The following is a 144,179-nucleotide window of genomic DNA, read 5'->3' on the forward strand; positions in this document are numbered from 1 at the left end:
AGAGGATGTGGCAATGAAAAAAAAGGAATTCAGAAACGTGTTAGGGTGAGCGGCTTCCTCCGTTTGCAGGATGCAGCCTGAATGTAGTCACCCAGAAATAGGTGCAGGCAAGCTTTAGCCTCCAGTTCCAAGTATTCTTAGCTTTCTCAGTTAAGGAAGTCTAGTAAAAAGATTTCTATAGTGGCAAGCAGCATAGAGGAGGTTGGGGAAAGAAGCTGGAAAATACTTAATAATTTTGACTCTTCCACTGAAGATTGTCAGCAAAACTACTACATCCTTGCTCACTGGGGATGCTTATCTCAGAGTTGCGTGTCTTTAGTACCCCCTTCCAGAGTAACCTTTACCACTCAGGCGCCTGTCCTCCTTCCCTAATATATGAGGCAGAATGCACAGGCATGGGATGTCACCCAGGATTCAGAAGCCAGCATATGTCACACTCCAGGGAGGTGAGCACTCAAGGGACCCTTAGACCCGAAGAACCCTTGTTAGCAAATGGTGTCTGGACTTGAAGCCGCAACAGCCAGTTGTGTGGGTTGGGGTAACTGAACAGAGTTACAAAGAGTGCCGCGTGGGCAGAGAGAAGGACCGACTTCAGCAGAGCTTGTGCGTATGTCCGGTGTGTGCAACAGGCAAGTGTAGATTAAGTGGCTATTCTGGGAGTCTGGCTTGCAATACCAACACATTGCCAGGAATTTACGAATGCAAAATTGGCAGCATATACAGAAGCACTCGTTTATTTCCCGGATTATGCTTAGTAAGGGTGCAATTAAGAACATTAGGCTGTTTTATTCATGGCTGCGTTCTACCGGCTTCTGCAGGCACAGGGAGCCCATTCACACAAAGGGCAGTTGTGGAAATACTGGTTTTCTGCAACCAGAGAACCTGAAAGCAGCTTGTTCAGCTCGGGAGGGAAAATCTGTTGGCAGCACCATTCAGTATGCTGAATCATAACTTCCTCTTGTTTGTCTAGTAATCCAAATTGTCTTCTAGGAACAATGACACAGACAGGTCTTGCATTCCAACCCGTATGAGGAAAGACATTTCCACTAGAAAAGACAAATACTAGAAAAGAAAATTTATGTCTTTATACTTTGAAAGAAACTATCATTGCTATTTCTGGATCAGTTGTAAACTGTATTTGTATCTTCTGATCTTTATTATTAATGGAAGACAAAATGCCACAAACATAAGTACTTATGGTATGTATTATCATGTGACATCTTCCATTTTGACAACCAACAAAAGAAGAGAAGTCTAGGCAAAAGACTTAAGTTAGTGGCTGTGCAGACATATAAAGCAATTTATTAAAGTCCACAGTGCCAAAAAGGTAGTCCATTGCTCTCATGAAAAGTGGTTCAAGGTTCAGTGCATAACAAAAAAACATTGATTTATGGGTGGGTAGTGATTTTTTAAATGCATGAGAAGACTCTTAAGGACTGTTCATGCTGAACTGCTTTGTGCTACTGCCTCAGACTAGCACTTAGTTCTTTGATGTGCTTGTTTATAAAATCACACTTTACATGCAGTCTACTGCATGTTTGTTTTTGAGAGGCCCCAGAGTTCTCTGCAGTCAGACCAGCTGAGCATAAAATGCTATCTACAGCACGAAAAATTAGTAAACAGTGGGCTAAAACTGCCAAACTAAAATTGCCTAATATCAGTGGGGTTCAGTATTGCACTACTTTTTATATGTTGACATGCTTTACAGTGAAATCTTGCAAGGAGTGTGAAGTTTACAGCCCTTGGTAAACAAGTATTACATCTTCCTCTTGCAGCATTCAGTTGTCTCTCATAGCTCCTTGGAAGTGGTAGTGTTGTAGTTGTTGAATGCTGTTGACCAGGTTGGATGGATTCTACAGAAAAATGTTCTCCAACATAATTCCCCTGTCATCGTGTCACAGAACTGCTATACCCCAGTGCTGGTTCCTCTCTGCCTTTCTCACTGATGGCTTGATGCCAGTGAGTGCTTTGTAGCTCCGTAGTGAACAGGTTAGGCAGCATCGTGTATGTCCTCCTGTATACTAAGCCACAGGTGACTATCAGATGTAGGAATTATTTTGTCTTCTTAAGTTGCAGGAATTAATTTTTTACTCTGGAAGACTTAAGGGTTTTATGTGCACCTCCTGTGGAGTTAAGATGTTTTTGCTGAAAGTTTCTGTACCTTTTTATTTTCTTTATTTTTTAACAAACAGAGCAAGTGTACTAGTTGTACTGATCCTTATGTCTACTATGGCTGTAGGAGAGCTAGCATTTCCCATTATGAGTTCTGGGCTTAGTGGTTGTAAAGTCTTACTTCAAAGAACAACCCTGGCACACACAGGATCACACAACAGGACTGGAACTGAGTCCAGAGAAAAAAGTAAGAGTAGCTGATGAGCTGGGGTTTTGAGGAGGCACATACAGAAGGTACAGGGGCATGGCCAGATGCATGCCACAGGGGACAGGAGTGGCAGGTTGGGAGCCGGGGCTGTGCTTGCCCTTCAGGCACCTCCCATGGCGCAAGGTTCCTAAGCTGTAATTATCAGCTGACAGTTGCCAGCTGATTTCTAAGAAAGGTACTGAAAGAAGTACAGATCTATCCCCTATGCTGGCGGACAGCATCTAGGGCTACAACTGGAACAGCCAGTTACTCCATTAGTTTCTTTACTCACTAGCCTCAGTGGAATTGAAATCAGGAGGGGATCCATGCAGCTCTGTGTGGTGGACTGTGGAGGGAAGAGTCAAGAAACATTTAAAACAATTACAGCTATTGTTTTGGATTGCCTTGGAAATGACGTACAGAAAACTCCTTCATGAGTGTCAGAGTTACTAAAATAAAGTTTCAGGTGCCCCAGAGTGTCCTGCTCTTTTAGAAAGGTTCTGGCCATGCCATCTTCACAGTACTGTGTATTGTTTCTTAATAGGTAAAAAATCAGGAAGTTTCACAGTACTCTGGAGTTGAGAATTTTTGTTCTTTTGCATTTTTCAGTGGGAAGGTGAACCTGAGAGTCAAAGCAGCAAGCCATCCAGTCACTACAATGCCTTTTTAGTCTCTGGAGCATCTTAATGTAGCTGCAGTGGGATGGGGCTTAGTCACAGCTAGCTTAATCGCCTAAGGATTTAGCTTCTCACAGAGGTTTGCCAACCAGACCTGAATTCTGTCCTGCTGTAACTAAATCCCTAATAGTAGTTTAATTAAAGCAGAGGTCTTTTGTGCATAGTGGTTTTTCTCTACAATGATCATGCAAAGTCAGGATAACTGGAAGATGGACATGTTCTATATTGAGAAACTACTAAAAGAAAAGTCTTAAGAGGCAGGATGGCATAAAAATATTGTTTAAACCTCAGTGAGGGAAAGATGAGTTCCTGTTCTCCATTTCAAAAACCAAAGCATAGTATACACTATAATACTTGTTTGATAGGTTTGAAGCCAGTGAGGAACACCTTTTTCACGCAGCCTCTGATAACTGTCTGACAGACAACTTTTGAAACCAGTAATCTGTTCATTGCTTAGAATGCAACAGTTTGCATTCTGAGTAATGAACTAGGATTGATAGAAGATATAAAGGCAGAAAACGTTTCTCCACGAGGTGCACCGTTATTCCAGATTGCAGTATGATGCAGAACTGTATCTGTACTCCAAATCTGCTGACCTGTCCTGAAGTAAAAATCTGTCCGTGAACACAAGTCAGTGGGGGACAAACTGCTAGAGTAATCTGTGCAAAAAAGATTGGTTTGTACCCGCGGAATCTGCTGGGCAGACTGAGGCAGTTGTGGGCCCATGTAGGAGACACGGCCCTATCAAGCCACACAGTGTCAATATGTGGTTAGGTTTCACTCCTGGCCTTCAGGACAACTAGTTTGCCATTTCTACTTGATACTGGATTGTAATTTTAATCTTGAACGCTGGGCTGTGGATAGAGTGGAAAGAGAAATATTCTTCTGGCATGTGAAAGTACATAAATGGGAAACAAAAATACATCTCTGAAAGCTGTTTTTTTAAATAATGGATGTGTTTTTTTAATAATGCAGGATTTTTTGGGAAAATGTCTCCACATGGGAAGGTAGTGTTTTTTCATGCATGTTTTTAAGTCTTGAAGCTGATTGATTCATGCTTGAATTGCATTTCTTGAAACTAATAGGGTGACTCATGGGAACATGGGATAAGAAAGGTGAATGGATTTCCAAGTTTGAAACTGCATGACTATGAGAGATGCAATATGTGCTATTCTTAGCAAAGATGCTGAAAAAAAGGAAAAGCAAGCAATTCACACACAATCTCTGCATGAATGTTTAACTTCTGCAACCCATTGCTTGACATGTAAGATCTTTTTGTCTCATGCAAATCTAAGCCACTGACAGCTTCAGCAGAAAAGCACCACTGCTTAAAAAAGTCTACTGTGATAGTTTAACTCATCAGCATGATAACGCTTTATGGGTTTAAGAAATGAGGTCAGTTCACGCACAGTAGGAAAGAGCGCAACAGGATTCCAGTTGTAATTGTTTATTGTAAATGCAGATGGCTTTCTTCTTTAAATTCCTTCTCAGGGAAGGAATGCTAGTTTTTAACATCTCATATTTGAGTGTAATTCAGTAACAGTAGCAGTGCCTTGCTCACTGGCGTTTGTTGAGCCTCATTTTTTCTCTTGAGTTCTAAATCTCTCAAAAAAGAATATAAGCATGGGAAAGAAGATATGCTATAAATACCTTGCAGCATATAAAGAAATGTTTGTTGAGCTCAGTGGGGACATATTTTTAGCAATAATCAGTAGTTAACTAAGCCCAGAAGTAGCTTGTCTCTGAAAGGAAGATTGCAAGTGTTTGGTAGCATTTGTTTGTGGGGCTAAGCCACTTTTCCAACATATTTGCATTCATTCATATAATGTCAAGAAGAAAAATACTTCCAGATACCTCTTAATAACTACTGAAGCACTAGAAAGCAGTCTGGACTTTGGAATGATTTTAAAAATGAAGCAGGGGGGAGAAGGCAGAGAGAGGCAAGATAATAGATGAGGCTGACTTACATTTTAACACTGGGGATAGCAGCCAGCAGATCAGGAGAGAAAAAAGAGTGTAAGTTAGGACGAGGGTTTATTTGCTAGAATAGCATCCTATAAATTATTATGGGACAAAGTATGTAGGTTGCACTTGAATCTTCTACCCAGCTCCAACATGACCTCAAATAATTTGCTTGAGTACACTGCATCTCATTCCCTTCTGTAGTTTTTTGCTTCACAGTGACAGCTAGGTTTAATTTACTAACTCTATGTATAGTGCCTGCACTGTTTTTTAGGAAATAGCATAAATAACCGCAAACTACTGTGATCAATTGCATCTGTAACTGTGTAAATTGAACAAGGGAGTAGGCTTGTTATTATGAGACTTGTGCTTTTCATGTCTGCAAACCAGAGCACTGAATGCAGAAGTTAACAGGAACATATGTGAGACTTGCAGTGCTCGCTGAGAAATATTCACTTCATAAGCCAGTGAATGAAGCAGAAGGAATAAATCACAACTAGGACACTGTTCCACTATGTTCTCACCAGGAAAACCTGTACTGACCTCTTTCCATCCAGGAATTTGAAATTTCTGAGGACACAGAGCAGTTCTGAGAATTTACCAGCTCCCCCGCCCCTGCCCTGCACACTTATGTTACAAAGAAAATACATGCAAAATCTTTACTTTTACTCTGATACCCATAAACCCATTCTAACACACTAAAAAATGATTTCTTCATATCTCAGGACTTTTCAATTTGTGATCATTCAACAACCCTGAAAATGGGATTTTTGTATAACTAATTAAAGTAATTGCAGAAGAAAGTGAAGAGAAGAAATATACCAAGAACTACTTACCAGTGACGGTTGGAAAATAGCGCTGAAATTGCAGAGTCACTCTGAAAGACAGTTAGACTTTGCCACCTCCCATCAGAAGATCTCATGTCATGGAGGTGAGAAGCGGGAGTCAGACACTGATACTGAAGGCAAAGCAGAAAAACTAGAACAGGGAAAAGATCTGGTTTAAATATTACGGTAGTAAAGTGGTCTTAAAATAGATTCTGGATAGACAAGAGATGTGCAAGAGTGGGTGTAGTAACATAAAAGAAAAAAGAGCTATTACTAGATTTCTTCAAATATACATCCATCATGACAAATTCAGCCACTTTTCTCTGAATTTTCTGCCCTCTGAAATAAATGTTGATATTCTGGCTTCCCCTATTTAATATTGCATCTCTCCCTAAATTCCATCTGAACACATCTTCCTGCTTTTGTTCTTCATTTTTCCTCTTCTGTTAAGATATTTGTGACAAATTTCTAACTCTTTCTGGTGAAAAACTGACTTTGGGGTTTTGTGGATATTAAGATTTACAATTCCTTAATGTCAGCTTTGACTTCAGATTTGCTTAGGATCTCTCTGCTTCTCAGGGTTCAGTATTACGGCACATATTATTTAATTCTATAATTGCATTACTTTCATGCACATACACTGATTTTGTGTGCGAATCATTCTTCTGAAATCAGGAAAATACGTTGTAACTTCCAACTTTCTTTAAAAAAGAGTTAGGTAGAAAGGGGTCACATGTATTTGCTATGCCAAAGTGGAATATCAGTCCAGTACTGTACACAGAAATTTGAATTAACATAATTGCTGGGATATAGCTACATTATTTCTGGTGTGCTTTAAAGCTTTGCATTTAGTTGCATCGTCTGATGCTTCAGCAAATGCTTTGAACTCATCAAGTGGCTGATGGATGTGTTTGTAAAGGCTTGGATGGTCACTTTATACGCAACAGTAAACCCGCTGTTGTACTTAATGAGGTCAGTGAAGCAGCCAGAAAAGAAATACATAATTCTGTAGCATGGGTCTGTAAGCATGGTACTGCCTAGGCTTTTTAATTTTAATGAAGCAGCTACTCAGCTGCTCAATATTCTTCTTAAACCATCTCAGCATGGATTTTAAAACTAAAATGTTGCTGGTACCATGGTCTCCTTGGAGAGTCCATGGCTCTTATTCTCCTAAAAAGTCTGCATCTTTTATGTGTAAATGGTTTTGAAATCAGCCATTTGCTTCATTTTCATTGTAAATGAGAGCCAGAGTCTGATTTCCTTCCCCATTCTCTGAACACTATATCCTCTGTAAGCTGTCTCATCAGCCTCTAGTTCGCTCTCCGGGGTATGCATGGTCTGAAAGTAGCTGAAATAATCCTGTAAAGCAAACACTCTGCCAAGCATTTTCCTATTTTAGATGCCTTTCTAAGAATGTAAGTCCCTACATGAAAACTTGCATGGTACAAGTGGTCCAGCACCCCCATCACATCCTCACATACTACAAAGCCTTACTGCCGAAGATGTCCATTCAGGAGACTTCAGAAAGTTAGCACTGCCATTTGCTCAAATTCAGTGAGGCCAAATTAAAAGATTTCTTTTAAAAACCAGAGAAATATCTCTGTTTAAAAGAGTGGCATAATGTTTAATTTTTGAAGACTCTGTTTCCTGCTGTGGTACTGGTTCTACACAAGTAACAGTGGTGTCCAATGCAAAACGCTTTTTTTGAGGGTTAAATGCAACGCAGACAAACGTGCCTGATTTCAACATGTGAATATCATAGTAGTAACCCGTAGCATTTACATGTGACTGTAGCCAAGTGTCTCAAGGCATGCTAGGAAGTCTTCTCCCTCTTTTGCAGTGGGATTAATCCACCCCATATGCGTGCTCTCAGTGACTGACCTGGGGAGCAAGCCTGCAGGCACATAGCTTGGTGTTCTGCCTGTTGAAGCACGCAGCCTCCTTTCACCAACAAGGCATACACAGCAAGGAGCATCATACAAAGGTATCAGGAATTTACATCTCCAGGCTTTCTGTTACCAGCATAACCCCTGCTTTCCAATTACCATGGTTGAAAGCATCATACAAAATACAGTCTAAGTGATGGGAGAAAGAGCAAAGCAAAGAAGAAAGACACAGGCAAGCTGTGATTTCTACCTCACCTCGTGGCATAAATTATTACTGCATGCAGGCTGTTATTAAGCAGGTCTGTGTGACAAAAGCCCTGTACAGGATTATTTGCTGGGTCCGTGCCCTGCCATGGGTTGGTGATGGAAGGCACTTAGCAGCAGTGGAGTGTTTTCACAGGGGATTTAGAGCTGATCAGCCGCTTTCTCCTCTGATACATAACCTTCCTCGTTGGTGGACGGGGCAGTCTTTAAGTTTAAAAGCACACAAGGTGAAGATTGTATATTCCTTTGAAGCATTTGGGGGGGAGAGACAAAAAGGTTCAGTCTTCCCATTTATCGCTGGTGACTTTAGGAGTCTGCAGAGAAAAAAAGCAGCGCAGAGCCCCAGCTTGCTGTTTCCGAGACATACAGACTGTTTTTCCGCGACACATAACGTTGTAAGCTCCCTCTCCCTGCTGAGAGGGTTTTGGAGGGCTGGGGCGGGGAGGGGTGGTGGTGGGGGGGAAGTGTTTTTTCTCACACCTGGTGTCGATCCCCGCAGCGGAGTTGCAGACAGGGAGGGACGTGCCCCTTCCCCTGCCCCACCACCCTGTCCTCCCCCCTCCCTAGATGGGGACCCGCCACCCACCGCCATGAGGACGAGCCGCTGCAGTCACCTGCCGGGAGTCCCGCCGGAGCGCCCGCGCCCACCGGCACCCGACGGCAAGACCCTGCCCAGCGGCAGCAGCTGTGGCCCAGCTGGCAGCTGCCCGCAGTATGTCATGCAGGTGTCGGCCAAAGATGGGCAGCTGCTCTCCTCCGTCGTGCGGACGCTTGCCACGCAGAGGTACGTGGGGTGGGGTGTGCTGGGCTGGGCATCTTCCCTGCATGAGCTCGAGTGCAGCGTCCCCAGCTGCCACCCGCAAGTCCTGCGGGCGCTTGAAGGGAGGATGTGGTGGTGTGCTTCAGGAAGGCTTACCACGCTGCAGGTGTAATTAAACCCTCGTCCTAACTTCATAATGATTATGCTACATATGTAATTAGGCCCTCACCGTATACTCAGTGAAGAAGGGGGAAGCAAGCTGTCTAGGGCTGCTGCTGCTCAGGTGTGCCAGCAGCAATAATTTGCCCTGATACATAGCAGGAGGCTTTGGCAGGCGCTGGCTGGCACGGGATGCTCTGTTTAGCCTGCATGCTGCCGCCAGCACTTCTGCCACATGTTTCTTTCGCACTTCCCAAGCCAGCACACTGAGCAGCCAGACAGGCTGTTTCTAGCAAAGGTGCACACACAGGTGTTGCTGCTTCAGCCACTGTCCAAGTGATTGAGAGCGTCTCTTTCTGCCGTCGGTTTAGAACGGCAGATTAGTGGTGAAATACAAATTTAAACTATACCCTTCAAAACACCAGCCTGCTTCAGGTTGGCTTTGTTTGCATTAGAAGAGGATGCTTAAGGGTTTGGCCATGTCCAGACTTGATACTTGGGTCAAAATTAAGTTCCACTTCACTGGTGTGAAGCTGGAAAGACTGCATGGGTCTTGAAGTAGCCCTGGATTTTCACAAAACAGCAAACAGAATCCAATCCCCTGTACTCGTGTGAAGAGTGAAATTAATAACTGCTGCTGCACTTGCAATGTGACAGCCTGAAAGGGCCTCTTGCCCTTTACTTTTAGCCACTTTTTTAAACCCTGTGCATTTTGCAGAGCTCAGATGTGTGTGCAGAGCATCAAGCACAACTTCATACCATTTTACCCAGCAGACTGAAAGGAAAAAAAAAAACAAGCTGCACTTTCCTGCAGTTACACTTGAGTGAGGTCTACCTGGGGCAGCCTGAAAAGAGCCGGAAGAGGGACAAAGGGAACAGCTGTGTGCCACCGTGCTAACGCCATCCGCTAACGAGGTTTTGTCAGTGACAGTGACAAAACCTGCTTTTCTGAGGAGATCACCTGAGGCGGTGGTGAGAGTGTGGTAGGGAGAGTTCTTGTTTCCAAGACCTCAGCCAAGAGACTGACCTTCTCAGCCTTGGCAGTCCGAGGGGCTGAGTGGAAGCTGCGTTGAAGAGGTTCAGCAGCACTGGTGCTCGCAGCCTGCTCCTGATTTCCTCCCGCTGCGCTAAGCCTGAGCACGCCGGCAAGCCACACGACTGCCTTCCTCTTTCCCGAAGATTCCTCTGTAAGACAGAGAATCTCAATAGTTAAAATCAGAGCCTTTAGGTTTTCACTGGCAGGAGGAGCACCCATCCCCCTTTGCACATTAGCACCCGGCCATCAGGAAGGTGGGTGCTTTGGGGAAGGCAATGCAGGAGAAATAGCCAAGGGGCAGCAATGCGGGAGGAATGTATTTGGCACAGTCCTCCTTTTCAGTGCTGTTGATACCAGTCCTTGAGCTGCTCATGGGGTGTTGTCCCAAAGAGAGAGAAACCCTCCCCAGGGACAGGAGCTTCCTGCGGGCACATGCCTGCCTGAAGTGGCCCTGCCTTCACACCACTACAGGACAAGGTGCTGTTTTTTCAAGTCCAGTAGTCCTTTACTGTTGATCACTGAAAACAGCTTACCCTGTAGGTCAGGGCATCATCACTAGCGTAAGAGATGCCCAGCTGAGGCAGGTTTAAAACTTCCCTGATGCATTTAGAGATTTCTTGAAGTGGCTGCTCCACTGCACTGTGAAGGAAGGGGTGGGAAATGCAAAGGTACAGAAGCGCTTGGTCATCAGTCTCCCAACTGCCATTCTGATGTGTTTTTCGCTCTCTGCTTTTTCCTCCCACAGAAGAGAGATGTTAAACAAGAATACCAAAGTGCCTGCAGCTATTAGCCCAGTAGCTTGGTGTACTAACTACAGAGCAAGTGCGCAAACTGCAAGTGTTTCCCACATTGTTAGTTAGTGACGTACAGAGAGAGAAAGAGAGAGAGGGTAGATCACTGTATAGATCACCAGCAATTTTCTCTCCTCTTCCAGCAGCCCCTTCAATGACCGGCCGATGTGCAGGATCTGCCACGAGGGCAGCAGTCAGGAAGATCTGCTTTCCCCCTGCGAATGTACAGGGACCCTGGGGACTATTCACCGCAGCTGCCTGGAGCACTGGCTGTCGTCTTCAAACACCAGCTACTGTGAACTCTGCCACTTCAGGTTTGCAGTGGAGCGCAAACCCAGGCCATTGGTGGAGGTCAGTACATGGGGCACATCCCTGAAAGCTTAGCTTTAATGAGCAAATCATGTTTGGTTTTATACAGCCATCACAAAGCCTTTGCAGCTCCACCGAAGCCAAAACAAGCTGTGCATTTTGGGCTTGGCAAGATGGGAACAGGAGCTCAGGGAAAGGGCAGAAATAACAAAACCCTTATTTTGAATCAAATCAAAACAAGCAAGAAGAATGGGATTAATGGGTTTGCTTCACTGTAAATGTGAGTGAAGATTTGGGGAACAGTGTGCAGCGAATTCCTAGTATATGAACCAGCTTTGTAGAGGATGGAAGAGAGGTAAGTAACAGTTTCTGTGGAATGCGAGGCAAGCGTCAGTATTCAGCATATTAAATATAGGTCAGGAATTATTTTTTTTCTTGCTTTTGAGAGAGAGGTAACAAACTGAGGAGCCTTAGAAACCTAGTTTCCATGTCAAGCCCACAAGAAGGAATTGTTCTTGCTCAGCGTCTGGCATGTTTAGCGTCTGTGAGTGACCTTTTGGCCTCCTCTTGCCTGTGTACCAGACTCAGCAGTGAATTGGACAGCTGTTTCTCTCTTACCAATTAAAATTCAGGTTTTGCCAACTATATGTACTTTAGTGGCTGCATGGAGTTTGCCAGTTGTTGTGGTTTTTGGGGTTTTTTTTTTTGTCCTCAGGAAAAGAAAAAAAGAAAAAAAAAGCTAAGATCACTATCTTTACACTGTTAATTATTTTTCCCCTCCCCTATTTTAATTTGGAAAAGAAAAATTATGGTTTTTGATGGAATTTAAAGTGAATTACAAATAATAACATTTTTCAAAAGTAATGAGAAGCATCTTATTATGCCAGTTGGTGACACAGGTGCTTACATGCTAAGCTTCGGTTCAGGATGTGTCCTTCCTGTGCCTCTTCATTGTTCCTGTAAGCTGTAGCAGAACTGGTTGAAGGAGATAAAAATAAAAATAAGGGGGCAGGGGAGCATCTTGTTTTGCTCTTATTCACAGGTGAGAGGATACAGGATAAAACTGCTGGGAAGTGTGTCAGGGGCCCGTGCAGAGAGGGGGTGAGCAGTTCTCATTGAGGACTACCAAAATTGCTTTACACTGGATTAAGTTAGGAATGCGCATTTTGCCTTGTCTAAGCCTAAGGATATCTTCATTCTTCCTTAGGATCAGCAAAAAAGAGATACATGACACAGTATTTATCACAAGACCTGTAGTCTTGTCAAGCCTAGGCCAGCTGTGTTCGATTGCCTCTGGCTTCTTGTTTGGTGATTCTAGCAGTACTCCAGCCTCTCCCAGGAAGCTGGTCCCAGTTTGAGAAACACTGCTGTTAAGTGTTCTCAGGCTGTCAGCGACTGAGCAGCAAAATCTTTATGACTGAGCATTCTCCAGTGAAGATGGTAACATCTTACTTCGGCCAGCTGCTCTGAGCCTGTGCCAAGCGGTTTTTGGTTGCGGTTTTGGCGCACGGATGATGCCACTCTGAATTTGCCTTCTGAAAAGAAAGATAAGTGATGCTGAGGCAGTGCAAAGTAAACAGTCTGATTTTAGAGTCCAGCTTCTTCAAGCTGTTCCCTTGCAACAGCTGCTCATTAGGCTTGCTTTGCAGAAATGGGACGTGACATTGTTCAGAGCTAATGATAACTGAAGAAATTTGAAGCGAAACTAACCCTGTCCAGGCTGGGGGAGTCTGGTCACTTGATCATTCCCTGATGAAGTGAGGCTTCTTTTTGGCAAAAGCAGTAATAAATAACAGCAACAACAACAACAATAATAACAACAATAATGATAAAGCTGCCTTTTGTTTTTCAGCTGGGGACAAATGAGAACCAGGTGCAAGAACATTTCTGAAACATAGTACACATTGTTAATTGATGTTTTTCTCTTTACTACCTAATACCTTCTTGCTTCTCAGCTACCATACCCACAATATTTTAGTGCAATAATCAACAATTACATACAGTTGCAGAAAAGGTCATAAAAAAGCACAACTGACTATTCAGAGTCCTTTGTGATCTTATACAAGGATTATGTTTCAGTTTAGAAGGGAATTGAAGCTGTACTTTTAAAGTTGAGAGTAGCAGAGACAAAGAGTAACTAAGATGAGTTGTATGTAAGGGGACAAATTAAGCAGACAGATATCAGTCAAACTTCTCGATTTCTGTTAGTATAATTTAAGTTTGTCCTTAAAGTTTGTACTTATTTAATACACAGTGCTTTGAAATCCAAAGACCTCCCCATGTAAATAATTACAGCAAATCTGAAAATTCCCAAAGCATGACTGAAGCAGATGCAAGTTGCCAGATTCCCCCATGTTGTGTCTCCTAAAAGCACTGTCCTGTCTGTCTCCCTGTATTACCTAGAGTATGGGGGCATGGAGGGAGGTGTATCAGGTACAGCACACCATCTTTCACAAAAACCTGCTGTAATGTTTGGACAAGTGACAAGCCAGAGTGGCCACCTGCTTTTAACTCCATTGGGGGTTTTTGTGTGTGTGTGTGTGTGTCTGTGTCTGTGCGCGCGCGCATGTGTGTGTGTCTGTCTGTCTGTGCGCGTGTGTGTGCGCGCGCGTGCGTGCGTGTGTGTGTGTGTGTGTGTACACGTGGTGGGGAGTCAAAGTTCTTTTCGTTTAGTAAGATTCCTCTGAACTAGATAATGGAAATGGTCAATGGTCATTTCAGTGGTGGTGAATGATGAGTTTACCAATGCATTTTCGCAGGTCAAGAGGGTCTTTTGTACTCCTAAAGTCACTTGTAGAGCATAGTCTATAGAAGTTTATCCAGTAACTCCTCAGCAGGCCTTATCTCTTGCAGAGAATATATCCCATCCATTGGTCAGTGACAGGTAGTATAAAAATGCATGAAGCAATCAGTCATCATATTCATCTTTTCTTCTGGAGATTTTTCATCAAGAAAAAAAAGTAGTATTTCTGACTATTCAGAGACATGTTACTCACTTTCTTAAAGGGGCCAAAAAAAGGAAGAGAACACGGTCTTATGTTTTCTCCTCATCCCTTCCCTGGATTGATCGCTGCTTCTCAGTAGCTTAGCCATGGGTGTGAAGAAAATCTCAATGGAAACAAATTGAGATATTTCACTTGCTTTATCTAGAAATGTCATATCTGACTTCATTCCTGCTGTTAGCACCCAGGAGAGGCTGCAGCAGTAGTGGGCTTGAAATGAAGTGAGCAGTAAGTGGCATGGCTGGTTGTTCAGCCATTGTCCTTCCTCCCCTGTGTACATTATTATGGAAGCAACAGAGGATTCCTTGTTGCGCTTCATGATTTGATCAGAACAAGCTAGTGAACCCATAGCATTTCTCCCCACTCCGCCCCCTGCCATATTGCTAGTTTGCCGTTATTTCATTATGAAATGAAAGCAAGTGCTCCATAAAAATTTGTTGCAAGATGGCTTTTTGCCTTCTTTTAAGCAGTTGCCCATGATCACACTAAGGATGTGGGCCTAATGCACTCAAAGAGGACATCTTTAGCTCAGATACAAGGGACATATCTACAATTATATCCTGCCTCCTGCATACATCACGCACAGGATGCAAAAAAGCAGGGAGCTTACCTTTGCTTTCTCTCCCCGATTTATGTTATGCACAGCAGCCTGTTTTTTCCTGGATTTCTTTTGCAAGGAAAAGCAAAGGAAAAATAGCACTCATTTTGACCTCCATTTCCGCTTTTATCCTTCGTATCTTTTCTCCATCATAAGCTTCTCTCTGGTCAACAGAGTTTGAAACTACGTACTTCTCAAGTGACACATTCCTTTTTCTATGCCACAGGCCATGTTTTTGTTGTCTGGGAGAGAAACATCTCCCAAGAAATGTACAGTCTGCTGTTTGATGCCCAAAACACAACCACAGAGGCAGGAAACGGTAACACAGTCTGGCAAGCAGTTCCATCCTCTCAACATTGCAGTTGTGAAGCTTCACACATTCTTGGTCCACCTCTTTTTTTAACACAGATTATTTTCACCAGAAGAATTGTGTTTCTGAACCATGAATTGGGCATTATGGTGGGGATTAATCCCTCCTTCAGCATTCAAGGGAAGTGATTTGTTCATTGCCATCCACCATTTATGTCTTCTACCTCCTGCTATATTGGGTGGAGGAGCTCTGTGACTTGTCCTTCGTCAAGTCAAAGAAGCACGCACCAGGGAATGCACACACTTCACCTCCTCCACAGGTGTTTGTCAAAGGTTGGTCAGCCAAAAGGAGTGGTCTCCTTTACAGTTCCTTGTCTCTATACTGTTGGCCTACATGTGTCAAGTGTGCCCTGTGTGATTTTACAGTTGTCGGTAAGAATTGCTTTTTGTTGAGCCTCCACAGATTTTGTTAAATGGGTGGCTAATGCACTGCACGTAAGTGCAGAGCCCCCTCAAACCCTACCTGACTTTCAGCACTTACACCGCCTTGCTTATGGACTGAGCTAACTGGGAACTGTCACACTCCCTCCAGATGACCCTGCTTCTGGTGGGACTTCGGCTCAGAGGCTGGGCTGATGCTCCTCAGCTCTCTGTTGGGACCTGGGACTTCCTTATTTCTCAGTCACTCGTGAACTTGTTCACAACAGCTGCACTGGAGAGAAGGTGATATATTATTGTAAAGGAGCAAGAGACGGATTGTGATAGAAAAGAGGTTTTTTCGTACTGAAGATCACTGAGCCTTCTGTTCATCTCCCCTTCTGGAGGGCACCCAGCAAGCTCTGGCATAGAAAATTGAAACCACCAACATGAATCAGACGTAATCTACTGGAGCATAAGCTTTCTGTAGCTGCCATGTGCAGTCATGTTTTTGCTAGACAACATGTTGTTATTGAGGCTCTTGGCAGGCATCAGCAGAGCAAGTCTAACCATTTTGCTTGATTTCAGAGCTCCTCCTTCAGATAAGGGGATTGTTTGGAGACATCTGCAGCCCTACAGTCAGTTAAAAGGAGCTATTTGCCAGTAATCCAAAAGATGTTGTCCATTTACACGTTACCAGTATATGCACATACCCCTCAGTCCCAGGACTCATGATACTGCAAAATTCAATTCAAGAAGTACAGTGAAGGTGTGAACCCACCTCTGCTACCATGTGCTAGATGCACAGTCTGTTGGAAATTAGGGGTGTGCGGGACGTGTTGGGCACATGGATATCTTATTATGAATGTGCCAAGGGATGATGCATCTCAAATTAAAAAGCAGCTGCTGCTGAGTAGCCCTACTTCTCTCTCCCATGTCTTGGTCACCCCACTGCCAGTGAGAGCCTGGCTACATTTGACACAGACGACCCAGACAGAAGCAGCAGAAACTCTAGACACCGGAGGAAAGAAAAGTCTATAATACGGTGGTTGATACGCGTAGACCTGATGTTCCTTGTGACAAACCTGGAAGGATCTCAGAGCAAACACAGTGAAATCAGACTGCAGTAGTTTCAGTTAGTGACTTTTATAGACCTTCCACTTTTATATAAGCTGCTTTTTTAATGCAGCCCACCCACAGAAAGAAATCCACTCTAGAAATGTGTGACATTATTCACATAGATGCTTCTGCTATGTTTCAGCATTAAGATTAGGCAAGCTTTATATAAGTATTATGTATCATCTTCATTTCAGTTTCCGTATTGCATCTATGTTGCTTCCACTTGGTTTAGTACAGAAACAGACACAAAACGTGGCAGTACAAATGTATTTATGTGCAATAAAATGTTGTTAGAAAACAACCAGCTACATAATAAATATGGCATAAGAACATTATGTGACCATATAAGTCAGGCTTGTATTGCTTGTTATTTACATGTTTTAAACCAACCAGGATTTGGTATCTATTGGTTCATTTTTTGCAAACAAACAAACAGAAAGCACTTAATTAACAATATAAAACTCATAAGCCAAACAGCATGATTAGGAGAAAAAATAAAGTCAGGATAATCATCACAATATTGGAGAGAAATTAACTTCAGTTTTTCCCAATCTATTGCTGGCTGTAGACCTCATGCTAGAAAAGAAAAATAAGTTTAAAAAAAACTCTAAAACCTACATCTAAGCATGAAGTAGTTAAGATGAGCTTACATTATAATTTAAAACTTCCAGAAGCCTTACACTGAAATTGGAATTTACTTTTTGTGCAAGACTTTGAGTCATGCTGTTTTTAGCTGTTGGGATTCTTTTTACTCATTTTTCCTCTGCACTGCTCAGTGAAGCAAGTCATTAGCATTAAATTACTGTAATGAAGAGACCCCAGATTTGCTGCATGTAGTTTGTAGAAGGATCAGTCTTAAAGCCAGAAGGAAAATGGTGACTCAGGGTAGTCACCAACAAGGAAAACTTTCGTGAGTCTAAGAGTGGAGGAACTGCAGCTGTCAGTACAGCACATTAGGGCTGGTAGCAGGTAACTTAAGTATGTACATCCTCCCTCCCTTCTTGACCCAAAAACGGGAAAATAAGAAGGGCAAGGTGATGGAAATGCTTTTGTACCTAGTTGTCTTTAGCTGTGAAAATGACCCCCTGACATCCAAGTCACACAGGGAGAATTTGAAGCAGCCATGTAGATTTCCAGTAGAAGTATGTATGAGTTTAAAGTTTTACAAAAATAACTAATAAACTCCCCAACACATACAGTTTTAAAAACATAACCTCTTCAAGACACACTTTTTACACCTAGAATACCATAACTCTATGAGTTCCTAATGGGGAAAAATCCAGAGACCAAAACAAGCTGTTCTCTCTCCTTTAAAGAGAAATGAAGTAATTGTTTTATGTTCTTTACAGAAAAGTTTTGCTGCAGTGCTTGACTTTTCCCAAGCACAAATCTTTCTCATAGTACCAACAGCAAGAATACAAACAAGAGCAACATACCCCCTGCAAAAAAAAAAAGAAAAAAAGCAAAAATTACTTGTCCGTGAACAGACTGTGCCTTCAAACCATCACATCTGTAACTGCTCTTTCCTAGATTTAAAAGACTAGTGATCAAAGGCAAAAAATTTTGAGGAAAGTTCCCAGGAGAAAGTAACTGAACAATCAGAGACGAAATAGCTGCTTTGGAAAAGGCTAAATGCTAGTCTTTAAGGACTAGCAAGATGAGGGAAGATGCTGTGGGTTTTCAAAGGTACAGCTCTTTTTGGTTTAGATATTTGGTTTAGATATTTGGTATTGGTGACTTCTTTTCTTTGCACATCATGATTGTGTAATACAGTTCTAAACTGCCTGGTTATCATCTCTTGTCCTGCTGGTAGTATTTCCTAACCCCAATAGAAGCCAGTCAAAGTTTGCTTTTTCTAGGAAAAAAAAGTGCTAAGATGAAAAGTTTTATTGCATCTGTCTTTTTGGAGAACTACCAAGCATTTGTTATCTACCTTGTCTTTAGTTTCCATGTATTTGAGCCTGTAGATCAGGACATTTGCTATGTGTTGAAATATGTGTTGCCAATAGCAAATCTGCTTTGCTTTTGATTTAAAATGCAAAATGTGATTTTTGTTGATTGATTTTCTTGAATGCATACCTTTGTCTGCCTAACTGGGAATACATTCATCCAAAATAGAATGGGAGCTTTGACAAACATACATATAAAAGCAAATACTGCGTCTCGCAGAGTTCCACAAAATCTTTTTTCTTGACACATCTTGAAATCTTTTACCTGAATCAAGCATCACCTGAAATATAAACTAAAAGTGGATAGTAGGAAAACAGAATAGCAGTGAGCCAGACAGACCTCGGACTCTGGGACCAAAGGAACATTCTGTGAGCTGTCACGACAGCCTTTGTAAAAGCACTCCCTGAAGACAATAGCTAGTAACTGAATGTTTGATCTAAGCAGGAAACCCAAAAAACTGAAATATAAATATTTTTTCAACTGAAAAGTAACTGTCAAATGTTTGTTTTCCTTGGCAAAACATTAACCTAGAAAAGTTCTGAGTCACCCAAAATGTTTCATTGCACTGAAAACAAACATACATACCATTCTGGTCTGGGAGACTTTATTCTGAGTTACGTGTAGTTAAGCTTAGTTTCAAAACATTTCACTGAAAAAGGTTAAAACAAATTTTCAGGTGAAAAAGTATTTGAAGATGTAATTTTTTTTTTTTTTGGCCAATAAATGCTTCTGTTTTTTAAAAATGTCCTTCATTCAAGAGAAACACTCTAAAAAACCAGGCAATAGCAGTCTTTCTTTGCTTAAAGCCCAAGGCAAAATGCTCCCATTGGTCACTGCTGGCATGAAACCAGAAATGACAATAACTGCTAGCAGTTTTGCTTGTGTACAAACTGCTTTCTTCAAAATTCACTGCAGAGCTATCAGTGTGAAAAGAACGAAATGGACTGATGTGTTTGTTGTGTATCAAAGGGAAATACATTTAGGGAAGACAAGTCTTTCCTGTCTTCTTCCCCCAGCTTCATATGTGATAACTATTTAAATACTGTTAACTAAAAAGCAGTGTGATGGATTTTCTTAATACTCTGTGGAATCTTCTTTGCTGCTGGCGTAACTCCAGCAACATTTATGTAAAATCAATTTTCAAAGGAAAATGTAGTGAACTAAAAAGGGCTTCCCAGTAGAAACAAGTTGTAGCCTTAGGATCTGATCTGGAAAACACTATGCACATACTTTACTTAGCATTTGTGAGTAGTGTGATTGAAGTTAGACCTATGGAGGTGAGTGCTTTCAGGATTTGGCCTTTGGCAATGGTGAAGCAGCTCAAACTTGTGGAGGTGCTTTACAGCAGTTTTCTGCTGGCAGCTCATTTTGATTGTGATTCTGTTAGATAAATTCCCAGTGTGAGCCTCTCCAGGGTGTTCTGGTCCTTGGTTGCTGCTTGTTCTGATGATTTTCTTCCCCAAATACAAGGCTTCATTTTGCTGGGACATCGTGTGGATGCCTCAGCCTGTCTCCCTTTTCAAATGAGCAGTTCTCCAGTCTCCAGTTACATATGCTTAGGCAGGATGAAGTAAACCAGTTAGTTAAAAAGGAAACTGAGCCCATTCACTCCTCTGAGGAGTCTGAAGTTTAAGATTATTTGACAATGTCAAATAAACATCTCTGTATGTCCACACTGAAAGCAGATTTTGGACAGTTTCATAGATCTGGTTTCGCATGCAGTTTTAAATAACAGGTAAAATTTTGGAAGCCAGTAGTGGGCTCATAGACCAAAAGTCTCCCAGGGACTGTTGCAAATTCACATTAAGTTCCTGAGCACTAGAGTTTGCATTCAGTTGAAGGAAGTGTGGAGACCCTCTGATGAAGGTCAAGTGCTCTATTTAATCTTTCTAGGGCAGACAATAATTTAAATACAACTCTGCTTTGCGAAGTATCTGCAACAAATCTTTGTATGGGTATTACAAACGTCAGCGTGTGAGGCGAAGGAGCCTCGGGTGAGTTAACAGTGTTTTCTCATGTCAAATGCAGTACATCAAAAACCCCTTTCAAAACATAAGCAAGTTCCTTCATAAACCTGTGTCAGCTTTGGGGGTTTTAGCCTACACCGCTCTTCTTGGGAGGCTGTTCCTGAGCTTGATCCTCTGAAGGCTGGGAATTTTTTTCTAATTCTTACCCTAAATTTATTTATGGCCAACTATTACAAATTTGTTCTTAAGCCAACATTGTCCATTAGCTTAAGTAGCACTTCTCCTTCACTGATGTCCCCCTTCAGTGCGCCCTTCTTTTGGCCACGCCCAAGATGCATTTAGAGCATGACTTTGCTAGGATGAATGAGTGAAACTTATATTAAAGTCCCCTCTTGTGGTGTGGGCTATTTGTTTTCTTGATTTCCCAGTGGAAGCAATCCTGTCTGAGCACCTGAGGAGATCACCAGTGTGTCTCAGCGGAGCTTCTGCCACTGCCTGCAGGCTTAGGCGCACGTTTGCTGGGCAAAGAGACGTGTGGCCGAAGATGTTGCCCTGCCCAGACTGATTGCTGTGGCTGCCCTTTGAGGCATGCCTGTTCCCTGGTGGACAGACAGTGAGGGTCATTTCAGCAACACCTGCCCCGTTCATCTGAGCCTGGCTGAGTGGAGAGGCCCTGTGCTGGAACACTGCGTGTAGTCCATGCAACTGCGGCAGCAGCACCCACTGCCAAAGGGGTGGCATGGGCAGCTGTGGGAGCAGAGCGGTATTATGCAGCCACAGCCATTAGCTCAGGGTTTGCAGGGAGTTTTGCTTCTGAGCAGACCCCATTTGGTACGTGTCACTGTGAGGGATGAGGTGAGACCCACGTTTCTTCGAGGGGCTGGATTCTCATCAGGTGTATATGCGACTCGAAGCACAGGGTTTCTTTGCTTGTGTCAGTCATGAGCCAATATTGAGTTGTGCATCATGTGCTGCGCTTAACCTGTTCTTGAATTTGTGCTTGCTGCCATTGCTAAAGTCAATTTATGTCTTGTTACTCTGGCTCTCCAAATGTGTATCAGGAAGAGGAATCACTGTTCACTTTAAGATAGCACTTGATAAAATAGTGCTTTGCCAGGCAGGCCAGCATTTTGCTTCAAACACAACTCTTTTTATGACCTCTTTTTTTTTTCAAAATGGAAATTATTACTGTGAGAGTCTCAGTTTATTGCAGAAATAATCGAGCGCATCATTGGCACATGGTAATAGGACAGATTTCAGAGTATCATAGTGCAGATCTGACAGTTGCATCTGGCCTTACATCTCGTTCTTTGCCAGCAGGGTAGTCCCTACTGTACTGCCATGCTAATTAATCAGCTCAGCTCTTTATTGGGATCTTTGTGTGGGTTTCAGTTTCACAAAAGGATTTGCTTTTTAGCTATAAAGTAACTTGACAGTGCACCTTTCCAAAACAAAAGACTGAAACCTAGAATCTAAACAGAAGCAGATTTAGAAACACAAGTGCACTACTTCAGGAGAAAAAAATCCATACAGCCATTGGAATCACTTATTCATTGCTTTTGACTTCTACTTCAGAACTAGCTAATGAAATTTCTCCAGCTTTTGACTGTAGAATGGTGGGGAGTTTATTATTTTATACTACTCTTGTCTGTCCTAGCCTCATCTAATATCTGAATTTCTTGGGTTTGATTCTTTGTTCATATGGGTCAGCCAAGACATAACGAGTGCGGGGAGCCATCAGCTGGTGAAGCAGTCTAACACCATTTTTGTCTGCTGAAATGTTCAATCAAGTTAGATGGCACACTGTAAAATGCTGTATTAATTCAAGTGCATTCTACTGTGTCTCATGAAAGTGATAGGGCAGAGATGACAACACATGCCTCAATGTGTGTGCTTCCTCTCATGTATGTATTCTTGCTGTTCTTCCTGCTCGCTCAGATCAGTAAACAGTATTTCTTGCACTAGCTGAGCTGCATGGATGCCAAAGGGGTCACAACAGACTGCAATTTGAGGATGCAGCCTCCGCTAAATGGGCTTTGAAATGTTGCAGTGCGTTCTTCACTGCCCAGTTACAGAGGGGACAGTCATCACATAGCACTGAGATAAGGAGATATTGGCATTTTAAGGTCTGCCCTGGGAAGTGGTGAACACCTGCAATTCCCACTGAGATCAAGGAGAAGTGCAGGTGCTCAGCAATTATTTTGCGGGTCACCTTTTAAACAAATACTTCTCACAAAACCTTTTCACAGTCACCTTTAAAAGCAGATTCTCCACTACCAGGTGCTTTCAGTTCCTCTCATTTTCCTGGCGGTTTTGCATTACAGGGATTTGTGGGAATTGAACAAGGTGAAGGTTGCAATTGGTCCTGTCTAGAAGCAACCAAATATAACCTGGAACTGTTATGCATGCGCCCTTGGGGGTGTTTTTAAGTAAATGGAATAAAAGCTCCAAGGAAAGTGGTGTGAGCCTTTCACTCATGACTTCATAGCATTCTCTATGAAGTTACAATAAAATAAAAAGCTGTTCAAATGTAAATGTATATCATCTCCTTATTTTGTACAAGCTCTACTGAAGCAAGCTCTGCGCAGCCTTTTCCTCTTCTCTCCCCCATACCAATGGGGTGGGGGGGTGAGCAAGCGGCTGTGTGGGTGTTTAGCAGCTGGTTGGGGTGAATCCATCACATCCAGTATTCTGGTATTTTAAATAATCTTGAGCTTAAGACACTGCTTGAAAAGGGGAAAAAAACCAGCATTGAGCCTCCCTCTTTAAGTAGCGTCTTTCCTTACAAATTCTTGCTTGTAGTAGAATGCAGCAGTTAAGTGGCACTTCCCACTTTCTTAGGATTTTAAAAGTATTCAAGCAAATTAAAAGTCTACATCCTGCAAAAAATGTTTATGAACATATTTTTGTGATCTCCTAAATTCCTGAGTCATACATGAAAATGGATCTTAGGCTGCCGAGTTACTGTGTTGCTGTTAAACCTCACAAAAATCCTGTGAAGATATTATTTCCTTGTGAGAGTTGGTGAGGCTGAGGCAAACTTAGTTGTCTACTGAGTTGTGTCTTTCTGCTAGTGCCAGATTAGCGACTGCCTGTTCCTGGTTGCACTCAATTTCTTGACTGTTGTTTTACCCCATATGAATATGAAGAGATAAATGCTGTATTTGTTTTCGTGCTGCGGACAAAGTGGGACAAGATGAAGCAGGGTCTGATAATAATAGAGGGGTAGGATACCTAGATGAGAGGTACTCGTTATCTTGCACAGTGCTCTTAGCCTTGCTCTCTTTTGTCAAAACTCGAGTCCTGCTGTTCCTCTGGGTCATTGCTGTAGCACTGTAATAGGGAAGAAGAAAAAAAAAACCCGAGGTGGCTGGGAATAAAGGGCATTAACTGGTGAAGGGATGAAGTTGCCTCCCAACCCTAGTTTCTGGAGCTAAAGAGACAGGACTTCTACTGACATGTAAAATACACTGAGAGGAATTAGAGGGCCAAACAGTTTAAGGATGCATAAGCCTTATCCACGTCTGCTGGCACAGAGCTGCACTGGCTTTGGTTTCTTGTTGTGCTGACAGATAATGCAATAGCTCTCTGGAGGAGCATGACTTTCCTTGCCTTCAGCATGGCCTCCACACTCAGAGCCGGGGCCCTGGGAGGGACATGCCTGGCTGGGAATTGAAAGCCTGCCCTGCACCCAGCTCTGGCCTCACAGGCAGCTGGGGTTATGACGGCTCACTCCACCTCTACTGCCCATTCCTGCCTTTGACTCCTTTGCTTAGATCACGGACCCTCTGGGGCGGACAGAGCCCTGTGCGGTACGTGGCATGTTTGCCCTCAGTAGCTAGGGTAATATGTACAGCTATTCTTGGTAGGACCATGCATACAGTTATATGTTCAAAGAACAAAAAAAAAATAAAAGTACGCTGCAGAGCGGTTTTGACCAAATCCTATAGCTTACATTGGCAAAAATTGCAGGGCTTGGTATCCTGTTCAAATACTGACTTGAGTGATGAGGCTTTTTTATTAAAACGTCTCAGTGTACTGTTGTAGGCTGAACTTCTTTCAGCTCTAGTCTCTAAAATCCTGTTTATAGAAACATGGGCATGTGGGCTTGATAGCTGTGCGATCAACATTCGCTTCAGCAGTTGACTTTTAGGCACTCTGTTTTGCAAGATTAATATCCTCTTAATAGAAGTAACCTTGTGTGCATTCAACTCCACTTGCATGTGTGAAAGCAAGTTGAAAATGGCCTTACCAATATTACAAGCAGAATGTAAAAAAAAAAAATCTTAAAATAGCATACAAAATATTAACAAACATTTTCTGCACTCCTGAGTTGTCAGGAGAGCATGTGATTCTTTCCACATTAAGAAAGGAGTTTCTGAAACAGTTCAGCAGCCGAATGCCAGGGGCTGTGCTATGCAAAACACTTCCCCTTCTCAAGGCAGCTTTTATTCCAGCTGAACAAACAACATGGTAGGTACACGTGGCTAGAGGTGCGCATCAGCAGACAGCGAGGAGAAGTTGTTCAGGTGGGAGCTCTCCAGGGACAGCCAAAGCCACGTCCTGCATGTGGTCCATGTTCCCTCCTCAAAGGGGCAGGTCTGCGTTTTGCAAGCGAGCAGCTCTTCTCGGGTAAAACGTCCTCCCTGTGCTGAAACCTGCTTTGTCTGCGTTTTGCCTGCAGTGGCTGAGGAACCCAGGCCCCCAGCACGAGAAACGGACTCTCTTTGGAGACATGGTGTGCTTCTTGTTTATCACGCCACTGGCGACCATCTCTGGCTGGTTGTGTCTACGAGGAGCAGTGGACCATCTGCACTTTAGTAGTAGGCTAGAAGCTGTTGGCCTCATTGCACTCACTGTTGCACTCTTCACTATTTACCTCTTTTGGACCCTAGTAAGTATTGGTTTTCTATTCAATTGACAGGAATAAGGGAAAGAACAAATCAGAAAATTAATTACACAGAGCGCTGTAGAGCGGGTGGACCACTGTACAAAGCATTGCTTATATTTATCTTCTGTACTGACAAATTTAATTTATATCTGCAAGAAAACTCTCGGTTCCACACCATTCAAGTTCTCTGGAAAACCAGACAGACAGTTTGCTTTTGGGGTCAGTAATTCCCAAATCCCAAACACCAGAGGGGATAGCAAGAGGGAGACAAGTAAGTAACATGGAGGAGTTCAAGACAGATGCTACAGGAGGGAGTTTCATCAAAAATTATGTGCAAAAGGTGAAGGCACAGAGCGCAAAAAAGCTTCAGATGAACAACCTGGCTGCCACAGAGGATTCAGATTTTATTCTAATCCAACATCTGGCCAATTTTACAATTCAGAAGCCTTGGATGTGGGTGCATCCCATGCTTTCCCCATTCCTCGTGCTCGTGGCGCTGTGGGCAGTCCGCGGCAGAACACACCTTACACCCAGGTCTGTAGAAATGTAGCTGCCTTTGCAGTGCAGATTAAATCTCTGCCTTATTCCCACCCTCCACCCAGCTGTGCTGTCACTTGCATGCTGATCCATCCTAAAAGCCACTTGTTTTGTGCCAAGTTGTTAAACTGAGATCAGTTCCTGGCCCCAGCACACCAACAAACAGTTAGCCCAGCAGAAATGAAGGGAACCAAGAGGATAGCTGCCAAAATGAGTGTTTATCAAGCTGTGGCCTAGCATTTCACTGAAAACCCCAGGTTACTGTTGAGTTTGACATTTCACAGCTCTGGCTCTGGGGGGGTAAGGAGAACAGAACAGCAGATGCAGACAGGGAGCATTCACACTAACAGGGTAATGTTTGTGCAATGGTGCAAGGCTGCACTGCTGTGAGAGGAAAAGCTCAGCTGAGCCTGTGCTGCCCTGAGTGGGGGCAAGACCACCCTGCCTGCGGTGCTGGCACAGCCTCTAATCCCACAGGGCCAGTGCCCAGCTCTCCCCCTCAGTGGGTATGGCCACACGCTGTATGGCTGACCCCTTCCAGCAGTTTCCAATCAGTGTAAGCTGATGAGAAGGTGGCAGTTTAAGAACTGCATTAGTAGAGCTAGCCCACAGCAAGAAACCCCTGTGCTGAGCCCAGAGTAAGCTTGGAAAAGGAGAGGTGGGGGAAACAAAAAAACTAGCTCCAAGAAAGCTATGAAAGGTAACATCTCATTTACTTCATTTGTAACAGTGAAACCCTGTCTCGTCCATAGAGGACTGCACGCTAATTTTAGCAGTGCACAACAGTAGGGAAGGCGCAGACTTTTGCCTCAGCTTCCTGCAGTTTCTTTTTTTGTTGTTTCTGCTTCCATTTTCTGTGAAGCAGCAGCACTCCCCTTTAACAGGATGGCCATTTACTCCAGCAGTGAGGTGGCACTTTTATTTCCTGCAGTACTGTTTGTAGACGTATCTCTCAGGTATTCAAGCAAAGGTTGTTCAAATTTCCTTTGTGTATGACTGTCTTAGAAACCCAGATGCTGTCCATTTTACCTAATATACATAATTCATCAGCACTAAAATGGTTGGAAGTTAGAAAGGGTAGTCTCATTAAGTAGTCAGGTTTAATTACCCATGACACATGGACATATCTGACCTTGCTTATTAAGACTTCTGCAGCATCTCAGTTGTAGTCCCTAACATCATCTATTGCATTTGCGTTGTAAGTAGCAAAAATCCCTTCTATTCATTTTGTAACTTTTACCCCTTCAAAATCATACAGAGAAATGTATGGCTCTTTGAGAAGATGGTGATAGTAAGCCTGATACAGATGCATACCTTAGTTGATTTAATTGAAATACATTCTCTTTACCATCCACTGAGTAGTGGAAGATGTAATTCCACTCTAATCTATTATTCAGACCAGCAGGAGCACTGTTTATCAGGGAAGAGCAAGGCAGGAAGCCTTTCAGGGCACAGTATCCCTCTTGTTCAGCATGGGGTTAATTCAGTGGGCAGAGCGGAGGGAGGTGGTGGGAAGGACACTCAGGTTCTCTTCACAGTACAGAAGGTGCCCTTATTGCCCTCACAGCATTAGTACTGGATGGAAGAGTTTCGAGGAGGTTAAGTATATCTGCAGATTAAGTCAGTAGGCTTGAGTGACAGTGTTTTCACACACTTTCTCAGAGGGCAGATTTGCAAAGTCAAGGTAGAGGTTTACTTTACAAATGGCACTGAGCACCCTACATGGGGAAGACATGCCCACTCTCTGCTCAGCAGCCTGAGACCTATCAGTCATGCAGGAAAGCCCCAGCCTGCATTTGGCCTGGGGAGGCTCCGCGCTGCGCTCACCCTGCAGCAAGGAATGGACCCACACACAGAAGTGCTAACTCCATCAAGTGTTTCAGCAGCAGCTGCCCTTTAATTTACAGAAATGGGAGAATCCTGTACTGCTTGTTCAGTTACGGCTGTAGACGGAATATATTGAGTGCTGTGGGGTAAATTACACACAACATGTGATATAATGCTCCTTTAGGTCCTGGGAAAATTAAGAAAACTGAAACTTCATTTTACTTCCAATTAATCAGCTTATTTTCTCAGGAGGTAGAAGCTGGCATGTAGATTATTTACATACCACAGTTATCCCAGTAAGCAGAGAATGGGAGAGGTGCTATTTTTAGTATCCAAGAAGTTATTTTATCCCTTCCCCTAAAACAGCCAAGTTCTCCATAAAATGCTGTTGCTTTTCCTCTGCATTTAATCACTGTAACTGATGTACACACACAAAAAAAGCCGGCTACTCCCAAGAAGAAATCTTCACACACAAAATGGATATTGCTATTTAAACTAAGAATTCAGGGCCACACTCTGCTTTCTCTTGCATGCATGAGATCTTGACACCTGTAAGATCAAGTGGCAGGTTGGACTACAATAGGATTTGGTGCTATAGCTTCCCGTATAACATAACTGCTGGTTTAAAACAAAGGCTAGCACAAATTAATTCAGAGTAAGTTAGAAAGATCGACACCTCACCTATTGAAGAGGTGAACAAAGAGGTTTAGTGTGGCAAGGACCAATGTCAATCTGGCCTTTGTTCACCATCTCAAGAGTTTTGCATCCAGTGTAATGGCTTAGGATGAGTAACCATGGCTCTGCTGAAATTCAGTAGCTGACATCACTTGGAAACTGCCTCCAGGCAAGAACCCATTGAAATAAGCTGTCAAATTTAACCAGGCTAACTTAAGAAAATGACTTAAACAAGCAAGCAGTTAAAGCCTGGCTTAACAATGCAGCACTTCCTCAGAGAATCTCATGTGATTCTACTTGAAAACTCAACCTACACTCTAGCTCACTCATCTGAAGCAGTTACTGCATTTTGCATGGTATTCATCTTTGCAGATGGGGCTTTTTTTTTTCCCCCTCCTCTCTCTACCATATGATTTCTGCTGATACTGCAGTGCCTTTTTAAAAGAGATTTCTCATGTTCTTTCATGTACAATGTTCCAGAGAAACAAAGACACAGACTGCTTTACCTTCAGGGGGAGCAGAGGAGATTGAAAGGTGGGGAATCAATTCATCTGTTGGAAGAGCTGTCTGTGGGCAACTGCTTCATGAACAAAAGCTCTATAGGTTTCCCTCATTAACAGCAGACAGCTGTATAAAGCTCTAAACAAAAAAAAACCAGAAAGTCTTTTTTTGTCCCTAGTGGGATTTTATAAGAAAGGTAAATAATTTACCTACCTAAAAGCACCCTTTTTGCAGTAAGGAAAGGGTTTTGAAGGATACATTCATAGGCATGTATATTACTCAATATCCCTCCGTACCTCCCTGGCAGCCAGCCTGCCATTGCTGTAGGGGTAGGAAAGGAAGCAGCACAGTGCCTTTTCACAGCAGCACACACAGCCACTTCTCTGCAGGGTCAGCAGCATCCTCCACCCACCTGCACAAACCAAGCATGTTAGCTCCAGCTTTTATGGCATTCTCTGAATAGCACTGACCTGCAGAAGTGGCACAAGTGTATAAAAGTCGGTGACAAATGGCTGACTACACATGAAGCAAGAACAGCTAACAAGACAAGATTCCTCCTGTGCTCACTGCGTGGATCCCTCTGCCCACAGCTCAAGAACACAGTAATTGTCATGTGGCACATTTCACCCAAAAAGTCCCAAGCTAGTTTAAAGGTTTGGTCTGATTTTCTTTTTAAAAACTGCACATGTACATCATCGTACACTGACATACCTCTCATTACACTTGGCTGTCACTAAAATAAGCAGTAAACTATTTTGAAAAAAATACAGGGCCAAGCTATCTTGTATATCCGTAACAGTCAGTCATTTCTCTTCCACTGTTGGCAGAACCACACTAAGGTTGAAATTGGTTAGCTAACAACTAAAAAAATTCAAAGACAATCTAAACTGAGATATACACGTTGGCAGATGGCTCACACTCACCTTGTGTCTGTGCAATCTTGAATTTGATGCATTCAGAAATAAAGCATTACAAGGTAGAACATAGGACTCTGTCAGTGTTTGCACAGCTTAGCTACCTGCAAGCCTTCACCATCCAGCCAATTACATTATTTGTCAGTGAATGAAGGGTTAAATCACTGACAGTCCCTGGCTGAGATACTACTGTGATACATAAAAGCTTTACTTACATAGTTTTAGTTATTTGCTGAGCAGAGTTGCTAACAGGATGTTTCAAGACATGTAACTCCCTTCCTGACAAGATCAAATGGGCCTTGAGGTAGCTCGTTATGCCTCCTGAGTATATCACTGATAACAGGGACTCAGGACGTTTGTGTCAAGATAAGTGCCAAAGAAGTAGTTCAAACTGACCTTTTTGTAACATTCCGAAGCCAAAGGATGGATGAGGCAATTCCACGACCATGTATGGACAAAGGAAGCCCAAAGTTCAACTAGGGGACAGTGTGAGGAAGACTACGAACGACCACCAGAGGGTGAAAAGACCCTCACCCTAATTTTACTGCGCGTGCTTGGACTATGCAAATTAATTCCAGGAACTCATCCACATAAGACCGCCCTTTTTAGAATTCTGATGAATATGTATGATTTTTCTGTATGTGAACTGAGGTGCTTTGCTAACCCGTTGGAGCACTCATGGCGGACAAATCCCCAGTGCTGCCCAGCGCTGTATTAAAGAATGCCTGCTTAATAACAAACTAGTTGTTACTGAGTTATTCATCTCGGAAAACCGTCCCAATCGCGGGCTTGGTACCGACTTTGTTGTTTCATCAGTTTAACAACTTGCAGCATGATAGTTCCCCAAACTCTATCCTTGTAAGTGAGAGACACCTAGCTGGGTCAGTATTGTAAGCCAATAATTCTAGTTCTTGGGAAGGACAGAGGCAGGATGTCTGATTTTTCATGTTATAAAAAAAGGGAATGAGACATAGGCAACAGCAGAAAGTAGGGCACAGGCTGCTTTTCTTCTCTGCTGTGGCAACCTGGCGAACAAGCCATCTACATGGTAGGTCTCATCTTTGCCTGCTACTTTTTGCTCATTTTTATCCTGCCTGATTAGCTTATCCTGCTTATCAGCTTTTTGTTCCACTTCAAGGCGTTTACCCCCCAAACCCAGCTGATTCCTTGGAGGACCACAGTGACTCTAAACACAGTGCATCTCTCTTCTTTCCCCAGGTATCCTTTAGGTATCACTGTAGATTATACAACGAATGGCGTCGGACCAATCAGCACGTGATACTCCTAATCCCAAAGTCTGCCAACGTCCCCTCCAACCAGCAGTCCCTGTTAGGCCTGCAGCCCCTCAAAAGGAACTCAAAGGAGACAATCGTTTGATTTGGGCAGTTCTGCACAGGGGCCATGCACTTCCTCAAACTCACTGGGGTCAGACACCATCCAGAAGCCAGGAGTGTGCTATTCTGGTTTACAAACTCTTTGCAGAGGAATCAATCATTTGAATGCAAATCATGGATGCTGCAATCATATGATATTTGCTAAGCTGCCAAACTTGTTTATTTAGCAGATACTGTATGGAATTCTACAAACTCATGTTAATACTTGCATCAAGTGATGCAAACTTTTTTATTGTTTAAAATATTAAACTATGATAATTAACAATGCAAAACAGGTTTAAAAAGTCCTCTGTTTTTATCATTTCCTGTTCCTACAGTATTATTTCTTTAGGTAGCTGGACAGTAACCAGTGCTGTTTTTTCTTTCCTAAAGCACAGCAGTGACATTCCCCCAGATATTTTTATGTGAAGGTCCTTTATACCAACAATTTGGATTATTAAAATTTGTGTGTAATGAGTTCTACAAATTGGCATATTATTTAAACGCTATAAAGTGACTAGAAAATGATCTACCCTGTTTCCTATTTGGCAGGGAAGTTCCAATAGGAAAATTCTTCAGTAATAAATTTAGCATGTGCAAAAGACAGACACGACACAAATTGCAATAATCTTCATACTCAAAAGTATTCTAGTACATAGCAATCGGGAAAAAAATAACTGTACTTTTTCCACTCAGAAGCAACAAAGTAGGCACCACATTCTGCACTCAAGTGCACGTTCTGCTGGTGTGAATTCAAACTTAGGCAATTTACTCTGCATTTACACCAAGCTGAATTTAACCCTAATTGTAAGACTTCTTTTTGTAAGGAAAACTGTATACATAATGAATGAGATCATTAGACATGTTTTAGGAAGAAGGAACTTATTTTGCATAAAAAATAATGTTATTTTAAAGCTGCAGAATTTTCAGCTTAACAGGTAGACCCTGATGTCTCATTGTAGCACTAAGTTAAAAATGCAATACACCCTAATATGGTGACCAAACTGAATTTGGAGTCCAAAGGCTAGACTTTATTCCTGGGTGGCATTATCTGTTTAGCCTTGGTTTTATGCCCAATTCATTCAGCAATTCTTCACTCTCAGAAGAGACAAACACTTAATGTAGAGAGACTTCTTTTACAGAACTACACAAAATTTCATTAACAAATGCTGCTAGAATTAGAAATTGATACGTAGTCCCTTTGAATAGATGCAATGTACATTGATGGCAATGCCACCATGCGCTTTGTTTTCCAAACTCTGCAGTAACTGAAAATAAAAAGGAACACATAGCAAGGAGGCTAATAATTTATAATTCAGATAGTTCAAGGTACTACGGGTGTTTACCATCAGACAAGAGCTGATCTGATGTTGTGTGTGCTCTATGGGAGAAAAAACTTAGTACACAAAACCAAATCTATTAGCTTCCTTATTCTGTCTTTGGACCGGTCTAGCTGTAGTCATGTTATTTAACAGTCTTCTTTGTAACTGTCAATTTCATGGGGATATAAAGAATCAACTGCCTATATAAAGCAATAACAGCATCACTCAGACATAAAACTAGTTTCACTGCAAGCCAAGATGGGTAAGAAAATCATGAACCTGCAGATCTATACTCATTAGTCTGACAATAAGGTCAGGGTTGGTCATACGCTTGGCAGTCAATACCTGCTTCGTTTCCAAAGAAAACTATACAAGATTCTGAAGACATGTATATCAAACTCTGTGATAGCCTAAAACCTGTAGTGCTTTTTTAAACCCTTTTCCCAAAGGCAACTAAATAACTATCTGGATAGAAGACTGAACATGCACCTAAGTAGAGAGTTCCACGTTAAAAGAAAACCTGCTAGCCAGGGGCGCAGAAATAAAGCAAGTCTAGCTCGGTCAGGACCCTGTCAGACAGTGTTTTAATGCCTAGACGTTTGCTTCAGGTAAGCTTTCTTCAGAATTCTGTTACTACTTTTGCTTCTTTGGGAGATACCTCAGAAAGCTGGCCCACAAAAGAAGTGTTATTCCTAAGTACTACTCTTGCTTTTGTTTCACAAAACAAAAAATTGGGATGATACAGAATTAAGTAGCAACTAGGAAAACAATTATTCAAATCAAGCTGCAAGCTATATGCACACAGATCAGCATAGTGACTTGGCCCAGCTCATCTGTGTTATTTAAAATTTCATTTTTTGTTTAAAGACAGCTCATTTATTCTGAAGAAGGCATACTGAAGCAGCCAGAGAGAAAATATGGTCCATTTTAGCAAATACATTACTACTCTAGTTTCTCTGCTTGATGCACAAGTACAGCAAAACTGACTGGTGAAGTCACTAGCAATAGTCTCCCATGCATTCTTGAGAGAAAAAAAATGCCAGAAAAGATCCAGTCACACTCTTATCCTTTTGCATTAAACCCATGCAAAAAAGCATACTTCATATTCTTCCTTGTTTTTCCTAAAACATAAGAACAGGAAGGTGGGTGATACTAATTCTTATTCCCACTTCTGTTCTGAACTAAAGACTTGCAGATAGAATGCTCCTCCTGACGAGTATTGCTTTTTCTTCCACTAATTGAGGCTGTTGTTGCCACACCAAGTCCAAAATTTCAATTAACAATTTAAAACTGGATCATTACAGCAAATATTCTACAATAGTGGCAATACTGATTTTTTCTGAATAGATGTGAAAAACAAAATTAAGTGCAACAGTAGCTACAGCTAGCAAAGCTCCTGGCAGTACAATGACATCTTTGTTATGCTACCCTTAAAGAGTTCCCAGTTAAGGAAAAATAAAAGTTAACTAATGAAAGGATGGGGGAGGTCTTATTTTTCTTTTCTTTAAATAATGTCACTCAATTTCCTTCTCAGCAACATCATGCTTTTTTCTCATGCAGCTGGTCTTGCCATTTACATTCCTTTTCCATTTAAGAAGTTACTTAGAAGGAGCAGTATTCAAATCAGTATTTTGAGCTGCAAGGGGTAAAAGCAGCAGCAAACTTAAGCCACCTAATAAAACCTTCTAAGCAGCTGCAGACAATACAGTTTTGTTCCTTCCTTTCACATTCTGCTTGCTGATGATAGAGATCACCATCCTAAGTGTATGGAGCGAAACCCACACAGAGTCCGCTACAATTCAGTATTAATGATGAATACAATGCAAAGTGAGGAAAGTTTTACTTCTTCTACATAAACTAGTCTTGCAGGGAAAAGGCTAATCACATTACATAAAACAACAAACAAGACAAAACTGAAGTAAGGTTAAGCAGTGGTATTTGACAAAATGACAATGCTGAAAAGGTATGAGATGCAATAGCAGAAAGCTATGTGACTCCTCACTTCCTATTGTAGCGAGGAGAATAAAACAGAGGAAGCAGGAGTACAAACCACTTAGGAAGAAGCGGGGGAAAAGCATGTTCGATGGGTAGAAAAAACTGATATAGAAGGATGTAACTGAAGATTTAGAAATATCATAGCCTTCTGTTCAACTCTAAGGAAGTCACGGTATAAGTGGGATTAAACTTCAAGTTTTTCAGTTTTGGTTTGGTTTTGTTTTTCTTTACCGGACTGTATAGTTCTGCCAGACTGAGACTTCAAACAGCTTTTCATCAGTTTCACAGTCAGAAGTCACACAGAGCAGTGTCACAACTCAGTACATAAAGGGAATCAGGGCCAATATATGCAACTGGTCTTTGATGAGATGGGTATCATCAGAAAGAGATATGAAAAGCTACTGGGAGAAACACTTAAGTGCTACAAGACAGCTAAAAAAAGCTCTCCCTTTCAAATGAAGGTAGTTGAAAAAAGTAACTGTTGATGATTAGGCTCTTCATCTGTTGCTGTTTATGAGACCGAGTTCCATTTAACACACAGCTGGTTAATTAAACAAGCATTTTCTTTGCAAGCAGTATTGAGTATCACCTATTTACTGCCAAATAATGGTTTGAGATATTCAAAAGTATCTTTAAAAACTATTAGACAATGCAAAATGTACAACAGAGGCCCCTAGGCTTTGTAAATACCTAGCAGGCCCATAAAACATGCAAGCCTACAGTATGGGTGTATAGTATGTAATGTAACTCATGACAACACCACACTGCATACTAATTCATTGGTGTTATTCCACGTTTTGAATTTCCACATGCATTTCCACGTAAGAAAGCTTTTTCAAAAATCAAGAGTTACATCTCTGAACAGCTGCCAAGTTTGTATTTGTGATTGCTTTCAGTTCTTAAATTTTTTACTGACAGCCTCTTACACCTCATTGTGGCAATGTTACAAAACATTTTTTCCTCCCTTTGATGTTGAAAGGTTATAGAAGTGACTGTGATTTTTCTTCAGCTCTTATCGTAAGTGTACAAAATACCTTCCCAATAAAACTTGTTAAAATACAGAATCAATGTTGACATTCTATCTACAACATCCCATTACAAAAAACAACAAAACACACCATCTTCAGAAACAAAATGCTACAGTTGCAGAGAAAACCAACATTACAGTTTCATTCCATGACTTACATTATGGAGAAGGTCAGATTTGCAACAGCTTGCAACAGTCAAAACACCTGTAAAAATTCACATCCAAGAATTAATTGCTAACTGTAGGAAAATCCTATCAAACAACCAGCATAGGCTGAAATGTGCCTTTATTGGTGCCACCAAATGTAACTTTTCTTTCTTCAGGGTTAACCACACAGAGAACAAGTCCTGTATTTACACAAACCCATAAAAGGAAACCAGAGGCGAGCAGCAAAGGACTCTGAGCAATAAATGCACACTAAACAAAACCTGAGATAACATAGCTAACTTTTGCCATAATCCTATAATGGATGTAGTTGAATATTATAAATAAGTGTCCCAGTGTTTCCTTGAGATTAACCATCATATACCAGGAAAGGGTAAATAAGCATTCACATCCATCATTCCCTTTATAAAAATCACCAGTTAGTACTAGTTGTCCTATTTGGGACAGAAGCTTTAAAAGCTTTTATTCCCTATCAACTACTTATTTTCTTTGCCTGGAAAAAAAATATGTCATCATCAATTACAATGTAGCTATTTCTGCAAAAGCAGCAGTCATTTTTCTTTCTACTATAAGTACCTATACTGCTTACAGTGCAGTATGAATATAAAAGGCACTGTTTCACAGGTTTGGAGTTCCCCCATAAAACACCCTTTTTACTCCAGAAACCCTCAAATTAGTATCAAAAAGATACACTGATAAGACAGTTAAATTTCTCCATGAAAATTTGAGACCAGCATTTAAAATTACTTCTTTTACAGAAGCAGACAAATTAATTAGCATCTACTGAACAGAAAAGGCATTTACATTATTTATACATTCATTTCTCTTTCTATATTTTGCTGTCTGCTTGGGCAAATATGATGTAGGTATATGCAGCAGGAATAAAGAAGTCAGAGGCATTAAGACAACTTGTAGCATAGAGCTATTTTACCCTGTGTAAAATAACTTGTACCACAGGGCTACAATTCATTACACTGGGATTTATTAATGAACTTGTCCACTATAAGCAAGTTTACTGCTTTTGCTGTGAACAGACCCCCAAAAAATCAAACTTCCATAGAAACAGGACCAGATGACAGGAATGCATACCTTACCTCAGGAGTGTTCATCATACAATACTAGTGCCATACAAGACAAACCACTTGTTTCCTAAACAAATTCTTATTCTGGTTTTCACAGGAATGAATGTATTTGAACAGATGCATTTCTGGTAATATGTTTTTCTAGCTGTAAGGAGTAAGTTATTGAACAGTTTTCACCTGCCAGGATGATACAATTTGTATCTCTTGTCAATTGTGTAACAGATCTGTATCAGATAATGCTAATCCATATTGGTTGCCAACTCTAGAAAGGACTGAACTTACCTAAAAATAATCATTACATATTACTGTAACAGTAGTAATAAAAATACCTACTAAAATTTTAATCACAAGTTGAACACATCTACAGAGCCAAGTAGGATATTGTTTGCTTCTTCTCCAGCTCACTACCTGACTAACAACCTTCAGAAAACACAAACACATTTCACATAACATTGCATATAACCAATTACGTCATTTTTCAGTAGTCATATACCTTTACCAAATCCATTGGTGTGCCTTCTCTCACCCAGACAGCTGTAGATTATGGCAGTAACCACAACAGCTGTGGTGGTGTATTCTGAATGCAGTTTCACACTAACAGGAACAAGAGCACTCATAGACATTGTGTGACAGAGGAGAAAAAAATTAGTATTGCCATAAAAATTTGCATTTGCTGCATACAGTGGCATAATGCATACCCCTCCACAAGCTTGAGGCTGGTGTTTTTCAGTAGAGGAAGGAAAGGTCCACCCTACCTTGAAGTAATCAAAATGCACTTCTGGACTTGAGCGTGGGAAGATAGGGAAGAGGTAGGAGAATAGAAGCTGCTCCTGTTCAATGAAGCAGAAACTTTCAAAAGCTATTGTGGAACGCGCAGGGAAGTGTAGGAAGTTTTGGGTTGTTGGTGGTTTTTTTTTTTTTAATATTTGAATAGTGAGATCTCCACCTGGTGGTACAATGTTTCCCTCTAAAGGTTAGAGTGAACACACATGAACACACACACTCCCCAGAAGAGTCATTCGTGTTTCCCAACGCTCTTTATGCTAGGTTAAAGAAATACATATAACAGCAAAATAATTTTTCTAAAATAATCTTTTCTCCCATTGTCATCCATCACAAGAGTGCTGAATTACCAGAATATTCACAAGACTCATGTAAAAGCTATCTTTACAGAGAAAATCAGTTTCAAGTAGCAGTTCCTAGCTACACATTCAGGTAAGAGAGTTACAGCACTGTTCCATCATCCTGGTGACAAAATACAGCTCTACAAAAGCAATAACCAAGAATGTTTGATTATACTGGCAGGTTCCTACTACAAATTAAGAATTAGGTACCCAATGCCTATATGCAAAGTATTTTTTCTTTACTACTGATTGGAGAGATTGACAGTCCTATCTAACTGGCCCAATCAAGTCTTCACTTTTGCTAGCCTGTGCTAAAGTTTTGAAAACAACAAACAAGGAATGAAATTAACCTTTTCTTACAACATACGTGTTCCTTTATATGGTGTATGCCTACAGATATCTGAGACTACAATGAAGAGAAAGCCATTATTCCTATAGATGAAACTGAAGAGTATTCAGAATGTTACAGGATACAGAATGATAATTAAAAGACATCAAAATATTTATACTATGTAAATATTCAAATATAAACAAGAAATTAAATAAAGTATTACACCATGGTTTAATGCAGTTGTTTAAGCCAGCATTACTGTTAAAAGCAGTCCCCATAATCCTCATCCATCTGCATAACCCTTGGCCACTCCCCCCCCCCAGCCTTCTGCTGGCACAGGGTTGAAATGCCACCACTTAGTTCACCAGAAAAGGGAACTTACCCAAGATAAAAGCCATGTTAAAGTCTTAAATTTGTCATGAGACTAATGCTCAAATCACTTCCAAAATTCTGGCCATGCATTTAAAAATACTTACAGACTAAGATGAAGATAACTGCTTAGAGTATTTCTAAATTTCTATTTATGTTATTGTGCTATGCTTAAACTGCTCAGCCTGGTACTTGTATGATGTAGTAAAAGCCCGTCCAGTAAGAATGAACATACGAGAAATCTTTGCAAGTCAATTGCCACTGTTCCATTTACATGGATGTTTCACCAGCTTCAAAGCCTATTAGTTCCAAGTATTCAACATTCATTCAACATTCATTCAACTTTTAGCTCTGTTCTAGGAAGAAGCGAATTCCAAAAGCTTTACTTGATAACATCTTAAACAGAGATATTTTATTCAAAGCTTTTTCAGACATTAGATCAATGCAGAGAGGACAGAAAAACTTTCAACATTGACAAAATTACAATTGTTTTCCATAAAAATGTAGACTAGACCCCTAAAAGACTTAGTTTTGTTCCTACAAATTGTAAACAAGCAAGACAACCCACATTAAAACAGCGGTCTATTGTTAAAAAAAGTCACATAAGAAAATTTAAGCTGGTTACACTATCTTAACAACACAACTAACATGTTCAACATGAATCCTCCTCCAGAGTAAGAAATCTAAATAAAGGAAAAGAGTACCAATAAGGAGTTTTACTGCATCCTTCATCCTCTGAGTGCTTACATGATCAGCTGGGCTACGGTTTTTGTGGGTGTTTTTTTTGTTTTGATTTGGTTTTGCTGTTTTCTGGGTTTTTTTGCTGGTTTGTTTTTTTTTTTGGTTTTTTTTTTTTTTTTTCCAAACAAAGCTGTTCTTTTCTATAAAAAAAAAGTTTTATAGCCTTGATTGCGCCATAGGAAAAAAAGTCTCCAGTATAAAAGAGTTCATAGTATCGAAAATGCCTTCCCTTTTCCCAACAGCACCTAAATATAAAGAGGTCAACAGCAACTGGCTAGTCTAAAGTGGTGTAATCTAAGAAAATCGATCCCCAAAACACAGTGGAATATTTCTATTCCAGCAAGGCTTCAATTAAAAAAAAAGACAAGACTGGCATACAAACCTGGGGGACAGGGACATCATTTTTCAAACAGTACATTGTTCAGAGTCAACAATTCGCATTCTGCGAGAAAGTTACACGTAACTTCTTTTACAAAACTTCCTTTTCAGTGGCAAAGGAAATTAAGGCCATCAATCAGACTTGCAGCTTAAAAACTCACATACAGAAAATACAAAAATATGTTGTGCTTCTGAGAAGACTCTGTACTGTAGGCAAGGATTACCATTATTTGAGGAACTTGGCTGACTCAACGTTTACATCACCACACAGCTTCTCGTAGATGTCTTGGGGTCTGCCTGTTATGAATAGAAAGAGTCATCTTTGAAAAAATCCAGCAGTAAAAGATTTAGCAACTCAAAAAAATTTCATATATTAAAAATGTACAGTATATTATTAGCCTGGCATGGTCTAAGCAGGAGTCGCATGCAAAACTATAAAACCTGTTACCCCCCGTAAGTACAAGAATGCTAGGTATCCTTTCCTATGAGAGGTGATGAAGGACAGGTACCAGAAAAACACAACTGAAATAATTATCGTATTTGAATCTCAAGTCAAAAAGCATCGAGTTTAGACAGGTGGTGAACAAGGAGCACATAAAAGTACCTTGAGAGTTTTTATCTAAAGAAATCTAATCTCTCTGTAACATTTTTGTAATTAAAGCTACTAAGGCACAAACTTTACCTGAACTACACAATGCCAGAAACCACAAGAGCAGCTGGATGCACTTCAGTACTTGCATAACTGCAGTAAAAACCTGACTCTATATTAAATGCCACAAAGTTATGATTCAGTTGTACACCAAAAACCATGGTTGCCAAAAACTACGATTTCCAACACAGCCAACTCTCTCCATTTTTCCTCTGTTCATATACACACACTTAATTACTGTTTATGTTATCTTTTCTAAGAAATATACTAACTGTAACATAATAACTTTGCATTGCAGAAACTTATGTTTGTTACATTTCCTTTTTTTTTTTTTTTTTTTTTTTAGAAGAACTGGTCAAAACAGTAAGTTACTAGATAAAACTCAGAATGTGAGCAATCAAGTACGTTGTATCTCAGTATTTTCCCTTATATTTTAAAATGTTTTATATCGTCCCTGCAAGTTCACACCTTTCCACTGCCTTCAGAGTTGCATTTCTTCAGCATGCGAGAGAGATCTTCTCTGATAGTGTCTTCAAATCTCTTATTTCCTCTATCAGAGAAAATGAGAGGTCTAAGTTCTCAAAACTTAAACAGGTAAACTAAATTTACCTAAAGCCAAACTTTACCATAAACAATCGGCCTGGGGGAAATCTTGTCAGGACAGAGTTTAAGAAAAAAAAAAAAATCCCCAAATCGTCACGCTTTTAAATCTTTCTTTAAGAAAAATCTACTTCTCTCCATCAAGGAAATATGTGAAGTAATATTTTTTATACTGGTTTTAGTAACACAGCTTCATGCTTCCATTAAATTACTGATTAAACAAAACAAAAGAACAACCACACCCAAACAGGTATGATATTTTTCCAAAAATCCATGACTTAGACATCTGGTTTTTCAACCTAAATAAACTTGTTAACCTAAAACAAGATACCTGCTGGTGGTAAAGGTCTTCTCCCTCCAGAACTTCAGCTGCTTCTTCCTCAACTTCCTCCTCTTCCCCTTCACGTATTGTTGTTTTAAAGACAGTGCTTCTCTGAGCCACCTCCTGCAATAGAGTTTTATTTTTAGGACTTGACTCCTCTAAAGATCTGGTGCTAATCTACTTAGATTTTGAGAAATGAAAACAAGTCATTCTTCTACTGCTTATAGTCAATACAGGGAAAAAAAATTCACACGCTTCAATAAAATGCAATTTAGGAATGCAATCAAGACAGACAGGGGTACAGTATGCTTGGTTGGAAAGCGGAAGGGGAAAACCTTACCCAACACTCATGTGCCTTCATGTGTAAAGTCCTAACAATGGTTCTACCTGTATCTTTATAGGGCTGGCACCACAGAAAGACAAGTTTAAACACCTCTAAGGCACTTTACCTCTCCCTGAGAATTTTTCAGTACAACTTTCACATCTTCACCAGTGCCCCAAGAATGCTGGTTCTTCCAGATGAGGTCAGTGGGAGGGCTAGCAGTTACTCCAGCATTTGCAGCCCAGATCTGTTACAAGAAGTCACATGTGAGCATTATTTGCTAGTCTTACACATTTCCATGTAATCTATTGAGTTAATGTATTCCATTTAAGTGACACTAGTAAATCTCTTCCAGTTAAGAAAATACAAGTCTCTGCCTACCTACTTCCAAAGCTTCTTACAATAAAAAAACCCTACATTTTTTAATGCAGAGACTTTTGAATATGCAAATGCACCTGTTTATGGTCAAAATTATTGCTCTATATAGAAAGTAAGTTTCTGAAAAATGTGGCTTTGTCCAGCTTCTTCCCAGCAATTGATACAACTAATGCCCAATACAAGTATAGGTCATTCTTTTCTGAACATGCACACAGAAAGGACAAAACTAAAAACCTTGTGTCTTATTGACACACAAGTTGGCCTAAAGCCCTTTTAAACTGAACAGCTGAAGCTTGACAACTTACTGTAACAGTTTGGCCTGCCTTTAGTATATATCTTGAGGTATATCTGTAACTAGCAGAAGTGTCTCCGATTTTTCGGATCATCTCCCAACCTCCCATAGGTTGATCCTAATAAAAAGGAGAAAAAAAAATTTCTATCAGCAGTCGTTTTCTGTTACATGTGTAGGGTATTTTACATATAAGGCCGTGAGGCACAAAGTTTTCAGTAAAAATGTTTATTATCACTTGATCTTCAGCGTGCAATTAGAATAATTTTAGTTAGATTTGTCTTCACTCGTATTTCAAATTAAAGCTTAATACATCCTGCTTTTCAGTTCTGATGCTATATTAACTAATGTTTATAATTTGCATCAGTTTTGTTGTAGCTTAATCCAGAAAAATACATAAATATTAAAATCCCCTTACAAATACAGAATACCTTTTTTCTGAAAACACACAGAATGACAAGCAGGCTTCTTAGAAAACAAAATCTTCAGTCAGTCATATTAAAATGTGTTTCTACATATACACATCTCCCACTACACACTCCTTTGCAAAACCTACCTTATTTTTTCCTTTCAATTATTTTTTGCCTATTAACTACTTGAAAAGCACTAGCAAATCTAATAGAAAAACATATACAAGTCATCATTACAGAATGACTATTTCAAAACAAGAGTAGATCTTTTTAAAATTCTCCCACCAACAGACAGTTTCCAAACCTTAAACCGTTGCCACTGGGGTCTGAGGACAGACAGTTAAGATGATCTAAAATAAACAATCTTATTTATCTTAATGGATGCTGACATTTAGTTGGTCATTGCAACAAAACATACCATACTTAAGGAGGATTTTTTATATATAGATAGATACGCACACAGAAACTGTCAAACACTTGTGAAAATTCCCCAAGTACAGCTTATTACCCTGCACTACAGACTGTTGCTCAAACCTAGACCCCTGGCAAAGCGCTATAACCATGAACCATCCATGGCTACTGGTAACAGAACTGATGGTCCTCCCATGGAACAATGAATTGTAGTTAAATTAAATAAAAGGGGGGGAAACCTAAGCAGTAGACAAAGTGATGGGCAGGAAATCCCATACACTTGAAAAACTCAAAAAGGAAAAAAGTGGCAAGTCCTGACTCACTAGAAGTAGACTTCGATTTGTCTGAATTTAGTCATCTAAACACTTAGCTGTCTAGACCAAGACAGCTGTCAAAGTTTCTTCCGTTCAGTAAATGAAGTCGGCACTCTCAGCCAACATGCCAGGCAGGTAATTAAGACACATACGTATCACCATCTGGAGGAGTCTTTCTGGGTCTTCACTGATTAGAGGGGACTAAGACACTTGGAACCAGACCAATCTTTGCCATTTAAAACATCAATGTGAGCTGCCTTTTAATGAAGGTAAAGAGTCTGATGACATTAGATAAAGCCTATGTGTCACTGAAAACAAAAAGAGTACAGCTAAAACACTTCTACACACAGCTGAGACACAGACAGCACAGGAGAAGGCAAGAACTACTTAGACCTTCTCTGAAATTAAGGCTGCAAGAAATTAGGTCTTGTAATTCTGGTGTCCTAATGAGACAATGCTCAATTCTCTCTTCTCCCAGACAAGAAATTTAAGAAATTATAGTCCCCAGTCTCCAACCCCTCCTGTGATGACTCACAGAATTGTGTATAGCATAGGACTTCTTTTAAGCAGAAATTACAAGTAATGTCGGGGCAGGAGAGGGGGGCAGGGGAGAAATGTACTGAACGTAACAGTTAGCATCATTCTGAAGGCAACAAAAAGAAAAGTTTTTATTATTACTCAAATGAAGTACCTGTTGACAAATAGATATGCATGTTCCCCCCAATACAAACTCCAACCTATTCATAGAATGAAATAATCTGAGTAGCCATCATAAAGGTGGCTTTGGCATGGGAACTGAGGGCTCCTAAAAACTGTGGATGCAGTCAAGGAAGAAGGAAAACTGATTTAGAGAAGCTATATGCAAGTACAAGGGGCACAGGCAAGTAATTGCATTTAAACATTTATTTTGCATGAGTACGTATTTCTTTTGGGGGTCTTTAAGGTAGAGAAAGTTCTTAGAAGTCTTCTAAAGTAGCCTAACATCTCCTTGCAGTATTTCCTACCAGTGACAATGTTATCTGTAACATTACAGGCACATCACTTGCAAGGCAGAACTCTGAAGAGTGATGTAACGCTTTGCTGGGTGGGCAACCTAGCAATTAAACAATTGCTATGAAAAGCATTAAAAATCATTAGGAATAAGTCATCATCAATCCAGAGTACTATATGAAAGCTTATTTTGTGACACACTAGTTTCTTATACGGTGTGCTTTAGCTCCGGGGTCAGCATGAAGCCTTAGGGCTGAAAGCGTGTTGAGGATACCTTCTACCTCTCATCAGCCCCTTGTAAAGTCATGATTATGTGAGCATTTTCAAACCTGTTCAGAGGTGTTCTTCAAGCGGATGAATTTTCCGTCAACGTCTATCTCCTCAATAGAGACATTTCCAGTGGCAGAAGCTGAGTGGGAAATGCTAACACTACTGCTGGCTTCAGATTCCTCCACATCAATCCTCTTCCTCTTCCCTCTGGTTGTACGCACACTATGGCTCGATGAAGCCCGTGAAACTGTCACTCGGGAAGATGGACTTGAAGAAAGTTTCATCCTATATTGAAGAAAGGAAGAAATCTACATACAAAGATTTCTACATACAACAAAATCTACATACAAATCTACATACAACAAAACTTTGATTTTACTTTTTCCACCTCTTTTTAGAAACTTTCTTCCTCTCTCCTCTTCCTATATTACAGGAATATAGTAAACAAAGCATGCTACATGAAAAAGTGAAGCCTTAGGTACTTTTTGAGGAATTGAATAAGATGTCAAATAGATGATTAATGCTTTTGGAGCATAGAATATTGATGGACTACTACATAAAAATCATAAAGGCATCTCTCTGCATTTGTTAAAGACTGCATTCCTGGGTAGATAGAACAAGCAAAGAAATCTCTTACGGGGACTTAAGCTGCTTTAAGAGATTTATGCAAAAACCCTGTGGCACAAGAGCTTTTGCTATTTCATCCCCAGACTTGAGAGGAATCAGCCTGGACCAGCAGGATGTCAAAGAACAGTGAAGTATCAAACTACTTTAAATGGCAGCTGTGACTTACCAGGCAAAAATACTCAGTATTGATGAACTCTGGGGTCAGATGTGGAAAATGCAGCTAGCTGACAAGCTGGGCAACTGTAATACCTATTACTTTATTAAAATTATGCTACACTTAAAAGAGATTTGGCTAACGATTAAATAACCCTGTAACTAACTCTGAAAAAGAATATTAACCATGGCACCAAATAGACCTACAAATGAGAATTCATTATGTCCTCAGTGCCAAATCCTAATAGAATGGTATTTGTTCCCTTGAGAGCTATTGGTCTGATACTCAAGCAGCTTGATCTCATGGAGACTTCGAAGTAAGTGCGTCAGACAGGAGGGGGCAAAAACAAACAGGGCCTCGGAAACTGTAGTAAAGCACCTAATAAATGCATTCCCAGTAAGAACTGCCTTTTAAATAGAGAATGAGACAAGTAAGGGAAGCACACAGATACCAGCATTTGTTGCTACATTCTTTCATACCTCTCCTCTTCACCCTCCAGCAATTTCCGGTATGCATTGATTTCCATATCAAGTGCCAGTTTAACATCCAGAAGTTGTTCATAGTCACTCAGCTGCTCCTGCATCCGACTTCTCATCTCTGCCACTTCCTTCTCTTTCTCGGACAGTATTTTGCGACAGTTTTCCCGTTCCTTGGCCAAGCTGTCCTCAAGCTCTTGCACTTTATCTTGCCATGCTCTGGACTAGAATGTATTGAAAACGTCAGTGGTGCAGAGGAAAGCTCACCCAAACCTCCATGTGCTCTGTTATTCAGGTGACATGGAATTCAAAACATTAGGTTAAGCATGCTCCCCCCTTTCTGAATTCAAACTTACCCGTATTCCACTTCCTGTTCTCCACCTCATCTACTACAAACCGTAAGTTCCAATGAAACCTACAACATACTTTTTGAAAGACAACTACCTGCTCCATTTTTCTGAGATCTGAAAATATGTTACTCCACCTGAATTTACTCAGTTGAGAAAAAACTGAGCTTAAGAGCCAAACCATTTAAGATATGCTGGACAGGACACAGATTCAAAGTGCAGCTCAGTGTACCTCAGACCCTTCAGCTCTTTAGCTTTCAGATGTCTACTTCCTGCTTCAGTTTACTGCTGCCAATTCTGAATTCTGGGAGGAAGTTCCTCTAAAGGAATAGGGGTTGTTGCCAGTGAAAGCCTTTCTGCCTGTTATTAAAGCCTTCAGGGTGTGCTGCAAGTACAGTGTTAAGTGTTCCATGAAGAAAGCTAATTTGACATACACTTCAAAAATCACATCAAGCCAGTGGAACTTAATATTATACATACAGAATGGAATGCTTATCAAAGAAAGGCCAAATGATGACAGCTTTAAGGTTTACTTTCCCTGAGCATGCTTTCTTCTGTTTGACAGTCTCCTGAGACTTTTTTTAATCAAAAAGACAGACACGGGAAACAATGCCCCATAATCACCTTGACTGGTTAAGTCACCAAGTTTGCTATGCAGGCACTCTACTTAGGAAGTCATCATAGTCCAGAGACTATGAAAACAGGCAGTCTAAAAGGCTGATGCAGAAGATCAGTGTAACTGGTTGTCAATGTTAAGAGTCAGATAAGGAATTTAATAAAAGGAGTTGAGTGTCACGCAGAAGATCCCAGTGGAAACTACTATGGAGCTCAGTGTTGGTAACTCAAACCAGACCAGCACCAGTGATAAAAGAGTTGTCTTCTTCCAAGAGAACAAAGCTAAAGTTAGTGCTAGCAAATGGAAAACAAAAGTCTACTGGTTGACATCACTAGCACTACCAAAAAAAGAAACAGCAGCAAAATGGGGTTTTGGGTGGACAATTACAGTCAAACTGGCAGAAGCTGATTTTGATAGCCCTGAAGTTAACAACCAACACCTCTGCAAATTCAGAAGCAAGTTCTCTGAACCTAGCTGTCACTCCCAAGTAAGCAACAACACACAGGTAATTAACTAAAGTAAAAAGGAAAAAACCCTCAGAAAGGCCTGTTGACTGAACCATCAAAAGAAAGATGATGGTAATCTAAAGGCAGAAATAAGATCTAAGTAGACAAAACTCTCAATGGAATTCTTGTGTAACCTCATGCACATTCATTACATCAGCTGATCTTCTCCAGAGACTAACTTGTCTATATAACAGGAAAACTGGGAAGACTCATGCTAGTATCTGCCAAGTTCTTTGGAAAATTATGAAATAACATCCCCTGCATTTATATTCTTCACTTGAATTACACAGACTTTTAAGTCCTACAAGAGTCTACTGTACAGGAGGAATACAATTCAAAATTTATCGCAGAAAGGATCAAAGCCAAATATTACTAATATTTTATATTTTTTTAAAAAATAATTTTTTTGTTGCATTTTCAACTGATTAGCAAGTTACAAAAGCCCACTTCAGAACCAACTCCTAACATTTCTCATTTTTAATCTAGATTTTCCACTGCAATGCACATGACATTAATCCTATCAAATAAGCTAGTACTGCACATATGGCTTGTCATGGGTTGTGCCACACTTCTTCAGATGTGATCTATGTGCTTTGTGATCTGACTAAGTACAATTACTTTCTGTTCAAGACCCTGCTCTACAAATGCTTGAGTACAGTTATTTTATGTATTTTCTCAGTCTCATATTTCATCCTAGTCCTGGTAAGATCACTTTTTTCTTTTTTTTTTTTTTTTTTTTTTTTTTTTTGAGTTCTAGATGCTAACTGTATCTAGCATGAAAAGGGACACCAAACAGACAAAGACTGCATATTCCAGCTCTGGCTTTGAATGTTGCTTTGTGGAATCCTATGTTATGCTGTCCAATTACTACAGAACAGAACTAAAGAGGTTAGAATGTCAAGAACTTAATACAGAGCTCTTGTCTAAAATTGTCCCATCTATCCACAAAAGTTTCCACAAAAGCCAGTTAACAGTACCACCTTTCAAATACTCACTCTGTAGCAGGCTACTGCACAAAAAAAAAAAAAAAAAAAAAAATCAACTTTGTTGAAAGGAGACATTAAGAAATTTGAAAAAGTTCAGAACAGTAGAACAGAAGACAAATTCAAGTCATGATGTTGAACATATTTGCAAGTTAAGGGAAAGACAGTCCTTTAATATAAAAAAAAAATCAACTGTAATTAGCAGGACTGAAGAGTCACAAACAGCTTGTTACCTCTTTCTGAAGGATGGCGAGATGGGAAGACAGATTATCAATTCGTATGCGACTTTCATTCAGTTCTTCTCTTACTGAGTTGGCTGCAGAATTGCTCACCTCAGAGGACAGTCTAGCATTCTCAAGCTGCAGAGATCAAGTTAAGACATCAGTTTCAAACTTTTAATAAAAGAAAAATGAGTCACTAAAACCCACTCACAACACTAAGCTGCAAAGTTCCTCTCTGCAGCTCTAACAGAATGAAACACCTCTTTCTTTAGGGGTTAAATATGGTGGCTGATTACCATACTGGATTGCCCTACCTGAAGTCACAATCCTCTGAATATTTATTCCAGGACTAAAAACTTAGTTCCTTTGTAGACATTACTGAAGTTGGACTGCTAAGTTCAGTTTTCACGCTGGCCAATGTTTAGCTTTATATATTTAATTACTGTAGCACCATTTTTGAGTATGCTTAAATAGAAGAAGCTAAACTGAAATAACCAATTCTCTAAAAACAAGCAAACTTATGTTAATTTTCAGCCAACATAAGCAAATTGGTAATGTGCCTTCGGATTACAGTATCAGTGCCATGAGCCACTACTGCTTCATTCTATCACGACTTCAAGCTCAAATAATTTTTTAGGTTTTTAAACTGGCTACATCATTCCTGCTGAACACTACTACATCCACTTGAGCAACACCACTGACTTATTGACTGAACTTGTAGTTGCTGATGAAATGGAATCTAAAAAGAATTTTAAAATAAAAGAGTCCAAAAATACAGAAACAGTATACCTGAAGAGAGGGGACAAGAAAGCCTCAATTATGAAAGGATTTTTGGAGATATCTTAAGTAAGTTTTTTCAAGTCGGATTGAAGCCCTGAAGACAAGCAACTGCACACTGTTAAGACTGTAAAGACTGAAAAGACTGAAAACCATGCTAATAAATTCAGTTTCTATCAACTTTTCTGCCCTAACATCCCACCTTGTTTTTAAAAATACTAATTGCAACAAGTACAGCTACAGAAACCAGGTTCAGTTGAGACATCAGGATCCCTCCTGACAGAAATGCTGAATCATAGGAGAGGAAGGAAATTATGAAGTATAACTGATTTCAGCTTGAGTATGCTTCCTCTCTAGAGAAGTGAAAAGCAGAAATCGATGGGTGTGGCAAAACTTCCACATGTTTTGTACAGGGTCAGAGGACTCAGGATGCTGTCTTCTCAGCAAACCCTAATATGAATTAAGTTTTATACAAAGTATGGGACACCTTATTGATCATCAAGACTATGTTACAGCTGATATGTAGTAACACATGAACTTTTCTTGATTTTGTAATAATCCCAGTACTAATCACTTTTTCCCCACAGTTCACCTTCACACAGTGCTTCCTACTCTTTATTATTGTACTTCCTGAGGATTAAACCTGCTCCCAAAATGAGACCTGAAAATGCAAATTCACATTCAAAAGCATGGTAATTTTAAACCAAGCTCCATGATAAAATCCTCTGAAATGAAAGTAATTAGGGTATCTTTCCATTAAATAAAACAAAAATGAAGTCCATCAGACAACTGTATGAAAAGATGTTCTCACTTTGGTATGGTAAGTCTGTTCAAGCTCTTCTTTGTACAGCTTCACTTGTGCATCATGCTGCTCTCTTATTTCACAAAGGGCTTGGGCCAATTTATGTTCATATTCAATCTGACGCCCAGAATCAACCTCAACTAAGCGAGTTTCATGTTTCCTTCTTGTTTCATTGATTTCCTAAGAAAAACAGAAACATAAAACAACATTCAGTAAATATGAAGACAAAACAAGTTTTAGAAGACTATCCCCTGAGTGGATAATGATACAGACTTTAGCTAGCCTTGTGGATCAGCATTAGATTAGTTTGTTTGACTTTGAAACTTTCAGTAGAATCACTGGGCCATTTCCCCAGTCTGATCTGCATAGTACTTTATTTTGTAACAGCCAGTAATTGAAATAAGAGCTGGAACACCATCAGCATGTAAAGTTATGTTTCCTTCTGAGAGTTGTCTGCATTTTCAACAAATACACCTCAATACAATTAGATTTTAGAAATACATCCCCCCCTTTCTTTCAATATCTTCTATGCTTGCACAAAATGAAAGTACTGTGAAATTAAACAGTCACTTTCACTAACCAGCATTTTTCCCATTTATTTGTATGCTTGCCCATGGTCTCTGGGAAAAAGGATTCAACAACATGAACAAAGCTGAAAATACAACTAGCAAAGAAATGCGCACACTGAACAAAACACAGTATGGTTAGGTACATTTCTTACTGCTCTAAGGTTGCTCCTGGAAAGCTTCAAGTACTACAAGTGAATGGGAGGGTGGCAAGAAAAAGCTCTAAAAGACCAATATTCATCATTTTCTGTTTCCATTATTTAAAAGCATCCTATTAGAAAGTTCTGAAATTAAAAATCAGTACAAGTCCATAGCATCTGGTTGAGAGTCCCTCTCCACTTTATTTCTCATAAAGGGATTATGCAAGCAATTATTAACCTACTTTCTCATTACTATGAGAAGACATGTACATTGCAATACCACGGGCAGAATTTAACACAAAACAACATGATACATGAAGCCATTTTGTCACAAGAGCTCTGAGTCAACATCATTTTTCCTAGGAAAAAAAAAAGTTGGGACATCTTCCAGCTAGATTAAAAGTAAAGCCTGCTCTGAGCAGGAGTTTAGACCAGATGACTTCCTGAGGTCTCTCCCAACCTACATTATTTTAGTATTCTCGAATGACCCCCCCCAGCTGTCATCTTCCCTTCAAAAATATGAACTCTTGAGACTAAAGCATTTACCTCCTCATACATATTTTTACGGAATTCCAAGTCCTCAGTGAGACTCTGACAACGGTTTTCAAGATTCACCTTCAGTAATGTTTCATTTGCAAGCTGTTCCTTGGCAGCAGCTAAAGAAACTTCAAGCTTTAAGAAAAAGAAATACAAGAATCAACATAACAATGGCTGCGTAGCAGAACTCGCATAACACAATGACCTCAGCTACCCAGAAGTACAGCTAACTACATGTTACGGTTGAACTTGACAATCAAATCCAATATTTAGACCACTAATGTCTTTTCTCCCGTTTTTGCAACCGCTTGCACAAGTCACTTCTAGATACTTCACACTGGTAACTAGCATTAAAATGCTACTTACCAATTTTCCTTACAAAACTTCAGGTTTTCCACATGGCAAATACCAGTTTCCTGGTCTCCCCAACTCACCCTCTTGAGGTGGTGGTGTTTAAGACCACAAATCATGTGTTTCAAAGGGTTAACAAAACTAGCACAAGATTTTCTTTTCCCCTCTTTGTTCTATCAGATGCCCAGAAGACGGAAAACCACTGGCAGAACCAAAAGGAGGCCAGAGAGAAGCACACACTGTTACTTGTCAGTTATTTGTTATCTGTATTTCTGAAGTCAGTCTCTCCCCTGAAACAGTTCTACAATTTGTCAAGTTTATTGACTCTTGACTTGCTTTCTTCAACATAAGTACCATCCCTTGCAATTTCAGAGTCTGCCATTTTAAAAGCACTCTATTCCACCATTCATGTTATTCATAAATTGAACAGTACCGGACACAGACACCTACTCAATACTGCTTCCAATGTTGACAGTGAACCAAGGTTTGTTCTAGTTGTGACTAGATGACAGGTTTGCATCCATTTTTTGGCTACAAAGTTGCATTTTACCAGAATGACAGCTCTTAATATGGATGTATTATATATAAAAACACCTCGTTTGCTGATAGAAGCTTGATAATTAATATTTCTTCTTCTCACCTGTAAAATTTGATCTTTTAAATCCTCAATTTCTCCCTCCAGACTTTTCTTATCACCAAGGGCTGTCGCCAGCGCAGCTTCTTTAGAATTCAGGGCTGCTTCAAACTCTCGAAGTTTGACTTGGGCTCCATTAAGATCAGATTCCTTTTTTGCATAGCTGAAATAATCAGAGAAAGTGGTAAGAAAGTCTAGAAATGCCTCCAAGGTAGACTGTTGACTATTAAAACAAGGTGCAATCTGAATCTTAAACTTGAGATACACCCAAAAAACCATTTTGTCTTGGCTTAATTTAATTTAAATCAACTCCTTAGGTCTGCTTTTTCATCCAATGTAACAGTAGATTAATATTTTGCTTGGGCTGTAGAAACCTAAATATAGCAGAAACTCAGACTGTCAAAGAAGTCCAAGAGGCATACACAGAAAGGGAAACAGTGTTTATAGTGTTTATTAAAGGCACCTCTTGTTTTCTCTTTAGCTAGCCACTGTAGAAATGTCCTACCTTCACCAGAATCTTAACAGGAAGAAGTAAGTTCTCCCACTAGAAGGCTCTTTCCATAGAGTGGAAACAAGTAAATTATCTTCATTGCCTTTTATCCAGGCAGGAACTTGGGCAGATCCACTGTCTGGGCTGCAAATAGCCCATTTACAGTTAACAGACCAACTTCTCAATGAAAATTAATGTTCACTGTTTATAAGCCAGTCCTCCATAAGCAGAAACTGTAGCATAGTGAACTGCTTTCCAGCACGCTTCTAATCATAGGTAATGGCACAGTTCCACAGATCTGAGGAAAGACAGCCAAATCCTCTCTATACAATAGTCTGTGCCAACACTGAAACTGCACTGGTGTCTTTTTCTTTACGAAAGCAAACACACAAGCTTTTCAAATTACCACTCAAATTAGTTTTTGTGTCTATACCAGTGGTTAAACAGTTTCTAGGGGTTTATTCCCTAAAATGGCATATGCAAACAGAAGTCAAATGTGAAAAGTAAAGTAATGCCACATAAATACAAACACACAATTTGCAGCCTAAATTAATTATTCACAAATAACGTGACAACAGGATATTATCAAAAATAAGGGAAAGGAAAACCATACTCAGGAATCTAAATGACTAGACGGCACAAGCAGCTGTGTTTAAATGTGCAACACAAGTTCTTCCACCTTGAAGTTGATTCTTTTCTCTCTGGGATACCCACATTTCTCTAGCAAGAGCAGTAGCATATAGAAGTTCCAGATGTTTATAATGCAACTATGAACATTTTACAGAAATGGGCAGGTTCAGGCTCAATATGACTACAGCTAGCACATTCTTCAGTTTTCACACTTCTCTTTGCAGAGTGAAAAAAACAGAATTCACAACACTAAACTGAGGAGACTGAAAACTGGATAAAGACTTAAGAACAAGATTCAAAAGTGTTAAAGCATAAAAACATTCACTACTTTTTTAATCACTGTACTGCTTATAAGAAACAACAGTAATGCTTCTCAGCAAAATAAGACTAATGTAAAATCAACACAGCATTTTAAAAGGAGAGACTTTCCAGTGTAAAAGATGCTTTGCCAAGATTACAAACAAGCATATGCAACTAGTATTGTGCTCAAGAGAGGTGTGTGCACAAAGGCTTACAAAAAAACCAGCTGAAGAAATAAAATTAACGTTTGTATGTTTTAACATTACAGCCACAAGATGGCAGGCTTTACCTAACAGACTTAGCACCAGCTAATCTCGCTCCTGTTGAGTAACACCACACTCACAGAAGGAGTAGACTGCAAGAGCCTGCAACCCACACACACACTCTTCTATACTGAACTTTTTTTTTTTTTAATTTCTGCTGCTCAACGCTATCCAGTCCCTCCATGGCATTTTACATACCACTTCTTAGACCCAACAGTTCAGAGCAGTTGGGTCCACAGCTCAGACAAAACCAGAGAATTTAGGTTTTGGCCACGGGGGGCCTCCTACTTTCAGCTCTCTGCATTATTCACTGGAGGCCTCTGTCCTGTCCCTCCCCTCCCACCCAGGCCTCTGAGAACTTCAGGATGCAAGGAAGCTGTAAGCAAAGGAGGAAAAAGAGGGAAGGAAAGGTGTTTTGCTATGCTACCTCTGTAATAAAAATCTCTCCATCACCTATTGAGATGTATGAAGACCTACATCAGGCCTTTGTTGTTTGATCACTGCTGCAGAAAGTTTATTCAAAACATGGAGAAACTGTTTCACAGAGGCTTTCTCACAAGACCTCATGCTGAAACCAAGCCTATCAAGTTGGATCCTGAAACTAGGAAGTTGCACATACACAGGGCCACAGTGTGCCACCCCCCACTCTGCCCCAAATTATCCTGGACTCTGAAACAGGAAGACCGCCCCACATACCTTAAAGTTACTTTTTTTTTTTTTTTTAATTTTTTAATGCAAATACCCCTACCAATTACAAACTCATAGGCAGCTGAGAAGAGACCTCTTGCAACTGGGACAGCAGAGAAAGAGTTGTTATATGAACTAGCAACAACATGATTAAAACCCAGTAACTACCTGTAGCACTAAATTAGGTATTACCAGTTACATCAGTCCAAAGTACCTTCCTTGCTTGTTTGCAACAAAACTGGTTGTGAAGCCGTTCTAGAATTTAATGCAACTGAAGTCATAAAAGGAGGGAAAAAAAAGAATTAAAATTAAGCACTATTAGTTGTTAGTGTTATGAGTTCTCTAACTATGAGACAGCTCATCTGAACACATTCTCAGAAAGAAAACAGAAACTGGACCTCAACACTTCAAACACTGAAAGCCAGATGAAATCTCAGCAACTCAGCAGTGTCATGCCAGCCCTAAAGGAATATGGGAAAGAAGTAAAACAAGATCAGAAAAGCCTCTATGAATTATAAAAACAAACACCAAATGTATACAACTTATACTTCACCCTTACACCTAGCAATTTTCACCAGGAAGAACTTCAGCCTCTCAACAATAGCCAGCTTTTTCCTCCACAGAAAGCCAAAGCTACATCTCAAAACAACAAATAAAAAAACCTCAAACATCTTCCTGTTGTAGTGTTCATAAATTAGCCAGAACTGTACTCCTTCAAGTAGTTTGGTTCATGAAAAAAATAAAAGCAAACAAGTAATTGCTGACTTGCACCTTCTTCAAAGCAGCAGCTTGTTTTTCTCTCTGACTTCAAAGTGTGTGGATCTTCTTATACATGGAATTGTAATTTATTTTAATATAGTGTAGAACTAGGATCTGCCTAAAAAGGAGCCAGTTCCCATTCATTTTCACTGCACTTTAGGGAAAACTTACACTTCAGAAATTTAACCCACAACATGTAACTCACATAGACACTACAGAGTGCAAAGAACTCAGTCTCACTCCTACCTAGCATTACCAGCACAGCTCTCACTAATGCAGTTGCAGCCACATATACTTTAGAAATGGCTTAACACACACCACAACAAAATAATACAATCTGTTTTCCCCAAGACACTCCGACCACTCAAGCAACCTGACAGCAGTAAGTGTTCCACAGTGCCACTGTCAGGCATACAGATAACCCCCCACATCTGCCCAGCTCACCATTAAACAAGCTAATTGTTCATACCAGATGCAGTCTAGCTGGAGCACAGATTTCTAAGCAGGTTAATTCGCTCACCATTCCCAAAACTTAATAACCTGTAAAGCAGAATAAATCAACTCAAACACAACTAAAAGGTACTGTGGTTAAGTTGTGTCTCATTACCTGCACTAGCTCATTTAAAGCTAATTCAAGTCTCTCAAATACAGATATCAAGGGGCAATCACTGCTTTGCTGAGACTACCTGGATCACTTGGTTTGCAGTTCAGCAAAATGGCCAAGTCACTGAATAGCTCACTGAAAGAGGCAGGCTCCCTCTTCATGCTCTTGTGCAATCACCCTTCTTCCCTCAACCCTGAGGTTCACAAAATAACCTAGAATTTCCTGTAAGCTCCTTAAATTTCTTGCTAAGTTAGTAGAAAAGCCACACAGGAAAAGAGATAAAAATAATTTTATACCAGTTTAGTAAGCTGAATTGGCGTTCTGGAGCCAGACAAACCACACACCTAATGCAAGGTAAGCAGAAAGACTGCTCCTTTCAGTCAGTAGCTAGAGCTCAGGTGTAATTTGAAGTCCCTTTGAAACTGACAAAGTGCAGGATGCCACCACTCTACAGGAGATTTTTCTCACCACCCACCCACTCATTTCTGCTAGTACTTACAGAGTCAGACCACAAAGCTAAGCATTACCAACATTAACCAAACCCTCCTTGAAAAACATTGGTTTTCAGCCAATTCATGCCATAATTACACAAGTGTTGTAATTCAGGATAATGCAGCCTATATTTACATCCGTATGAAATTACAAGGTACTGCACATTGAGCTGGTTTTCCACTCCAGTTGTAGAGAAATATGAAAATCAAAACCAGCTATAGTCATTAATGCTCTATGTTTTGTTTAGCTAGCAGTCAGTTTTTCATGGTTTTTTCCCTTACGGTAGACAAAACGGTAAGGCTATGCTTTGTAAGGAAGTGATTTACAATAACATAAGAAACATCTGTCTGAAAGCATTCAAGATTTTGTATATAGATCAACATGACAGTAAGAGTAATTGGGCAATCTTGCCTTTCTGTAAATAAATATAAGTAACTTGGTTTCAACTTGTCTCAAGTCACCCATTTTATTTAACTGGAGACAGCTGCTGAGTGTTTGGAATCAACACTAAACATACATCATCTCTAGCCACTTACTGCTCAGCAGTGACACTTCTTGAAGAGGTCCGTCAACTATGCGAATCCCACTACTCTAACCAGCAGTCTAGGCAGAACCTTTAAACATGCAGTGCATATATATCAAGTCACTGCCTGCCTGTTACCATGTTATCATTACATGTCCCCGTATTTGAGACCACCTTTAACCCTACAGCAAATCATTCCTTGCATTGTTAGGTCCTACACTGCATAGAAGACACTCTTATATAATTTAAGTTATATTCTTACATTTCAATTGCTTAAATTATTGTGCAACAAGTTAATCACTCCCCTCCTTACTTCTCTGGGTGCTCTCTCTACGGTACACATCAGAAAAGTGATAGACTTCAGTTTAAAGCTCAGCAGTTCCCCAGCCACCAATCTTCACCTCACTTCCTGAGATCACCTACAATAATGAAAATATGCTTTCAAAAGTTTCAAGTTAACTTCCTCAAAACAGTTCCTCTAGTTCATTACAGCATACCACACGGGAAACCGTGGAACAGCTGTTAGAATTTTGCTTGCGTTAACACAACATGGTTCTGAGTAGTTGCTCAAGGTACCAGCTGCAGAGTGCCATGCGCTTGCACAGTAATTCAAGCCATAGGCTGATACCAAGCCATTACTGATGTTTATTTTACTGCCTAATCCCACTGCAGAAATTCATTTCACAATACAGATGAGAAGGAAGACTAATTGAAAAGACAAAGCAAGAGAGCCAGAGAAATAATCTCTTAAACATTAAAAATGCATAAAACTAGTTCCTTGCCACAATTACATTTACTATAAATGCTTGCACTCTATAGAACACTTGATGATACTGGTAATGGATATAATGGTCATTGACAATCTTCAATAAACCTTCACAATTTCCTTCAAAGTTACTTTCATCACATTGTCTCCTCTTACGGGACAGCAGATGTACTTCAGCATTGGAAAACTGCCACAGTAAAATCTCAGCCTGCCAAAGACAAATGTAAACAAGGAGTTTCCTAAATGAACTAGCATTAACACCAGCTCACACTTCCTAAACAGCACGATATCTCACATGACAAATCAGAATACAGACAAGTCCAGCTACGGATTTTGACCTGCTGTACACTTAAATAAGCGCCCATAATGAACATTCACCTCACCAATGGAAACCTATCCTGAAACTTGACCCATAAGCAGACTGAGTAACACAATAGTAACAGTAAGACTGACTTACTGAACTGCCCTTGTTCAACATTACTAGGTAACACAGCTGTGTCAAACTTCACAATGTAAACCATTGTTAATCACTCAAGTTACACATTAGAATTTTTCCTCTGCCATCTTGGCTCTACAGTTCTCCCTGTTTTGCAGCTATTGCAAATGATGAAAGCATGATACACTTCCACCCAAAAGCAGAAACTTAATGCAGTCCGTAGGATGCTGGAGTGATGAAGCAATTCAGAGCTCTGTTCTTGTATCTGCTACTTAAATGATGACATTATGAAATGAAGGATCATGTCCTTCACTAATTTGCCTGTATTAAGAGCTAAACAGACAAAGAACATGAAATCTGCAGTAATCTAAAGTCCCAGCCAACGCCACACTGCTCTGTAGGTAGGAAGGGCACTCTACCTAAAATTGATAGCTAGGAGTTTGCTGCTAATTGCATCATCACACACTTTGAGACTTTAGCTGAAGATCCAGCTTATTTGCAGGCAACTATCTGGTTTCACCTTCATTATTCACGAGCAAGTCCAGTCGTTGGAAATCCATCTGCACGGACAAGTTTTCTACGTAACATTAAAGCTTACATGCCCAGAATGCTGTCAGTCCTCCACTCACAGACAGATCTTCATTGAAGCCACAATCCCTCACCTCGCCACCATCAATTTGAATCTAATGATAACCTGATACCCCTATTTGAAAGGACTGTCTCCATAGTAGCCTAGCTACCAGCCACAGCTATCCTGCTCTAAAGAGTGATGGAGGCACACCGTACTCTTGTGAATCCCTGCCATTCTCCTGCACCACTCTCTCAGGCCAACAGTGCCCATTCGGTGTTGGTTTTCCAGCAAGATCAGTTTCTCAGTTCAGTTCTCTGTGCAGTCACACAATACAGAAAATCGGTACTTAGGGAAGCAAGAGCAAGGATCCTCAAGTTCCCAAGACCAGTTTCGATTAGCAGCATGAGCTTAGGTTGTTGAACTACTGCTCATGTCTTCTACAGCCCTTGAATGCAGAAACATGGCAATCACAGCTAAGCATACTATTTAAAGGAAGGAAGTACAGGGAAGTCTCTACAACAGCTATCACCAATGGGAACACATACAGTAAAGTCTTGCCTAATCAGGAAAGAGAAATTAACTGGAAATACTGTTAAATTAGTAAGCTCTCCCAATTCTTTCACATATTAGGGAAGAGAAAAGATCTCCCTCTTCTCTACCTCCTAAGAGCTATCCAAGAATTCTATATGCCTGAACTCAAAAGTACATGGATTTTTTTCCACAATACAGTCTTGAGAGAAGAGATTTATTTTGCCTTATCTCCATTCTCCCTGTCACAAGCCTCCTTTTACTTTCACAATCATGCATATCATTTCCCCATCCTTTCCTCAGAACAGAAATAGGGAGGTTTGGTTTTTTTACCTCACATTTTTCCCTACTTATTTAAGATTTGAAATATCAAAAGAAGCCTTCATATTTAGCTACAGCAGTACCCACTGCATGGCAGGCACTCTAGAGGTAGAGTATGCAACAAGTCCACTATAATAGCAGTATCAACTATAGAAACAAAAGCAGTTTTTCTTGAGGTATTAAAAATGTGAACAGAATAAGCTTCTGGAAATCACACCATATACATGAGACTGACGTCAGAAAAATCAAAAGAATCCAGCAAATAGGTGACCAGGCCTTAAAATTAACTTTTATAAAGATAGAATAAGAGAAGTCCTACAGCATTTTGAAAGTAACTAGACACTTGAGTTTGATGCACTAATTAGGCAAGGGACTGAAAGATGATGACTACAATAAAATAAATGGATAAAGCACTTCAGAATAACTGAAGAAAGCAGAGTTGCATGTGTGTTTGGGGAAACAAGAATAACACCTGCAAAAATATTCACATAGCACAGGAAGGCCAGTTAGACCATGAATAATTTTGCCCAACTTCAGCCAACTAAGTAGTGAATCACCTATGCTCCCTCCACAGATGCAGGACATCCTGAGAGCAATTTCTCCTACCATTTATCGCCATTGACACTAAAGGGAATCAAATACCTAGCCACCACTAATCTGATTCTTATGATGTGGCTACCAGTACACCTAAGCCAAGCAAAAATTTTGCAGCTTACCTAACAATGCAGTCCCAACTCAGCCCACTCCTCTCCCTTGCTCTTAGTCACCTCCTATACACAAGTCCTGGTACTTCTCTGTTGACAGAAAACTAGACCAGCAGATGAAGTGAGCATCTTTCTGCTATTTTAATGACCTAAGTTAGCTAGCTGAACAACCAAGACAACAGTCAGAACCACAGGTTGGAGGGTGATGGGAACATATGGCACTGTTTGCTTCTGCATCTGCACACTGCTAGATTGGCTCAGCTATGCACCCACCAGCAAACTTTCACAACCAAGGGTAGATGAGATGAATCTCACTCCGGCGATCAGGATGAGTATTTTGCAAGGAAGGGCAAGATAAAGTTTACTCTTCAAGAATTTAACAATAGCACCAAACATGCCTGAAAACTCCCTGTTTTTTTCAGGTGGCCCTGTTAGGAGTTCTTGTCCTGAACTATGATCTGTGTTCTGTGGTGCACAAAGATGATCTGTTTGAGACTGGTATTGATGGACTATCAAGCAGTAAGACTTCACTCTTTGTAAGAGGTCATAGCTGCAGCACAAGAGCAATTCCCTGCTCCCCCCAGATCATGAGGTTTTTGCCAAGTATGACATCACAGGAAAATGTAAATGAGAATATGAAGAACCACATGTTCACATTATTAAGTGCCCCTATTACAGCCACAGAAAGGGAATCTACTATAGATTGCATCTTGACCACAGTCCTCCACATACACTCTTTTGACAGCTTCTCAGAAGGGTGTATCTTCCTCCATAAAGTCACTAAGAGATGGAATTCCTGATCTGACTTTCAAGTCAAGTCATTTTGGTGTCTGTGTGCCGCTGCACCTTGCTCTTCCTGTCACTGTCAATAATCTCTTCGATGTAAGACCTTCATGGGCTACCAAGAAGTAACCACAAGAATAACTAAGCTCACTAATTAGAAGCTCATTGTTTGCTTTTGGGTTTTTTTTAATGAAAAGTTAAAAGACCAAAAGATATTGGAGCTGTCTGCAGACACATGAAAACATCAATACGCTTTTTCATTACGAAAAATCAGGGCTGAGAGAGTATTTAACTGAAAATCAAAATTGACATGTTATACAACAGTAGAGCAAGATTAACAACTGTGCTCTTTTTTTTCCAACATCAATCCATTGACAAACTTTGTGATTCCAAGACTAAAGTTAGAATGGTAAGTGGGCCTAACTAGCAGAAAAAAGCCCAAACAGAAGATTATCTTTTGCTAATGGAAAACTACAGCAGTCACAGAAATCAAAGTTAAGGTGAACACAAACAAGGAAGCAAATAAACAACTGAATCAAGTCAAATGTGTAAGAAGCAAAATCTAGTGGCACAAATCAGTTCACTGCAAGAGTGGAGATCTTGGCACTGTGCAATATAGCTTGCAATCTCGAGGATATCTCCTCACGAATTTACCTTTTGTAACATCCGAATATCCAGCAAAATGAACAGAAATTATAGTTACTTTTTGTTTTAAGTAAACTATACTTACGACCTACTCGTGTATTTTCGTATTGTGAAGTTAACATCTTTCGGAAAGGACATTTAGAAAGCCTAGACCCGCAACGGCCACTATACAAACTGTCATCACCCTGAATTTTTCATCCTGCAGCAGCTTAAGCCTTACGGACAGAGTCATCTGTCTGTACAGGGGGTGGCGGTGGTGAAGGGCCATCCTGACTCAAACCCGGGGCCCTCCAATCTCAGTTATGAGGGTGAACTCGAGCGAAGTTTCAAGGGTGCCGCAAACGCCGCTTCAGCCGGCAGGCTTGCCCTCCCGAGCGACGGGCACACGGCGGCGGCGCTCCGGCAGCCAAGCGCCAGCCACCGCCGTCCCCACGGGCGCGGCTGGGGATCGGCGGGCGCTGCGACGCAGGGCGGCGCTCCGGGGGCCGGGGCCGGGCCGCTGCTTCCCGCCGGGGCGGGGCGGAGCAGGGCAGCGCTGCCTCTCGCTCATTCATTCAAAGCCGAGGCGGCCGCTGCCGGGCTCTCCCCGCCCGCCCGGCAGGCGGGAACGGCTGCCACCGCTCAGCCCAGCCGCCGGCCCCGACCCGGCTGTGCCCCCTCCTCACAGGTGCCCCCCGCGTCCCCGCTCACCTGTCCAGCAGCTGCTCGTGTTCGGCGCGGATCTTGCCCAGCTCGATCTGCAGCTTGGCCCGCTCCCGCGCTGTATCGTCCAGCGCCCGGCGGGCGTCGGCCAGCTCGGCCTCGTAGACCGCCTTCAGGCCGGTGACCTCGCGGCCGCGCACCTCCTCCCGCTCCGTGAACTGCAGCTGCAGGGCGCTGTTCTCCGTCTCCAGGCTCCGCACCTTATCGATGTAGACGGCCAGGCGGTCGTTCAGCTGCCGCAACTCCTCTTTCTCCTGCAGCCGGGAGAGGCGCGTGGGGCTTGGCGCCGTGGCGGCCGTGGAGCCCCGGCTCCGTGGCCCCAGCGGCGTGACGGGCGGCGTGACGGCCGGCCTGGCGGCCGCCATGGCGGAGCGGCGGGAGGGACGAGCACGATCTACGGGGGAAGCGAAGCGGAAAGGAAGCAGACCGGGCGGGAGGTGCCGCGGCAGTAACAGGAGAACCAAGCCGACACCGGCGGGGCGGGGGCCGAGCCGAGCCGGCCGCTGCTGCCGCCGCCTCCCGCGCAGTACCAACAGCCCCTCCGCCACACCGGCGGGCTCCGCGCCGCGATCCAATATGGCCGGTACCCGCCCAGCCCCACCGGCCCGCGCCCCCGACCCTCCGCCGCGGCCGCCCACGTGATCGGCCCCCGGCCAATCGCGATCCGAGGCGGGCCGGGCGCCGCGCTCCGCCGCCGGCTGGAGACTAAATTCAAAACCCGCCACCGCCCGCAACTGTCAGCCGGCGCGCGAGGGAGGGAGGCCCCGCCCCGCCCCACCCCGCCCCGCCGCGCGGCTGAGGCGGCCCGGGCGCAGAGCCTTTGTTACCGGCTCCGGACAAAGGGAGCCGGACCCCGGCTTGGGGCGGGCGCCCTGCGCCCCCCTCCCTCCCCCCCGCGCCCGGTGGGTCCCCGCAGGGTGGGGAAGTGAGAGCCGTCGCACTGTCCCCTCGGGCATCCCTCCACCGCCCTCCAGTACCAGGCGGGTTCTCCAGGGCCGCCGGCCTGCGGCCCTTCGCCCCCGGGGCCTGCGCCCCTCGCCTCGCGACCTCCCGCTGGCCTGCCAGCGACTGCTCGGCCCAGGGGAGATGCTCTCATTCGGCAATGCAGCTTCTGCCTATGAGAGAAGAAGTCATTTTGCTGCACCAGGTATTTCCTATCCCAAATTTACTCTTCCCTCGTCTGTAGGGTGCACGCTGTAATTGGAAAATGATGCTTGACTCCTGATCCTCTGAGTGCCTGAGCACCTGGTTTTAGGTTGCCTCAGACGACTACTCTCATTTCAATATTAAAAATGCAATTATTCAGATTCAGCTTAACCCAGGTTCCAGTGTTAGCATTTGAATATTCCTTATCTGATGTTAGTCTGGCTCTTGAAGGTATATCCTGAGTGACGCATCCTGTCCTTAATTACAAGTTCAACGTGAATTCTTCAAGAAAAGCATGAATCCTTCAGCGCTGGGAGTACAACAGATGAAAAAGCCACGTTCACCTGTGTGGAACTGAACCCGCAGTCTGGTTCATGGCTTTTAAATCAGCCCTATCCCTTCACAAGCAATTAAGTAGGCAGCATCTTCTGGAAGCTGGTTTACATTAGGACCACTGGGCATTGTCAGCTGGATGTTAGAAAGTAGAAACTGGGAATAGGAACACAGTGAACGGTTCAAAGTCTTGACTGTAAATCCAACTGTCCTTCTTACAGAAATGCCTGTAAGGAGGGCTTGGCAGCAGGAAAACACTAAGATTTTCCCCTACTTACACTTCCTTGAAGTCTTTTACTAAGGTTCCTTCCAGAACAAGCCACGATGAGATTCCAGAAACCCAGTAGTTTTCCACTGGGCACGAGATCGCCCCTATGGGAGCTGAGTGCCGCTTCTCAGTTCCTGGACGTTCATTATCAGTTCAGTTAGCTTAGCAATTTTTACAAATTTCCACTGTTAACTGACATCCCCTCAAAGAAAAAAAAAAAGTATTCCAGTCACAGGGGTGTAAGTAACTAAAGGTAATTTAGGTGTAGTGGGGAGCTCCTGCTTTTTCCCACATGGTGCCTTTGTCGACACAAACCATTATCTGTTTCTCCTTTTTCCTTCTCTGCCTATTATTACAATTTGCTCTTTTCCAGCCCTTTGGAAAAATAGCAAAGCTGGCTATAAAAAGTGATAGCAGCTGGCTGAGAAAAAAAATCTCTATAGCACCTGCTGCAACATAAAATTGTCAACAAAGGGGGATTATAGTCCAAGGTAGTTTTACACTGCAGCTGGCACTAGAGTGAAAATATCTGTATTCACAGGCAGTACAAGAGACAAATGAAGTTTGAGAGATTTTATTGTTTTATAAACTGAGCCCTCTGCAGGTGTTTAGTGCTGACTTCGATTCTGTCTGCTTCCAGGATTTAATTTAATGCTGGGTTTTAAATCATTGAGTTTTCATTTCATTATAAAAATATGTATTATTATTCTCTTCCTGCCCCACAGTATTTGATTTAAAGTTAGTGTGCCTGAAGCAAAGCTTTTTTTTCTGCCAAAAGAGTTGTGGGTGGGATGTGTTTCATTTCACCTCCCAAATTAAAAGGATGTATTTAAAATCCAAACTATTTGTAAGGAGGCCTTCCTTTCTCCTCAGAAGCTTCAAGCTTTAACTTTTTGGTGCTGAAACTATTGTATTTTAGCTTCCCAGCTTACCACATGAGATGAAATTAGATGGGGCTTACTCTGTAGACTAGGTTGGCTAACACTGTAAAAGTTAGATGGAAACAAATATTGGAGTAGTAGGAGCTGGCCAGATCAGTTTGCTTATTATAATTACCCAGCGAAAAACAAAATTTTTATCTTGCCAATTCCATGCTTACTTTCCACTAGTCTGTGTTTTTAGGTTGTTGCTTCCATCTAATTATAAAATAAATATTGATGTAGCATTTCCTATATACATTAAAAAAAAAAGATAATGGTTGGGTCTATTAAAATCTAATTATTAAAAAATATAATGTTTTGTGTGGTTTCAATGGCAAGATTAGCTTCCATATTGAAGCAAGTTAATCTTCAGTAATCATGTCATCAGATTTCTCTGCCATTTGCTTACATCTGAGATTTCTTGCTGCTACTTGCGTGATTGAATTCGTCTTGCTCTACTAGGCTGAAAAAGAAAGTAAGAAAAGAATTGGCCATCAAACTGTGCCTCGGCTGATGTCAGACACTTTACTTGTGAAACTGAGGATCAACATTGTTCCTCTCTGCTCTTGGCAGCTTGCGCCTGATACAGCGCGCATATGTGATACACTTCCTTTGTATAGAAAAGCCTGTAAGTGCCATTACGAAATCAGCCAGAGGGGTCACTGCTCAGAGGCACAAGGCAGCCTTGAAGAGCTGAGGCACTCCCATGCCTCCGGACCCAAGGGACTGCTGCCCAAGAGAACCAGGAGTGTTTTCTATGCCTCAGAAAACCAAAACAAAACAAAGGAATGTGATGTTTGCCCGTGTGGCTGACAACTTGATTCAAAACATTTTCAGCTTATTCAGTATGACTGACATGCTTTACCACTCTTAGAGCTGATCTCTGAAATACATCACAGGTCTTCAACACAGCTTCAAAATACCATTGCAGCTACAATTTAATACATTTACAGTCAGCATAAATTACATATATTGGGCATGTGCACATCTTATAGACATAGCATGCTATGCTACATTTAGATTTGCCTCCTCTAAACATGGAAGGTATTTCACTGACAGTCATTTTTAAAGAAAAGCCTTCTAATGTTCACCACCACCTAACAGTAAAGGTTTTCTTTGTACACTGATTTAAATAAACAAACTTCTAGAATCTGGAAAAGTTTGGGGGAAATTAGCATAGATTATATAATTCCTGGTAAATGAGCCATTTTTGCTGTTGCCAACTTTGTATTGTTAAAATAGATTTTTTTAAATATATATAATCATTTGTATTTATACCATATTTACTTCTAAAGTGGACAAGACTCCCAGTGAATACATCCTGCAAACGTGTCAGTGCTCTGAGGGTTACGTCAGGGATTCAAATATGACTCTTCTAAAGAAGAAGTGGACAAATAACTTTATGTTACCTAATCTGAGTATTTGTCAGAAAATACTGTTTCCACTTAGGGAATGTCTGCTAAAGAAGAGTCAAACAGAGTAAATGTTGCGGTCTGTGCTTTCAAGAAATGGAACAAAACAACAAAAAATTAATACAAATGTCTTCCTGTAACAGCAAGAGTTACAGAGGAAATAGTTACAGTCCTGCAGCAGGGCTGTTATTCCTGTCAGCTACATTCAATGCTAAACAAGCGAAACTTCACTTAGAGTTTTAGTAGTGTCAGAGAACGAAACAAGCTTGTACATACATGGCACCATACCAGGGCCTGATCCAAAGTCCAATTAAGTTTACACTCTGGGGGTGAGAAGACTCTCTTTCAGGAGATTCACTTTTTTTCTGTGTTATCATATATACATCATAAATACTACAGTATGTAATTCTGGCAAGTCAACCAAAATGTTAATTTCCTTGCTTATCTAGTGCTAACTAGAGACCACTTCTGGGGACAAAGCAGCTAGGAAACAGATTCTTATTTTTCCCTTGACATGTTGCCACAGCAGGACGGGGGAGCATGGGGGTGTCTGCAGCTGTTTAGAAAGATAGCAAAATCTGGAGACTCCTCACATGAGCAGATGGGATAAGAGTAATACTCCTCCCTGGTTTTTGGCTTCACTAATGCAAAATGATGCCAGATAGATAACTGTAAGTGCTGCACGGTCCATATGTTTCTAATTGCTGCTCTGTATAGTAATAACTCACGTATGACTACATTACTCTTAATAGGTCCCTTCATGCGTAACTTGAAGCCTTACCTAAAAAATACTTTAAAAATATTAATTTTACACTGTATCTCACAAGGATTCAAACAGAGCTATCATGCCTGCATGCAAACAAAATGAAAAAAAATGCTGTGATTTTTTAAAAAATTACTGTTTAAGGTACACCGGAAACTCAGTTTTTCATTTCTGCTGAATCTTTCACACTGAAAATTTTCTTAGAAAACTTTTTTTAGTGTTCTGTGCTATCTCTTCCCCCAGGAGAAGCCAAAACAAGATGAATAAACGTATTTGGGATGCAGCTGCACTGTATGTGCATGCCTATGACAGACTGCAAGATCCATGAGAGCAGGGGAGGAGAAGGGAGCACAGCCTGGAGAAGTAGCAAAGGAAAGACAGGAGCAAAAAGAACCGTCGCAAGAACTGCAGCGGTCCTCTGTATTCGTTATCAAAACCACTGCTCTTCAATTTGCCTTGCTTAAGCAGATCCTAAACCATGCAGGGATACATGTGTAAAGGAATGCACACATGGGGGTGGGTGGTTGATTTTGGCTGAGGTAATGTCCCAGGAATAGTCTACCCGCACAGCTGAGGTACCCATAGGGGAGATGTAGTGATATGACTGTTAGTCGTAGTTCAAGTCACTTCCCACTGTGATTGCAAAACCCCAAAGGAAAGAGAAAGAAACGGCAGATGGTAAAGGAGAAGCAGGAACTGATAGTTATACAGTCCACATGAAGATCTGATTAAGTTCAGTTTAAAAATGATTGTGTAAAACTAGAAACGTTGCATTTCTGTGGAACAGGCTATAAACCAGATTACAAATACAGAATCTCCTTGATAAGAATACAATTGCTAGCAGAGGTGCCTTATGCTTATACAGAAATACTAGTTTTTGGGGAAAACTTTTTGCCAAGAAATTACAGAGGTATTAACCCTACTAGTACATGAGTGTGCTTTGCTGTAGCTGGTGACAGAACAACTCTGATTCACTTTGTAAGGGTATGGTTAGAGAATACACCAATTGTTGCCAACTTCTGCGACTTTGTAATTAGTTTTATAAAACTGTGGGGTTTTTTTTTCAAAGACTAATTGTATGAATTCCACTGATTAATCACAACTCAAAGGATTGGTTAAAAGATTCTTGTTCCCTTAGAGGTAGAGAAAAAAATTGTTGAAAGTGTGAGTCAGTGCAAAATGAAACATCTTAAAGAAAATTAAATGCTTGTTCTAAATCTAAATGAGTATCTGACAGGTAATGCTAGGCATAGTGTGTCCCAGTTTCTCTGCATTAAAGTGAGCACTTATATAGTTGATGTGCTCCACATCTCTGAGAAAGTTTAGCACAGAATTTCAGAAAATTGGATTTTAACAGCCTGTTTGTCTCTCACATCTGCTGCTCTCTCACCAGTCAGAGCTTCTTTCCTCAAGAGAATAAACACCTGGAAAAGCCACGGGGGAAGTACCTATGTCTGACACCATGAATCACCTGCTCATCAGGCTGGCTCCTCCATACTGCCTGAGCTTAAGAACAACAGTGCTAGCTCACAGAAAAAACACAAGAAAACCCAGACACTATGACCCATATGCAACTGTGATGGGATGGATCAAGAAGAGTGACTTAGATGGATGCACAGTATTAGTATTTCTTTGCTCCCACCAGAAACTTAGCTCCAGACTCCCTAAGAATAGAGTTATGATAAAGTGCTTTTTGAGACCTTCAGTGAAAATACTGGAATCTTGGAATATGGACAGTCTGCCTCCTCCTGCAGTAGTTGCTGTGGGTGACAGTGCAAGTATAATAAAACATGCAACAGATTTCAGGTGCAGACATGCCCTTATGTTTAGTTTTATACCAATAACCTCTTTTATGTGGCTGGGAAGATAAGGAATGTCAGTGTTTGTTCTGAGGGTGTTACAGATGTTGGAAATACCAGTTTTCACACTATACATTTGAGGACATAGAGACATATGAAAGCTTTATGAATTTTTTAAATAAATTAGCAAGGCAGTAATTACGATTTTAAAGCTTGGCGTCTAGGTTGTAGAGTTATTCTTTAAAAGTCTTATGCATAAAGCAGTCTTACAAAAACAGTACTATGTTTCAGAGTGAGTAACTGTGATTACCTCAACATGTCAAGGGATTTCTAATATAGAGTATTGGCATAAGGAAGATGCTATAAACTGCAAGAAAATTTCAATGCAATTTAAGACTAGTCTTCCTGCTAAGCATTTTGCATTTTTCTATAAGGAAAAAAAAACAACACAAAAACTTGCTATTAACTATTAAAGTCAGATAGTAAGTTCTTTCTTCCCCAGAGCCCAATTCTGCTTCAGCTGAAGCCAGTATATTCAATAGCAGTGGGATCTGGCCAACCAATGGGATAACAAAGAGGTTGCATTCGTATGTCACAATCATCCCATAAGTTTTTTAGGATTAGTTTTATTAATGTTTATGTCATCAGTGTGTTGATACAATCTCAATTTAATTACTATTAAAAGCTGCAATAACATAATTAAAATATGGAAAAAAGTTCACCATCTGTGTTCATTTCACTTACGAGGCCAGAAAAATGTAGGTCAGGTGAGTTAGTTGTTTTGATCAACTATTAAAACTTGGTATTAGGCAAAAGTCTAATAAAATATGGTAAATCGTAGGACATATGATTTATGATCATAATCACAATGTTAAAACTGTCTTACACTCAGATAATCACATATTTAAGATACACTAGAAAATACAATTTTCAGTATTTCATTTTAAGTCCTATATTTTTAGGATACATGGAAGTGCAGAAAAGTACTGTGTATTTCCGATCTGATATTGAGGGAGATAAATGTAGCATTTCAAGATGTACGCATAAACATATATCCAGCAACAGCAATAGTATTCTTCTGCCAGTTATGATTTCTTGCACTGGTGTAATTGCGGCTAGCAGAATCCAGAATAAATGTTATTTCTTACTGTGTAGTATTGTCTGATAGTATACTGATACCTGTATCAATTCTGGCAGCCAGACAATTAGAGCTATTACTCAATAGATGTAACCAAAACAAAGAGAGAAATATTTTGTAATTTAGAAATAGTTGTAATAATAGTTGTACGATAGGGAGCTCTGGGGTGATCTCACTTTAGACAGCCTTGGCCTTGGAGGAGCAGATGCAGGTTGCAAGATGCGTACAAAACCAGCCTTGAAGGACATGATATACGTGATCCCAGGACTGAGCTTGCGCAGAAACAGAGGTCAATCAGCAAACACAGAGAAGAAGAGTATGAGCCTTCATCTGAAGACCCCCGACGACCACCCAGAGACACTAACAAGCAAGCGCAAAGGACATTAGCATATGTTAATAAGATCTCGGAAATAAGGTGAATATGTATAACAATTCTGGGAAGTCAAATGCATATGTATGTAATAGGCCAATATAAGCTATGAACTAACACTGTTTAGGTATGCATGCTAGGTGGAATTATCCCTCGTGCATCCGGTGCCACAATAAAGAATGCCTGCTTTCTAACATACAAACAAGTATTAGAGAGTTCTTTTATGACCGACTTTTCCGATAACAATACTCTCTCTAAAGGAAATTCAGTATGTGCCTTCTATGCTTCTGAAAATTCAGAGAAAGAGTGGCTTGCTTCAGACTCCACAAGTTGGTAGTGATAACCTTTTCCATTTTTAAGTGTTGCTTTAGTTGTATCTGTTGAATTGTCCCCAGTCTTGCTTGGCAGAGGAAAAAATTGTAATCTTCAAAACTGCCATAGCAGTGTCTTTTCACAGCCCAGCTATTTGTAGCCCTGAGTTATGAGGCAGAAGGGATTATGGATGCGAAGAAAACTATACAACCACTCAAGTAGTGATATTAAAAAAAACTCTTTTCAGAACAAAAGAAAAGAAAAGATTCACCAAAACTTCAGAAGGGACTTGCAGCATGTTTTTGGTTACTAATTTTTCAGTTCTGTGAATACCACAATGTAACTACAGGTGAGTACGGTAGAATTTCAGCTCTGCAAGTTTAAGAGGTTTTTATTTTTTTTACTATGGCTGTATTTAATGTCAGTATGCTGCTTCTTACTTCCTGAAAGCAATGAAGATACAAATATTCCTAGATCTTGCTATTTTATTATTCATTATTCTTTAAAAGTCAAATGTTGAATCTACTAAGCAGGCTCTGCCAGTACTTGAAGTATTGTTTAATTTCATCTGGCTCATAGTGGTAAGTGGCAGAGCTATATTCTAACAAAACCCTCAAACTGCATGCAGATTCTAACCCTCTGGATGCGGGCTGGTGGAAGGGTGGTGCAGAAGACTGTGCATCTTGCATCACTCAGCTAAGCTGCGTGTAGAGGTCTGAACGGTGAAGACCGCACATGTCCATGAGCAGAGAACTTGGAGTGCAGGAGCACTGTTGCTTACACACCAAAGCCAAACTCAGCACTCCAGAAAACCCTTTAATTCAGAGTTGTGGGTTCTAAATGGCGTAGAGGTGATGTGCCGCACTGGGGTATGAAGCCATTCGCCATGGATTTTATTACCTGTACTGAAGCAGAGGTAAGAGGTAGTCTTCCCAGAAGCACAGGAGCAGAGCCCACGTAGGCCGTCTCACTCTGAAATCATTACTGTGAGCCAGTGGATTGCTGGTAGGGATTTCAGCGGTCACTGACCCCCTGTGTACATCTATCAACACATGCATACAAAGAGTCATACTTTAAAAAACACATTGCAATAAATAGCTGCTATTATATATGAGGGTATATCAATTTTTGTTGGCTGAGAAAGTTAATATTGAGGTGTAGGTAGGTAATACACCTTTCTGGTCAAGAATTCGCTATAAACTTCATGCATTGAAAGGGTGTAGAAGTAGAACTTGAATTAGGTGCAGAAATTACTAGCAGGGTCTTACCTTTAAATTACCAGTAATGTCATTATAAACATACTTCTTTTGTGTGCCAGTAGAAGGTAAGAGGGCATAAGGTGTCTCTTACCAGAAATTTCTTCCTGATGAACCTTCCTAGAACAACATGCACTTCTTTGTTTGCATTGATATGTACAGGACAAATTACTCAGAAAGAAGGACCTATACTAGGATGCAGAGCTTTATAGTACAGATCCTCTGTATTTCAGTAAAAGTGATCTGACCCTATAATTTTTATTAATAACTGCCTTGCACAGAATAATGGTGCTCATAAAATAACCCTTCTTGAAGTTTTCCCTTCATTGACATCCACATTAAATGATGCAAGAGTGCCTAAAGGTAACTACAGAAAATTAAGCATTTTTTATCTCCACTTGGCTTCAGTGACTGAAATAATGTTTTGTTCTTTCCTCTAGTGTCCAGCAAGCAAGTTCTCTGAAAAATCAGCTCACTCCCCCAGCATGAATGAGCAATTAAGATGAAATAAAGCAAGAATCAACAATACAAATCTGATCTTCCTATGCGCATGTGCATCCCTCTCCCAGGGGCTGTGTCATGCTGTAAGGCAGAGCTCCTAGCTTATGCCCAGGCAATCGGCTTGACTCGCAGCCATGCTGGCTGAAGCAGAAGGCTTCAGAAGGCTGAAGCCACAGGGATTAAACAGTAAGGTTTGTGAAGCCATGCCTAAGGGTAGTCGGGCAGGAGCTGTTAGCAAGAAAGAAGAGTGAATGGGCTTTGTTGGCCCTCAATCTCGTACATTTCTGAATCAATTGGACACTCTCCTGTGCCCACTCAGGGATCTCAATACCTACGGTGGGCATGGGAGAGGAAGGCATCTTCATGCAGTTCTGCTTCCAGGCATGGTCATACAGTCTCCTCTGTGGACAGCTCCCAGTACTCAGAGAGAGCTAGAAAGAGCTGTTATTTCTTGAAAGAGCTGTTAGCTCTTGATGATCGTGCTCTGGGGTGGGATTTCCAAGGTAATGACTCTTTGGAACCTCCGTTTTTTTCCCAGGAGAAGCAGCCATCTGCCACTCCCCTCAGCTGCTAAATTAACAAAGGACTGACTAAAGATAGGATTATTTGTTCTGTAATGGGAATCCTTTTTTTTTTACCAGCAACTGTTTTCAAGGAGCTTGAATGCTTGTAGATTCATGCTCCTGTATTTTGGTTTCTGTCAAATAAGACTCTGAATTTATAACTAGTGTGATCTGTGTGTGTATCATTCGGAATTTGAACCTCAGCGGTCCCAACTGTGTAGGCACCATTTGCACTAATTTCCCCAAATCAGTTTCATTTTTGCACTGAGTACACTGAGTGTACATGTGTTTCTTAGTCTCATGTAAAAGCCCTACAGGTACCACTACAGTGTTTCCTGCTTAACCGCTAGAAACTGCGTTTAGAATTACATTACCTTTAGAAATGTCTCTTATCAGGACAGGGAGATAATCAGTGTTTTTAAGTCACAATTTCCTAACTTTCAGGTACTCTGTTAATTTTCTCCTGGGCAATATTTTTACTTGAATCATTGTAAAATTGTTTTACACTCATCATTGGCTGCCTTGCACATGAAGAATTTTTGGAATCCTAAAGCTTAGTTCCTAATGGTTTAAGAGATTTGGGTATTAATTCCAAATGGCATCCCACAAAGGGCCAAATCCCATCCAGGGATAAATGACTGCTCATCCATGCCAACTTTAAGAGGATCTGCTCTGCTCAGCAGAGGACAGGATTTTATAAAAGGCTCTTACTTGATTCTGCACCTACATGCAAAAGTAAATACTTTATACTTCTCTTGAAGCATTATTGAAATGACAAACAATGTTAACCACTGCAAAGAGGACAAGAGTACCAAAAAACCCTCGAGTTGATATTCTTACTGATTAAAAAAACATTTTAGAATTAGTAGACAGAAATCTTATCTCATGAATAAAAGGTGCTGTGCTTTGTAGTAGTCTGTGAGTGGGAAAAACAGTTTTTGATAACAAAGCCTTTTTAAAAAATAATATACCTCCTACAGGTTCTTATAAAGAAAGTAGTGTAATGTAAATAAGGTAATTGCTAAGATATTGATACGCTGGCTGCAAAAGAAAACTCCTATGCCTTTCTAAAACTACATTTGCAAACGCTAAGGATCTGTTCATCTTCCAACCTTCTTGAAGGCTCAAATAGTTGCTCAACTGGTTCAAAAAGTTCAAAGACATCTGAATAATTCTTTCAGGCCTTGTGCCAAAAATTGCTTCAACATCTTGCAGGGATGACTTAGTTCTGAAAATATGCATACAGCTAGACAATAGTGAACCTGCAAGATATCCTCTCCAAAGTTCTGGGCTAGACACATAAAGCAACAAAATCTATTGCTTTCTCCCCTGCCTTTCTTTTCAGGATGTAGCTTATTTTTCTTGCCTGTGATTTCCACTAAATATGCCATTGCAAAACACCGCCTCCTCTTCTGTATACCAATATCTAAGAATATTACGCTAGAGAAATATGGTGTATAGTAACAACCAAGAGGGAATAGAGAAGTAATTTATTTTTTATTCAATATGCGGGATAAAAGTCATACTTCACTTTGAATCAACTGCCAAGCATCAGAAAAGGACTACCCTAAACACTGATACCTTAAAGATCTAATGAACTGTTACTTTTTTTTTTTTTTTTTAAAATCGTTAAACTTGAAAGCACTGTCTGCCTTCTTTAGGACAGAAAACTCCTTATTTCTTCCTCCTCCCCCGGTAATTCTTGTATAATTACCTGACTAAACTTTAAAGGTTAAAAAATATAGCTGTACAGCCAAATATCATAAAATGGCTTTCAAAGAACTGTCTTGGAATCATGAAGCAATACTAACATGTTACCTTTTCTATTATTATTATTTTTATAGTAAATAGGATTACTGTTTGTCTCTGATAAGCACATACAACCTGTACAAACTTAACCCCAAGAGCAGCTCCTTTCAAGAAAAAGCTGTTTCCATGCCTGTCGTTTGCTAGGAAATGCTTGCAGCAGGAGCGACACTTAGAGGAGGGGAGAGATTACACACTTTGTCAGCATTATTTTAAATTAGGTTTGGCTATATATTTTTTTTTTCTTTTTCATTTTCCTGTCGATGCTGAGTCAAGGATATGGTGAGTGCTCCTATTTGGATTTCAGTGAGCCCCCAGTGCCACTTTAAAACAGGGCTTACTGAGTTTGGCTCCAGGTCCTGCTGCTAACACTGCCTTAACATATTTTAGACAACAGACTGTTGTTTCCTCAACTGCTCTTCCTCTGGGGAAGCTTGGCCTCCCAGCACACATCAGATCCAGATTTCCTACTAGCTGCCTCACATTCTTGATTCAGAGATGTTATCCGGCATCTGGAGAGGATTTCCTTCCGGGATGCAACTGCTCTCTTTGGTCTCATTCCCACATCTTCAACCTGAAGCTCCAGAGTCACTGAACCTAACTCTTTCCTATATGTCTTTTCAGTTTAACAAAATACAACTAATTTCTCTCAGGTCTCCTGAATGACCTCTGGCAGCTTTCAAATACTCTTAGCCCTGTGACACTGAACATTTTTCCTTTTCTCCATCAAGGGGGAGTAAGCTCACTCCCAGGTGAAGCTGAGCTCCACCCCCTTGAAGGTCCAACTCTCTCTCTGAAATACTCTACAATAAACAGAGTAGAAATGATTAGTTTGAAACATTTAAAGATGTCCCAGGGGTCTGTGTTCTGCAGGTGAAGTCTAATCACCTTTAGAGACAACTGGAGCAAACACTTGGTTGCACTTGTGTGGGGAAGAGGAATGACATCCAGTCGCAATGCTGCATAAATAGAAATATTCTGGAGAGAGTCGTAAGCACACAGGAATGCAGGAACAGCCATACAAGTGGCACACGTAACATACAGGTGACATTTTCTTACATATCACTCTTGAAGCCCTCTTCCTCTCCCCCCAGCAGTAGTGAAATCTCTCAAAGAAAATTACTCTTCCCAACACAACTCTATAGATAAGGAGGGTCAATCACTGGGTTATGGAAAAAAACAAAACGCGACTTTTCTGAAAATAGCTTTCTTAAGCAGCCTCAGCACAACTTCACAAATGCCAACATTTTTAACTCTAAAATTCTTCTGAACAAGAACAGAAAGCATAGTAGTAAACCATTGTTTATTCCATCTAATTTTGTTTCACCGGAAAAGTTTTTCTGTCTTTTCTGCCCAGTGCAAGATCAAAGACTGGTAAATAAATGAAAGCAGTAGCGCAACCTTGTTTCCTGCAATATGACCTGGTACATACACAGCAACAAACATCCTTCTCAGGCCACTTGCACATCTTCACTTGCAAACTCTGGCTTGCACACTACAGATAGTTCACAGGCTTTTGAAAGAGGTTTATTAAATCATACTGCATAGTGTCCTCAATTAAAAAGCCAAAAGTATTGCACGTTTAACTTATTATCTAACCACTTTGCCCTGATCTGAAAGGTCAAGGCATGTGCATCTACTTTTAGTCATTTTTAGGAGTTTCTGAATCACAGTGAATATGTGGCAGTTTTGAAATTTCATGTAATTATATCTTCAGGAAGAATTTTTTTGCCCATTTAAATTAATTTCCTCATAAAAATAAAATATTTAAAATATATTCCTCGTATTAAGTACTTTTACAGGGATGGTTTAGCAGTATTATTAGTTTCAGTTCACAGCTGGGAGGCTTAAGATTTCCTAGACAGAATTGGCAGCTCCCAAAAGCTCCAGAAAGGCCAAAGGAGTGTTCTGTGCCATTCTGTGTGCAGGTCTGGGCCCCACGGTTGAAAAAGGATAATGTCCTTAAGAAGAGGGCAAGAAAGCTGGTGGAAGGGCTGGAAAGCATGTCCTATGAGGAGCGGCTGAGGACTCTGGGTTTGTCTAGTTTGGAGAAAAGGAGGCTGAGGGGCGACCTCATTGCTCTCAACAGCTTCCTGCGGAGGGGAAGTGGAGAGGGAGCCGCTGATCTCTTCTCCCCGGGAGCCAGTGACGGGATGTGTGGGAAGGGCTCAAAGCTGCATCAGGGGAGCTTCACGCTTGACATTGGGAACCATTTATTTACCACCTTGGTGGTCAAACCCTGGAACAGGCTTCCCAGAGAGGTGGTCAATGCCCCATGCCTGTCAGTGCCTTGAAAAGAGGTATTTGGACAATGCCCTTAGTAATAGGCTTTAACTTCTGGTCAGCCCTGGAGTGGTCAGGCAGTTGGACTAGATGACCTTTGTAGGTCCCTTCAAACTGGAACTATTTTATTCTATTTCCCACTTCTTTAAGGGCTTGCTGGATAAGCCTATTGATTTCACTCTTAGAAATTTCTTGGGCAGGGGCTATGATTTCCTAGATGTCAGCAGAGTGCTATATTAATTACATGAACAACCTCTTTCATACCTGCTTTAATCTCATCTGTTTAACTCCTCACATAATTGTTAAGGTGAACTCAGTCTTAGAATTACTTTAAAGCTTTTCTTGTATACACACTCCTCTATTCTCTATGGGGTTGCTCTACAGAGAAAATTGCAGCAGGCCTATGTCTCCCTCCCACATGTGAAATTGTTTCTCTGCTAAGGATTCACATGCCTGGGGGCCTGCTGATAAAAAGCAAACAAAACTGCAGAAGGGAGGAAGGAAGGGAGGGAGGGAGGAAAGAAAATGGTTTGCTGAGAGGCCAGGCTACTTGGCATAATGCTTATCCCGTACATGCTTTTGTATCTATCTACAGGAAACTCACGGGGGTGTTAACACTGCCAGAGATAGCTGCTGAGCACAGAAAGTTCTTGAGAGTGGAGGCAGACTGCCAGGGCAGGGAGAGTAACACAAGAAAAAAACATCTATTCAGTTACCTGACTATAAGGGGTAGGGAATCCTAAAGCCCCCTCTTTTCCTGCTTGCTTAGCACCCTCTTCTTTTCATTCAATCATTCTGAAAAGTGCAGAGATGATTACAGCTTTACAGCTGTAGTGCTCAAGTATTCACCTGCTCCGTACTCTTTTGGCTAAACTGGGAGCATACAAGTCTGCAATTGGAAGAAAGGAACCCAAGAACATCTTCAACTTGTAACCCTCAGAGGAAAGAGACTGAGATGTTAAATTGTGGTACCAGATCCTGTCAGGCAATTTCTGTGGGAAATTTCACAGAAGTGTACTCAGTATCCTCTTGCTCCCAGTTATAAGTATTTTGACAGAAGAGTAGTTATAATGAATCCTTAAAAAAATTGTGACACTACTATTCTCCTTCCACATGTACACATTCTGATTTCTTTAGAGACAGCCATCCCAAACTGAAAACACTAAAATAGAGCACTATACAATCAATAATTCAATGCAAAATGACAACCCGATCACATAAGAGGTTCAATTTACCTCCAAAGATTTTGTTAAAATTAACAAACGACTTTACTGAAGCATCAGTCTTTCAAGAGGTACTGTAGATGTTCTTGCACGGAAACTAATCCTGAATGCCTTTCATTGGGGAAAATCTGCATAATGTAAGAAATTAAGCAGTTTGCAGAAAATAGCTCAGAGGAATAGTGTTAAAAAAAAACAAATAAAAAAAGAACATGAGAATATTACATGTTTTCAGAACAGGGAAATAAACTCACTTAGGACCAAGAGCAATGATGCATTAGCTCATTTTTATTGCCTTCTGTAGAAAAGAAGATTGTATCAACCACAGATTTTTATCGACCATGACAGAAGTTCTGCAGGGAGAAACAACAAGGTGCAAGATATATTCTATATATTTTCCTAAGTAAATATAAATGCCACTTTTTTAGATTTGAGACCATTTAAGGAAAAATAACACTATTTGGAGATCAATATTTCTATGTACACAACACTAAATGGATAGTAGTTATGTAGAAATCTTCAAAGCCCTTCTTCTCATTGTTTCGATGGCAATTTTGTATTTCTATTAATGAAGTACCTACAGCTTTGAAGCCAGCTTCTGTCTAGTTAGTCTGCTACAAAACAGAATATGAAGATACAGTAACTTGGAAAAAACACATTTTTCAAGAGACTAACTTGAAATAAAGCTTTAGTATGTCATATTTTAAAAGACAATAAAGTAGCTATTAAAACATTACAATAGACAAACTTACTAGTTTCACATAAGGCAAAAGTCAAACAGGTATCCAGGATATTAAAAACACTTGCTGGAATACTTATAAAATAGCCAAACCCTTGAAAAATTAAAGACTCTTTTTCTTTAGATTTCTCACTTGCCACCCTCCAGCTTGATAACTTGGTATTTACACAATGAGGAGGTGGTGAGAGAACAGCAAGACAAAACTGAATGACACCTCTTCTTAGATGTATGAATCTGGTTTGGGCTGACAGCTCTACAGGGAAGGCAACTGGATGGCCTGAAGCAATTGCTGTAATTTTTGGAGTTTATTTATTTTATACCTTCATTTACTTCAGCTTGTTTTTCACTTAGATCTTCAGCACATGTTCCCTGATGGCCTGTGAGAATCTTTCTGCATTTGTCTGCTTTTCTTTTAAAATGTATCAGGGACTATAGATCAGAAATTCTTCTTTCAGAAAATCTTAGTTCACTGTAGTAGGCTTAGGAATAATTTATCCCTGCTACAGAGGAGTTAGAGTGTTTTACTTATGTTTCAGTTAAGCAGAGAAATAGGAGTATTGCTTAAACAAGTTGAAAAAAAATAAAGGTAAGGTGGATCACAATAATATCTTCAGAAGGACAAGAAAAAAAAGGAATAGGGTGACTTCCAGCAGATGTAGGAGTAGAAGAAACCCATCAGGACTTTACAAAAAGGAGACAACTTAGGATTGGGCTGCTACGTACCTCCTGTATATCTACATGGACATTCTGCTTTTCCACCAAAACCTTGAGTCCAAAATATTTTGGGCTCTTGTATTTTTTATCAAGGACAGCAGGTCAACATTAAGGCAAGTTTTTTTTTCCACTTTTCTCTATAAAGAAAATAGTCCACACAACAGTTTGGTGCAATTCTGCATGTCATTTAAACACTACATACTATACCATTGCAGCTTGTTTCTAAGAGGAAAAAGCAGGTCATGAGTTTTCTGCATGCAAGAGCAATCACAGTTGCCCAGTATCTGGAAACATGGGAATGTATGAGGATATCAGCAATTAACAATTCCCAAGGCATTTATTTTTTCTTGGAGGCTTTTTCTTTCATCTCCATGGCAAAGTCTTTCCTGGTGCTCCAAGAACAACCTGTCTTCCAGAGCCCCAGTATGTATTTCAGCAAGTTCTGCATGCTGAATAAAGACATTCCCGTGGTTGAAGGCTGTCAGTGCAAGACTCATCAGTGGTAACTAAAGAACAAATATAAAATAATTACTGTAAATAGCTGTACTATCATTTGAAAAAAAAAAGATGGAACAAATGAAAAATTCAGGGGACAAATTAAAGAAGTGAAACTTCTGGGGAAAAATGAGAATACCTTTCCAAGGGATGACGTTTTGAACAAGAATGCTGATACATTGAATCACAAATGAGCTTTCAAGGGGAAAAAAAAAAAATCTTCCTGGGCAAAAGTTTTCAAGACAAGAAAGATTTTTCTGCATTTATTTAATGATACAAAAATGTTGGTTTGCCTTTTTTTTTTTAAATAACTGAAAAAATCTCTCTGCTCAAGCAAAAAAAATAAAAAATTGACCTAAAACGTAGTATCTAGACTGTCTAACTTGCGTGTAAAATCTCCCGTTACAACTTCGGATATGTATTTCTCATTCTCATCAGTATTTAGGTCTGGATGTTTGTGATTCTAGAAATGTGTTTGGCTGGACCATATTAAATCTATCACAGTTGAGTGTTCCTTTCTCCTTCCACAGCTCTGAAAAAGAGGCATCTATCAGTGTTGCAGTTAAGGAGATGAGAAAACTTCAAATATGTCCTTTCTAAATATTGGGAAGCTTTGTTCTGCAAGAACTTCCTAGGGCCTGGCAGGTCACAAATGAGAAAGGATGCAGTAGGCTCAAATTATCAAGAGGCCACAGATGCTGCAAAGGTTGCCACTGTATAACACGCTCTCCATCTACCTGCTGAATCCAAGATGTGGTCCTCGGAAATGGTGGTCATTGTCTCTGCCAGGTTCTTGAATCTCTTAAACTATGATGCAAAGGCTCTAAGAATGCATATTCCCAGAATCACTGAAGTACCACAGCCATTCAGAAATAGACTTGTATCTTTGACATGCTGCTGATCAGTAAGAATTAGGAACAGGAGTGAGGTACCAAGTAAGCCCATATTCACTGGAGCCATGAAGAAAATTCTCCTCCGTACACTGAAATAAATTGAGCTTTAAAAAAGTGCCTCTGGCAGACTTTTCTGTGTCAAAACAGCACCAGATGGCGTAAGTTAAGGGAATAAGTAATGAGGGTTGTCATAGCAAAGTTTTATGACAGACTGAAAGAAAACATCTTTTGAAAAACTCACGATTTTCTTTATTACCCAGTCTATCCCTTCACACCTTTACTCTGACCAAGTACCAAGAATTCAACTTCTCCCTAAGAGCAATTGTCACAATTAATGTAGTCATCTCTTTTTCATTCACTTTTCCCCATCACCTTTATACCTTGTTATTGCTGTTTTCCCCTTCCTCTCCAGCTCCTCATATCTTTCAGAAACCACACAGTCCTTAACAAACCTATGTGTAGAACAAATAACCCTGTATGTGCCAACTACTTGTTTCTCATAACATAACAAAGGAGTCACTGTCACGCTTTTTTTTTTTTAAAATTGTGATCAAAACAAAGAAAAACAGAACAAAAGATTTAGACATGTTTTAGACAGTAATAAGCTTCAGGATAAAATGTCCTGCTAGCACTACGAAGATGGTACAGAGGGAATAACATAGCTTTGCTGGTTTGATGGTTGGAACTGGATTCAATACGAGTTGCTGCAGACACCCAGCAGCACCTTGGGGAATACGGGCCAACTATTAAGCTGCATACAGTACAAAAACACTTTCTGATCTCACTAGCTCTACCTTTAAATTCAAATTTTCTTCCTATCTTCTTTCAAAGGCACCACAGTAAGCACTGGGTCATTCATTCCATGCTTGTTTGAGAATTTTGGCAAACAGCAGTTAATAAGCCTGGAGAACATAAAAGCATTTTAATGAGATCATCTACTTAGAAGGGGAAGGAGAATCTGTAATACTGTAATTATACTTAAAGTGATGCTTTCATGATCCACTATAAAACTGAATAATTAATAAATTAATTTTCCCTGTGATACCAAAAAGCATTGATTTCTTATTTGAATTTGGGATATAAGGAAGAAAAATGTCTTTGGTTACAATCAAGCTTTGTATTCTCCTCATTTCCACTATTCTCCTCATTTCCACTGTCTGGTTCAGGCATGAGAGAGATGGCTTATTACACTGCTATAGCTTAAGGGATGGAGTGGGATATTCATCCCAGCAGTACGCAGTCTACATTTGCAATAAAGATGGTGCCTCAATCACATCTGCCCATCAGAGAAACCTAAGAACACAAAACCCAACCCTTATATTTGCATTTTTGTCTGTAAACCGCCAGCTACTAAAATCTAAACAGCCAGGCATATACTTTCTCAGACAAAACACAGCCCACACAATCCAGTTCGGTCACAAGCCATAGTCAACTAACAAGCACCACAGAGCTGCTATCTCTGCAAGTATCAGCTCAGGACAGACTAAACAAGTTGGATGTGAGGGAGTTGAGAGATAAAACCTCTAGCCTTTCCCATGCTTCCTACTCTTGCAGTAGTTTTGGAGAAAGAAAATCAGGAGGGAGGAATGAAAAGCTGATGAGGAATATGAAAAGAGCCAGATCTATAGCAATGGGCAGGAACTTCACAGCCTGTTCTTTCTCACCCTCGCACATTTGCATCCATGCCTTTGGAAATTGTGGTAACTGCAGCACCAGACTCCAAAGCCCTAGGCTCCTCAACTCCACTGCCCATGCTCAACCCAAGGCTTGCTGACACAAGCCCCAAACTTGGTCACACATGGACTCACGATGTGGCCACTACTGGGCCACCACCACACACCAGCACAAGCAGATGCACCCCACTGAAGAGGGCAGGGGCCTGCGCTGGGCTGCAGAGAGGGCAGGATAAGCCCTGTGAGTCCACCAGCAAACCAAAGCTTGACTGCAGCCACTACAGTGCTACACAAAAACTAGTGCTGCTTAATGCAATCTTTTTGATACCAAAGGTAAAGAAAAAGTAATCGCTGGTGTAATAAGAATGAAGACTAGTTGCTCATCGTTTCGAACGCACTTCCTTTTGAAAGGACTCTGTTGAAAGCCAAAGCAAATAGGGAAAAAACAGAAGACAAGCAAAGGCCAGTTAGACACTGGAAGGAAGGAATGGGCAGTCTGTATCATCTTCCTTTTCTTAAAGGGAAAACTTTACACATTGTTTCAGTACCCCTTAACCTGGGAAATCATCAAAACGTTTTGTTACTTCAGCAAAGGTAACTACTACCAGCAAAAGCCCACTTCACATCTGATAAATAGCTTCTTAACAACAGGGAGCTCTGGCACATGAACAGAAAAATGCAGAACAGTCAAAACTCAAACTAAATTTAGTAAAGCATATAATGGAATGTGCTAGATGTTTAAGAACGCTTTCTTCAAATATTGTAGTCCTCTAAAACCATCTCTTGACAGTACTGAATTGTTCAATATTATAACTTCATTATGTGTTTCAGTGATATGCTTTGCTTCTGAAATCCAAGGACTCCAGGTGAACAAAATTTATGTGCAGAAGTTTGTTGTTGGGTTTGAAAGTGAATTCATTCATTAATGTTTCAGAAATATTTTATACTGGAAAACAGTGTCCAGTCACAGAAAACACAACTTATTAGTGACAAAGTGGTTTAGACATCATACATATCAGTGTCACACATGTTCTTCAGTTATATTAAAAACAACATTCAACATAGAAGTTGTCTTCAACTGAACTTACAAACTACACAACAGTCTTCTGCATCAAGTAAAAAAACCCCATCTTTTGCATACTATTGTTTTCTCAAGAGTCAGCATCAAAAAACTTTAGCACTTCTGCAAGCCGCAATTTACTTTATCCTACTGCACACATAAGAAGCATGGAAACAAGAATTGCAAGGTAAAGGGTTTATACCTGCACGTAGAGCCTACAGACCCTTGACAGGAACTCAAAATTAGTAAAATCTCACTACTCAGAAAGCATTCAGTCATATTTGTTTTCAAACAAAAAGATCTGTATAATTTGTATGTGTCTAACCACAGAAAAAGTCTAGACAGAACAGGTAGGAAGCTCAAGTCACTATTATAGTATGAAGGATTAAACTACTGCAGAAATTTAAAACATACATTGCTCAACAGTGCTTATTTACAAGGTTGTTATTCAAAGGTCACTGACCATTAAAATTAAGTTTATTTCATAAACCAATCTGGTTTTGCCAGTCTTAATCCTATAAACACTGCTATTCTTGTCAACACACTGCCATATTAAGAATACGTTCTTTTATCAGGACTAACTTTATACTCCTTTTTCTGTTCAACTGTAATGAGAAGCACTGCTCCCTTGATGACTTCGTTAGCTTCAGCAAATTAAATATGATGTATTTCCTTAAAACATACCCTTAATTTCTAAACCTAACACGTGGCTAAAAAAAGTTCCTAAGGAACAAGCATTGTGATGCAGAACTGTTATCTAGAAAAATCTTAATAGTTTTTGAGGACTCAGCAAACAAGTAATAGGACAATTAACATCTTTCATGCTGTTAAATTTAGCTAAGAATTATGTCATGTTCTTCAGCATCAAATATTTCCCATGTTTCTGCAGCTTATGAAAACAAGAAGCCATGGGATTATAAGAAAGGCTCATTTAATGTTTTAAAGAGACTTTGTTATCAAGAACATTATTAACTAGAAGATCTCCAAATCATGTGCATTATCAATTTCAAGAATATCTTCAGGTTCCATCTTTGCTTCATGATGCCCCTCCTGTAGATCATCCAGGGAAGCCAGAGCCTCATTTGTATCGCTAGCAAAAGTCTCACGAGATGCATCATCATATTCTTGCAGGTTAAGCCCTTTAATAGCTTTTTTCATCTTCTTTCCTAGAACTTGTATTCTCCTCTTCTTAGCAGCTTTTTTGTTTTCATACTCCTTTTGATTTTCCAGATAGAATATTTCCTTGAAAGAAAAAAAAAGTTTGGCATGTTCATTTTACTAGTGTCTCCTGAAGAAAACATAAATAAGTAAAAAAATTTTTACATTAGAAATACTGTTCAATAATATTTAACTACACATTATTGATAGTAGAAGTAAGAGGATAGACCGCACTTAAGGAAAATGGCCCATAAATAATTTTATAACATAATTTCTCAGCAATCTCAAAGTATATGTAAATACACTAAATATCACTAAGTTTTCATTTCAAGTTTGCCAATGATACAAAACTGGGAGGAATGGGTGGTAGACCAGAGGGTCATGCTGCCATACAGAGGGACCTGTAGAGAAAATATGACCAAAGGTTCTATGACAACTTGTGAGAAGTTTCCTCCAAAACTGAAATTTGAGTCCAGGTCTCATGATCTTTACTGTCACACACTTATGAACCTCATTAACATCTTCTCTACTGCAAAATATGTTACCAGGTTCCTCCGTATTTCAAGGGAAAGAGTATCATGTAGCAGAGCTAAATGCTGCCACATGCCTTTCTTTCCCTGCTTATTTTTTAAAAAGCATGAATTGCATACAGAAAACATCAATGCTTTTTTTCTCCCCAAAAGCTGCAAGTCAAGTGCTAAGGATATGCAAATCTGTGAGTTGTATACACGACAACCTCCGTGTTCACAGGATTGCACATACTTTTCCCACAGGTTTGTATGACAAATGATGTCTCATATCATCAATCAAGTTTCTTGAGTGAAAAACTGCTACCTCATTAAATACTTGCTGGTATCAGCAAAAGAAGAATGAGACACACAATTACAAGGGCATGGAAGAGGGGTAGAAGAGCAATTTTTTGGAAGAGGGGGTAGAGGAGCAATTTTGGTTTTTTTAAATGGGGTTAAGTGATCAAACTTGCAACATTTTTGTGACCAGTGATAGCTATGAAAGGTGGGTTTTTGTTTTTTTTTTTTAAAAACATAAACCAGACAATCACAGTTTATATTGATTTGTTTCTCAAGTCCCAGTACAAGATGCTAGGATGGTTTACAGAGTGAGCTGTAGCCACCTACAAGCAAAATAAAGGAGTCTTTCTTTTAACAAAAACTTCATTGAAGTGGCAAATACCATGGAAAAAAACAAAGTTGTTTTAATTTAATCAAGAAAATACCATCTCAGTCCATTTCATACCCTAAAAGGAAAGGCAATAAAATTTACAAGCTGACAAAACTAATTTGGTGAGCACCACAGACGAGGCCAGTGAGCAATTCAGACTAGGTTCAGACCAGTATCTGACTTAACAGGAAACACTGCCTGGTGCTACAGCTGGAGCTATATGGGACAAAAATATTCTATTAAGAGAAAACTGTTCAATCCATGCACAGTGATGCAGAGCTCCAAAGGGAGAAATACAACTGCAGATAACATTGCTGTAAGGTATATACAAATTAAGGAAAATCCAACGTTTATCTCTTCAGACTCTACAGTCTCATCATGCTCAACAGTTTTTTTGTGACTGGCAATACGTAAAAGGTGTTCTCTCTGCCTAGTGTGAATGGCAATTCATCGATTTTTTTTGTGTTTTTTTGCTTATATTTTGAATGTGAACAGTGGTTTCTTTGGAATATATAGTTAAACTTGCTAGAAGTTATGAGAGAGATTCAATCATACATTTCTAGTATAAAAACCCCAAAATTTACTTCAGACAATCATTTTCAGTCTTGACAATTTTACCTTGATTTGTTCTTCTTTGATGCTAGGTGTGTTCTTCAGCAAGTTTAAATAAACACCCCCTGGTGTTCTTCTCCTTGTGCCATTCTTAATAGAGAAAGAGTAAATTAGTAATAGGAAGCTTAATACATAAGCGTTGATATAAAAATAGCATCTAAGACAATCCTTTGTATTGAGACAGAATAAAAAAATAAGTTCTGCAGTTGTAGGTATTGTGTAAAACCAACCCTGGCTATGTTTTATTTGTGATTGAGCTAGTCATAAGATGGTCAACAACCAGCTTGCTACATTTGGACAGGTAAACTATGAGGTTACAAAACATTTGCTTTAGAACATAATACCAAATACCAAACTGTTTAACTACATACTAAATCCAATTTTGGTAGTGAAGAAACAAAACCTGAATAGTATTCTGACTACTTTCACAACTATCTGCAATAATATATACACTACGTTAAATATTCAGAAAATTCCTCACACATAAGCCTAGTAAAATGTCAAAAATGAATTTCATAGAATTATGTAGATCTTGTTTTTAATTGTGCTCAGCAATTCTACAACTTATCTGCATAGCTGCAGGATTTTCTATTTCCACCTAAGGCATACAAAAACAACATGTACTTTTAAGTTTCTCCTCACAACGTATTAGCTCCATGCTTCAACAGTTTTCAGTGTAATAGCAGTGGTGCAATGTGTCACACTGAAGCATGAATGGACTCAGCTTTGAAACCTCTGTAAATTAGCAGCACTAATTATCATACTATTATTCAATTACCATTCATACTATGTGAAGTTGAACTGTTACTCCAGTGCTCTGATATTGTATTAAATGTGACACTTTTCTGCTAAATAACACTTAAACCATGTAAATTATAAACAAATGCCTGAAAATACTTAATAGTTTCCTCCCGCCTTTTTTTCTTCTGAACTTTTGCACTGAGGCTCATTACTCTAAATAAACACAAAAACATACCAAGAAATTGATAGCCTAACCATTAAGTATAAGATTTTTACCATGATTTGTAACAGAAATCAGTACTCAGTTTTGCTTTACTGATACACAAGCCAATGGTTCTCTAACAAAGCTAACATATTCCCTTTTGAAAGCTACTCTTCAAATTGTGACATTAGAAATGCTCACTACTGAGTATGCTGACCTCTGATGGCATGCTGATTAACCCACTAGATAGGTCAGTGCTGTCAAACTTACAGAAGCAATGTGTCAGAGGCTTCACCTGAATGCTAACATTACAAGCTTTTATTCAAGCTTCAGAAACCGTCCCTCTTAAGTTTGCCTGGGAAAGATCCCACGGGGAGGCAGGGTAACAGATACAATGTTATCACTGCAAATCAAACACTAATCTCAGTACAAAAAGTTGGGCAATTTCCAGGTTCATTTATCTCATTGTTTACTCAAATCCTGCTGGAAGGTTACATTACTATTTATTAAGAGACTTTCTCAGTGAGGGAAGGCCATGAAACTCTGGGAGAACCTGTCCAATGCGAAAGCTGTGCGCAACACCACTACGTAAATATTCTACAAGTAAAAAGTTTTGTGTGTCCCCCTCACAAACTCCCAGTATCACGTTTTTCTTACCACTATGAACAGTCCACCATTTTGTTCCACTTCAGCTGTTTCCATAAGGAGTTCGATAGCTTTTCTTTTCCCAATTATTTTCACTACTCGGGCAATTAAATCTTTCTTTGGCTCACAAAGCCTTAAAGGAGGGAAAAAAAGGCACATTTATTGTCAGTATAATTTCTCGAGTAAAATTGACCGTGCAACTGCCATAATGAGTAATTCATTCCGTGGGACACAAAACTGCAAAATTAAAGAGTCTATACATTTAAATGTGTTTCAATGGCTTCTTGAATCAGATTTCAAAATACTGAGCTTCTGAGGGATAGTGTTTTCCAAAGCATGCATTTTTAAAATTTGTTTCAATGAAAATGAATAGCGTGATTATTTTTCTTCTACTAATATGTGAAAGATTAAACCAAATAAGAAACTGCAAAGACCTGTATAATAAAAGTCTGCTGTGCATTTAACAGTTAAAGTTACAGCACCTTTTACAGTTGAATCGACAATTAACCAGAGACACAAGTAAATGTTAAAATTCTCCTATATCATGTGCCATTCAGACAAACCTACATAATATAGAAGAAATATAAAAGAAATCAATCTGTTGACTAATCTATGATAACCTATAAAATACAAACAGAAAAAAAAGTTGCAATATTACTGAGTTAAATTGTATTCTTTTGTTAGCAACAATGTCCTCATACAGAAATATTCATTGTCAGCCTGCATGAAGGGAGAGGCTTATATAGCATCGATTCACTGTGCCAAAGTACATACTCCCACTGGAAAACATTGTAAGCCCACAAATCAATACCACTGCTCCAGAGCAAGAGTTCGTATGCTAAATTATCATTTTTTTAATGACAAAGCTTCTCATTAAGCACTACAAGCACTACAGTCCCAAGCACTACAGCTCAGTCGTTTTACACTTTGGGGACCAACACACTACCATCATTACCAAAATTTCTTGAAGTCCCCTGTTTAGCCTAATTGCTTTCAGTGGCATTAATATGCTATAAAGTTGCATATGTTACAATAACTGTGTAATAGAAGGTGTCTGAACACAGACATGAACAACTATTTAGAACAACCAGGCTAGCTTTAACTGCTTCAATTGCATGACTGAAGCTACCTGAAACTAAATGTTAAAACTTACACTTTAGTGACAATTGTCCCAATCGTGAAAAGGATTACCCCACCTAGTGTTCATTCTGACCCTGCACAATCCTCCTGTATGCGTGCTTTAACAAGTAGCTGTGCACTGCAACAGGGACAGAACGAGGTAACGGGCAAAAAACCAGCACAAGATGGTCAGAAAAACTCTTAGATTTCAGTTCACTGTGTGGGCCAGCACAAGGCCCACAAGGCCTAGGCCAAGGTTATCAATGCAGGCACAGATCAAACAACAGTGCTGTAACATGTACAACCACAATCCTACTGATGCAGTTCAGCGCCACTACTACTCTAAACAATTAGAAAAAAGAAGCTTCTGCCCTATTTTGATGAAGCTTAATATAACAAAGAAAAGTTGATTACAAGAGACATGCTTTAAGTTTTCAAATTAATAAATAAGAAGCTCCTGAGAACTAATAACAGCATTAATAATTGTCTAATTGCTGTATTTCAGCATCTGGCAACACTCATACTATCACATGCAAGAAATCAACAATGATCTATAAACCCAGGTTTTATTTAAACATCAAGCTAATCACCAGTAAATCTTGAAACTCTTGTTCCCTATTTAGTATCATCTTCCCTTGCACCGCTGAAAAAGGACTGTGGCAGTTGTAAGCCAATCTAAGTAAGAATGACTGCAGTCATGTGCCCTCCCCTCACACCATCAGTCCAGTGCTGCCAGTGCCAGCTCAAAAGGAAATTGTGCAGCAAGTTTGTTTGGCAAACAAATCTGTCTGCAAACTAACTCTTCGAAAAAAGCAACAGGCTTTTGGACAGTTAAGTTTTCTGACTCAGCTCAGTGTACAATAACTAAACAGCAGCATTGTGAAAAGAATTGGATGGTGCTAAGTGTGCACACAGCCAGAACTTGGTAACCCCAACAATGGATTCCATAAATTAGCACAGAACTGCAGCTGAGTTTCACAACACAGAAGGAAGCAAGGCTTGATTTCAATGCTAGTGTCCAACCTTGGCGCAGCCCTGGGTTAGAACAGCAGCAAAACATTTTCTTCAGACAAGCATATTCCATGTAAAGAATATGTGTATTTCCGAAGGTGTGCTCTCCAAAACACTACACAGTCCAAGTCATCTACAGTTTCAAACATTTATAACTTAGGCAAATTTTTCATGGTGATCACAGCAGGTGTTCATGGGTCTCCAACTCCAAACATGCATCTTTACTCATGGGCCATTTCCTAAAAAAGGAACTACTAAATCCATGTCATAAGAAATAGTATGTTTTTGTCATTGTTCTCAAGTAACAAACCATTCTGGTGGATCTTTAAAAAAAGATTAGACCATGTTACTGGATGCTTCTAAAACATAAGGGCCATAATGCTGCATTTTAATCCCAGGACTTTGGAAATCCACACAAGGCACTCATGCTTTTTGTAATCTGGTATGACATCTTACATATTTAGCAGTAAGAAAGGGTTTTTTTTCCCCCTCTTTTCCATCAACAGTTTACCAATACTTAAGGAAGTGAAGATACACCATTATTAAACTCACCGATAAGCAATTTCATCTGCCACTTTTTCGTCTGAATCTTCTTCTGTTATCTCATACCTTCCTTTATATTTCATTTCTTGTCTTTCACCCAGCCTATCTTTTACAGGTCGCTTCCGTTTGAGAAAGCCTTGCCCATTTTCTTCTTCTGCCAGCAATGTTTTCTTGTCATCATGCATGTATTCATCCAGTTCTTTATCTAAAGTCTCTGCCTCCTTTTGCTGAGCTTCCTTCATCAGCTTTTTAGCCAATAAATAATTGTAAGTCTCAGACTGCCTGCTTCTGTCAATGCTACCATCCATGCCTAGAATCCCAAGTTCCGTAGCCACCGCATCCTGATTCTGCTCCTGGAGCACCACACCCCAAATATTGTTGACCTTCTTGCCACCCAGAGCAGTTTGGTTTTGGTGGCTCTGGCTAAGCTGAAAAGGCTCAGATTTAGCAGGAGGGAAGTTGAAACATTTCTGTCGTTTTCGTTTCCACACACAGCTGTCATCATCAGATTCAGAAAAGCTTTCGTCACTTGAATCCACACTTTTGGTTGTCCGATAAGGAACACTTAGTGCACATGACGAAATGCTGCTCTGGAATGGTCTGCCTGAATCATTGTCATCATGTGATTTCTGCAATGAAAAAGTAAATGTCTGTTTATTTAATTACTCTCATAAATTAAAAGAGCTATCAAGTCAGGCCAAAGTTTTGATTAGCTAGTAAACTTAATTGACTCACATGACTGTTTGGGCAGTCCTCTATAAGCATGTTTTGGACTACAGTTGACACGAGCATCCTATGAAACTTCTATATTTTGAATGCTTGTATAAGAATAACAGCATGGCCGCTATAGAAAACACACCTCAGGAGTCGCAAATCTATTTAACATAATCTTTGTTCAATGAAATTACAATTATTATGAGACTGGAAAAGCTATTAAAATTCCCAAATCAGACAAAGATACAACATCCACAGCAGTTCTAAGAAAGATTAAAAACCCAGCAACCTAGCAGAAGTTTTTTTTAACAGCACAGGAATTAATGTTTTCTCTTCAGTCTGAAAGGTTCAAGACTAGTGATCTACAACAACAACAGTGTTCCCAGAGACTCAAGTGAGAAGAAAAAATGCCCAGAAAACCCAAAACCAAACCCACAAAAATTGGATGCTGCTCAGACTTTGAGAAGCTAACTGTGTATTGTGATTCTGGTTCAATCAGGACAGCACATGACCAGTTGAGGACAGTAGTACCTTACAGAAGAACTGGGGTCTTCTTCCTTTAAATCAACAAGACGCCACAGACTCACTACAGTTTCTTATTAATTAGGACAAAAACCCTAAAGGTTTCAACATACTTTACAAAAAAAGTCCCATTGCTATAAAAACACTCAAGAAATGCTGTTTCCCCATACACCGGACAGAGAAACTAAAATATGAAAGCCAGACCTGCTCAAATCTGCATAACCTGCAAAAGCACCATGGGTAACGTAACCCAGAATTCTTATTCCCAGTTTCTGGAAACTTTTGGCTACGCTGTCTGTGCTAATCTGGAGTAAGCATTTTCCTTACTCATAATTCCAGTTTTTCCCTGACTGATTTCCTACCATAAAGTTATCTGCTATCTTGTGATCTTTAAAAATAAGACCTCTTCCTTCAGTTTCAGGTAAAATAAAAATTCTTTCTTTAACCTTGCTGTTTTCACCAACATTATAGCTATGGCACCATTTCTTCTTCCTATTAGCAAATAGAAAACAGAAGTCTTCAACTTATTTTACCACGTTATGAAATACAAACCTTTAATTTAAAATGTATTCCATAACGTGAAACACTAACAGCTCAATAAATTTTAAAAAAATCCCACGCCTGTAATAATTTATTTTGTGCTACACATCCCAGAACTATACTGCAAATAAATCAAAATACAAAAGAAAATAAAAACCCTTATACATACAGTGCCAAACACCGATTTGTCTTATTTTGAAATCTCTTCCTGCCCACACACAACCATAAACTCCTCATAAACTTCGTAACATATTCTAATGTGAAAACAGTATGAGACACTTGGAAATAAATAACATCTCTACGGCAATCCACGGATGCAAAAGAGTTGTAAAGTCAAGGGAAAGCAGTAATCGCCACTCATTGCTTTCATGCGTTTTCACAACAGCTTGCTTCTATTGTTCTTGAAGCGACCAGCGGTACCGGCGAGCACCCCCCTTCGCTCACCAAAACCAGGGCGCAGCAACAGCAAAAGCCGCTCCCGGCCCGCGATAGTATGCGGTTTTCACAAATGAACGGACACCAGGAGAACAGGCCGGTACCCGGGCCCAGGACAAGCCGTCACGCCTGGTGAAGGGCCCCCTGACCCAACCGCCCGGGCTGTACCGGGGGCCGCCTCCCGCAGGCGCCGAGTACCGCCCCGACTGGGCCGCCCTCGGTCGCCAGCGGGCCCGTCCAGCGCCTCCCGCTCCCTCGCCGGGAGCGGGGCACCGCGGGCGGCGGCGGCAGGGCCCCTGCGGCCCTCTCGCTGCGTTCTCCCGGCCCGTCCAGCACCTCCCGCTCCCTGGCCGGGAGCGGGGCACCGCGGGCGGCGGCGGCAGGGCCCCCGCGGCCCTCTCGCTGCGTTCTCCCGGCTTCGGGCCCTCCGCGGCCCGCCGCCAGGGGTGGTGCGGCTCCGGCTAGAGCCCGGGCCTCGCCACCTGCCACCGCCCCTCCCTCACCTGCTGCGGCTCCCCGGGGGAGCCAGCGCCGGGCATGTCGGAGTCCGAATCGGAGAGCTCGCCGTCCTCCACGTCGCCTTCCATCCTCCGCGCCTCCAGCGCCATCTCGCCGCCGCGACGCCGGAGCGCGGCGACTGGCGGGGAGCCGCGGGGAGGGCACAAGCCGCGGCGCGCGGCGACCGCCTCTCACCAATAGGGAGAGCGCACGGCAGGGACGGAGAGCGCGGTGCCTGTCGGGAACGCCGGCGAGCGGCGGGAAGGGGAAGTGCGCTGCGCCGTGCCTCCATTTTATGCGGGCGGGGGTGGGCGGTACGATTGCGGCGGCGTTTCGTGCCGCCCTCCGGGCGTGTTACCTTGTTGCAGCAGTTGTGGAAATGGCCGGTGTTGCACAAAGAAAGAAGTTTAGATGAAGATCCGCCCCGGTCGGCTTTACCGCGTGTCCGGGGCGGCTGGCAGGGCCTTGCGCACCCGTCGCCTCAGCGGCCCCCTGGGCACCGACCGCGGCGTGCTGCTCCTCCACACAAGGGGCAACGACAAGAACAAGAAGCTGTTGTATTAGCGAGTTTTTAAGATGGCGCCTTTTGATCGCTACAGCAGATTCTTGCGGTATTTCTTAACAAATACTGGAAGAAAAGCAATTCCTACTTCCACAGTGTCCCCCAAAAAATCCCAGAAGCGTGGAGAAATGTCTGTTTCCTGCTAGTCAGCAGGGACTACATGACCTCCCAGGGTCCATTTCAACCTAAATTACTGTGTAGTGCTATCTGTCCCCCAGCTGGTGTGCTACATAAATGGAAAGTGTTAAGAAATTGCTGGTAGGCATCCTTCAAACTGAGCTTGAGAAAACAAGCATTTACTTCAATGATAGACTCTAATGGTCAATGGTCAACAATGTCCCGTTTGGCTTTAAGTAGGAGTTCAGAGGAGGTCCTTCTGTCGTTTTAGCTCTGATTAATTCCTGATAGATCAATTTAGCTTATGTCACTTATGTCTTCTGATATGTAAAAATATAAGGACACTTGTAATTAGCTCATATTTGCTGAAACAATATGTACAATATGTACTTCGTCTAAGCCTTTAGGTAGTGACCATATCTATTGCTGAATTCTTAAGAGACTCATTATGAAAACCTGTGCTTGTGATGTTCTCTGAGGGCCAAGGTTGTTAGAGATTGATGCTTGTTGAGGAACTAACGCGTCAATTAAAAGAGAATGATAGCAGGAACAATAACCTTGAAACTGGCTAAAGCTAGTTAGAAAATGCAGAATTTGCCAAGTACAGAGGAATATGCACTAATGGCCAAAAGCTCGTCCAAAGTATAAGAGAGGAAGAAGAAGATAAGACCCTCTGAGGAAGTAAATGACCACCTGAGCCAGATCCGAGCATGCGCAAAGATAATGTGGACATTTTTAGAATTGATGACAGGTATTTTAATTACTCCACCCCATTTATGAATAGGTATGATTTGTCTTATGTAACCTCATGAATATATATGCTTTTGTGTAATAAATAATTGCTTGCTCACCAAAGGGGTGTGCAAGCTTTGAGGAACAATCCCCTTGCACCCTGGCGCCAAAGTAAACACACCTGCTTTATAACTCTTTGTGAGTTGTGAAGTTTGTTTCTGCGCATCACTTCCTTCAGTAATTCATCTATTTCCTTCAGTAATTAATATACATACAGTCCCTCACTGTGTACACGAAGCAGTGGGGCAGGGTGCAGTGCAGCTTATAAACGCTTACTGTGTCTCTGGGTGGAATTTGCAAATATTGAATTGGCATTCCCGCTCCTCGTGCAGTGGAGAGCTAAGCAGAAATCTGTTCATTAACACCCAAAGCAGGGAGCTGCCCAGATCTACCTAATGAGAACAACTAAATCAAGTAAATGGTCTTTACTGTTACCTGGCACCTCAGACTACCATTAGGTCTATTGCTATAGGCACCGTGCAGAAAAGCAATGGTTCAATCCAGCAAAGTCAGATGTTACATACCTAGAAATACAGTTTTCTGCAAAACTTAAGAAGTGGTTGGCAGTTGCTGCCTGTTACGTATATTGTAGACCCACTCTCTTGGTTTGAAGGATGAGAAAATAGGAGGCTGTTATTGAGTAAGTAAAAAATGATACACATTGTGTCATAGTGTTCTAAATCTAGATTAAGTTCAGCTTAACTGTAGTTAAAGTACTAAGTAGCTGGCAGTGTGGGATGGGATGTTTTTTAGAGCTTCAGAAAATCTTAATGGAATTTTGATGCAGGAAACAGAATCCAGTGGTTATTGCCTGATGGACAGAAAGTTAGTATGATGCCCCTTTTTGATATAGGAGAAAATTTGTGCAAATGAGAAAGGAATTATAATTAACAGTAATATGTACCTTACTTGACTTCCACAACAATTACAAGCTAAATTCTTCTCCATCAATAGCAGTGCAATATCTGTGCATACATGCATACGGAAAATTATTCTTGAAATATGAAATGAGGTCAAATACTCAATGCAATATGAATATATCAAATATCTGTCAAACACAAGGATTTCTCATAAGAATCCAGTCACACAACACACAACACATGATGTGGGTCACACAACACATGGTGTGCAAATTCTATCATAAAACATCTGACATATCCTGTCACACAACACACACTGTGCTAATTGTAGCATAAAAGTTGTGCAAATCTCCAAAATGACCAACTGGAGAAGCATTTCCATGCTTTCACTTAGACAGCATTAGACTTTGTGTGGCAGGTGACACAAGAATTACATCAGGAAAATGATCCAGCTGAGAACTGGCTTAGCCAGAGAAGAGATTATTCTTTAGCCAGGTCAGTTCCCTAGGTCTCTTTAACCAACAGTGACAGTGCAGGCACATATCACCAAGAGAAAAGAAAAGCGGTCAGGTCTACCTCTTTTGGCAGCATGTACATTCATCCTGCAGGTAACGTCAGCAAAGGTGATGGAGCAGACCAATTACTAAATTGCTCAAGGTGTTATTTCCTGCAGAAGAAAAATCTGCATTGAATTCCAGCCACAGAGACTTCAAAACATTTTTATTCCTACCTTTTTTCTTGAGTATGCAGCACTTGGACAGAGTTTTTCTGTCTTCAGAGCTCTTGTTTTGACTCCAGAGTCCATCCCTTTCCCAGGGATCCAAGATAACCCCATCACTGAGCCTTCTGGCATTTTGAGTAGTATTTGTTTGTTGTTTATAATTTTTGTCTAAAACCAGAAGATTTTCTGAGCTCAGTGTCGGTAAATGAGGAGGGTTGCCCGTGGGAAAAGAGACACAACTTGACATACACACCTGCGGACGCTGAGATAATCATTATAATAGCTAGTTCCATGAAAACACAGTTCAGTGATCAGGGGGAGGTCAAAAACAAATGAAATGTTATGAACTATTAGGAAAAGAATGTAGCACAGAAACCAAAATTTTCACACTGTCTGTAATGCATCTGCAGTTTGAATACTGGGTACTGCTTTGGTTCCTCTCATTTCCAAACATAGAAGAGCAGGAAAAAAATAGAGTAAAGGGTGACAACAATGTAAAACCTTCAGGAAAATAACTGAAAGGTAACTGAGTAAGTGTATGACAGATCTGTAGAATAGTGATTGGGGTGGGAAAGATGCTTTGGGGATACTTGTTCACAGTCTTACCTTACAGAGGGAACATGGGGCTAGTGTGTGGCAGGTTAAAAACAAAGAAAAGGTGGTGGTGGTAGCCCACAGCTACGCTTCCGTTCTTTGTCACAGGGTGCTGTGAATGTCAGAGGATTTATTTACATCAGTTAAAAAGGGATTCAAAACATCAGGGGAAAAAAAAAAAACAACCAAAAAGCTGTTATAAATTCAAAGATACCATATTACGAACTCAAAGATACCTTTGGCTGGGCAAGCATCTGAGCACAGAATCTGAGTATAGAGCACACACTGTGATAAGGACTAGGGAAGCTTTCTTTATCCATCCAGTGCTTAAACACTTTCGTAGACAGCCACTCTTTGCTATTTTGGTCAGAAGTCAGCCTGGTCTAGTACGGCCTTTTGTTCTCCTATGTATGAGAACATATGCGTGTATGTTCTCATGTGTATGAGTGGGAGAAAGAAGGAATTCTTTCTGTCTTAAAAGCAGCCGTTTAAACTATTTTTAGAAGACTTTTAAAATATCAGTGTTCATTACATTGTGAAAAGGTTGGGAGGGGTAGGCAGTTGTTTAGTTTAGATAATGAAAATGTAAAAATTGTCAGTGAAAATACAGTTTTGGTCACATTTCATTTTACTCCAGAGCTCTCTTCATTTTTTAGGAGGCATTAACACCTAAATTCCGTTTTCCTTGTCTTTCCCTTGAAAGAGGTGGGTTTATTTTTTTCCTGTTGGCTTCAGGGGGGCTAGATTTTCATTTTCAGAAGCGTGCTGGCTTTTGTAAGGCTAGGTTTCCATTGTTCAAAAGCATATGGAGAATCTTTGTAAAAACCCAGTGTGCTATATCAAGTAACCATTTTTTCAAGCTAGACAAATGCTTGTCTCCTCTTCATGTTAAATAGGTATCTTGTTATCTATGTTTAAGCATGTTCTCTTTAAGGAATCACTTTAATTTTGTCTGTGTGGCCTGGCTCTTTCACTAAAAACCAAGGAGGATTTATATATTTTTTCTTTTTCTAGCAACAAACTATGCCTTGAACTTACAGCGGTGAATAAAAGTAGTAGCACCATGGAAAGTCAAGTATTAACAAGCTGTATATTGAATTTGAACTTCTCTTTTCTTTAATTTCCTAGACCTTTCTTTCAAGCACTGTTGCTTCACCTTTATTATCTTGTGCTGTCAGGGGAAATGACTGTTCTGTAAGATCCATTTGTGTTTCTGTTGTAGTCAGTGGGAATTTTGACATCGTTTTCAACAGCAAGAGCAGCTAACCTCATTTCTTCTCTTTTTTTTTTCTTTTCTCTTTCACTGGAATGTTTTGATTATGGTGACTCTTCAAGAATGGGATTTATCTTCTTGAAAGGTAATTGCCTTCAGTTCTAAGCCTTTACAACTCACAGAACTTCCATGCTCCAGAGGGGAGCAGAACTTCCACCTCAGAGGCTATTCAGTCTTATAAAAGACTATATATGAATTACTCATCATTTTAGTAAGGGGATAAAATAGATGCAGAAATTGTTGATGATTAACACACTGTCACACCACCTATGAACAAACTGAAGAGGCAGCAGAGGATGGGAGACGATGAAAGATCAGTACTTTATCCTTTCCTTTTCCTGGATTCCTTTGTTTTAATTCCACAACCTCAGTGTCTTGTTTATGCATTTTCTTCTTTGTATATCTATGGATTTACTTGTCCCTGAAGAATTTAGTCAAGGTTATCCTTGGAACTGTTTTCTTTTATTTCTCAGCTGTTTTCAGAACTGCAAAAGCTAATGAAAATAAAGTACGTGACTGGAATTTTTTGAACGCTCAGAATCCACTTTGGAGAAAGCAACTAACATTAAACACTAGACCAGTGAGAAGCATAATTCATATGAAACTATTTGTGTTAGTGCCACTCCTAACCTTTTGAGTTATTCTGCGGGATATGCTGAACCCCTCCCTCCCTTCTTTCACAAAACAAGTACTTAGTCAGCAGTTGATTTCGCTCTTTGCTTTGCCTTGCAAGGAGCTTAAGGGTATCAAACAGAAGTTGCGGTTACCAAGATTGACTGTATCACTAATGAAAGCAAGAAAATGACATGAGTGAACTCTGAGGTGGAACTTTGAGGACTGCTTTCCTTAGCCCACCCCACAAGTCCTCTCTGTCTGTGCTGACTTAGAAAATTGACCTCCAAGTTCAAAGGTTGTGACTTATTCCAGGGTGCTCAATAACCTGCTACCAAAATGTCACCAAAATATCACCAAAAGCTTTTATAATGCAGGCTCGTCATCTCAGAAGGTCACCGTCTGAACCCCAAAAGAGCATATGAACAGGAAACAGGTACAGCAAAAGGTGTGTAAATATTGTCTTGGTTTATGCAGCCCCATTTCTTCTGTTCGTGAAAGTAATGTGCAACTATATTGAGAAACATTTTAAAGCCATGTGTCTGGACAAATTTGTTCCATATTACACAATAAACTCATAAAGCAGAAGCTCTAGAAAAAGGGTATGCTTGTGGTTGTTATGAGGGCACCACTGGAACAAGGAGATTGTGTATATCATGAAGAAGTGATGTGAAGATGGCATTTCCTAGAAAAAGCACGCTAGAGTGGCAGAAAGGCGAGACAATGATGTGACTTACTGCCTTTTTTGTTTTTTTTTTCCAGTTAGAAGGTAAAATTACATATCTGTGCCTTCAATGTGTTATTTGATCCAGGGGAAGTTTCTTCCAGAGAGCTGGACTGTCAGCTATCAGCCTCATACATCCTATGTCCAAGCTGAGGCTGTGACCCTCAAACCTGATCTGGGGAGTTCAGCTGTGTTTCCAAGCACCTCAGCAGGGACAGACACTGCTTGTTCAGAGGAGCGCCCAGCAATCACAGGGGTGTACAAGCCTGACTGCAGGGTCCGATGGCAGAAGTGGGGCTGGGCTTCTCTCCCTAAGAAGAAAATGTCCTGTCATGCATGATACCTGTTCAGTACCTTTCAAGAGTTTGCTCCCTTTCTCTGCACCATCCTGAAAGGGCTTCCGCTGAAAGAAAAATTGTAAGCACTGCTTTTAAGCTCCTCCCTTCTGCACTGTCCTGTACATCTTATCTTACAGCATCTGCTGTTACATGCCTGTGCTTTCCATGAAAAGAATCTCACCAGTTATTCTGGAGAGTGGCTCTTGCAGCTCAAAAAAACCCCCAACCTACACATTCCTTCTTTTAGCAGTCACAATTAAAGGACAGATTTAATCCATGAGAAAAATCACACGCACTTAAATACAGACAATGTTAAGACCGCCACTGCTCCTGCTGCAGGAATTTTTCATACTCCGATGGTCAGCACAGCAAGAATAGTATCGTCTTGCTCCCTGTCTCTTTAGAGCATTAGCGAAGTCCAAGGCAGGCTGTTGGCCAGTCCTTATGCCCTTCCCCATCTGCTAAAGGGGAAATCCGCACACAAAGAGCTGTAGTGGGCAAAACCAGGCCAAAACAGATTAAAGAAGGGTAACAAGTGGCTATAGGCGTCTAGGAGGCTGGTTATGTGAACTCGGCAGGACACCAAAGCCCCTGTCAGGGAAGACTTTGTGCAGCCTCTCTCCCCTGAAGTATCTCCCAGGTTATACAAGGCTCTGACAGGCTGGGCTAACAGCCCAGGAGGAGGGTGCAGTCGTCTTTCACTCAGTAAATCCTCCTGACGCTGGCTCTAGTGTAGCATGCCTAACAGTTATTAAACAGCTCTCCGACCAGAGGTGGCTCACATCTGGTGAGCTCAGCCCTCACAGCTGAAAACAGCTGTCTGGGTAGGCAGTCTCCAGGATGGCTATGGCCCAGCCCAAGCAGCAGAGAGAGGTAAGTCTGCCGACCTCACTGCTGTTCTGTGAACAGAGAGAGTGCGTGCTGCACCCTTGCTAAGGTCAGCCATCTGCTCCAGGACACAAGAAGCTCAGGAGTTCAGTCAAAACTCTTGGCAGCAGCCCCCAAAGGAATGATTCGTCATGATTTTCAGCATTGTGTGGAGCTTTGGTATCGTTCGGGGATGTCAGCATGTATAAGAAAAGACTGTGTTCGTCATGCGTGCAGTTGTCGTGGGGCCTAAGGAGGGTGAGTATCCCAATTCCATTTTGGAGAAAATAACACTAAAAAACACTGAGTGAGGTTTGAGCAGGTAACTCACACAGGGTTCCCGTGGAAACCTGAGCTGTAGCCTTATCAGTTCATAGAAGCCGGAAGGTGTATTTGATGAACTGCCACATTGCTTGAGGTCTGTGGCCTTTTAAGCTGCTGTGACTCTAAAACCATAACCTGACTCTAAAACCATAACCCTGGAGGATTCAAGTCTGTTCTTCACCTCCCAACCCACAATTTCCAATCAGGCTGACATATAGAAAAAACTGTAGAAGTCAATTAATCAATTTCATGATAAGCTATGAAAAATAAGCTTTTGGCTACAAGCTCACCACCCATCCTCAAGTCCCTGACATTTCATAAGTTCCTATGTTTCTTAAAAGCACACCTGCTTTTAAGCAGAGCATGTGTCAGCTAAATGAGTGGAAGAGCTCTTCTGCTTGCTTTCAATGAGATGCTCTGTAGTGACAAACTTGCCCTTTGGACAGTTAAGAGAGCTGCGTGCCTGGCGTGTCTCAAGGAAAAGAGGTGGTAAGTTGTGGCCTTGTGTTAGAAGGCAAAGTCACGTTAAGTGCTCCAGGAAGGGGAATGCATTCGTAGTCCACATCAATAAGCACGCTTCCACTCTCCCTTCCCCTCCCTAACTGAACTCAGGCGCCTTAGAGTCTGACTTTATCTCGTTTGTCACAGGTGATGAAAACTCATTAAATTTGGGTTGAAATCCTGACCTCATCACAGATTTTTTTTTTCTGTTATGACCTTGGGCATGTCCCATGTTTTCTCTTTTTCTATCATGGTCGCAAGCTTTTCAGGACACATTCGTACAAGGATATTGCATAGCTTCTTCATTACTTGGCCCTGATTTTAGTGTGGCCATTAAGCTACACTGTCACAGAAATGATAACCATTTTCTGCTTTCTTTCCTGACTTGCTACTTTTCTAGCTTTTTTTCCTGGTTTAGTAATTTTCTAGCTTTCTTTCCTGAGACACACACAGTATGAAGAACATTTGCAGAAACCTCCATCTGTTGAATCATAGGAGTAGTTTAAGCCAGTCATAATAACTTGACCTTCTTTGCAAGACAGCAACTGAACAGAAAAAAAAAAAAAAGATTGCAGATAAACACAAGTTTTGCTTAGAACAAACTCTCCGGAATACTGAATGCCTTATTTTTAACACTAAGAAAATAAGTTAATGGGGCCTTTGACTTCAAGACTTGGCTAATGGCTGTGGTACCACCATCTTGAATTAAAAGTATAAAACCATTGTACAGTACTGAAAATTCATACCATGAGTGGTTACTTCTGTGCTGTACCAGATGTTTAACTTTTTTGTCAAAGTTTCCCCTGAAGCCAGTAGAGGCTGAGAACATGACAATGAAAAAAAGAGTTATTGATCCATCCTTTCTCGAATTACCCACTTCCTACTTTGTAACATCAAGATAAGCGGGAACTTTACTCAACCAACATTCAAGAATAAGGACGACCTACAAAGGAACTTGTTTGTCACAAGTTACAGGGAGTTACATGCTTCTCTGAGCTGGTGCAGTTATTCCTTTTTATTTTCATTGTTGTTCATTAAAACCTTTACAGTGAATAGAGTAGAGTAGAATAGAATAGAACAGAACAGAACAGAATGGAATAGTTCAGTGGAAGGGATGATCACCTAGTCCAAATGCCTGACCACTCCAGGGCTGACTAAGTTAAAGCATGTTATTAAGGGCATTGTCCAAATGCCTTTTAAAGACTGACAGACATGGGGCATTAATCAGCTCTCTAGGAAGGCTGTTCAGTGTTTGACCACCCTCTTGGTAAAGAAATGCTTCTGAATGCCAAGCGTGAAGCTCCCCTGATGCAGCTTTGAACCCTTCCCATGCATCCTATCACTGGGTCCCAGGGAGAAGAGATCAGCAGCTCCCTCTCCACTTCCCCTCCTTAGGAAGAGAGCGATGAGGTCACCCTTCAGCCTCCTTTTCTCCAATCTAGACAATCGCAGAGTCCTCAGCTGCTCCTCATAGGACATGCTTTCCAGCCCATTCACCAGCTTTGTTGCCCTCCTCTGGATGCATTCAAGGACCTTAACATCCTTTTAAAGGATCATTTTTAAAGAACTGCACACAGTCGTCAAGGTGAGGCTGCACCAATGCTAAATACAGCAGGATAATCACCTCTTTTGACCGGCTGGTTATGTTGTGTTTGATGCACCCCAGGATGTGGTTTGCCATCTTGACTGCCAGGGCACACTGCTGAATCATATTGAGCTTCGTGTCAACCAGCACCCCCAGATCCTTTTCTGCAGGGCTGCTCTCCAGCCACTCCTCTCCCAATTTATACTTGTGCCCGGCGTGACATCATCCCAGCTGCAGAATCCAGCATTTGGACTTGTTGAATTTAATCCCATTAGTCATTGCCCAATGGTTAGTGAGCATAAAAAGTGGTGAGCATACAGGGTTCTTGTAATCTGAAAGCTTGAAGTGGGGGAAATTCACATCCATGTAGAGGGCTGTTACCATTTTAAATCATTACGGTAATTAATAACAAGCAGAAGACCCCAGCTATGTGAATGTTGCTTCCCACAGTGTTGAATGTGAGCAGAGGAAAAATACACTCTGAAAAGTGTGTGCTTTTGAGATCTTCATTTAAAGCAACGAGAGGCACTGAGTAGGGGAAATGCTGACCTGTAGCTGAAGGGTGAAAGGTGTGGGTAAATGACAGAGTTGGGTAAAATAGCTAATCAACAGAAACGCTGGAGTTGCCAAAACTGCATGTTTCATGATTTCACATTGACTTTCTTGAATGTTTTACTTCTCATTTGAAAACACTGAAATTCTCAGTTTTGATATTTTTAAGGAAAAAATCCCTACCCTGTTTTTAAATGCTAATAAGTATATTGATATTCCAAGAAGTTTGAAACTTAGTTTGGGTCCTACTGATGCTAAACACAAAGTATTTCTGATCCCCTCCGAAGTTTTAATGTTCTGCTTCCCCACCATGTGTGTACTCAAATTATCCCAGATAATATTGCTAACAGGAAAACCAAAGAAATTCGTTTCCACTTCCCTTAGTTACATATTCTCAGTTTGAGGTTTTATGAAGACTTATGGCTCAATTGTCATTGACCTTAGCAAAGCCTCCAATTGTATGCCCTTTGGAGAAGAAATGTGTGCCCTGAATACAACTAGGAGAAAAGAGTTGCTGGCCTGCATGACTAGAACAGGTCAGTAGCGGTGTTACCAAAATGGATTTGCTTGCATTTTTCTTCTCTTCCAGTTTGTACACAGGTACTGGAAAGAAGACAGCAGAAGTACATGCTAGCTAAACCCCCTTTTTATTGCTGGTAATAAAGGTACCTCTCAGCTGGGAGCACAAGAAGGACGTCATGTTACAACTCTTGATTCCTTATATGCAGTCTTAAGAGTATTCACATGTTCATTTTTATAATTTACATAATGTATTGGCTTTGGCCATGCTATTGCCTGTTACCATTCACTTTTGAGTATTTGTACATGTGAACCCCCGTGCAAGTGTGCTTAATGCATGTTTATTAGCTGAGTTTGCACGATTTTGTTGGAACTTCTCTGCTTTCAGCCGGTTTAGTCTGGTTTCTTCTAACAGCAGACCCACTTGTACAGATGAGGTTACTGTCGGTCAAGTTCTGTTGGGTAGGTCTTCAAATCCATCTTTACATTATAGCTTTCTCTTGTGTAACAGCAGCTCAGGCAGTAACAGCAAAAGTTAGCTTAAGCCGACAGCAGACCCAGGAAACCACGAGAGGGTTGTAGCACAAAAAGTTAGGGTCAGGTGTTTTGCCAGGGTTTGTTTTCCAAATGGGTTTAGGACAAGCTGGGTTACTTTGGTAGATGATATGTGAAACAAAGCAGAGAAGTTACAATTTCAACATTTTATAATAAATTCATACTTTTCTCTTGAGCTTTTTATATGTACACACATGTGCCTGTGAATGACAATAGAAATTAAATGTTAGATATATATCAACATTGGAAACAGGAATAACAATGAATACACTAGCCTATTGAAGGGATCAACTCTTTGCTTTCAGCATGACACAGAGAAGTCCCTGAAACTATGAAGCAAGTTTGCCAAGTGCAGCTGAGTAGGTGGCACTGGCAACTGATACAGTTCAACCTAAAGCAAGACATGCAGTTTTGCAAATAAGGAAACCCAATCGTAGGAGGTGATGATGGCAGGATACATTAAGTTCTCTATCACGTGGTATTTTCAACTGAAGGTGTCATGCCTTCCCCAGAAGAAAGCACTTGCTCAGTCACCAATGGCCAGGGAATGAGGTGGAGTCACTTGGAGAAATGGCATTAATATAATGGCTTACTCCTAGATTCTGCTGCAGCAGCACTTCCTCTAAAAAACTGCATAGTATGAAAACGTACGGTCTGGAAACTTATGGTGTATCTTTGAATAATGGAGAAGTCTGCTCATAAGCAGATAAAGATGGAGTGTAACTTGCTGGCTAGTCAAAATAAGCAAAATTTATTAAGTACTTTTTAAATAATTACATAGTACTGCTAATTTTCATGGATGCTGGACAAACTGTATGATAAACAGCTTCCCCTTACGTACCACACCACTGCTTCAGCATTTGGCCATCACTTTCATCATCAATTATTTCACTTCTTTTAATGCATAGGTGTGCTGTGGAAAATCTACCACAAAGTACTACCAGAGATAACAGCTACATCTTCATGTTCCTTAGTGGTTTTAATATCACAGTAGGGCATTAGTGCAACACTGCCGTGCACCTGTGTTATGGTAAGTACCTGAAAGCCCAAAGTCCAAGATCCATGGCACTACATGAAATAATCGTGTAAAGGAGCCCCTGCTCTAAAATGGCCACCATCTACTATGTGGATGGGATATGCCATGGAAGAACTAGAAAGAACACCAAAATAAAGAAGATGCTGATCAAAAACATTAAATAGCTTTCATAAAAGCTATTTTCCAAGCTTTCATGCTGGAGGCAGTTCTGCAGAGAGCATGCAATGGGGAGGGGTGTGGGGGGCGTGGTGAGGGGCACTAGGGACCTGATGGCGCCCATCTGCCGAAAGAGGGGTCCTTTCCAAGTCAGGGAGAAGAAGCACTGGTGCCAAGGCCGGATCTGAAAGAGTGGGAAGAAAGCCTGTTCTCAATGGCAGCAGCATGTCCATCTTTCTCGGCTTGTGCAGGGCCTCTTTCCCTAGAGCTGAGCGCCATGGGGGCTGGCCCTGGGTCGTGCAGGGCCTCTTTGATCTGATTCAAGTGCTGTGCCAATGCAGATGCCAGGCAGTGAAAAGAGGCCCTGCCTGAATAGAGTTCCAACCCAAAATCACTTTTGGATCACAAAACACACCAGTAGGACCTGCAGGAAAAGTGTATGCCTGAACTTCAGGAGAACGAACTTTGGCCTCTTCAAACATCTTCTTGGAAGAGTCTCATGGTGAAGGGCCTGGAGGGAAGAGGGGCGCAAACATCTCTGGGCCACTTGTTCCAGCATTTGGGAAAAAACCCAATCAAAAGCAAAACCCAAACCAAAACAATCAGGAAAGTGTTTTTATCAGCTCTAAGTTAACTGCTAAACTGTCAAATCAGATTCTCTGCAAAATTTTGTTTTGGTAATGACTTTCAGTTGAGAAACTGAAATAAATATTTTGTGCCTGGAAGTCTCAGACCAATCGTAATGTGTTGCTCTGGCCTGGAAGTTCCTATTTCGACTTCCTGAAGTAACTAGATTATGTAGGATATACCCAAATCCTCTGCGAGTAAGCCCTGAGAAAATACTGACTTAATTTTGATCCTGGTGTCATAGCTCTAGGCCTCAGAGACATTTTCACATTACTCCTGTAAGTCCCTAGTAAACAAAGCATTTGAATATATGCCTCTTAAGCAAGGAATATCATGTCAAAGGCACTTGAACTTGTGTTTAGGACCAAGGATGCAATGTTGAATTAGGGATGTACAGCCTTTCATTGGCTGGCTCTCAGCAGTGGGACACATTTCACAGTCAGAGTCGGGATGACCTTCCCATCCTACAGTCAATGGCCTACCTTCTAAAGCTAGTGGAGGTATTGTCAGAACCCTTGACACATCTCAGACAAGTCATCTTTGCTGTAATAAATACTGTTGAAGGTGTGGCTTTCATGAAGTGCTGCTAGCCATTCCAAGAGTACCTGCTTGTGTTTTATTTAAAAGCAAACCAAATATTTCCATAAAACTTACATAAAATTGAAGTATGAGTTCAGCTCACCCATTGGCAGCTTTAATTTATGCCAGGTAGGTGTGTTGGTTATTTTCCTCCCTGGCTCGTTTAAAGAACTTTAAAATGTAAAGAGCAAGTGCTGAGTCTTGGAGTGAGGCACAGTTCCTTGTGTTGTTGATGGAAATATGCAGTAAGTGTTGACCTTAAAATATCTGAGGGTAAACTCAAATACTACCATCTCTTTATTACAGAAATACTATAGTATTCCATTGCAGTAACAGACCGAACAGTATGCCAAGCAAGTAACTACTGTAACTACATTAACATACCGTTTGCTGCAGCAAAAAGGCTTCAGGTATGGAAACTATTAGAGACAGCCTCTTTTGTCTCTCTCATTGAAAAATAAGTGCATAGCACTTGCCCTTTTCACCATTCCGCACAGTGTCACTGAATATGGCACACAGCTGTAAGCACAGGAACCAGAACTGCAATGTTATTCCCTTTATAGGCTTCCTTTTCCCCTGTGACTTGACTATTTTTGTCAGGCATTGAAAGTGGTTTCTCAGTCCCTGAAGGCAGCCAGTGCACTTAAGGGAAAGACTGGATATACTTTTCAAGACAGAAACTTTCACGTACACTTTGACTATTCATTGAGCTGCCTTGCTGAGTGAACCAGAGCCCAGTGAAATATGACAAAGTAACTACCTGGTAGAGGAAGTAGTGACAGGGAGCAGCTTCCCTCGTCCCTGTGATCCCAACACTAATCCATACATGTGGATCTGGTGCCACAGGGTGCTCCACTGACAGTAGCGGTGTCAAGACTGTTCTGCAGAGTGGAGAGAAAAAGTTCTACAAAAAAATTTTGTTGCAGCCATTAGAGCTTTCTAGAATTTCTTGGGTTTACTGTCTTTCAGATGTTTCTAAACTGCTTGTATCAGTGAATGGGATAACATTAATTCTCCAAATCATACATTTACAACTTCAGTTTTAAGGAATTTATTCACTGAATTCTGAGCTTTGAGTATTCTGAACAGGCACTACTAAAAGTTTGATTTAAAATAAAAGTACACGATATACTCTAAGTATGCACTTTGTTCAAATTACACTGTTTGTTTCAATGCATTGTGAATGAGAATTTTTTCCTTGTTCTGCTAATTTTATTTGTATTTCATGGATATATCTGATTAAACTGTAAATCATTTATGGATAGTGCTTGCGTTCTATTTTTTGAGCCCTTACATTGGATACATTTCACATTTGAATTTACTTCTGGCCCGGAGAGAAAAGGAATGTGTGTGCTTCAGAGTTATTGTCTAGTGTTTTCCATACTCTAAAAATTTGTATTATCACTTTTATTTATTAACTATTTTTAAAAAGAGGAATTGGATGCTTCTCCATTGTTTATTTTCTCAGTTGCCAGAGTCACAAAAGTCTTCAGTTTATTGCTCTTTGGAAGAGCATCTTTCTATTTTATGAGCTCTGTGCTAAACCATTCCTTTAGTCCATAAGAAAAGGACAGATTATATTAATACCGAGCTGACAATGTGCAGATACTTCTCTGCTCTTTTCTTAATCCAACAGTCAGCATGTGAGTGCCACATGGAACCTAGCTAAGTCAGCACTTCTTAAAGGTCAAAATGTTCCAAATAGCTCAACTCAAAGCTGAAGTTTTCAGTACTGTATACAGGTTCCTTTTCAAACAGAGGCATTCAGAGAGATAAATATTTCTGGATAAACTAGCTGGGACTGGTTGCTAGCACCCTGGTCTGTGTGGGCATCTTGGGGCAGCCAGAGAAGCTGCAGGGCATGTGCACTCTTCGGGGGAGAGCCTCTTTGCCTGTAAAGTCGCTGGGGTGTTCAAACAGCACGACTGCGTTTTCAGCTGCTCTGTGCTCAGCAGCTCCTACTCCAGTTCCCGGGGTGGGTGGGTGGTACAGATCCCTCTCTTCACAGAAGTTGCTGAGTCTGTACCAGGACATCTGAACTGGATGGACAGTTTTGGGAAATGCTGGAGGCTTTTCTGGTCAAATTCGTATCACAAGGCATTCGTCTACCATCCCCAGTGGGGAAAGAGCCGAGGAATTGACAAAGCTGAAGCTGTAGGAAGCGAAGATTTTGACTGCTCAGCACACCAAGCGCAATCTTACCACTGCAATCTCTTTTTCATGTTTTTAGTTCCCATTGCCCAAGAAAAAAAACCCCTCTTTAAACAAAGACATTTACAAATTGCCCTATGAGCTTAAATAGTTCCCCCAATAATATCTTCTTGTATATTACCGAAAGTGGAGCATTTCCGCCTCTGGCATCAGCTATGAATTACTTGCTTGCCCTGTGGTGATGCATCAAGGAATCGGAGACACCATTGACTCACTGTGTTTGGTTTCATTCAAACCTGACTGCAATTACAGTGCCTGCCCCAACAGCTGTACAGGCCAAATCATGAGGCTTTCCCCATTGAGTTCAGTGATCTTTGCAGCAGATCCTCAGGGCTCTTTTCTGATAAAATAGGATGTTATCAGCACAGGGCAAGGTCCTGGTTAACCAAAATGACTGGAGAGAGTAACAGGAATAAGGGTTCAATTCATCTGAACACTGGATCCCCACCCTGCATTTCAAAGAGCTGTTCTGCACACTTCTACAGACAGGTACTATGGACTGATGCAGCAGCGGCAAACATACCCTCTCAAAACCAGGGCTAGTACCACAAGGTACTGAACACCATGCAGACACAAAGGGCTGCCCCACACTACAGACTTGGAGTCTGCACAAGGTCGAGTCGCACAGTTTCAGAAAGCTTTCCAAGAGAAAGCTTTTTTGAGAAAGCTGAAGTGCTCAAGTTTTTAATACTGATCCTGGACTGAGACAATGATAATTAGCAAACTAGCCAGGAGAGGCTGACTTGTAATGATTCATCTTCACTGATCAACCTACAGGGAACAGATCAAACTACTGTAGGTTGTTTTTGGAAAAAAAAAAAAAAATGTCAAGATCCATTTGATTGTTTACAAGTAATAAGAGTCAGTTAAAAACCATTCCTGTAGACGTAGCACAAATTTCACCCTGGCTAAGGGATGGGCGTTTAGTTCACTCAATGGGGAAAAAGAATGGGAGGGTGATCAGGAACACTCAGTCAAATAAAGGTAGAGAGTCTTTGTAATAGAGAAAAGCTGGAGGAGTTAAGTCAGAGATCACCTATGCTGAAGTCAAGAAATAAAGCTGTAGTCACAGAAATAGATTAGAAGGGGAGCTAATCAATGCAAAGGGAAGAGACACAAAAAACCTGGTTCAAATGTGACAGTTTTTCAAACAGAGTTGCAAGAAAACATTAAAGAAATTGAAGCCCCAAACCCAGCACTTTGCTGAAAAGAATCAGTTTTAGAGAAACTTTTTAAGATAACAGAACACATTGGGCGGAATAAGCCAGGTCAGGGAAAGCTTGAGAAAGGTTATTGAATTAAAAGCAAGAATCAAAAGGGAAAAAATTGAAGAGAAGATTGCAAACCAATAACCAGAGGCATTTGCTCTGGAATGACCTTCTGGAGCTGCTGTAAGAAAGCCTTGATTTGTGCGCCCCACAGATCATATTACCAGACACGCGGCTAAACTCTGACTACCCTTATCAAAACCAGTACAAAGAGTCAGCAACGTCACAGCAGGAGCTTCTCTTCTGGGCACTTGATTTGAGCCAAAAAGTCTTCTCTTTGCTCGCAGTAAGCTAGTGCTAACCCCAGATGCAACCTGGCCTGTCAGTAATTCACATTCAGTGCACAAGGGACTGCACAAGGCCATTACTTAAGCAGTGGTGTGATCTTCTTTGGGGAGAAGGTCATGCTGAGGAACAAAACTTGACCAAAAACTTGCACACAGCAATATACAAAGGGGAAACAAAATAACAGCATTTGAAGCACGGAGCATGGGATGTAAGGCAGCAATGTCGTTTTGGACCATTAGTCTACAAGGGTGGAGGTGAGGCACTGAAACCGTTTTCTCTTTCCAAAGGTGAAAATGCCTGAAAAGTTGATTAACTGATAAAAAAAGCTAGATGAGAGAAAAGCCAGGAAATTAAGAGTGCAAATGTTTGTTAGGAGTTGTTGATTCTGGCAGCCTGTCGGAAGCAAGGCTGCCACAGTTTCATAACCCAGGTCCAACCAGTAGCAAGGCTACACATGCATTCCCAGCAGGTGCACACATAGAAACACACCTGTGTAATACATAGATGCATGTATTTATCACCCTTTTCTTTAGGTGGTTAATTGAAGAAGCATTCTTCTCTTCTTTGACCAGTTCAGTGTGTGCAATTACGATCTACAAGAGAGACAGGGAGTCATCACGCTTCGATGTCAAAAATATCCAGAACTGTTCTGTTTCCTGAACTGGATGTGAGCCATACACTATCTAGGGAAAATCTAGCTCTTGCAGGGGTCCTTCTCCCTGATGTGAGCACCGTGGGGCCTCTGTACTACACGTTTCAGGACCTGTTTTCCCTCACTTGAGTGCTGTGGTGCCTGGCTCTGTGCTCTTCTAAGTCCTTATTATTGTTGCATGGGACCTGGCTCACTGATGTTTGAGGTTTTCCTTCCCATGACATAAGTACCATTTGGCCTGGCCCTATGGACCTCTTTGTTCTGATTTGCGCTCCGTGGAGTTGGGCTACATGTTCTTGCAGGGCCTGTGTGCTCTGATTTGTCTGCCATGGAGATGGGCCCTCTGATCTTTGAGATCAGGCTTGTGACAGTTGCCAACTGTGCTTTAAGCAGTCTTAGCGCATGAAATCACACCAATGGTGTATCCTGGTTGTTTCTACTCTGTCTTCCTCCTCAAAGGAGGGTCAAACTCAGAATTGCTTCATTTTCCTGAGGGCCTCATCTGGTTTTCAAAATCCTGAAACAGAGAGATTCCAGTGCTGTCTGGGTGCTGGTTCCAGCAGTTAACCTCACTATGAAATTTTTTTGTTCTTATGTACAATCAGAATTTCTGTTGCTGCAACTTGTGCTTATCGCCTGTTGTCCCTCCAGTTGTGTCTGCTCTTAGTTGAACACCTGAAGACAGCTATAAGATCCTCCTGAGCTTTTTCTTCTCAGGGTTTGACAAGCTCGGCTCCCTTCACCTCTTCTCATATGGCAGGTGCTCTACTCATGTGTGTGGCTTCCACTGACTTTCCTCCAGTTTGCTGATCTCTGTCTGCCACAATTGATCACCGTATGCCATATTCAGCGTCACCATTGTATCGCTGAGGGCAATAATCACTTCCCTCAACTTGTCTACAGTCTTACTAATGCAGCCCAGTATGTGTTTAGTTTTCATCACTGTAAGGATGGACTGCTGACAATGCTATGGCAGTAGAACGTCTTAGCTCTGCTTAAATAAGCATCTGGCTAATAACATATACACAAAACCTACTTTTTGAGATATGTAAGTATATATGCCAGTATGTTTTATTCTGTATTCAGGACCCTTGAGTTACAGAACACAAACTCATTTTTACCATTCCTTGCTACAAGAAAACTTGCTAGAGAACAATTGAATAAATATACTGTAGAATATTTAAAGGGAATTTAGCTCTCCTCTCAATGGATAACATATACAAGAAATAGTTTCTCCACTTAACTCATGAGACAGTCCTTTAAAAGGGCGTAATTACTGCATTATGTTTTCTTCTGTGTTGCTTGTAAAAAGCAATCAATCTTTATGGGAGTTTCTCACAAGGACTGACATCTGTGGGAATCACAGACTATGTTAACACACAAATAAGTATGACCAACTTACATCTCACTAAGTTCCCATAAAAGAAGTTCATACTGAAGTGCAGTTCTAAAGCATATTGAATAGGGATGGACACAGAACATAGCACACATTAGGACATTATTTTTCCATATTTCAAAAACTGGGAGGAGTTGTTTGTAGACCAGATGCTTGTGCTGCCTTTCAAAGGCACCTCAAAGACTGGAGGAACAGAAAAATGGGAACCTTGTGAAGTTCAGTAAAGGGAAGTAGCAAGTCTTGCACCTGGGAAGGAATAACCTCAAGCACCAGTACAGGCTAGGGTCTGACTGGCTGGAAAATATCTTGGCAGAGAAGGACCTGGGGGTCCCTGTGAACACCCAGTTGAATATGACTCAACAACGTGCCCTGTGGCAAAGAGGGCTAATTAGCAAGCTTGATTAGCAAAAATGCAGCCAGCAGGTCTAGGGAGGTGATTCTGTCCTGCTTTTCAGCAATTTTGGGGCAGCATTTGGGGTGCTGTGCAGTCTTGGGCTCCCCAATGTCAAGAGGGACATGGACATACTGGAGGGAGTCCATGAAAGAGCCATGAAGATTTTTAAGGGACTTGCATATCTCTCATATGAGGAGAGGCTGAGACAGCTGGGACTTTTCAGCCAGTACAAGAGAAGACTCAGGAGAATCTTATACAAGTGTATAAATCCCTGATGGGACACAGGGGAAAGGCAGTAAAAAAGATGGAGACAAACTACTTGGTGGTACTCGGTGACAGGATGAGAGGCAATGGATACAAACTGAAATACAAGAAATTCCACTTAAGCCTGAGAAAAAAAACCTTCTGAGGCTGGTCAAACACTGAAAGAGGTTACCCAGAGAGGGTATAGAGTCTCCATCTCTGGAGATATTTGAAACCTGACTGGACATGGCTCTGGCCAACCTACTGTAGCTAACATTGTTTTGAACAGGGAGTTTGGACTAGGTAATCTCCAGAGGTTTTCTTTCTTCCAAACTCAATGATTCTGTGATTCTGTGATAGCCCTACTTTAGTCCACAATCTTGCTGAAACTCATTTAAATAAGAATACAGGCCAGCCAGACCTCAGCCTGCTCTTCCTCTGTTCCTAGTTTAGGGCCAAGACTAGAGCACACGTTTAGATTATTTTACAGTACTCCTTCATGCTGAATATTAGCATAATTAGCAAAGTTATTTACAATATCTCTGTATTCAATGCACCATTGAGAATTTCCTTCTTCTAGTGTGAACTTACTGCCTTACAAGTATCACTCTGATATCTAAAATGAAACTTCACTGTTACATCACTCACTCCCTCTTTTGAGATACAGATGTTTTTTGTAAATACTCACTTTTTTTCTTTTTATCCCTTTTGCCCCAGAGCCTGTGTCGTGGTTTAACCCCAGCCGGCAACTAAGTACCACACAGCTGCTCGCTCACTCCCCCCAGGTGGGATGGGTAAGAGAATCGGAAGAGTAGAAGTGAGAAAACTTGTGGGTTGAGATAAAGACAGTTTAATAGGTAAAGCAAAAGCCACGCATGCAAGCAAAGCAAAATAAGGAATTAATTCACTACTTCCCATCAGCAGGCAGGTGTTCAGCCACCCCCAGGAAAGCAGGGCTCCATCACGCGTAACGGTTACTTGGGAATACAAATGCCATCACTCCGAATGTCCCCCCCCACCTTCCTTCTTCTTCCCCCAGCTTTATATGTTGAGCATGATGTCATATGGTATGGAATATCCCTTTGCAGCTGACCCGGCTGTGTCCCCTCCCAACTTTCTGTGCACCCCCAGCCCACTCACTGATGGGGTCATGTGAGAAGCAGAAAAGGCCTTGACCCTGTGTAAGCACTGCTCAGCAGTAACCAAAACATCCCTGCTTTATCAACAGTGTTCCCAGCACAAATCCAAAACACAGCCCCATACTAGCTACTATGAAGAACATTAGCTCTATCCTAGCCAAAACCAGCACAGCCTGAGACAGTCATCTGGGGAATAAAGGCAATCAGAACAATATCCTTTTACATGGACTCTTAGCCATAGCCTTGCACAATTGCTACTGAATTATTCAGTCTTTCCTGGTTTTGGTGGCATGTTTCCCAAAGCTAGCCAACCTCTACAACCCCAAAACATGCTAGGACTGTGCTATCCTATGTTACATTGCTGAAATGCCATGAATGTGTCTGGTATGTGTCAAAATGCCCCATACATGCAACACATAGACATGCGACATTACATCAGAGTCAGTGAGTTCTGTTGAGTGTTGTGAGTATATATATGAATGTTTGTTGGAGTGATTTCAGCAGCTCATGCTTGTAGGACTTCCCTAACCTTACGCTCCACTTCCTCATCTCACTGAGGGGTTGTGTTTCACCAGTACTGTGTCTGAAATGCGATGCAGGTAAACCTTCGGTGAACCTGAGCAAAGCCAACATGGGTTGGGCACTGATTCCTACCTGATGTTCTGACCCTTCCTGGAAATCACTCCTGTCCGAGTTTCCTATCCTACGCAAGGACTTCATTTCACACTTGCTTAGTTGAAACCCCTCAGGAAAGATGACTGACCTGGGATGCAAATAAGTTTTCATTGCAAAAGGCCATCAGAGAGCCACCAAATGAAGATTGTCATGGAGAAATAACACAACCGAGAGCATACCGATGTTGCCCTGTGATGTGATCTTCTGTACAAGTGATTAGTCTTAGAAAAAAGCACTGGGATGCTCCTTTGTTCTGCACATTGACTAAATATTGCAAGAAGAATGGTCTCACTCCAAAGTAGTGTGCAGCCTGGACTTCCCACAGGAAAGGAGGAGAGACAGGGGGAAGGTTTTTATCCCCAAGATACAAACCAGGAATTCAATACAGGGACATTTAGACATATCCAGTGATAACTGGGAAGTGGGGAAACCAACTACCATGTCCATCTCTGGTTACCAAACCCCTCCTGCTCATGCCATTGAACAGCAGATCTAAATGGAGTTAAGTCCAGTTGGCGGCCAGTCCAAGTGGAGTACCCCGGGGCTCAGTTTTGGGGCCAGTCTTGTTTAATATATTTATCGATGATCTGCATGAGGGGATTGAGCACTCCCTTAGTAAGTTTTCAGTGGGGAGGGAGTGGACGGGAGTGTTGATCTGCTTGGGAGTAGGAAGGCTCTGCAGAGGGATCTGGACAGGCTGGATCGATGGGCTGATGCCAACTGATGTTTAATAAGACCAAGTGCCGGGTCCTGCACTTGGGTCACAACAACTCCATGCAATGCTACAGGCTTGGGGACGAGTGGCTGGAAAGCTGCCCTGCAGAAAAGGACCTGGGGGTGTTGATGGACAGCCGGCTGAAGATGAGCCAGCAGTGTGCCCAGGTGGCCAAGAAGGCCAACGGCATCCTGGCCTGTATCAGAAACAGCGTGGCCAGCAGGAGCAGGGAGGTGATCGTGCCCCTGTACTCAGCACTGGTGAGGCCGCACCTCAAATACTGTGTTCAGTTCTGGGCCCCTCACTACAAGAAGGACATTGAGGTGCTGGAGCGTGTCCAGAGAAGGGCGACGAAGCTGGTGAGGGGTGTGGAGCACAAGTCTTATGAGGAGCAGCTGAGGGAACTGGGGTTGTTCAGTCTGGAGAAGAGGAGGCTGAGGGGAGACCTTATCGGTCTCTACAACTACCTGAAAGGAGGTTGCAGAGAGGTGGGTGTTGGTCTCTTCTCCCAAGTGACTAGTGACAGGACTAGAGGAAATGGCCTCAAGTTGCACCAGGGGAGGTTTCGGTTGGATATTAGGAAAAATTTCTTTACTGAGAGTGGTGAAGCATTGGCACAGGCTACCCAGGTATGTGGTGGAGTCACCATCACTGGAGGTATTCAAGGAACATTGTGGTATTGCGGGACATGGTTTAGTGGGCATGATGGTGTTGGGTTGATGGTTGGACTTGATGATTTTATAGGTCTTTTCCAACCTTAGTGATTCTGTGATTCTGAAAATTTAACTCACTAATTAGCTTGCCTCAGAGTAGGAGATCATGTTTCCACAGCACATGGAAACTGAAACAAGTAAATAAGAAAGTGATTATTATGGTGATTATGAGCAGACAAGTAGCAGATTGCTTTATGTCAGACAGCTAATAATTAAGTGTTGGGTAAAGTACTTTTGATTTCTGTGGCACTAGGAGTCCGTCACATGTGATGAAACAGTTTCCTAACGAGAATATTTTTTCCCCTTACTACAGTTTCTCAACTTAATCTCCACATAAAGCTCCTTACCAGTGTTCACAGCTAAAGGCAAGCAGGGAAGCGTGAAAAGGGGACTTCTGAGACAGATACCTCTTTTTGTTTTGAAAATGTCTACCCCTACATTTAAATCCTTTCCCACATGACTCTCTACTGCTGTTCCTTTGAAATCCAGCATGCGAAAACCTCACCACACTCCATGACAAAACTGACAAAGTCTACCGTGCTTGCCAAAGCCTGGTCAACAGGATCTGTCAACTAATAGCTTTAATACATAAAAAGCAATTTAAAGGATATTGTACTGAGAGGAGCATGCTTTCACTTTATCGTGCTTCTGTAAAACAGCCCAGCATGGAAGATGTCTAAGAGAAAAACTTTTCCTACCTTTGAAGATCTGATGTAGAGAAAGGACATAGAAAATGCACTAAGAGCCAGAAACACCCTTGTGAACTCCCAAACAAAAAGCCTGTTCTGTTGATGAAGAATATTTGTCTAAATGTTGATGCTGTTTTTTCTCTGTAGATCGTTCATAGTAAGCATTTTTTAAGATTTCTTTCCTCTTGCAGTTGCTTACATGTGAGGTTTTTTGGTGGTGTTGGTTTGGTTTTTTTAAACAAAACATACTTACTTTGTTTTTCCTTAAGTTATTTTCCGGGAAAGTGAATCTGCATCTCACACAACTCAGAGTAGCTTGCTACACAAGTTCGGTATGTTCTCTGTTTCAGCTGCAGCAGTTTTTAGGGTGGATAGTTTTCCCCATTGTTCAAATGTGTGCTGAGATGAACTTTACTGTGTGCTGTTGTTCACCTCCTGGTAATTGTTATGTGCTACACCCTTATCACAGCAGGTACTTATTCTGAGAGCGAATCTCTCTTACTATTGAGGTCATATACTGTAGTCACAAGGTCATTACACAGAAACCACTAACAAATTGGCAAATTTCTTTTTTTTCATGTAATCTTGCAAAAGTACTCAACAATTGCAGTTTGGGTAAAGATTCTTGCCAATGCATTCACAACATGTCTATTCAAATTCTTTTCTGAACATCTTACCCGAGATTATAGGTTTGATTCATGGTGGTGGAGAGAGGTAAACAGTGCCTAGAACTCCATAAAACACTGATGGTCATCCCCAGAGTCTACCTTCCTTGAAAACTGGGCTTCATCTGGCTAAAACAGGCCACCCAAAATTTAAAACATGAGAAAGTCTAGTAGCTAATGATCATTTTAAAGAAGGTTGCATGCACGAGGCAGATGAACCAGATCAGAAGTTTCCTACAAAACCTCCAGACTCATCTAAAGCTGATGTAAATTACTTTCTTCTCCACTGAGTTTGGGAATAAGTTTAACAGTAAGTTAACTCAGGCGGTTATTTCAATAGACAGCAGAGAAAACTATCAATGTATCTCTTGAAGTTTATAATGCACAATGCTTCATCCATTATTCCCAAATGATTAAACTGAGGTCACCCTGTTGGTCTTCTTCCCTTTGTCTCAAAATACCATCTCACTTGCTCCTGAAAAATCCAGAATATTTGAAGTTTCTAAGATCCTCTGGATGTTGAGGTTAATAATCCTTTCTAGTGTTACAGTGATGTCTTCATAGATTATGTTTTTAGCTCAAAAACTGAAAGCCAGCAGCTGTTTCCTTTTGATTAATCTTTCTTGTCAGACTTTAAGGTACACTTCAATAGGATTAATATTGCTGCCAAATCCAACCAAGATTGTGAACTAGAGATAATGCTAAGGAAAGAAAGATACTATTATTTTAATATAAAAACCCTCAATAATCTTGCTTTCTACTTCAAAATTAAAAAGTATTTGCTTTGATGTTTGTCAAGTATCTGCAGAAAAAGAGTGGCAGCATGGGAAATATGGAAAAGATACAATGATATCTGCATTAATTTTAACCTTGATCGTATTAAGGTTTAGAAAATAGATCTTTTTTGTGATTTTTTTTTTTCTTCATATCTCCTGCTCTTCAGAAAGTAACTGAAAGAAAGTACAGAAGAAATACATTGCTTAATTCTTCGTGGGTCCTGGGAATGAAATAAAGCAAAAAGAAAAACAATAATAAGAGTTTGGCATTAAGGCTTTTACTGATTTTCACTAGTGCTTTGTAAACTTAACCTAGAGATATTAATTTGGCCAGGCATTATGCTTTCTTATTGTTGCAAGTGATTAATGAAACTGATCTAACATAACTGATTTTTTGGGAGGAGTAGGAGATGGGGACACATACCCTTTTAACCTTTAGGCCTCATCTAACTGATACTTTGTTACCCACTGCTCCTGACATTTCTTCATTTTTCCATCTTTTGTGGCTCAGTAGTGCCAAATATAAAAGAGATTTTTAAGGCTTAAGCAGAGATAAATAAGTGCTCAGGAATCACACAGCTGTGATAATGATAAGAAGTGAAAAAAAGCCTATAGAAAACCAACAGTGCTGTCTTGAAAGATGACTTTAAGTAAAATGCAGTAGATTACACATAAAGTTCATACTTGCACAGACAAAAAATAATTTTGTGAGAACCAGCTGCTCCAGGCTCTAATTGAGACAGAAGACCTGCGAGAAAGCTGTTTGGGATCAAGTCACTGAGGACTATCATAACATACACACACAATGGAGCTGGATTAAAGTCACCCAGGCAAGTTTAATTCTGATATTTGGTATGTCTCAAGTGATCAATTTAGCATTTAAAACTGATAACACAAAAGAAGAGTAATGTTTCTGAATTGCGTCACGTAATTGCCTCCCCTCTTTGATCACTGTTAGGATTCCAGGCTTCCACTCTGTTTAATAGAGACTAACAACTACTGGGTGTCTCAGTACACTGTTTAAGGGAATCCACATAGGAGCAATCCAAGTCTACAGAGAAGCAACTTTTGAGAACTAGTTTTGCAAGGGTCAGAAGAGAAAGTGTCTGTGATGAACTGGAAAGATCTGAAATCAGTTTCAAAGCAGAGGCAACAACTCTAGGATAAAAAAGAGAAGATAGTTTAGTGTAAATATGATGTAAATTGTACTGAGAAAAACTCTGTGACATATGCCATAGCAGATCAGCTAAATGACTGAAGAGTATCCCTAAACAACATGCATTTAAAGACCAATCTATACCACCCACAGAGGAAAGAAAGAATCAGGCTGGCAGAAGAAGGAACAAAATCAAAATAATGAGTTATTTAGTAATGTGATTGATTTTATGCCCTGCTGTTTTCTCAAATCATCAATTTCTGTATTCAAGAGAAATTAGCTCCAATCCAGGATGCATCACCTTCTCTGCGAACCTATTCACAATTAATACAATAGAAAGCCCAACCACCTCAATCAGCAACCCTCAAAATAATTGGGTTTGCCATCGCTCTTCCTATGCATTACACACATTTCTGATGTGTATAATGCATTCTGATGTCAGCTGAAACTGTTTATTTTTACAAATGGGGTGGTTCGCTACTATGTATTCTGTTTCGTGTCCTGATGTGTCTTTAGGTGAGTCTCCAGTGAGTGCCCATGTATCAGGCATTTGATATTGAAATGATCCATTCTTTACCCTCTGAGAAAATGCATGCAAATGAAGAAGCATGCTTTGTAGTCTGCTGCAGATAACTTGCTCATGGAAGACAGGTCCACTCCAGATCTGACATCCATGAACCAGTTAAGCAGTGAAGGGTAATGAAAATGCTGTGAGAAGCAGTTCTAGGCATTATATACACTGAACAAACATATTTGTTGTCTGAAGCATTTTATCCACTCCCCTGGCCCCCACCAATACAAATGCAAAGCCTGCTTCAGAGTAGGAAAATTCTGTCATATCAAGAAGTCTCCAAAGCCTCCAGTTATCACTGCATCTGTGTAAACTGTTTTAAGCCTATCTACAGCAGTACAGGATCTCTTGCACCACTCCTGCTCACAGGGGACTGTCTTTAGAGTAAGAGAGGGAATCAAAAGTCCCCACAGCAAATGAGTCAGGTGAGCTAACTAGCTGAAAAACTACCATAAAACCTTTCCAGTTTTCATTTCAACAGTTCTTAGTCCTAGAAATCCATACTACGAAGCAACAAGACACATGGTGTTTGATTAAAAGGTATTCTCTCACTGATTAAATTCCTAAAACGTCACCTATCTTCTGCTGTATTTGTAGCATTCTGTCATCTTAGATGTAGAGCATGCAACACTCATAATAAAGAACAGAAATGATGCGGAAGAAGGTTCTGTGTGTAAATGAAGACCTACTTACGTGTCCTTTGTCTCTCAAGAGGAAGTGGAGAAGATAACCTACCGCAGCTGCTTTTTCTTCCCATATATGTCACCTACTTCAGATTGATTTACTAGATGGCCTGAGCTATGCAAATGGGGAAAAAATATTTTAACAGACTTTTCCACCCTTAAAATGTTGAAAATACTCTACCTACAAAATGAGTACAGAGCTATAAACAAATGCAGGAGTTTTCTCTAGAGTGAAGAAGCAAAAGCTTCCTCCTTGCCCCCACAGTGGATGTGGTTTGTAAAAAGGCTCTATGTACTTTTCTGATAAGAAACTCAAAGAATATTTGTCAGCCATCCCTGGTATAATGTGATTTTTGTGATGTCTTACTGAAGTCTTAGAGTGCTATTCACTCTGATTCAAATTTATTGGGTGACCCAATCTCTAACTATGCTAAAAAATGCCTGGCTCTCATTCTCCAATGCTTTGGTGTCTGACTTTAGTGATCTAAATTGCCAAGCACCTTGCATCTTCCAAGACAGTCTTTTCTGCCTTGCCTCATACTTCTGTTCATCTTGTTCACAACCATTCTCATTTTTCTTTGTTTTTTCAGAGACCTAGAATAAACTTTCCCCAAATTGACACGAACTTACACTCACAGTTACACAAACATCACATGGTCCTTGGTATTAGAAATTCCTAGACACACAGAACCAAACTTCATAACCAGCTTTCTGTATTAGGTTAAATTTAATATTCATTCTAAAAGCAGTGATATCATATCACATATGTGCTAACATTACAAGGTAAACTTTCATCACACTCAGATGTTTTCTACTATTCATAGCATATTGGCTACTATTCAAAAGTCCTTTCTAACTTGATTGGATTTTATGAGCAATAATTAATTGGTTCCCTTGCTAATCAATTGGCTTTAATTGCAGGAAAAATTAAAGCTCAAGCATGAATAACCATGGATACCACCTGACTTAGTGTATTTACATAAAGATTATTATCCAGCAAAAGATCAAAGGATAGTAAGGGTATAGAGGGCTATATGGATGAGAAAAGTATTCTGTCTGTAACTTACGGAATACAAAAGAGAGTGGTGTTTTATGGTTGTTACTAGAATACTCGCCATGTAGGATAACTGGATGCAAGAGAGATTGAGAAGACATGTGAGGCTGAATAAGAGCTGAAGTTCAAGAACTTTTAGTGAAAGAGAGCAAAAAGGGAACAGAAGAAGATTATACCAAACCTGTCACCTCTCCAGTCAAAGAATCATCTTATGGAGGACGATATCTTTAAAGACACTTATGGTGCATAGCTATTTACAAATACATAAAAAGGAAAGCACAGTGAAAGTATGCAACAACATGTAGGTGCCTTCTTTTAGAAATACGCATACACAACCTGGTTGTAGTGTGATTGTAATAGCCTCATGACTGCACAGTCCAGCCTAAGCTTTATGTGTTGGAATTTTTGTAGGCACCTGATGTTAATTTGAATTGAGTCTCAGAACCTCAGTTTTCCACCCAAGTCACACATGGCACAGAACCATGTTTCACATGCTCTGAGTGTCTTTGGAAACTATTCATTAACGATGTGTCAAATTTTAACAGAACTGGCCAAAAATTAGCTCAAGACAGGTTTCCTTTGGTTTCTTTAATTGTTTTTCTCATTTCCAGCAAACCTGCTCAAAACAGAGATGTTCAGAGAAGGTTATATCCTTTTTTCCCAAAATTAATACCAGCAGTTACTGTCAAATGAGACATCAGTTTAATCAAGCAGCTTCAGGGAGCTTAGAGAATGCAAAGCACTGGGACAGGATATGCTATAAACTACCATTTTTTTACTAAATTTAGTTTCACTAGGGAGTTCCTGATAAGCTCCAGTTATTAGCTGATAACAAGAGAAAAGGTCTTGGGTAGAACCATTTGTTATTGTTGCCTGTACAGCAGAGCAATAGCCATCCTCATCCTGCCGCCTGAGAAAATCCTTTTGAGTCCAATCTACATTTGTACTCCACGTAGTTCGGCAGCTGTAAAAATAATTTTACACACATTCTGAGACCTCTTTGTTTTCAGTGGAGGTAGCATTAAAGCAAACAAACAGGAAAACCATCCTCCCATACAACACCTGAGTTGTCATTTCTGAGCAAGAGTAGTTGTAATGGAAGGTTAGGACCACATGGAATTAGAGAGCTCCTGATTATTTGTCATTCAATATTTTGTTGAATACTGTTTTTTCCTCTTTGGTCTGTTGGTGTCTCTGGATGGTTAAAGTGTTGCCATTCATGTCTTTTCAGGAGTGCAAGTAAACAAAGATTGTATTTCTGTTTAATAACTGTTCAAGTCTGAGATTAACTTTATATTGTCCAAGTAGGATTGTTGTGGGCACAAACTGTGAGAGCTGACAGAGTGACACTGATAATAACTTGTCCTATAGAGGCCTCCCACATCCTTTGCCATGGTAATGTAAAAAAAACTTAAAGGAGAGAAAATAAAAATAAGAATTTCCAAGGGAAAATATTTCTTATGAAGAAACTGTATCTAATGTCCATAATGATCTTTGGTAAACTTGCACACTGAGTAGTTCAGGTTCATGCTACACTCTCATTTTTTCCTAAAATCTCACATTTCAAAGTTCAGTGCAGCATCATGGATACTGGTTATTCAAATCTGAAACAGAAAACCAAGCTGCTATAATCTGATCTACGGGTACCTTCCAAAGATAATTATGGAGGTTCCATTTCCTTAAATAACAGAAATGAACTATTTGAGTTTTCCAGGGATGTTGGCTGTCTCATTCTAAGCTGAGGAAGGAAATATTTTGACAAAAAAAGGCTCAAAAATCAGTCTTACCAGACATTTGCAGTAGAGAAAGTGTATTTTAAATCTACTGAGTATGGAAAACTGTCCTCCAATAGCAGTTAGAGCCAGGCAACAAATAAGTAACAAAATTACTCCTAGTTGAAGAACACAGAAATCACTGTGATATTCTACTCAAATGCCTTAAATATAAAAGGCAGAATGCAGAGACTAAGTCAGGACCCAAACTCTGGGATTTTTAATCCGAAGTTTTCCTCCAGGCCAAGAGACGCCTTGCAATGAATTGCAGAAATTCACAGCTAAAATTCTGCAGTAAGGGTATTACAAAGCCGTGTTTGCTATTACGCCATCCCATTTTTCATTCTGAATACCCTGACCTGTGGAGAGCCTCTCTTTCGCAGAAAAACTTTGGACAAAGCCTGGTACACAGTAAATCTGTTCAAACAAGACTAGGCTGTAGGCCACTACTGCTGCAACATGCAGTAAGTCATGTTCACAAACCCTCTTTCTGTTCTAGCCAAGGAGGTTGAAGGAAACCTGGACAGTGCCTAAGTTATACATGGTTCCTTAGCACAGGAAAATAGACTTTTTTTCACGTCTTTCTTAAAACAGTCGTGATTTCTGCTGAGTGTGACCTGGCACACTAGAGTCCTTTCCTACACGTAATTCAGACTAGCCGAAAGGATGCTAGATAAGGAGTGATAGCCTGGCGTAAAGTAAAGCCAAGGAGTTTGAAGTCAACACATTGCATACAGGCACACACACGGGTGGTTCAGACTAGGAACTTGAGTGCTGCAGATCCTCTAAACACTGATGTAGCCCAATATGCTGGCACATGTTAAATAATCACCCCTTCTCTACCCTTGTTGACTATCTTCACTGAAGTTGCAGTGGAATACTGCTGCCTGCCCCCAAACTCCTGATGTTTCCCTCCATAACCCTGCCACCACCCTTAGCCTGCTCCAAAGGAGATGTTCTCCTCCAGGTCAGAGCAGGGGGCTGTGCTGCTGCTCAGGGCTGATTTGCTTGATTCAGTGATTCTGACAGAGAATGTACCTCTGTTTGGTAAAAAAAGACTGCCTGAAGACAGAGCTCTCCTCGCATGTTCTGTCCACTTTTGCTTCCCACACACAGGAATAGGCTGGTAATTTGGTGAGCTCAAGTGTGTTCTTATAGTTGAACTGACACTATTAGACCACAGCCTGGAGATGGGTTGGGTGACAGCCTTTCAGACCATATGAGGAGGTTTGAAAGGCAGTCACATGAAGAATGAATATGCAAGAACAGACAGTACTAGAGAAGATTACGATTAAAGCCAATTGGCCAGGAAAACCTGAGAAATGTGCTCATGACCATTAAAGAGCTCGTTTCCTAGAAGACAGAATGTAAAACATTACTTTTAAAAATACCAGACAAAAATAGCAATAGCAGATTCCTCTCTGGCAGAAAGTTACTGAAACAGAAATAATAGGCAAGATAGTCCCCTGGAAACAAGAGCATCACCAGCCAGAGTTTCAGTTCCCTTAAGATTAATTTCCCACTTGCCTGCTTAAGCTCAGTTGCATGCAAATTTATAAAGAACAAAGATAATTCAGATTTTCTATCGTCAGAGGAGAAAAAGTGCTGATCACCTGTGGATCATGAGCCTAGAAAGCTGAGCTCCTCTGAGATTGGTAGCAACTCCATCACATACTGAGATACTTCCCCATTCCTGCAGGATGTTCCAATGTTGTAAAACCAAATGCAAAGCACGTGTTTTTTAATGATACTCATTCTGTCCTCATCCTTGTTTCTAAGAAGTATATGAAGCGAATATGAGATAAATCATAGTGTACTCCTTTCTGTATTGTTCTCATGTCATATCCCATCAAGTTTAATGATGCATAGTACTTGCTAATAACATTCTGTTTTGCAAAAAGCCCTTTTCCATCATATTTGCAATTAAATAATATCTGTGGGATTTCTCTGAGTTACAGGTAGTTCCTGGGCTGAAGTGGAGTCTCAAACTGTGGTGGGGAGGAGATTTAACCCTCCAGTAACTCACATGAAGGAGTTGTCTCTGTCAGCATAACCCTTATACGATACTGCAAAAAAACCCCACACATTTCAAGCTAGCTTGACAAGAATAGTTGATTCAGGCACTTCATAAAACTTCCAGAAGCAGGCCCAAGAAAAATCAGACAACAGTACAATTTACCAGACTCAAAAGAATGAAAAGCCAGTTTATTCACAACTCCATGTATGGGTTTCCTATACGAATTTTCTGTATGAACACTTGCCTCCCCATCTCCATCTTTAATGCAGGCTCAGCTGTAAAGGACATCTTGTTTTCCCACCTCAGGCATAGTAGGGACTGTAGGCAAGACCCTGGTAGAGATTCAACAGATAAGTTCTTGGTTAAACACTAATCTCAGTCATGCTCTCCTTGATGTCTTTTTTTTGCATACCTTCATTGTTTCCCCTTACCAAAACCAACTGAACTAACAAAAAAAGCTTTGAAAAAACTCTTTGAATGAGCATAATATCACCTTCAAAATATCACCTCCAAGTATGCTCAAAACTCACATTAATCAAGTGGAACAAAGCACAACCCTGCTTTCTGCAAACTGCAGCTCCTCCCTGTTGTTTGTATTACTGCAGTCTCCTGAGACAGGAACCTCAGCACTGTAGGTCCAGGTAAGGCTCAGAAGAGCCACCTCTGATTACAGAGATTATGAAGTCAGAATCCTACCAAATTTGTAGCCAATACATTTTCATATATATGAAAAGAAAATGTGCAGTATTATTTAAACCAAGTTGAGTAAATTGTGGGAAATTACTCCTCCCATGCTCCAATGGATGGTTCTATAGTTCTTGCAGCAATAAGTGACTTTGTTTAGGATTCGTCTCGGCTATCCCTCTCTACACCCTGTTGTTTACCATTTACTGGCTGTGTAGATAGTGTGCACATATTTTAAAAAATGTTACTTAATTAGCTGATTTATTTGTGAAATCCGTTCTGTTTTTCTTGCCCTAATAAGCAAGTCAAACAGATAGAGAAAATTTATTTTGAGACATACATTTAACTAAAGCAACTGAAATTATCATGGCTTCTCCACCTCATCACGAGTTGAATTCACAATAGAAAAGACACTTATCTACTCCAGAATTTTTTGGATAGAATTCAATCTGTAGAGATATGGCTACACAATCTGTTCACTAGCAGGGTATATCCCAGTCCAACAGCGTGTTCATTTGGAAAAGGCATTATTCAGAAACACTTTTGCTTCTTAGGATGGAGTTGAACCTCTTGGAGGGGTTGTAGTAACCTGATACTTTTCATCTGTGCTTCCACTGGATGAAAGATTATCTGATGTTCCTAATCTGGGTTTAATTTAGCTGAAGAGGTTCAAGAACTTTCCAGTTAATTGCAGCTATATGTCATAAGTGTTCATCCTCCAACTTTAAATTCAACACTGCCAATGCCTGTTTAAAAATAATGTATTCCTATAATATTACTAAAGGAAATTGGAAAAGCAGCTTAAGCAATGAGTTGTGACTTGCTTGGTGCATATCTGGGATGCATTTGCTTAACTTTTCCCTTTTCACCCGTGAAATTCTGACGGATTTAATCTTACAGATTTAACTTAAAAAAAAATAAAAATCAAGCACTAATAATCCCAGAATCTGTGATGTTAGCAAAACATTGTGAAGCTTATAACACAATCATAAGTGGCAGCACTGAACTTGTAAATTCAGGTGCTCTCAATTCAGAAAATTTGGCAAGCACATTGCTTCAAAGGCAGGCAAGGTATTACATCCTTGATGTGACTGAGAAACAGAACAGCAAAAACATTTACAATGTTTTTTTTTTCAACAGGATTTGTTCAATTAAGTACTTTTTGGTTGATAAAACTAACCAAAACACTTTAAAAACATACAAATACAGAAACATACAAATATCAGTAACATAAATAGCTGCATTAGGAGAGGACTTTTATGATGCCAGTTAGTGAAGATGAGTATTGGTCTTAAACTCTTCCAATGCATTTGCAATATGCAGCTGTGAAATCCTGGTGAAGATGAAATCCTTTACAGCAGTCATAAACTGAAAGATGAGTATGCACACAGTTACAAGAAGTGTGTGGCCCTTTGACTGAAGCCATGCTGAAACAAACTTTTAAAGAAAGAGACATATTAAGCCGTCTCCTAGGTCTTCATAAGGAAAGTTCTCAGGTTTTTAGGCACAGAGGGCTTTTAGTTGGCTTTTTATTTTATTTTATTTTTTTTTTTTTTTAATTCTCACTATCCTGCTCTGTTACAATTAATTGCCAATAAATTACATTAATTCCCCCAAGTCCAGACTGTTTTGTCTGTGATGGTAATTGGTAAGTAATCATCTCCCTATCCTTATCTCGACCCACAAGCATTTCCTCGTATTTTTGTCCCCCTGTCCTGTTGATGGAGGGGCAGTGGTAAAGCCGTTTGGGAGGCACCTGGTGGCCAGCCACGGTCAACCCACCACAAAAATAAATCTCAATCCTGATCTCACTGAGAACTCTCATTTAATCAGCAATTGGCAACTTTCTTATTTCAGTTCAATATTTTCTTTCTAGTACTTCTTTTGTTATTATTCACAGCATTGCTGTCCTTTGTGACTGTAGGCTGAAAGGCTGTATAATAAATAGTTTAACTGAAAAGTTCTGTGAAACAGAAAGATGTTCTGGAAATACATTTGCACTTCAAATGAACTGTCACAAATAAGTGTTTGGTTTCAATAAAGCAGTTACTAAAGGTTAATTACTAGCTGATAAATATATGTAAGCGGGAAGGAAAAATGAGCCTGGTCACTCTATCTAAGAGTTACACAGGCAGTAAAATATTATAACAATTTTAATATGTTAGAACTATGGATTTAATGTTTGCACTTGGAAATAAATAAACAAGTATTAATTCATTAAACAGACCTTGTAACAATGCTCACCAAGATTAAGTAAGCTGTTTGTCAATAGTACCGATGTGCCACAGATAGATGAAACAGGTCCAACAGGAAGCCAACTGAAAATTGTCAAAATATTTCATTTTTTTCCAATGCATTCCAGTACTTGTAAAACAAATACTGAACTTGAAAAGTTTTGAGGTTTTTGTTATGGATTGTGTAGATTGGTCCTGATAAAGCAAATACTGACTTAAACTTCTGGTGCTGTACTGTTACGAGTATTTCAGACTATCCAAGTCACAGAGTCCAGTCTCCTAAGTCAGAAGATGACATTGAGTTGTAACATTCAGGATGGTATTCTCCCTCAGCTGCTAACCAAAGACCTATGGATTTGTAATGCTTCTGTTTTTATTGTTCTTACACGATCATCATCAAAACAGTAATCCTTTGGGTAGGAAAGTAGTGGATATATTCCTAGGTACTCCACAGTTCTGGATACTTAGATGTAAGGAGTCATACAAAAAACCAAAAAGAACCCACACATAAGACATCTGTAGATATCTTCTGCTTTTTAAGTTGGAGGTTTTGGTGGTGGTAGAAAGATTTTGACAAAAAAAAAAAAAAGGGGGACAAAAAGCCCTTTAGATTCAAGACAGTATTTAATTTTGACCTTTAAGCTAAACATATACAGAAAAAATATCAAAAGCATAAGCAATGACTGGCCTATTTTATAGGTAATTCAAATATTTAATGCTACAGCTTTTGGGAATATATCTCTCAGTGACTCAATTCAGTAGGTGTTTCTAAGTGCTCTAAATTTGCCTGAGACCATTCTTTGGTAAATCAAGTTGGAATAATATTTGAAAAAAAAATGGGTTGCTGCTTGTTCTTTCTCAGCTAAAAACAAAGAAAAAAAAAAAGAAAAAAGAAATGGATCTTATTGTGGACTGTATTATGGCTAGTCAGGATGCTATTGACTAACCCAATGCTGCAAGGTGTTTCCTGGGATTCATCTAAATCCATAAACTCTTAAACACATTATCTCCATTTGGTGTGTACATGCTACTCCCAACATTAACAGGAGTTATAGGCAATTTAAATACATGACCTTCATCTAATTGGCCCAATGTCATTACTCACAAGCTCTGTGACTTCACAGTAGTGTCTGTCTATACCACTGTTAGCTGTGTATAAATACCTTTATAATTATATGACATCTGCAGAGACTGAAACTGTCTGCACTGAAAATCATTACAGGCAGAAGTCTCACATTCCTGAGTTCCTGCTTGCTCTGATTGTAAATTGTTTCTGTGGTTTCCATAATTTCTAAAGCTACTCAACCATTGTAAGTAATATTTGAAGACATTAAGGACATGCATTGCTGAATTAGATTAACATTCCTAAACTACTTCATCAGTGCTCAGGGTGATGGATGGTGTCATAAGAACCTGCCAAATGAACTACTGCCTTGTTATTCGCCATCCCTCAGATTAGTAAGATCATTCTTCAAGATAAGTATGAGACAAGTATCTACAGCATGGGGACATATGTATTTCTATAAGCAGTAGCATGGTCTGTGCTTACTTATGGTCTTGCTCTGGTCAGTCTACATCAGGGGAGGTTCAGACTTGAGATTAGGAAGCATTTCTGTTCTGTTCTGTTCTGTTCTGTTCTGTTCTATTCTATTCTATTCTATTGAGCAGTCCTTTCCACTAGAGCCAGGTTTGCATCAGATCTATAAGCCGGTGTAACTGCACTGTATGATGAAAGTGGAAAGGTGCTGTTGCTACCGTTGGCACAGTGACCACTTCTTCAACACCTTGGAGCTTGTCAGCTGAGCAGGTTCTCAGGTTTAGAAATCATCCCTCTGTAAATAAATCAACTGATATTAAACTAAATTACTTTTTAAGGAGAGAGAAGAAAAAATTAACATTTCACTGTGACTAAGCCAAAAAAAGTATTTATGTATTAATTTCAGTGAATATGAAATCTTAACAGAGCCTCCCAGGACCATGCTGATCAAATGACTGCTTTGCCTTTTAAAGGTCTCACATTGCTTAAGTTTCTCTATGTTCCCTTTCCCCTACTGTACTGTAGGCAGAAGACAGTTAAAAACAGCTAGCTCTTAGAGTGATGGCTGAGTGACCTACCCTATGCTTCATGGCTTTTGTAGGTATCACACAGAAACTCTGGAGGAGACTTGTTTCACAGAGTCCCTTTTAAACTTCACGATCACAGATCAACACTTCTATCTTCTCTTTTCAATTTGGTAAGTAATTTGTAACCATCCAGATAAAGATGTAAATTCTTCCCCATTTTTTTCTTAGATAGCATTATTTCCCCTTGGGCTAATAATCAACTTGTATAATCATTGATCAGATAATTTTTCTCTGCAGTGAAAGGTTTTATGTCAAACGTGTTACCTGCATTTGTTAAAATGGGTTCTCACCCTTCTACCACAAAATTCCCACACAATGTGGATTGAGTGTTTGGACACCAGACAAGCTTGGATGAGTAATGCCATGGGAATTCAGGGCAATATCCTCTCTAGCTAGTTGCTTTTCCAATTAGAAGTTACTGCCCTAGCAGTAAAACCAGAGAGGAATGCATATATATACCAAGAGTCTAATATATTACCTTAAACTACTACAGAAAATGGGTCTAAATTATGCTATAAACGTGGAAGGGAGGAAGGATGGGAGGAACTGAGAAAGATGTGTGATCCTATCTTGCCTCACGTGTTCTGCAACTCTGGCTGAAAGATAGACAGCAAAGGTATTTTTTTAAAGAACAGCTTAGGTTCCTAGAAGTTACTTCAGTGCTAGTTGTGCTAAAGTTTCTTTCCACTCACTGGCACAGCAACAAGATTATTTTGCCCAGCGCCAATACTTTGCTGGGCAGAAGCTCACATCACTGCATTCCAGCTTTCCCCCATTAGTTTGTGATAAATGTTAAAAACTTCAATTCTCTAAAAGACACAAAAATCCTTAAATTGAAGAGGCAAATTTGAATAAACCGCCTGAGGTAGACTTGATTTCCTAAACCACTGAACTTACTGTAGAACATATGAGGAGAGAATGATGGTATCTGCTGAATGCCAGGGGTTCTGTGAAAATGCAATTTTTTCTTCTCTGCATGGGAAATGCCAGCATGATATTATGGACTAAAAATAGTATTGATGAGCAATGCCTACTTCAAGCAGTCTAAATACAGAGAAGCACATTAATGCCTGCCTACCTCATATTTCACTGACCTCTACAGAACATCTCACATATTCAGTTACACCTTTGTGAAAGTGCCTCATGTTAGGCACACAGCAAGAACCTGTCAAGAGGAAAGTGAATGGAAGTCATGAAGAAGCTTGAACACTGGGAACCTGAAACACCGAAAGTTAACATGGCTGAATTACATGCATTTTTGGTAGTGTTTTTTTCTTAGGTGCTTTAGCTTCCTTGCACTATGCTTTACACACTCAAGACACAGCAGCAGGTTGTGTTTGTCTGTTGCGTAGGGTCAGGACTGGAAATACTATTTTCTTCACAAACAAGGGTTTCTATGCAGCAAAATGCCATAGGGATCTTCCATTACTTCATGGGTCTGCTCCAGCACTGCAGAAGTTCTAAGCTGATGTACTATATAGCACCTTTTACCTGCCTAACTCTTACTGTGATGTATTTCCCACTGCAGTGCTTGTGGTTTCCCAGAAAAATCAAGGCAGTTGACATAACAGGCATATCTTTATGATTGGTGCACACTGCATACTAATATTAGTTTATACATATGATGGATGCAGTTGCAGAGCAACCGATATTGCAAAGCCTTGCATTTCCTCTGTATACAGAGCATCAACTCTATACAGTCTGTGTAAGAATGGTGGCTGGAGTTGCAACCCAGAACAGAAAAATCCCCAACCAAACACAATCCAGCTCCCTCTTCAAAAAAATGCTTCATCTGTCAGAAAGCCCCCAAACCTCTCTACCTTTTCTTATTGTCTCAGCAATGAAATAAAAGAAGCCAGTTGCTCCAGCATCTTTACAATCTTGGCGGTTCCCCAGGAACTATTTGTACCTCTCATTGAACAACTTTTCCATTTCTTTAGCCAGTGTTAGAGAAGGCAATGCATCCAAGGCTTGTCCCTTTAGCTGTTACAGCAGTTTTGTACATTATTTTTCTTATGAATGCAAATCTTCTACAATAAGAAATTGATTATTGCATTACATAGCATTCTCATATACCTGGCCTTCACCGTATTAGCACTCTATAAGAGGACACCTCTATTTTGTAGTTTATTATAACATCTACAAAATAGAGATGCCAAACACATGGTTAGGTCTACATAGACAAAGATGCAAAAGTATTTGTTTTAAGGCATACCATCTCAAGCTCTTCATGTATCTCTTGTGATGCCAAAACCCATTCAGACTGACAGAACACACATGGGATGATGGCATTTCAAGACCAGCTCTAGAAGATAACCTCAGTCTTACTTGCTTTCTGACACCTTTCTTCACCTTTTTCTCTTCCAAGGAGAGATGAGGCAGAAGTGACAGCTCAGTCACTGACAGTATATTTGTCTGGGTGAGAAATTAGTTTCATTTTTGCACAGATCTTTTATCATCAACTGTTTTACACTAACTTAGCAGTCCAACAGTCTTTCCTATGCTTCCCTAACATGTTTATGCAACTTGCAAATAAATGCACAATATGCTCATAAGCTTTGAGTAGCTACCAAGAGAAAAAGCCTTTGGTCTCAAATTCCCTAAATAAATACATTTGCTCACAGTTTTCTAGTTTGTGGTATATCTAGTACAACTTCCTGCTACTTAATATAGTTACTACTTTACTGATGGGGATTCTATTTTACCAATATCTGAGATCATCCTCTCTGCTCATAAGAATATTTGCATTAATTGGGCATTCATACAGGGCCTGGATTTTCAAACCTCCAGTAAAAACATGACAGAAGCTTTTCCACTGTTACTGGGGTTAAGCTCCCTGGCACTGGAATAAATGGCATTATGAGGGATTACTAGCAGACAGTGTTGCAAAGCTAGAAAGTGTTCTCAGCATATTTTGCAGATGAAGAACTTGTCTTTTAGATATGAAGTAATTTGCAGTACACAAACATGTCATGTATGTGAAAGCTGTTCTGATATCCAGTGAGGAAGCCATTCAGTTGCTTATGAAAAAGGAGCAGAGGAACAACTGCGTGTTACTTACTCAAGTATTTCCTATGAACATTAATATGAAGTGCAGGTATATATTCCCATTTGGAGCTGCAGGAAATTTTCAGTGAGTTTTTGTTTGCTTCTGGACAGAGAATGAAGGGAGGAGATAGATACATTTTGGCACTGACCTAAGAGAATGAAACACATAGTTCAGATTTGGATAAGACAAGAATAGACAGTGAGTAGTAAACTCCCCGGGTATTTCCCTTAGCTAAAATACAAAAGAATCTGTAGGAGATGTTTGACTGATGAAATTTTTTGACCAAAATTGTTCATCATAACTGACCGAGATGTACAAAACTCGTACTTGGAAAAAAATGGCAGTACTATCCACATTTTTTAAAGCATGTTTCTAAAATTCACACAGCAAATCTCCAACCTCCACACTAAGTGCAAAAATCTGAATCCAGATTTCTTCTTGTAGCAATGGATACATCAGACAGATAATTAAGTTCTAATCCACATGAAAAGATTGCAAAGCAAATTACTGCAAATCCATGACTACTGTGTGGATGGGAAAGTGTGTGAACAGAAATCAAGTATAAAATACAGTGTGGCATTAACACTGCTGCTTTTAGCAGGATAACTATCTATTTATTCTATTCATAAACAGTGCAATAAAAAGATACTGATTTTTCAACAGAATGTAATTACATGTTTTATAGCAGCTTTTTTTTGTTTCCAGTTTTCACATTAATCCCAGGTTCCTAATTCATTATCCATTTGAAAACAATTTCCATCTGAACGCGTTTTTCTTCATATTACTCTCCCTCACAGCAAAGATTTGGGATTAAGAATCAGTCACAGCTAAGTTTCATCAGTGTTAGGTCAGAATATCAGGCCTCAAGTTTAACTATAACAAACACACAAAGTTCCTAGTAGGAAGTGAACAAAACATGTAACCAGAAATCCCAAGCTAGTGCTCATTTTCTCAATACAACTAATGACTGGGAAAATAAACTTCCCACCTACCATGTATTTTTCAGAATATATTTCAAGTTTTTAGACAAAACTTATAAATCTAAAGTATTTTTGGTCAATAAATAATATAATTCACATTTGTTACTAATAGGGCTACTCATGAAGTTGCAGTTTGGATACTGCTCTAGCACTTTCCAAGTATCTTACACAGGATTTTCATTAGTACAAGAGATATCAATCACACCTTTCATCAATTTTGCTAGTTTCTCTGCCTCAGGGCAGCATGTGAGGAGAAAAGGACAGTGACCTGAATAAAGCACAGGTATTTTCAAGTTGGACAATGAATGCAGATTCCCGTATCTACCTGGAGACAATCTCTGTTGCAGTTTACTGCTCAGTGACCAACATTCACTACAAGGCAAGAGACCCAGGCAGTCCCCTGCAGTCTCCCTCAACTTTGTCAGCACCACTGGTTGGAGGCATGGTAGCTCTCTGCAGGATTCAGCAGTTGCTTTCAGAGGTCACAGCTGCACACATTATTCCCATAAACTCTGTTCCCAGTCTGTGGAGTCAGGAATCCCTGACATGGTTTATAATCTTAATTCATTTCCTTTATCTGACATAGTTAAAGTAAGGATGCATTTCCAGAATGCAAACAGAATTTTCATTCCCCATTTTCATTCCCCTGGGCAACTTCACAAAAGATATCATTATGGACTCAACTAATACACAACAAGTTTAAGAGTAAAAGAAAAAACATCCTGAACATGTAAAAACAGAGAAGGGGAGACTGGATTTCGTATTTAATTTAAAACTCTGAAGCAGTTTTACAGAGTAAGTGAATGAGACAAAATCCCTCAATAAAAGTAATGTCCTGTGGGCTGGAATATGTCTTCCTACTACAGAAATTGATTTAACCAGCGGAGTGAAGAAATAAAAAAAAAAAAAGAAGGAAGGAAAGAAAGAGGGCAAACCCCTCCCCTGACTTTTTAACTGTTATATTTCATGGGACATTTGCTTGTGTTTTGCTTCATCCAGTATCTTCAGCTGTCAGCAACTGCAGGTGGTGAGCTACTGAGTCCTTGGTCCTCTTCAGAGGAGGACTGCAGCTGAAATGATGCTGCTGGTGTCCTAGGGTGCCTCTCGGGATGGGGGAACAGAGTCTTGTTCTTCAGAGTGTCCTGGAAAGCATCAGACTATGTTTTGCAGGCAGACTATTGCAATGGTGTAGGTAGGTTTCCCTGATGCTGGGCGGGCCATGAGGTACATCTGTGTTAGGCAGTCAGGATGCCATGCAGAGGGAGGAATTGGGGCAGTGACACTCACAGCTGGCACAGGCTCTCCAAGTGTTGGAGCTGTAGTCTCTGGAGGTGTCGGAGATACTTTTGATTTGTTCTGAGCTCTGTTAATGCCTGGAGTCAGTGGAGTAGGATTTGTTCCTTTGGGTGAAGCACAAGACACTGGTAATTTGGACTTGGAAAAAATGAGTGCTGAGGAGTGGGCACTGTTTACTATCATGCAGGAGTCACGACTTAAAGGGAGATCATGACCGTGGGTTTGCAGGATTCTGTGATGCACAAGGACATGAAGGCTTTATCTCCTGAATTTCTCTACTTTATTACAGATTACCACAAATACCACAAAAGTCACCACTAGCAAGTATACCTATGATTACTAAAGAGGTTACAAATTACTATCAGCAACAATAATCTAGTATCAATCAATAGTATAGCAACAATCAATGGTATAGTGACAATCAATATTATAGCAAAAACCAGTAACAGCAACAACCAAGTAGGAATACACTATTACAGGTTACTACAAACTTATCATTAGTGAAGCACACTTATCAATAATATAGCAGCAGATATACTTATGATAGATTACTTATATGGATATATACTACTGGTATCAAGTGAATTAGACAGATTTCAGAAGGGGCCAAACCATCCTGGAGGGGAGGACAAACCGATCCCAGATGGGGACCCAACCATGCCAAAGGTGGGAGGACAAACTGACCCTACCCCAGCAGCGATCCCAGAGGGGAGCCATAAAGTAACAGACAGAAGGCAATCTCTCACTTCAAAAATGATCTGTGGCATGGAGTCTGGAGTCAACCAGGCAGCCCCAGTGGGAGTTCAAGATCTTGTAGAAAGTTTGTGCGGAGCATTCAACCTGGAAAGGAAACATACGTGCAGCATGGGAAGTTCTCAGAGAGAGAGGCTCCACTTTGGATAAAAATTAAGTACTTTTTATATGATAGAGACATAAGAGGTTGTAGGACACCACAAATAGATGCTGTTAATTTGTATTTTCACCTGTAACAGCCATTAGGTGATGATGTTTTCTGTTTTTTCAGACCAATTGTATTTTCCTAGACTGCTTCCACTTTTTCAGACAAAAACTCGCTGTTACAGTTCGTTGTTTTTCTGCTTATTGATGATATCTCGGGATGTCTTCTGTTTCTGGGCACCCAGCTATACTTCAGAGAGGCCAGCTGCACTTTTCAAGGACGCTTCTGGTTCCCAGGCTCACAGCTCCCAGACTGGCAGGCAATTTCCCTGACAGTATTTTTGAGCAGATATTTTCTTTTCGGGGATTTTCCCTTTCTAACCAGACCACTTTTATGGCTGCTCACATCAACAGGCTCAGTTCCCTGTCACATAGCTACTTGTCACTTTGTTTGCCAGCTCTGGTTGGCTGAGCATACAGATACATCTGACACAACTTTGCTTTCCTTATTCAGATATTAAATGACCAAGTGAAGGGGTAATAAAGCCTAGTTGGACACTGGCAGATCTAACAGCCTCTAGGTCAACATAATAAAGCAACAGCAAAGTTTCTCTCTTTTCAGCTAAGTTGCTTTGTACGCCCCTGGCAGTCATGGTACATGCAAAGTATTGCAAGCTATTCTGTGGAAAGGAGCAGATTAAAAGTTAGAAGCAGAAGTAAACAGAAATAATTAATGTGAGTTAGCAACAGCCCTTGAACCTTTCCTTGAAAAAGGTTTTGTAAAGGGCAGTTCAGACTCACTGGGGATGCTTCCTTGCCATTAGCTGCCTCCCTGATGAATCATGGGACTATAGAGAAATATAAAGCACAGTAACCATGGTAGGTTATGATTAGTGATGGCACTGTGACTGATGAGGAAATAAACCACCATGACGGTAACTCAGCCAAAGACCCAGGCCAGAGCATTTGCAGTAACTTTAGCTGTGGATGTATGTACAGGTATTAACTTGCTAAGGCTGGATGTGCATGTAGGACAGAACTATCAGCTTGATTCTCCAAGATGGCTTTACAGACCCACAGCAATGTGAGGTAACATGGCTGATAAGTGCGTGTACAGCTAATGGAAACTGAGAAGATTAGCTCGCCGGCTTTTTATTTTTCTCCCTTAAAGAAAGGGCTTTTAGAAAAGATTGAAGATGACAGTAAAGGTCTGTTGAAGATTCCCCAGTTCATTTGTTACTTTATGCATTCTCTCCAAATAGGCAAAATATGTAAACACTTGCATATAATTAACATACTCTTAAGCCACATTACCTTACATGGTTGTATTGATTATGTTAATTATGAGCATTAATTGTTTCTGTTTGTGATCCATTTGACCAGTTTCACAGATGTTGTATCTTTGCCAATACTGCAGTGACTCGTTTATCTCATTTAGAAACTGGACTACATTGAACTTTAGCCATCATACTGGCCTTCAAGCTAATGGCTAGTCCCTCACTTCAGCCTCCCTTGCACTGGCTGATGATAGAAATAAATTTGCCAATCCACCAGAACATTGCCAAAGTTAAATCCAAAACTGAAAATGGCAAAATCATGTGTTAGGAAGCTTGACTCATAATATATATATAATATTAATTTTAATTGCAGCCTTCATTTCTACATTTTACATTGAGACCACTGAGGGTGAAGTACAAAAATATGCATGTTCAGCAAGCAATTGAGGTCAAAGAGGCAGAACAGATGTATTGGTGGGGTTTTGGTAGTGAGGGGACTGCAGGGGCGGCTTCTGTGAGAAGACACCAGAGGACGACCCTGTGTCTGGCACAGCTGGTTCCAGCCAGCTCCAAAATGGACCTGCCGTTGGCCAAAGCTGAGCCTATCAGTGATACTGGTGGCAGCTGTGTGATAACATGTTTAAGAAAGGGTAAAAAACACTGCACAGCACCTGTGGGAGAGAGGAGTGATAAAAATGTGAGAAAAACAGCCCTGCAGACATGAAGGTCAGTGAAGAAGGAGGGGGAGGAGATGCTCCAGGCACGGGAGCAGGGATTCCTCTGCAGCCCATTGAAGAGACCATGGTGAAGCAGGCTGTCCCAGGACCATGGTAGAACAGATAACCACCCTGCAGCCCGTAAAGGACCCCATGCTGCAGCAGGCGGATGTGCCCTGAAGGAAACACCTGGAAAGGCCACAGAGGAGCAGGCTCCTGGCAGAAGCTGGGGCCTGTGGGGGACCCACACTGAACAGTCTGTTCCTGAAGGACTGCATCTCGTGGGAAGGCTTCATACTGGAGCAGTAGAACTGCTGCAGAAGAACTGCAGCCCATGGAAAGGACCCCCATTGAAGAAGTTAATGAAGAACTGTTTTCCTTGGGAGGTACCCCATGCTGAAGCAGAATGGCATGGGGAGGATGGTGTTGCAGAGACAAAGTGTTATGAACAGACTGAAACCCTCATTCCCCATTCCTCTGTGCCCCTTGGCGGGGAGGGGATAGAAAAGTCAGGAATGAAGTTAAGCCTGGGAAGAAAGGGGTGGTGGTGGGGAAGGTGTTTTATCCTCCTCTGTTATTGACAATAAATTAAATTAATCTTCCCCAAGTTGAGTCTGTTTTGCCCCTGACAGTAAGCTGGTGACTGATCTCCTTGACCTTATCTTGGCCTATGAGCTTTTAATCTTATTTTCTCCTCCTGTCTTGCTGAGGAGGGGGAGTGAGAGGGTGGCTTGGTGAGCACCTGGCAGCCAGCGAAGGTCAATCCACCACAACAGGCAAGGAAAGATAATAGGGAAAGGAGCAGAGATAGCTCTATTAAAGAATCATTAAAAAAAAACTGTGTGTCCATATGCTTTGGATAAGAAATTTTGCAGTTGGCTACATATGGGTGTCAAGGGATACAGCATATCCTTATCTGCTAGCCTCAGTGTTAGGATATTCCCAGCTTAGAGTGGCATTTTTTCTTTTCCTTTGTTTCTTTCTTAAATTCATGGAAAGTTTAGGGCATTTTCTTAATACCTAGGGGCATTAGGAAAGACAGGAGCCCTATCTGACATCCCAGGCACTGTGCAGAGCATAGACACAATCACTGCCTGAAATGAGTTTACACTCTGAAGAGTTTTCACGTGAAAGTGGTTTTGTGTGAAATGTTCTTCATGTCACTAAGAGAAAGATGTGCATGGAAGTATCAATGTCAGGAGATACGTATTTTAGGAAGGGTGAAAAGGGTATAGATGTAAAAAGGAAGAGTACTGTGAACTTGATCAAGTTCACCAATAACTACATTAACAGATTTGAGAGATTTCCAAACCTTGACCTGTGCAAGTTCTAGCCACCTCTGAATCAGCTTATTGCAAATCGGTTTGGCGCCAAAGGCTGTTGGTTTAAAGCTCAACAACATTCATTGTTAGATCTGAGGGCTACTAGCAGCTATTAGTTTGATTGCTGCCTTTCATTCTTGATAAAAACCAGCAGCAATGACCACGATTAAAAAAAAAATAAAATCCAGCAACAGAAGCCACAGCAGCAACGGGAAATGGCCAAGTAATGACAAACATCAAATGCTACAGTGACACCAAGTGGTGAAATATGAGCCCTCATGCTGCAGTTTCAAAGTTAGGTACCTGTTCCGACACTTCTCATCTCTCTCCTATTTTGCCTTTTCTTCCCACCCCATGCAAGTCAGTGTCAGTATCACTGTTAGAATGTATTTTCCTTATCAGTATATTGCTTTTTCTACCCTCTCTCTCCCCCCCAAGTTCAAATTAATTCTATTGAAAGAAAAACAAAGGTTTAATGTTTTATATTCTCAATAGGTCCCTTTGTTCCTGCTTGTATCATGTCAGACAAAGGTGACAAAATTCACTGAGAGTAAATTTCTCTTTAAAGTAAACTGCTGAGGATTTTTTTTCTTATCTGAGAAGTATCTCTATTTATTCCTCAAACAATCGAGAGGTATACATCCTTTTGAGACAGAGAGGAAAGCAACAGTTCTTTGTAATTTGCCTTAAGGTCTTAGTTATGTTGATTTTATTAAGCACTTTTCTTCACTGAGCCCTTTGTTTGAACAGCCCACCTACCAAATGACATATAATGTATATGCACACACAATGGCTTCCCACCTGGGTAATACTTAATGCTCCTATGTTCTCAGGTCTATTTTAGTTCAGCCACTGCTTCCTAGATGAAGCTTTTTTCAGCTTATTTAGAAATGGTACCAAAATAACATCAATACTAAAAAAGAAAAAAAAATGTTTTGCTTGATACTGTCATTACATTCATCATATTAGGCTGTGTGGTACTACTATTTTTCTTAATATTACTATTCTACCTCCACAACTGTTTACTCACATTTGTGACATAATCTCTTCTTCAAGTTGCATTATAGTAGGTAGCTGTGTCATGCAGCGCATGGCTTAATAAAAAAATTATTCTGGCTTGCAGGACTTAAATTGGATTCATCTGGGAATTTATTCCCAATTAATAACAAGCCTCTGACACAAATTTTCACTTTAAAAGCACGTTTAAAGTACACAGTTGATATTACTCAGATGCTAATTCAGAAAAGATTAGGTCTCATTAATTTGGATGTGAGCAGAGCTAAACACATACTTTAGAAGTCTAGCTGTTAACCTAAAAAAATCATGTAAGTATTACTTGCACTGATTGTAAATATGTTAGCATATTAATCCATTTAAATATCTAGAGAATAATGGAGGAATTGCCTTCCTTTATTACCACACAGGGAGGACAGGAACAGCTAGCCCATTGACACAGAATTTCTAGCCCAAAGGCTCTGATTATCATGTCCTGGTAGATGTTGATATGTATATGTGCAAATCATGATAGGAAGTCTTGATTTCTTCTATTGATGTAGAATATTTTTCAGGATGAAAATGGAGGATGAAGTATTTTTGTTGCCCGAGGAGGTTTCTTCTGGGAAATGTCCAGCCATCCACAGAGACTGCAGGAGAAGATAATTGAAAAGTGCACAAATCCTTTCTTTGCTTTTCATTTTTAATGGGAAAATTGAGTTGCAGTTTTGTCAAGTTCTTATTGTTCTTGCCATATGAATGAAGAAAAATATGAATGACAGAAAGAGAATACTTCTAACAAAACTCATTATTAATCTCCACTTCTCTCACCAGCGGAGCCATCCCATATTTCTTCTCTAGGCTAATAATGTGTCAGACAGCAAGACAAAGGCTTGAGTGGGACTTGCGAGGCTTACCTAACAGATACAGCAGGTCCAGAAAGAGTCATTTTAGCATCCTGCATTATGGATGAAAGTCAAAACAGCAGGAGGATTTTTCTTTCTTTCTTTCTTTCTTTCTTTCTTTCTTTCTTTCTTTCTTTCTTTCTTTCTTTCTTTCTTTCTTTCTTTCTTTCTTTCTTTCTTTCTTTCTTTCTTTCTTTCTTTCTTTCTTTCTTTCTTTCTTTCTTTCTTTCTTTCTTTCTTTCTTTCTTTCTTTCTTTCTTTTCTTTCTCTCTTTCTGTGGTGTGTGTAAGCAGAGATAATTGTTTAAATACTTGTTTTTCTTAAGGGTCTAGTGCCTGGCTGTAGCAGATTAGATGACCTAGTTAAAAGAGAGAGAGCGAGAAAGAAAAGGAGTGCTTTGGAAATAATAAACTTTTAAACTACAGCGATTGTAAAGCCTAAAGTGTGGAGGGGAAATAGGAAAGAGTGTTTGTTAGTTGGCAGGGGAACATCACAGACAGCTTCTCCTCATTGATTGCAGGAATTTAGATGAATGAGCAAGATTTTGCAGCTGAGCAATTCCCTGCGCTTCACAGTAACAGCTTTCACGCTGCTGTGAGCGCGCAGGT

The 144,179-nt window shown here is 40.6% G+C and overlaps 4 protein-coding genes across 4 annotated transcripts; 1 reads left to right on the forward strand and 3 right to left on the reverse strand.

Moving 5' to 3' along the window:
- Positions 1 to 8,565: 8,565 nt before the first annotated feature.
- MARCHF3 (membrane associated ring-CH-type finger 3) lies at positions 8,566 to 31,309 on the forward strand. The gene is made up of 4 exons (XM_009809823.2): positions 8,566 to 8,759; positions 10,865 to 11,072; positions 25,077 to 25,286; positions 30,956 to 31,309. Exons 1-4 carry the CDS (start codon positions 8,566 to 8,568, stop codon positions 31,112 to 31,114), a joined length of 771 nt encoding a protein of 256 aa, XP_009808125.2. The 3' UTR covers positions 31,115 to 31,309.
- A 7,644-nt stretch (positions 31,310 to 38,953) lies between these two features.
- On the reverse strand, positions 38,954 to 62,905 carry LMNB1 (lamin B1). The gene is made up of 11 exons (XM_059834022.1): positions 62,529 to 62,905; positions 52,343 to 52,499; positions 51,361 to 51,486; positions 50,118 to 50,288; positions 48,542 to 48,667; positions 45,860 to 46,080; positions 44,659 to 44,884; positions 42,221 to 42,325; positions 41,665 to 41,784; positions 41,225 to 41,338; positions 38,954 to 39,941 (listed from the first exon to the last, which is right to left on the reverse strand). Exons 1-11 carry the CDS (start codon positions 62,903 to 62,905, stop codon positions 39,900 to 39,902), a joined length of 1,785 nt encoding a protein of 594 aa, XP_059690005.1. The 3' UTR covers positions 38,954 to 39,899.
- A 16,335-nt stretch (positions 62,906 to 79,240) lies between these two features.
- Positions 79,241 to 83,224, reverse strand: SPMIP10 (sperm microtubule inner protein 10). The gene is given in 4 exon segments (XM_059834023.1): positions 79,241 to 80,420; positions 80,422 to 80,549; positions 80,703 to 80,773; positions 83,136 to 83,224. Coding segments are annotated over 4 exon segments (438 nt in total). The 3' UTR covers positions 79,241 to 80,270.
- Positions 83,225 to 84,370: 1,146 nt separating this feature from the next.
- PHAX (phosphorylated adaptor for RNA export) lies at positions 84,371 to 94,234 on the reverse strand. Its single transcript, XM_059833833.1, has 5 exons — positions 94,129 to 94,234; positions 91,424 to 92,043; positions 88,754 to 88,874; positions 87,160 to 87,243; positions 84,371 to 85,446 (listed from the first exon to the last, which is right to left on the reverse strand). Exons 1-5 carry the CDS (start codon positions 94,231 to 94,233, stop codon positions 85,177 to 85,179), a joined length of 1,200 nt encoding a protein of 399 aa, XP_059689816.1. The 5' UTR covers position 94,234; the 3' UTR covers positions 84,371 to 85,176.
- Between the last annotated feature and the right edge of the window lie 49,945 nt (positions 94,235 to 144,179).

Source organism: Gavia stellata, chromosome Z (assembly GCF_030936135.1).
Source record: "Gavia stellata isolate bGavSte3 chromosome Z, bGavSte3.hap2, whole genome shotgun sequence".
NCBI classification, from domain to species: domain Eukaryota; kingdom Metazoa; phylum Chordata; class Aves; order Gaviiformes; family Gaviidae; genus Gavia; species Gavia stellata.

What these genes read in the sequence shown, in the direction of transcription:
- MARCHF3 (XM_009809823.2), top strand. Translation starts at nt 8,566, where the DNA reads ATGAGGACGAGCCGCTGCAGTCACCTGCCGGGAGTCCCGCCGGAGCGC. An exon ending in CGGACGCTTGCCACGCAGAG is followed by an intron (nt 8,760 to 10,864) that starts GTACGTGGGGTG and finishes CTCCTCTTCCAG; the next exon opens with CAGCCCCTTCAATGACCGGC. An exon ending in TTTACCTCTTTTGGACCCTA is followed by an intron (nt 25,287 to 30,955) that starts GTAAGTATTGGT and finishes TTCTTTCCCCAG; the next exon opens with GTATCCTTTAGGTATCACTG.
- LMNB1 (XM_059834022.1), bottom strand. Translation starts at nt 62,905, where the DNA reads ATGGCGGCCGCCAGGCCGGCCGTCACGCCGCCCGTCACGCCGCTGGGG. An exon ending in TAAAAGATCAAATTTTACAG is followed by an intron (nt 51,487 to 52,342) that starts GTGAGAAGAAGA and finishes TTTTTCTTAAAG; the next exon opens with CTTGAAGTTTCTTTAGCTGC. An exon ending in CTGGAGGGTGAAGAGGAGAG is followed by an intron (nt 44,885 to 45,859) that starts GTATGAAAGAAT and finishes TCTTCAATATAG; the next exon opens with GATGAAACTTTCTTCAAGTC.
- PHAX (XM_059833833.1), bottom strand. Translation starts at nt 94,233, where the DNA reads ATGGCGCTGGAGGCGCGGAGGATGGAAGGCGACGTGGAGGACGGCGAG. An exon ending in CCCCCGGGGAGCCGCAGCAG is followed by an intron (nt 92,044 to 94,128) that starts GTGAGGGAGGGG and finishes TTTTCATTGCAG; the next exon opens with AAATCACATGATGACAATGA. An exon ending in GCAGATGAAATTGCTTATCG is followed by an intron (nt 88,875 to 91,423) that starts GTGAGTTTAATA and finishes CCCTCCTTTAAG; the next exon opens with GCTTTGTGAGCCAAAGAAAG.